Source organism: Gracilinanus agilis, chromosome 2 (genome assembly GCF_016433145.1).
Source record: "Gracilinanus agilis isolate LMUSP501 chromosome 2, AgileGrace, whole genome shotgun sequence".
Taxonomy (NCBI): Eukaryota; Metazoa; Chordata; class Mammalia; order Didelphimorphia; family Didelphidae; genus Gracilinanus; species Gracilinanus agilis.
The window spans coordinates 551,642,125-551,776,588 of record NC_058131.1 but is presented as its reverse complement, the minus strand read 5'-3'; the positions used below and the strand labels follow the sequence as shown (position 1 = coordinate 551,776,588).

Here is a 134,464-nt window from a genome sequence, read left to right as displayed (position 1 = left end):
GAAGAAATAAGACAATGGCCCTTTCCTTTCACACAGCTGGGAAGAGATAACACATCAGCATATTAAAAAGAAGGCTCCCCAAGCCAAGAGAAGCAAATCATAATAGGGTTTTGCCTCCCCCATTCTGAGGAGTGTGAGGGGGAAGAAATCTGATTTTAAAAGCTTGAATTATAAAACCTGTTTCAATAATACAATTTCATTACTTTGAGTAATAATAACACCTTGTTATAACTAGCTCTTTACAACTAGTTCACAAAAGGACTCTCACATAAGGAGATTGCTGGTATTTTCTTACAATGCTGTGAAATAGGTAAGAAAAGTATTTTCCCCGTTTTGTAGATAAAGAAACTGAGACCCAGAAAATTTTGGTGACTTGCCCAGGGTCATTTGGCTAATTAGTAATGTAGGGTTACACAGTCTTATGCAGTATAGGTCCTGATTTATGTCTGCAATGAGACAATTTGGGTAAGAAAGCTAACTTGGTCTCAGGCTGCATTAAGGAGTCCAATGGTGCAGTTAGTTGATAAAGCACTGAGCCTGAAGTCTGAAAGACCTTAGTTCAAATCCAGTTGCAGATTCTTACTAGTTGTGAGACCCTGGGCAAGTCACTTAATCCTCATCTATAAAATAAACTGCATAAAGAAATGGTAAACCACTCTAGTATCTTTTGAGGCCAAGAGGTGTCTCAGGGATAGAAAGTCAGGCCCAGACAAGAGGTCCTGGGTTCAGATCTGCCCTCGGACACTTCCTAGCTGTATGACCCTGGGCAAACCACTTAAATCCGAATACCAGTCCTTATCACTCTTCTGCCTTTAAAACCCATACTTAATATCAATTCCAAGATGGAAGATAAAGGTTTCAAAAAAAAAAAAGAGAGAGAGAGAGCAATCCAATGGCCAAAATGAGGGAGACAGAAGAGACATGGGATTGGGCCCTAAGGAGGCCATTCCTGGAATACTTTTTACATTTGGGTATGACATTTTAGGAGGGAAGCTGAAAGCTAGTATTGTCTAGAGACAAGTGATGTTGGGGAAATCTGAAGCCATTCTGTACCAGGATCCATAAGGAGAAATCCCTATCCCAAGAAGTCTTCTAGTAAAGGCTACCTCTAGATGGCCCCTGTCTGGGACATCACAGAAAGAACAAGTGAATTCCAGGAGGAGTTAGGCCTCTGAAGTCCCTCCTCATTGACACTATATGTATCCTTCCTCCTAGTCAACATCTCTTCCCATATCACACTGCCTTAGATCATATTTAGGGGCAGCAAGGTAGGGCAGTGGATAGAGCATTGTGCTTAAAGTCAGGAAGAACTGAGTTCAAATCCAGCCTCAGTCACTTTCTAGTTGTATAACCCTGGGCAAGTCACTTAGCCTGTTTGCCTTGATTTCCCCAACTATATAATAGTGATAATTATAGCACCTGTGCCTGGCACATAATAAGGACTTTATCAGATATACTGCATACTACAATATACTATGTTCATGCTATAAAATCTACATAGCATAACTACACAATAAATGGGAACAATGTAAAATAAAACACTTTAAAAATTATAGAGGAGGGGTAGCTAGATAGCAGGGTGGAAAAGTACCAGGCCTGGAGTCTGAAAGACCTGGGCTCAAATTTGACATCAAATCTTTTCTAGATGTGTCTCACACAAGTCACTTACTCCTATCAACACTGAAAAACACAGAACCACTAAAGTAGTTAGAAAGTTTTTACTCAGAACAAGGAAGACAATGCTCTGGTGGGTCACTACAGAGTCAAGCGCTAGACACTACACAGACAAGGTTCTGGGACTCTGGGAACAAAGTATCCCAGAAAAAAAAAAAAAAACACCTCAAAAGGAGATTTTCCAATGAGCTGAAGAACTTGAGGTCTTATATAACTTTTAGAGACTATAGGACAGGAAGGTTCAATTGACTGATTTTCCCAATTGATGGGAAAAGGGAAGGGCCAGGGAGAAGTTGATGCTTTACAATGGATAACAAGAAGGATTCCAGTCATTGCTGGACTACCTGGGAGAGGCCTCTGATACAATGAGAGAAACTTCTAAGACAAAGGGGTACTTAAGATTTGGTTATATCTACTAATTCTACCTAAGATGAGATGGGTACTTTAAGGTTTATTGTTCAGCCTAAAACAAGGAACTTCCCTTGAGGCAAGTTCAGAAGGGACAGGGGTAAACTTGGAGATTCCATAAACACAACCCCCATTTGCCTACCTCTCGCCATTCTGTCTTAAAAGTTGTTACTAAAACAGAAAGTAAGGGTTTAAAGTTGGAATGGGCTTCCTCAAGAGGTGGTGGGCTTGCACTTTTTGGAGGCCTTCAAGCTTGGTAGGCAATGTGAGGATTCCTTTTGTTTATGGATTAGACTGGATGCCACCCCCAACCACCTGGCCCAGCTCCCTTCCAAATCTCCAGTTCTTTGATTCTATGAAGAATACACTCTAACCTAATGTGTCATAAATATGTGATAGAGAAATGAATTACCGAAAACCAGGCCAGGTACCTACAAGTAGGTTGTAGGGTAGAGGGTGAGGGTCCTGAGAGTTGCCCTCTGGTTTGGAAGAAGGCCTCTGCTAGCTCAGCACAACAATGGGACTTTGCCTCCCCATACCTCCAATCTGGGGTGGGCTCCCCCAGGCGTGGCAGTTCTCCACCTTGGACCCAAATCCTAGTTACATATTAACTTGGAGAAGGAGGGGAGGGTGGGAGCTGGGATCCCTGATCAGGAGAGGGAGAGTGTTGGGGGAAGGGGGGCTGAACAAGACCTTGGACCCTGCACTCATCCCTTTGGGGTGATGGGGGAGGGGTAAGAGTTTAGAGGAGCTCTGCAAACCTCTGGGCAGTGCAAAGAGAGAAGATTCACAAACATACAAACACTCTGGAAAAGGGGCGGAGAAGCAAGTCAACAGCAAAAGCTCAAGGTCAAGTGCGTTCAGGGGAGGGGGGGGGGGCAAGGAGCGAAGCGGCCATGTTTAGACCCGAAGAGGCAGATTTAGGGGCGCCTCTCCTGGGGGTTAGGTGAGGGGTAGTCGGTCATAAGGGGGTCTGGAGGAACAAGTCCAGGCAGGGCGGTGTACTCCCAACCACGAGCGGGTTTGAGATTTTGGCCGGGCTCCAGCTTTGGAAGCAGTCTTTTGGGGCTCCAGGTTCCCCTGATACACACGATGACACTGGGTAGTCTCCTCAGGAGCGCTAGTAGCAGGGTACAATAGCCACAAAAGCTCTGGGGGCCTTGGCGGAGACCAGGGAGGATAAGGTGCGCAAACGGAGGCTTTGGGATCATCTGAAAAGTGTGGATCCCGAAGAACTTGCCACTTTAGGGACTGACTTCAAATAGTGCCGTAGATAGAGCCTAGGTGAAGGCCAACCCCGAGGCGCCTAACTAGCCAATCCAAGGCTAGTAATTAGCATATCCTGCCTCTCCCTTTCTTCCCTAAGAAGCACAACCCCGGAAGAATTCGCGGCCGCGCCCACCCTGTGGGTTCCCCATCTATTCCTACCCTCGGAAACAAGCGTCAACAACATTACGCTCCGCTCCCCTACACTGCCCTCCTGTTTCCCCCTCCCCGCCCCCGCCCTTCCACTAGCGCTTCGAACACACACGCACACGCGCTCCTCCTCCAACAACTGCTTTCCCCGCCTCCTCCCCTCCATAACAAACCCACTTAGTTCCGCCCACTTGTCAATCACTCGAACCCGCCATCCAGTGATCGGACTAAAGGTGGGCGGGGACAGATATGGCCGATCGCGTGACGCAAGCGGGAGGCGAGCCCGGGAATCAGAGAGGTGCGTGACGGAGCCGCGCGAAGCTGGTAGAGCCGTTGGGGGAAACGCCGTGGATATATATAACCAGGCCTCGCGCGCCGCCCTCTATGCCGCTGGGGCTTTTGTGCTACCCTTGTCGGGGTGGGGGGTTGCGGGCTAACCATTAACCGCTCCCTTGGGCGGGAGGAACCCTGATCCCCCCCCCAACTCCTTGTACACACCCCGGACATACCACGTGGCCGGGAGTCGGGGGGAGTTGTGGGGGGAGGGCTGTTAAGCCGGATTCTAACTTCATTGGCTTTCGCCTCTGCCGGCTGTAGCAATAGAGCTCTCTGATTGGTGGATAAGATTCTTCCTCCAGGAGAGTTCTGATTGGTGGTCTCCTGGGGATCTCCCCCTTCTCCCTTCCCCTCCCCCTGGGGCTTTGCTAGGTGAGCTCGGAGGTGAACCTAAGGAATCTCCCCACCAAGGGCTGTGATTGGTGGGTGAGGGTGTCACTTGGCGGTACGGGAGTGATCCTCGACCCTCCCCCCGGCTTTTTTGGGCTTTCCAGGCTGCAGGTCCGTCCCGGTTCCTGGAGTCCTGGGAGCTGTCACTGGCCAAGGAGAAAGGACCCCTAACCCTGAAGAGGAGCAGTTGCCTCTCCTCCTCCCATATACACAGCATTCAGGAGTCTCCAGGGTAGCACCCCATCAGACCCAAGAAGAGGACAGGCTCCAGCACGCATGTGGAGGATGCTGTGACCAGAAGATGGACTCTCCAGGCAACAGCAGTGCCTCAGAGGCCTCCCCGTATGGGAGATATGAGCCTTGGTACAGAGAAGAAGATGACGATGTGGATCTGGCCTATTTCCTCCCCAGGTAACTCACTCTCTAGTATAAAACCCCCTTTCACTCCCCATTCAGGACAGGGAAGCTAAACTACCCAAGATAGGGAACAGGGAGCAGCACCTCAGCACTAGGCCTCTGAGAGAGGAAAGAAAATTTTCCTTGCTTGAGGCTCCCCAAATTTGTTGGTCTCCAGTCTCTTCCTAATGAGACCAGCAGTATTAAGCTTGGGGAGAGGTGGCACAATGATGGGCTTACTACTAGCCATGCCTTGCTCAAGTAGGTGAGGGAACTCTTTTTTTAGTAGCGTTCACTTTGGTTGCATAAATGTGCCTGAGTTCCCAAGTAAGTAAACAGAGGAAAGAGGGAGTGAAAGCTGGGTGAAAGATGTAGTGGACCTAAGTATGTGATAGGGACCCTATACGGACTTAAAAAAAGAAACAAGTTTAAACTGACCTAGCTCCAACACTAAACTAAAGGGAAGAATTGGTAAAGTAAGTGATCCTTATGAAGAAACAGTGGAGAAGGACTGTGCCTAGTTTTATATCTTGGGGGAAAGACTATTGCCTAAAGATGGCCTGAGATTATGGAATTTAGGAAGATGAGATCCAGAAGATCCCTTCAGAATTCTTTGTACAATGTAGAATTCTTCTGGTAAAGTCAAAACTCCATAACTTTTGGCTCTAGAATCTCAGCTTAACATTTCCAGAAATCTCCTCAAATACAGTCCCTAAGATTTTACTCCTAGCCCTGCTTCCAAGAATAGACTTCTACAACCTGATAGCGCCCAAATAGTTATCTTGGGGTCCCTAATAATAGAGATGGGAATGTGAGATTCTGAGTTTGAGTTGGTTAGTATTGAGGGATCATCCCCTGCCATGAGGTCTCTCCACAGGGGCCAGGTGAGACTGGTACAGGAAGTTGGTGCCACCAGCCTGCAGCTCATCCATACACTCTCTGACTCAGATGATGACAATGACAGCACTTGGGAGGGTCGTCTCGGTGACAGATACAATCCACCTGGTAAGAAGAAAGGGTACTTAGCTCCTAGAATTGTAGATCAGCAGTCTGCAAAACAAAATTTAGGTACAAAAGGTTGGAGTCAAAAGAAGAAGGGAGGAAGATCAGTTATGGGGATGAAGAGAATCCTTTGAACCTCATTCCCTCCCTTCATGGTCGGGCCTTGCCATCCTTGTCCCCTTCTTGCCAATTTATCCTCTTCTGTCCTCTGTGACTTAAAAGACTGAGGCAAGGGCTTGGTCTTCTTACAGTGGACTCAAACCCCGACACCCGAGAGCTGGAATGCAATGAGATCAAGACCCAAGTAAAACTGGCCACAGGACAGCTGGGATCAAATAAGCTAACACAAGAGTACAGCTTTCCTAGAATGTTGCACCAGGTAAGCTTCCTTACCTGTACTTCATGGATAGAGAGCTGGATTTGGAGTCAGGAAGACCTGGTTCTTGTCTCCATCTTCAGTTAACAAATGTTTGACCCTGGGCAAATTACTTAACCTCAGTAATCTTCAGTTTCCCTATCTGGAAAATGTGAGTATCTCACAAAATTGTGAAACTTGATCAAGTAATGAAAACCTTAAAGAGCTTTGTAAGTGTTAACTATTTGGGTAGATATATAAGGGCAGTCAGGAGTTTGCCAACCAAACCTTGTATGAGGAGAATGCTTTAAAAAAAAAAAAGTTTGAAGCTGGCAGTAAAAGTTTGATATGTCTTTTCCCTACAGAGAGAACGGGGGCTCTGCCATCATGGCAGTTTTTCTCCTGGGGAGCGGTCTCGAGTAATGTCTCAGTAAGTTTAAGGCTGGAATACTACTATCAGTTCAAATTTGGTGGTATCATATTTGAGGAAGATCCAGAGGGACAAATAGATGGGACCAAATGGATGAAATTAAAAATTAAGATGTTAATAGGGAATGTTGGAGTTAATAAAATTGAAATGAGGGATGAGAATTATTGCTATCGGAGGAAATGGTGAGGAATGTAAAATTTGTTAAAAAGCCTTGGTGGATGGGGGCAGCTGGGTAGCTCAATGGATAGAGAGCCAGGCCTAAAGACAGAAGGTCCTGGGTTCAAATCTGGCCTCTGACACTTCCTAGCTATGTGATCCTGGGCAAGTCACTTAACCTCCATTGCCTAGTCCTTACTCTTATGTAGTATTGGTTCTAAGGCAGAAGTTAAGGGTTTAAAAAAAAAAAAACTTGATGTTATGGATTAAAAAAAAAAAAAAAAAAGAATTACAAACCAAGAGGAGGGGCCCTCATGTACTGGTCTATTTGGGGTGCTGTTGACATTGATACCTCCTTAGCTTGATGTCTCCTTACTACAATTTTTCTCCTTTTTCTAAGCTTCTTGCCCAATTACTTGGGCTTCACTGACTCCTATTTCCATAAGGCTTTCTGTGGCATCTACAGCAAGGATGGTCAGATCTTCTTATCTGCTTGCCAAGGTACCTGGACACAGAGACGACTATTGCTTAAATAGGGAACTGTGAACCCATACTCAGAATAGAGAATAATTTCAATCAGCCCATAGATTGGGGAAGCCTCTGTTCAAGTTGCCTTCTGATACTCATGTTGGGAAATGCCAGCAGGATGTAATTCTGACTGCCCTGCAGCAAAAGGAAGATCCCATAACTATACTAGGTGGCCAAGGGTGAAGGAAGAAAGTTTCCTGAAATTTGTCTATTCTCAATTCCCAGACCAGACAATTCGGCTATATGACTGCCGCTATGGCTGCTTCCATAAGTTCAAGAGCATCAAGGCCCGGGATGTAGGTTGGAGTGTTCTAGATGTAGCCTTTACTCCTGATGGGAACCACTTCCTCTATTCCAGCTGGTCTGATTACAGTGAGTATACCTACCACCCCTATCATTTCTCCCATTTTGGTCCCTATATCCTACATCTTCCCATCTCTTTTCTCTGGGCTAGATTCTCATGCTACATTATAGGAGGCCCATACTCTCAGATGATCTGACACCCCCTAACTTTTGCATGGAATTTGCCTTGTGTTCCTTCTCTTTCCTTTGCTGTTCTAACTTCATTTATAAAGTAGAGAAGGGACAGCTAGGTGGCTCAGTGGATTGAGAGCCAGGCCTATAGATGAGAGGTCCTGGGTTCACATTTGGCCTCAAGTGCTTTCTAGCAGTTTACTTAATCCCAGTTGCCCACCCCTTACTGCTCCTCTGCCTTGAAAACAAGACACAGTATTGATTTCAAGAAAGACAATGAAGATTTTATGTCATTCAGGGCTTCACCATTCTGTGAAGAAACCATCTTTATAACATCTCTAATAGATGCATTTGCTCAAACACTTCTAGTGAGGGGAAACTCATTATTTTTATAAAGCTTTCCCTTTCATTTTTGGATAGCCAGAATTTATTAAAAAATCTTTCCTTATATTGAACTCAAATCTGCTTCTAAAACATATCTCATCTCTCCTGTCTGATTCAACTTCTGTCTCTTGAGTCTGATTCTGCCCCCTGAAACTACACAGGGGCCCATCCCCAAACTCTTGAGTGACTCTTGTCTCTCTTGCTTCTTAGTTCATATCTGCAACATCTACGGGGAGGGAGACACACACACTGCCCTGGATCTGAGGTACTGGCTTCCTTCTTCAGCTAGACCCATCAGAAACTTAGCTGCAATGAATTTCTCTGAAAATGAGGCACACATTGATAGGGGAGGGAGCAGGAAAAAAAAAAAAATCTGCTCCTCTGAGTGGGAGATGCCCTGGGTAGGAGCTACAGATCACTTCTCAGTAGGAAGAATAGAGTGGAGTAGATGGATGCAGCAGAACTCTAGCATTCTCTCTGAGATAGCCCTTACTCTGACACACATAAGCAGAACCCTATTGTTTCCCTCCAGAAATGGGGTGCATGGCTTTCTTTGGATCTGAAGTGGATTATATAGACTGAAAGAAAAGTCTTCCTGTCTAACAAATTTGTTACTCTCTTTTAGGCCAGATCAACATAGTTTTATTGTCTTCTCCATTGCAGTCTCCTCAGATGGACGAGAGGTGCTAGGAGGGTGAGTATTTAGGTAGATCTCCACAATTAAGCAGTTCTAATCTGGAGGTTGAACATGGTTTTGAGATCTGTATTCCAAAACCCCAACCCAGTTGCTCACAGGTCTTTAACCATGCTTACTTTCACATAGGTGTTTCTTACCTCTTTTCTAGTCTACTCCCAACAAGGGATTTGAGGCCTTAAGTTTTTTCTCAGCCTCAGACCAACTTTTCTCCATTGGAGGGATTGGAGAGAGACTCTATGGGATTAGGGACTTGAGCTTAAACATAAAATTTTAACAAATTCTCAGAACCTTCAAAGAAGCCACTTTCAGAATACTGGTCAGTTGTTAACTCAACCCAAAATCTCTTTTTCTTTCAGTGCCAATAATGGATGCCTCTATATCTTTGATAGAGAACAGAACCGCCGTGTATTGCAGGTACTGTTCCTGAGACCTAAACATCATGTTTTCTATCTCTGTTGACTGGAATGCTAGAAAGAGGAAAACTTAGGATAGCCTGTCTTCTCCTTGCTCTAGATGGAATCTCATGACAATGATGTGAATGCAGTGGCTTTTGCTGACTCGAGCTCCCACATCCTGTTCTCTGGAGGGGATGATGCCATTTGTAAAGTTTGGGACCGGCGCACCATGCGTGAAGATGATCCCAAGCCTGTGGGTGCACTGGCTGGGCACCGAGATGGCATCACTTTCATCGACAGCAAGGTGAACAGGAGAGGGGGGACTACACAGCTGATATGCTAAGACTCTGGCTTCCAGGAGGGCCTGAAAGCAGGGCTGGCATAGGAATTTGTCTTTCAGACTATAGCCAAGGTCTTCACAAAAAAAGAATTCCAACCAGTCATTAATTAATAAGGGAAAGGAGTAAAAATCACAGGGTATAAAACCCACCACTACCCACAAGTCCTCAAGGATCAGGATATCCTGTACTAGATCTGGTCCTAAGCCACAATCTGTAGCTTAACTTGACCAATGCCTGAGAAAGTAGAAATCCCTGGCCATGAGGAAGGGTCTGAGGCAAACACCAGGAAATGAACATGACTCATAAACAGGTTACAGAGTCTCAGAGGGATCTAGCTCTTGCCAATCAACCAGAAAAATAAGGCAGGACCCAAGACTAGGATTAACAGTTGGCATTACTCTTAAGAAAGACCTCATATAATTTTGTGTTCTTCTACCTTGAATTGCGTTTCAATTTGTGACCCTGGGTTCGTTCACAGGGTGATGCCCGGTACCTCATCACCAACTCCAAAGACCAGACCATAAAGCTCTGGGATATCCGGCGCTTCTCAGGCCGGGAAGGCATGGAGGCCTCACGACATGCAGCCATTCAAGAATACTGGGACTATCGCTGGCAGCAGGTGCCTAAGAAAGGTCAGAGTTGATCTTTCCTCTTTTTTTTTTTTTTTTTTTAAGATTTTATTGATGCTTTCTTTACATTGCTGTCACTTCCCAATGACAGTCATTATTTTTGTTCCCTAAGGCCAAACCATTTTAACAGAAAAGCACAATTAAGCAAATCAAACCAATGCATTGTCCATATTTGGCAATATATATGCCTGATTCCTTACCCATAAATACCACATCTCTGCCAAGAAATATGCATATATCATTATTAGTCCTCTTGAAATCAAGATTGGTGACCCTATTTGATCAGAGTTCTGATCTTTTTTCATCAAAAAGGGAAAGAATGTGACTCAGTATTTTCCTTAGTATTGTTTACTTCAAGGTATAAATTGTTTTTCTAGTTATACTTTTCATCAAGCCATACAAGTTTCCCCAATTTTCTCTGGATTCCTGATATACATATTTTTTTACAGCACAATAGTTTTCCATTATGTTCATATACCACATTTTTTTTTTAAACCCTTGTACTTTGGTGTATTGTCTCATAGGTGGAAGATTGGTAAGGGTGGGCAATGGGGGTCAAGTGACTTGCCCAGGGTCACACAGCTGGGAAGTGGCTGAGGCCGGGTTTGAACCTAGGACCTCCTGTCTCTAGGCCTGACTCTCACTCCACTGAGCTACCCAGCTGCCCCACCACATTTTTTTCAGATGTTTCAGTTCACTCATTTTGCTCCCAGTTCTTTATTATTATAGTGCTGCTAGAAATACTTTTGCATATATGTGTCCTTTTCTTCTGTCTTTTAACAGCTTTGCCTAGTGGTGATATAGTTAGGTCAAAGATAGTACTCAGTTTGGTGACTCCATTATTCTGTTCCATATTTGCTACCAGGAACTTTCTAAGTCATGCAGGAGCATTGTTACACCCTAGAAGAGCCCATTAACAGAGTGTGTGCCATCTTTCCCCTTCCCCTTGTCTCCATATAGCCTGGCAGAAACTGAAGCTCCCTGGGGATAGCTCCGTGATGACATACCGAGGTCATGGTGTACTCCACACCCTTATCCGCTGCCGATTCTCCCCTGCCCACAGCACTGGCCAACGATATATCTACAGTGGCTGCTCTACTGGCAAGGTGGTCAGTAAGTATCACTCCAAAAACAAATGGTCACCATAAGGTGGGAGACCATTTCTCCACTGAAAGCCAAGTCAGAAGAGAAAGAAAAATTTGAAGTACATAAGAAGTAATCTGTTGGGGGGAAGGGGGGGCAGAAAGTGGGAGATTAAGAGAAACCTATAAAATATTCCACCAAGCTAATTTTCTCATTAAAAACAGATCCTATAAGACAAGAAATAATGAAAAGTGTTCTTCAGTTCCATATTTTGGCTAAAGCATATAGATAGAAGATGGAGGGAAAGAAGGAAATGAAATGTGTACTTTTCCCTAGTTTATGGAAAGAAAAGATACAGATGAGTAGAGTGAGTCAGAGTGAGACAAAGAGATCCATATATAATACACAGAAAGACAAAGATAAATACTGAAAGTGAAACACAGATACATTCATAGAAAAACCTGGTGGGGACAGGAGGATGGGACACATACAGACACACAAAAGGAGATACATTGATATCCAGGAACATCTCTAGCTTATAGCTTTCTAAGGTATTGCTCCTAAAGGCATATTAAATTTTCTGGACTGCAGACCAGGTGAAACTGAGCTAAGGTCTGAAATTCCCCATCCTGTCATTAGAACATCTTTTCAGAGTAGGGCATAGTCAAGGTTATAATGAAAAAGAGACTTTAAAAGAACCCTTGTATACTATGAGAGGTTTTGCTTCACTAGGAAAATAAGTCTGGAATAAGTGGCTAAGGAGGCTAAGCTGGCAAGAAGTTCCCATAAAGCAGGAGTTCTTAACCCAGGAGTTTTGTTTTCTTAAATAACCTTTTCAGTAGAATTGATATCTCTCATAATTCTGTGTAGTCTTTTTTTATACATTTAAAAAGTTATTCTGAGATGGGATCCAAAGACTTCTTCAGACTGCCAAAGGGGCCACAAGGCTAAACTTGAGAACCTCTGCCATAGAGTAAAATGTGGATGGACCGAGGCCTTTTCTCTATTCTTTCCTGTATAGTATATGACCTCCTCAGTGGCCAAATTGTGAAGAAGCTGACCAGCCACAAGGCCTGTGTACGGGACGTCAGTTGGCATCCATTTGAGCAGAAGATTGTCAGCAGCTCGGTGAGATTGGCAGGGTTGTGGAAGGAAATGGGAACTGCGGGGTTGGAGTGATCCATGGATTTAGGCTTAAGGTTCAGAAGAGTCCTCCTCTAACAGCCATCCCTCTTTGGCCCCCATAGTGGGATGGAAACCTGCGCCTATGGCAGTACCGTCCACTGGAGTACTTCAGGAGTGACCCACTGGATTCTGAGGATTGTCGTACTGCCACCTGCCTACCATACAACTCCTTTGCAGCCTATTCCTCTCCCCAGTAATTCTTTCCTGTCAGTACGGACTGATCTGTACAACCCCAAGAGGAATCACCTACTCTATCCTCTCTATCTCTCTCCTCAGGGAGATGTATGGAGGAGCTGATAGGGTTAGAGGGTGAGGAGCAGAAACCCTAGCTTTTCTACCTAGCTGTACTCTGGGTGGGGGTATCCTGCCCTCTGAGGCTGGGTTAGGCTCTTATCCAGTGCTGTGGCCCAGCCTCTATCCCTACCCTTAGGGCAGACAGGCCAGACAACTCTGAAAAATAAAGAGAGGTCACCCACAGCTAGTTATTTAGGTATGGTCCTAGCCAGCCAGGGAACGCTGATTTTTTATAATCATGTTTGGACTCTGAGGGTTGGTCAGTAGACTAGTGTTCCTGGGCTAGGTCTAAATGGGCTGACCAGTTGGAGTCTGATTTACCCCTGCCTGGCCCAGTAGCATGAACCTTCAAGTTGAAGGCCAGACAGGCCATTCAGAAGGTCACTCTCCCTATCACTGCTCTCCTTTTTTCATGATGACAAGAATGTCATTCCTTCTTGGGGGGAAGGGGGGAATATGGGCTAGGAATCTGCTCTCCCTCGTTGTGTCTTTGGAGTAGGAGGTGCTACAGTGTAGGAAGCCCCTATCTTAATCCTTGTGGAACTGACTTTTCAGCTTGTGTCCCCTCAGGACAGATGGATAGGGGGACTAATCAGGTTGAGGTAGGAATCCTTCCTGCTTTTACTTGCTTTAGCCCCCTCAATAAATTTTCCTCCAAAATTTGACTTGGTCTGGTTTTTTGTACTCTAAGGCTTTGCACAAACTTCTCCAACTTCATGACAAGCTGAAATGCATAACACATCGTGCAGGACTTAATAACTAGGACATGCTCCTTTGGGTTGAAAATAACCTATTAAATACCCCTCATAAGGCATCTGCTTTACTGATAATTCCCCACTAAAAATGGGGAATTGGCATGGAATGAAGTTGCTATCCACCCAAGAATCCAAAACTTTCTCCCCAGCAAAAGAAGTAAACCTAGACCCCTGTGTGAAAACATTTAGGTCCCAGGTATACATTAATATCAGGTCTCTCTTCTAGGGAATAAGTAGTTCAGTATGATGACCACTTTTACAGATGGCCCGCAAAGCATCTTGGTTAGGTTTAGAAAACCTGAGAGTTAGGAGGAACATTAGAAGACCTGCTAATCCAAAACCACCGTTTGTGAAAACCTTTCATGTCCAATAGGTCAGTTTACTTACCAAAGGTCATGCAATTTGTTAATGGCAAAGCTAAGGGCAGAACAATGGTCTTCTGTTATGCCATGTTGTCTCCTGATGTAGCTCAAAGCTAGACCAGATATTTAGGAAGAGATAGTGAAAAGAAAATAATGTATAGAACAACCATGCCTCCCCCTCCCCCCCAGGCCAGGCCAGTGATATAAGAGGGAACATGTCCAAGGACTCCAATTTTAGTGGTCTGTTCTGTCCCGAGTAGTATTAGTATCATGGTTCAGTCACTTGAGTCATGTTCAACTCCATGACCCCACTGGGGTTTTCATGGCAAAGATTATACTAGAGTGTTTTGCCATTTCCTTCCAAGTTCATTTTACAGATGAACTGAAGCAAATAGAGTTAAGTGACTTACCTAGGGCCACATTTGAACTTGGGAAGACAAGTCTTTCTCATTGCAAGTCCAGTACTCTATCCACTGTGCCACTTGGTTGCCCAATTATTAGTACAAGATACAAATTTGAATTTTGAAGTGGTTTCCCAGGACCACTCTGCTCCCCCATCCCAACTTCCAAGGACTTCAGCCCAGACCTGACAATGGATTAGGCCAGGCCCACACCTTCCCTGCAGCAAGGTAGACCCCCAGAGCCACCCACTCATGTCCAAGGTATATGGGCAGGAGTACTTGCCTTACTCCACCTGCTTTGGGAAATACAAACTGGCAGAAGTTACTTGTGGAAGGTGACTAGATATATTCTTTTAATTTCTCATAAAAAGTTGAAATGTTTCACCCAACCACCCCACCTCCTCCCTTCCTATTAAAAGTGCATGGTGGAATGGCATGTTGGGCATAGGGCACTGGCCCATAAATTGGAATGAGAAGTTTGGGGACACAAGGACATCCATGTTATGGAAGGACATACAGCCTGCTCTTGCTGACGCACTCAGCCCCAGCCCCTCGCTGCCCCCCGCCCCTCTCCCTCACCAGCTGCCAGTCTAGCTCTGCCCTGTATCTCCAGCACCTGTCACTGTCTGTCCTCGGCCAGGGGGCCCTACGAGCCCCTCCTCAGCTGCCCAGCAGAACCAGCAGTCAGAGGGGAGGGAACATGGAGCGGGGGTTAGGGGTGGGGGCAGGGACAGGCCTGGGGGCCCGGCTTCGAGTGGTGCTGGGCTGCTTGTGGAGGGTACTGCTCTGGCTGGCATCCGCTCTGCTGTACTTCGGAAGCGAGCAGGCTGCCCGGCTGCTGGGGAGCCCCTGCCTCCAGCGCCTTTACCACGCCTGGTTAGCTGCGGTTGTCATCTTTGGACCCCTGCTGCAGTTCCACGTCAACCCCCGCACCATTTTCGCCAGTCACGGCAACTTCTTCAACATGTAAGTCTCTCTGGGCAGGCCCTTTAATGCTAGTTCCATCCACTCGGTTCTAAGCTCCCTCCTCTTTGGGGCTCTTGTCCTACTGCCAGTCTGAGCACTAAAAATAGGCCAAGAGGTGGAAGAGAAGGTCAAGTGGGGGGGATTATGGGGCACAAGGGAAGGAGATAGAAGGCAGGACATGCTCTATGAGACTCGGAAGTCTTTCAGGGGATTCGGGAAGGACAGAGAACATAGGAAATAGGGAAAGTCAGTGATTTGGCCCAGGGCAATACGAATGAAGGCAGAGGGGCAACGGGGTCAGAAGGCAGAGGAAGCTGGCCAGGTCCATGGGGAACAGAAATGGGACTCCCGGGAGATGAAGCTGAGAAGCCCAAAAGTACCTGGGATCCAGAAAAGAGTGATTCCTTACAACAGCCCCCCTACCTTTTCTGTCCCCACAGCAAGTTTGTGAATTCTGCCTGGGGCTGGACCTGCACTTTCCTGGGTGGCTTTGTGCTACTGGTAGTGTTCCTGGCTACACGACGAGTGGCAGTGACAGCTCGGCACTTAAGCCGGCTGGTGGTGGGGGCAGCAGTATGGCGGGGTGCTGGCCGTGCTTTTCTGCTCATTGAGGATCTGACGGGCTCCTGTTTTGAGCCTCTGCCCCAGGGGCTGCTGCTCCATGAGTTGCCTGACCGCCGCAGCTGCTTGGCAGCTGGCCACCAGTGGAGGGGCTACACGGTCTCCTCTCATACCTTCCTGCTCACCTTCTGCTGCTTGCTCATGGCTGAGGAAACCGCAGTCTTTGCCCGATACCTGGCCCACGGGCTACCTGCTGGGGCCCCTCTTCGACTGGTCTTCCTTCTCAATGTCCTGCTGCTGGGCCTCTGGAACTTCCTGCTGCTCTGCACCGTCATCTACTTCCACCAATATACCCACAAGGTGGTGGGGGCTGCTGTGGGCACCTTTGCCTGGTACCTGACCTACGGTAGCTGGTACCATCAGCCCTGGTCGCCAGGGAGTCCTGGCCACGGGCTCTTTACCCACCCCCGGCGCTCCCAATCCAGACTTAAACGCGATTGATGGGAATAAAGGCAAATTAAGGCCGGTCAGTGTGGACTCTTCTCTTTATTTGAGGTGCATAGTGGGGGGAGCCTCAGCTGAAGAGCAGGATGGGAGGGACCCTCGAATGCCGCTTCCTACATTCGAGGTTGGTCTGGGGTGTGGCACTGTTTCCTTACAAGGCATCTCCAAAAAAAGGAGGATGCCCCAGCCTCCCACACTTCTTCCTCAGGTCTCCTCTGGGGTCTTACTCCCAACACCCTCCATGAACAATTCTACCAAAAGTGCATCACACACACACACACACACACACACACGTGCCCTTCCTGCACCGGCGACAGCACTTTAGGAAACGTTTTGTGTGTGAGCCTTCATGTCTGTCTGCCTTCGCTCGGGCTAGACGCCGCGGAGAGGAAGCCCTGGGCGGAGAAGGGAAGGAAGGTAGAGGGTGGCTTGGGCAGTTGGAAGAAGATGGGGTTCATCCCTTTGGGCCAAAATGCCTTTGGAGACAAAGACTGAGCAGATTCCGAGGGGCTGGGAGCAGACAAAAGAAACCCGCGGAGCCAGCGGGGTAGCGGTAGGGCTCCTGGGACGGTGCTCCGGGGCCGGCCTTTCGCGTCCCAGCCCTCTCCCAACTACCTCCTGACCCCGCCTCCGGCTCAGTCCCTCCCCTCCCTGGGAAGTCCCTACAGGCAAAGTCGCTTTCACTTTCCCTTCCCCCTTACTCCTGCCTCGCTGCTCGGTCTGGCCCCTTAGCCCCCCCTGCTATGGCCACCCTCAGTGTCAAACCCGAAGCCCAAGCCAAGGTGAGCGGGGCAGAGGGGAGGGATGGGGGGAACCTAGGGAACTGGGTGGAGGGAGCGGTGGTCTCCAGATTTATCCTATCAGCCTCCCTTTGCTTCTCCTCGCCCACTCCCCTCCCCCCATCCTCTCCTGGGTCTCTCCACCAGAAGGGGTTGAAAGGGCTTCAGACCCAAGCAGTTGCCTGGAGAGCCCAAAGTGCTGTTCCCCACAAATCTTCAGCATGGAGTGAGGACCAGCAGCCTTGTAGGGTCTAGAGCTCCCCAACCCCCAATGAATGTGGAGGGGAGATGGGACCTATAAATGGAAAACTAGGCAGGTGTTTCAGGGTTGGACCTCTGCCATTGGGAAAGGAGCAGTGCCATGGCTTTGGTCTGATGGGGTGAGGCGAAGCAGAGAGAGGAAGCCAGGCGGGTGATGGGTCAGAGCCCCTGACCCGTATATGTAACAAGCAGGGGAAGCCTGCACACCCCTATCTCTCCTGATCTCAGAATCCTGCCCCACTGGGGTCTGTTCCCACATTTCACCCAATACTACTGAAAACTGTTCCACACCTCCCACAGACGGAGCCCTACTGGGATCAGTTCCCACATCGCCCCTGAACCCAGGCCCACGAAATGTCTGTTCTATACCTCCCCCGCTTCTAAGCCTCCTGGGATGTTTCCATATTTCATTTGAACTCAGCCCCACTGGGAACTGTTCCATACCTTTGGATATAGCCTCATTGGCATGTAAGTCCGCTGTCCTAAGGAGATGTGAGTCTTCCCTTAGGTCTCTGCCTGTTAGTCTTAAATAACTACTGGATTCTGTCCCCACAGGTGGATTTGTTCCGAAAGGAGTTATGCTCTCAGGTAAGACCTCACTACCAAACACTGCTTTCACCCTAGTTCCAATACATTCTTACCCAACCTTAAATCACACAAACTTGGCTTCTTTTCTTCTGCTAAATGTTTGCCCTGATCTGCTGTCCAGTCAATCAATAAACATCTGTCCCCACCCCATACCTCATACACAGGCGGAGATCCTGCTCGGAAGCTATTTCCCCAAGAAGATTTCAGAGCTGGATGACTTCTTGAAGGTACTAGGGGTAGGGAGGAGGCAGTGTAAAGGTCAAGGAAAGGAGCACTGGACAAAAGATTGGAGGGTGAGGAATATTGAAGGGGAAGTCATTTACTACTACCCTTTCTCCCTGCCATGTTCTAGGACCCATCTCTGAATGAGGCTGATTTCAGTCTCTTAAAGGCCCCTCTGGATATCCCAGTCCCTGACCCAGCTAAAGAAAAAGAGAAGGAAGAACGTCGGAAGGAAGAGGAGGTAAGGGGGAAAGGACGAAGAGGTAGGTTGGAAATATCTGAGTGTCAGGGTGGTGGATAAATCTTAAGCTTGATTTCATGTGGCTCCTCTCCTTCTGCAGAAGGATAAGGATGGAAAGAAAAAAGAAGAAGATGAAGATAAAGGTAATGAGGGATAGGTCTTGAGTCCTGGTTCTCTAGTTAATGCATTATCCCCATGAGATCCTCCCCAGAGCCAACTGCCTCCATCCACTCAAGTTTTAGATTTATGGTATCCTCCACAGGTCCTCCTTGTGGGCCTGTAAGCTGCAATGAGAAGATCGTGGCCCTTCTGGCACGGTTGAAGCCTGAAATCAAAGACGTCAAGGAACAGCTTAACCTGGTGAGCCCCGATCCTCACCTAGTTCTCTAGCAGGACTTGGAACAGGGCCATCCAATAGAGAATCAATTTATCCACAACAGCTGCCTTTTGCCTTACCAGTTGGGAAGGTACCTGTCAATCAGAACACAGTGCTTTAACAGAGTAGAAAAAGGAAGATAGTGGGGCAGCTAGGTGGGTCAGTGGATTGAGAGCCAGGCCCAGAGATGGGAGATCCTGAGTTCAAATGTGGCTTCAGACACTTCCTAGCTCTGTGACCTGGGGCAAGTCACTTAATCCCCATTACTTAGCTCTTACCACTCTTCTACCTTGGAACCAAAACACAGTAAGGGTAAGGGTTTGGGGAGGTGGAGGAAGGAAGATAGGATTGGGGCAAGTGGAATTAAGGAAATATAACCTGAAGCTTAGATGATAGGGGTGGGATGATAAGGGAAATTTAGAAAACGAATGGACCCGGGGAACAGAGTTCAGTTGTCAATGCTTATTGTTTTTCTCAGGTCTCCATGTGGCTGCAGCTTCAAGTTCCCCGAATTGAGGATGGAAACAACTTTGGAGTAGCTGTTCAGGTGCCCTTACCCTGGCTTTATCCCAGACACCCAATTCTGATCCTGTTTTAGAACCATACTTTGTGTCATCACTTTCCTGCCTTTCTTTTCCCTAGGAGAAGGTATTTGAGCTGATGACTACACTCCGAACTAAGCTGGATGGCTTCCACACCCAGATCTCAAAGTAAGTGATCTAGTCTCACATGTGTATCTTGCCTCTGCCCTAATGCTTACTGCCCTTTACTTCCATCCTAAGTGCTGCCATTTTTTTTAAGGTCTTCCTTGTTCTGCTGTCATAAGGAACATTATTTTCCCACCTAACTTTTCTCATCTCCTACCAGGTATTTCTCAGAAAGGGGTGATGCAGTGGCTAAAGCAGCAAAGCAGCCACATGTGGTGAGTGGGGAAGTAGGTCCAGAGTGGGCAGGGAGGCATTAATAAGAAGAAACCCCCAGAACTGACATTGGGAAGGGTAGGATGGGCATTAGACAAGGCCAGGGTGAAGAACTAATCCTGAAGTCTCCACAGGGTGACTACCGACAGCTGGTTCATGAACTGGATGAAGCACAATATGGAGAGACAAGACTGATGGTCATGGAGATCCGAAATACTTATGTAAGGAACTAAACCTTGGGATATGCTTGATGGAAGATCAGGGAAAAAGTAGGGAAGGTTAATGTGAGGGCAAGGAACATTAGTTTCAGGATAAATGAAAGTGAAGAAATGAAAATAAATTTCTGCTTTAGATTAAAAATCCATTAAAGGGCCTCTGCTGAGGGCTTACAATAACCCCAACTCCCTTCCTACTGGGCATCTAGGCTGTGTTATATGACATCATCCTGAAGAATTTTGAGAAGATCAAGAAGCCCAGGGGAGATACAAAGGGAATGATCTACTGAAAAACAGAGCCTGCCTCCCCTCTCCATCAATATGAAGGACATAGCATAAGATTCCACCCTTTCATTAGGATTATTTGTCTTGCCACAGTCCAGCTTCCATCTAGAACTTCCCATCTTATCCATGTCTTGCCTTCTAGGCACCAATAAATTTTGCCATACCACTCCCCAGTCTTTTTATTTAAGGTTCTAGCCACAATGGTCCCAACTCAGGCAGCCCCATTGGCAGCAGCAACCCATTGAGAAATTTCAGTATTGAGTTGTTGGTTTGTCCAGTCACGACGGATGTCATCAAGATGGGCATCAAAGTCAACAAGTAGCCGGTGGGCCCGGCCTTCCAGCAGTGCTTGAAGGAGCTGCCTTGACTCTTCCCAATCCCGCCACATCACCCTGAAATACCCACCAAAAAAGAAATATTCAATTCAGCCTGAAAACCTGGGACCAAAAGCAGACTGTTTAGGTCTAGGACTTACTCAGGGAATAAAGACAGGAACAGAAACTTGGGTTCAAGAGCCTAGATTGAACTTAATTTCTCTGCTACTTAGAAGCAAAGAACATGGTAAGAAGTGCTGAGGCAAAAGAATAGAGGTACTCACAGGTTCTTGTCTTTGGGGACCCAGCGTCGATCACGAGCCTCCAAGACAATGATAGGCGGCACTCGAGTCTGGGGCACCAATTTCCGATTATCCAACTGGGAGGTTGAGGTAAGGATTGTTAAGAGTTCCAGGGTTCTCTTTCTACTTTCTTTTCTCCCCAACTCCCTGCCCCTCAATCCTCAGCCTTACCATGATAAGCACTGCCCCAGGGAAAAATTCCGAAATTCGTCCAGCAATTTTCAGGGCAAGGGGACCAGGGCTAGGAAGAACATAGTCATTAAAGGATCCCAAGCAGCAGAACAAACACTATATTTGCAGGAATTTATTAATTTAAGGCTAATAGGTGTTCTTCATCCCCTATGGGGGTGAGGTGAGACTAGTCCAATCAGAGGAAAAACTACTGGTTGGGTTTAACCCTAGCAAACATTTACCTTAGAGCAGAGCTTCTTAACATGGGGTCCATGCACCCCCCTGTGAACTTGGAAGGAAAAAAATACATCTTTATTTTCACTAACCTCTAACTGAAATTTAGCATTTCCTTCAATTATGAATGGAGGCAACAAACCATTTTTCTGAGAGGGGGTCCCTGATATCAGGAAAAGTTCAGAACCCCTGCCTTAGAATAAATCCCCACCCCATCTTCCACTGCCAGCTCCCTCACTCACCTCTGGTCATTCATCGAGGCATTGGCATGGTAGTACCCAGCTACCACCAAACTGCCCTGGGCACCCCACACATCTACCTGCCATGAGAAAGGGCCCATTAGTTTTTTTGCTGATGGCACTGCCAATGAACAGCTGCAAAAGGGGATAGGGCCTGCCAAGCCAAGGCCTGGAGACAGTGAGTGGGCATTTATTTCCAAGACTGGGGGAGGGGGCTGTACCTGGTTAAGGGCGACCTCCAGCATGACAGAAAGGGCCAGATGGCTGTGGAAGAGGGGCACACAGTCACTGAGGCAGAGGCAGCCCCCCGCCTGGGGCGCCTGGGCCAGCAGCAACCCGTTGACAGCTGCGTGCGGGTAGCGGGCAGCATGGAGGCACATCTTCACGTAGGCCCGGGCGGAGATCTCCACTTCTCCCATCGTCTGCGGGGTCTGGCTGGGAGCGAAATGGGGTCTTGGGGACCCGGAGCCAGGCCGACCTGCGCCTGCCTGCCTGCCCCTCCCCTTCCTCCCTTGCCCCGCACGCACGCAGTCGGCCAGGGCTTCGCAGGCTCCCTTCTCCCTCAGCCACCCCTTCACCCCACCGGACCCCGGCCGCGTCACCTCCCGCCCTCCCTTTTGGGCCTTGGCCCGATTCGTCCCGGCCCGGATCCCTGCCAGGCCCCTTCCCTCAAGCGGAGCTGTCACGCTGGCTTCTTCCCACCCTGCCCCGCCCGACCCCTTAAGCAGTTCCCAATGACATCTCCTGAAGTGAACGCCACGCCTTTCCCGCCCCTAAGGCGTGGCCACTACTGCGAGTGTCCCGCCCCGACTAAGCTCCGACTCCTCCCGCTCCTCCGACTCACAGACTGTTTCTCGGGTCCTGCCCAACACCTGACATTTGATTGGTCTAATGGCCTTTGACTTGTCCTATCAGAGATGGCATCTTCCTTGTCCACGTTCTAATTGGAAAGCTTTGTCTTCACCTTTTTCTTGCACCGCTAACTTGCGGGAGTCGCTAGATTACAAGTTCCTGCTGAGTGGATGCCTGATTCAACCTTCCTGTGGCCGAGTTCGGTGATCTTTACAGTCAAGGTATTCTGGTCCTTCCCTGCAGCAACGATTAGTGAGAGGATTGGAGATGGAAATCTGGTGCAGCTTAAGCACTCTGTGAAGCCCCTTCCTCCAGTCATACCACCTTGCCCTTTAAAATCTTATTAGTGCCTTGCCTATCAAAGTACCCCAAAAAAACCTATTTTATAGAATTAGAAAAATAATAACAAAATTCATCTGGAAGAACAAAAGTTCAAGAATATCAAGGAAACTAATGGAAAAAAAAGTGAAGGATGGTGACCTAGCAGTAACAGATCTTAAACTGTACTATAAAGCAGTGATCATCAAAATAATCTGGAGGGAGGGGGCAGCTGGGTAGCTCAGTGGATTGAGAGCCAGGCCTAGAGACGGGAGGTCCTAGGTTCAAATCTGGCCTCAGCCACTTCCCATCTGTGTGACCCTGGGCAAGTCACTTGACCCCCATTGCCTACCCTTACCACTCTTCTGCCTTGGAGCCAATACACAGTATTGACTCCAAGACGGAAGGTAAGGGTTTAAAAAAAAAATAATAATAATAATAATCTGGAGGGGGCAGCTGGGTAGCTCAATGGATAGAGAGTCAGGCCTAGAGACAGAAGGTTCTGGGTTCAAATATGGCCTTAGACACTTCCTAGCTGTGTGACCTTGGGCAAGTCACTTGACCCCCATTGCCTAGCCTTTACCACTCTTCTGACTTAGAACCAATACACAGCATTGATTCTAAGACAGAAGGTAAGGGTTTAAAAAAATCTGGTACTGGTTAAGAAATAGAAGGGTGGATCAATGGAATAGACTAGGGGTAAATGACCTCAGCAGTCTAATGTTTGATAAACCCAAAGATCCCAGCTTTTGAGATAAAAACTCATTGTTTGACATAAACTGCTGGGAAAATAGTATGGCAAAAAATAGATTTGGATCAATATCTCACACCCTATACCTAGCTAAGTTCAAAATGGGTATATGATTTAAACATAGAGTGATATTATAAGTAAATTATGTGAACATAGAATAGTTTACCTGTCAGATCTATGGAGAAGGGAAGGATTTAAGACCAAACAAGAGCAAGATAATATTACAAGATGTAAAATGAATAATTTTGATTATATTAAATTTAAAAGGTTTTGTACAAATAAAACCAATGCAACCAAAATTAGAAGAAAAGCAACAAACTGGGGAAATTTTTTATAACAAATTTCTCTGATAAAGGTCTAATTTTTCAAATATATAAAGAACTATGTCAAATTTATAGGAAACCAAGTCATTTGCTAATTGATAAATGATCAAGGGATATGAATAGTCAGTATTCAGATGAAGAAATCAAAGCTATCAATAATCATATGAAAAGATGTTCTAAATCCCTCTTTATTAGAGAAATGCAAATTAAAGCAACTCTGAGGAACCCCTTACACCTAGAAAATTGACCAATATGACTGGAAAGGAAAATAATAAGTGTTGGAGGGAAAATGGCAAAATCAGGACACTAATGCATTCCTGGTGGAGTTGTGAATTGATCCAGCCATCCTGGAAGGCAATTTGGAATTATGCCCAAAGGGAAGAACGAATACCTTTTGATCCAGCAATACCACTACTAGGTCTGTATCCCAAAGAGATAACAAAAAATGGGAAAGGCTCTGTTTGGACAAAAATATTTATTAGCTGCATTTTTTGTGGTAGCAAAAAATTGGAAAATGAGGGGATATCCCTCAATTGGGGAATGAATGAACAAATTGTGGTATATGATGGTGATGGAATACTATCATGCTATAAGGAATGATGAACAGCATGATTTCAGAAAGAATTGGAAAGACCTACATGAACTGATGCAGAGTAAAACAAGCAGAACCGGGAGAACATTATATGCAGTAACAAATATTGTGGAATGATCAGATGTAATAGTCTTTGCTATCAACAGCAATACAATGATCCAGGACAATTCTGAGGGACTTATGAAAAAGAATGCTGTCTACCTCCAGAGAAAGAACTGTTGGAGTAAGAATGCAGATGAAAACATATGATTTATCACTTATTTATTTGGATATATGATTTGGGGTTTTCGCTTTATAAGATTATTCTCTTACAAAAATGGATAATATGGAAATTTTCCTTGAATGATAATACATGTATTCCCAGTAGAATTGTTTGTGAACTCCAAGAGGGAGAAGGGAATGGGGGAGGGAGACAACATGAATCATGTAACTTTGAAAAACTTATGTGTAAATTTGTTATTGGAATAAAATAAAGGTAATATTTTTTAAAATTTAAAAAGAATAAAATAAAAATAAAAATCATATTAGTAGCATTTTGACTTGGGATAATCCATTCTAAAATGCAATTTAGAATCATGCAAATAAAGTAGCTAAAAAAACTATACTATTTGATTCTGAGATTCCACTGCTCAGCCATATATCCCAAGGAGTTTATTGACACCAAAAACAGTTATAGCATCCCCTTTGGTGATGACAAAAAAACTGGAAACAAAGTTGAAGTTACTTGCCAAAACAAACCCAGAAACTACATGAATATAACTATAAAACACTTTTAACACAAATAAAGTCAGATCTAAATAATTGGGAAAAGGGGGCAGCTGGGTAGCTCAGTGGATTGAGAGTCAGGTCTAGAGACGGGAGGTCCTAGGTTCAAATCTGGCCTCAGACACTTCCCAGCTGTGTGACCCTGGGCAAGTCACTTGACCCCCATTGCCCACCCTTACCACTCTTCCACCAAGGAGCCAATACACAGAAGTTAAGGGTTTAAAAAATAAATAAAAATAAATAAATTAAAAAGTAAATAATTGGAAAAATATTCATTGTTCATAGATGGGCAGAGTCAATAAATTAAAATGACAATCCTACCTAATCTACTTATTTAATGCCATTTCAATCAAATTATCAAAAATAATCTTATTGGGCTTGAAAAAAATTAATAACAAAATTATTTTAGAAGAAGAAAAGATCAAGAATAGCAAAAGAATTAATGGGGAAAATGTAAAGGAAGGAGGTTTAATAGCACTGTATTATAGTGGCTTTGCATAATAGACTGCTATTGCTGGGCAGCTGGGTGCCTCAGTGGATTGAGAGCCAGACCTGGAGATGAGATGGTCTACGTTCAAATATAACCTCAGACACTTCCTGTATGACCCTGGGCAAACCATTTATACCCCATTGCTTAGTCCTTACTACTCTTCTGCCTTAGAACTGTGTAGATAGAATCCACTTTCCAGGCTTGTCCTCCCCAGCTCCTCCTACCCTGCACCGCATTTTGCCTTCGTACGTTGCTGGACTGCTGGACACGGAGAGCTCTGTGGGTTGGCGTGATGGTGGAATATGGTCCAGAGCGAGAGCTCTGGTGCCTGCTGTGTACTCAAGGGCTTTTGTGGGCTAAGGTGCCTTGGGTGGGCTGCAGATTTCAGCTTCCTGATTCAACTTGGGGTATTTTAGCTAGGTGATATTTTCTATCTCCTTTCTACATTTCCCTCTTTTTACTTTATCTCCATTTTGATTAAAACTTAATTTTTAAGAGCTATTAACAGACTCGTGACTTGAGAGTTAATTTTATAGATGGCGACCACAATCTTTTTTTAAATTAGCATTACATTTAATATTTTATTTTCATTATTACAGAACTAATACATAGTAGTGATTCTTTAAAAACCACCTTACCTTCCATTTGGTAAAAATTGCTGGGATAACTAGAAAGTAGTTTGTCAGAAGCTAAGTATAAATCAATATCTTATGCCAGTGATGGTGAACCTATGGCATGGGTGCCAAAGATGGCACACAGAGCGCTCTCTGTGGGCACATAGCCACCCCTCCACCCTCAGTTTGTTACTAGAAAGGCAGAGGGACTAGGGATGGAGCTGTTCCTCTCACCCCCTCCACCATGCCTGATGACATTTTTCACATCCCACACCCCTCTGCCCAACAGCCCAATGGAAGCACACAGGAGGTAAGGTGGGTGGCTCACAGGTGGCAGAGCTGGAGGGGAGCAGAACCCTGGGACCACTCCCCTCTCCCTCTCTACCCTGAGAACATTCCTCACATTCCCTACCTCTTTGTCCAGCAGCCCAGTGGGAGCATTTTCTCCCTCCCCTGTGTGGGGTAAAAGGGAGGCATGTCACATGGTCTCTGGCACTTGGTCAGGGTGGGAAGTGGGGGAGGGGAGAGCCCAGTACTCCATCTCTAAAAGGTTCACCATCACTGTCTTATACCGTTCTCTCAGATAAGATCAAGATGGATACATAATCTAGAAAGAAAAGGAAATATCACAAACAAATTAGAATGGAGAACATATCACTTTTCAGATTTATGGATAGGAGAGGAATTTATGAGTAAGCAAGAGATAAAGAGTATTATGAATGTAAAATGGATAATTTTGAATACATTAAATTGAAAGGTTTCTGTACAAATGAAACAAATGTTGCCAAGATTAGAAAGAAGGCAAAAAATTGGAGGGAAAATTTCATAGACAGTCTCCTGGATACAGATCTCATGTCTAAAATATATAGAGAATTTTGTCAAATTTATAGGAATAAAAGCCATCCCACAATTAATAATTGGGCAAAAGATATGAGCAGATATTTTTCAGATAAAGAAATCAAAGCTTTATAGAGGTACATTTTTTAAAAAATGCTCTAAATCACTACTGATTAGGGAAATGAAAACTAAAACAATTCTGAGGAGGTATCATCTTTCACCCATCAGATTTACTAAAATGATAAATGTTGGAGGGAATGTGAAAAAAAAGGGGACACTAATACACTGTTGGTGGAACTGTGAACTGATCAAACCTTTTTGGAGAGCAATTTGAAATTATGCCCAGAGAGCTATAAAACTCTATATACCCCTAGACCCAGATTGCTGGGTCTATTTCCCAAAGAGATCAGGAAAAAGGAAAAGACCTATGTGCTCCAAAATATTTATAGCAGCTCTCTTTGTGGAGGCAAAGACCTGGAAATCAAAGGGATGTTCATCAATTGGAAAATGGATAAACATATTGTGGTATATAATTGTGATGAAATACTACTGTGGCATAGGAAATGATGAGTAGATTAACTGAAAAAAAAACTTGGGAAGAACTACATGAGACAATGAAGAGTGAAATGAATAAAACCAAGAGAATGATATATATGGCTACAGATTTAATATTTGAAGAATAACTTGTGAATGTTCACTTCCAGAGAATGAACTGAGATGTGGAAACAAAAAAGACATGATCTATATATACATATTTGTTTGCTGAATGATGAATGATGCCTTCTATGATTTGGGGAGGTAAGGGAGGGGCTGAGATAACTAAAAATAAATTATAATAAAATATTATTTTTTTATTTAAAAAGAAAAGTTAACTGGATATTTGTCCATCTTTTTGTACCTGGCTACTAGACTCCATTGGGTACCCTTCATCTCCTACCTCAGTGATGGTGAACCTATGGCACACATGTCAAAGATGGCACATAGAGCTCTCTCTGTGGGCATCCCTGCAGTTGCCTGCCAGAATTCATGACTAGAAAGCCAGAAGGACTAGGGCAGAGCTGTTCCTCTCCCCTTCTCCATGTACCTGAGGACTTTTTTCACTTTACCTGCCCTTTCCCTCTGCCCAACTTCCTCCCTCCCCTGTCTGTGTAGGCCAAAGTGGGTGGTAGGGTTGGGGGAGATAGAGGGGTTGGGGGGGACCCAGCACTCCATCTCTAAAAGGTTCACCATCACTGCCCTATCTCTTCTATGTTTCTTTTTCAGCTTTTTAAAGACCTTAGATATAGATTATGAACTCTTTGAGGGAAGTAACTATTTTTTGTTTGAATTATATCCTCCTTCAGTGCTTAGCATATTGCCTAACTCCAAAGCAGATGTTTAATAAATGTTTATTCATTGACTGATTAGGAGAATGGATTAAAGAATTGTGGTACATGAAAATAATGGGATGTTATTGTAGTTTTTTATTTTTTATTTTTAAAAATTTTTTTTAAACCCTTAACTTCTGTGCATTGACTTATAGGTGGAAGATTGGTAAGGGTAGGCAATGGGGGTCAAGTGACTTGCCCAGGGTCACACAGCTGGGAAGTGTCTGAGGCCGAATTTGAACCTAGGACCTCCTGTCTCTAGGTCTGGCTCTCAATCCACTGAGCCATCCAGCTGCCCCCTTATTGTAGTGTTTTTAAAAAAGCATCTCCCCCTGCCAAAAAAACTTGATAACATTAAAAAAAATGGAAAAACAGAAAAACTTATGTGAATCTGTGCAAGGCGAGGTAAACGAGACAAGAAAGTAATACACACAGTTTTTGCAAAGGGGTGAATACAAGGAACAATAACTATAAAACAATAGAATGAATGTTGTTAAAGTACAAGAAGCATGCTTGACCTCAAAGAAGAGATATGAAAAGTTATCCCCTTCCTCTCCTTTGCAGAGGTGAGGGGGTAGGGAAAGGGTAGTATTATTAGAGTGGGAGTTCTTGAACATAAAGAACAGATCTTTCCAATGTGGTGATCAATTTACTGAATTTTTTTATCTTCCTCTTTTAAAAAATTGTTATAATGGATAGTGTTTTTGGTGGGGGGAACACAGTGGGAAATCTAGGCAATGTAAAAACAATTACATTAAATTTTTAAAAAGAAAGCAAGAAAATCAAAATAACTCTGAGGTACCACCTCACACCTAGCAGATTAGCTAACATCACAGCAAAGGAAAGTGGTGAATGTTGGAGGGGATGTGGCAAAATTGGGACATTAATGCATTGTTGGTGGAGTTGTGAATTGATCCAACCATTCTGGATGGCAATTTGGAAGTATACCCAAAGGGCTTTAAAAGACTATCTGCCTTTTGATCCAGCCATAGCACTGCTTGGTTTATTCTCCAAAGAGATAATAAGGAAAAAGACATGTACAAAAAGATTTATAGCCATGCTCTTTGTGGTGGCAAAAAATTGGAAAACAAGGGAATGCCCTTCGATTGGGGAATGGTTGAACAAATTGTGGTATCTGTTGGTGATAGAATACTATTGTGCTCAAAGGAATAAAGAACTGGAGGAATTCCATGTGAACTGGAAAGACCTCCAGGAATGGATGCAGAGTGAAAGGAGCAGAACCAGGAGAACATTGTACACAGAGACTGATACGCTGTGGTAAAATCTAATGTAATGGACTTCTCTACTAGCAGGATCCAGAGCAAGGCTGAGGGACTTATGAGAAAGAAAACTAGCCACACAGAGGAAGAACTGTGGGAGTAGAAACACAGAAGAAAAACAACTGCTTGAACACATGGGCTGATGGGAATATTGTTGAGGATGTAGACACTAAATAATAACTCTAGTCCAACTATCAATAATATGGAATTAGGTCTTGATCAATGATACATGTAAAACCCAGTGGAATTGTGCATTGGCTAGAGGGGGGAGGTTTTGAGGAGAGGGAAAGAACATGAAACATGCAACTATGGGAAAATATTCAAAATTTAAATTAAAAAAAAAAAACAAGTCCCCTTCAACCCCACACACTATATATATATATATATATTCGAAAATACATTAGTAGATTTTATGTTAAAATCTGGACTCAGACACTTCCTAGCTATATGACCCTGGGCAAATCACTTAACCCCCATCACCTCACGGTTACTGCTCTTCTGCCTTAGAACTAATATGCAGTATTGATTCTAAGATAAAAGGTAAGGGTTTAAAAAAATACATTAGTAAGATGGCAAAAGATGCAAATGGTCTATGCTGGATCTCTTGTGGAAAGTACAGGCTCACTAACATAATGTTGGTGGAGTTGTGAATTGATCCAAATATTCTGGAAAACAATTTGGAATTATGCTAAGAAAGTGATAAAATGTTCATATCTTTTAATCCAGAGATCCTACTCTACTATCCATCTACCTCCAAGGAGATTGAAAAACAGGGGGAAAACATAACAAAATATTGATAGCAACCCTTTCTGCAGAAGCAAAAACAAACCCTCAAAACATAGATGCCCACAAACTGTAGCACAAGTATACTGTGCCATAGTAAAAATGAATATGAAAAATATAGTGAGGCATGGGAAAACACATGAAGTAATACTAAATGAAGTAAGCAAAACCAGGAATGTAATACGTACAATAACAACAGTGTAAAACAGGAAGAACAACCAAAAAGGAACCTGTTAATGATCAAGCCTGGCCCCAAAGAGATAAGAGAATGGACTTCCCTCACTTTGCAGAGGAGGGTGATGAAAAGATACAGAACAATGATCAAGTGGGATATCTGTAAGCACTTAGCATAGTGCCTGGCATATAGTAGGCACTGTACAAGTCTGGGCAGAAATGAATTTCATATTCAGAGTGTAACTGAGCCAATCTTTTATATTTACAGAAGGTTAAAGTAATATTCAACATCCATTAAAATAGCATTTGGTCCAAAGAAGAGTGTGCCATTACTCTGGCCTTCTGGTGAAAAAAACCAATAACTTGTTACCAACTATTTCAACTTTTTTTTTTTATACATGTGATTGCTAAAACTTTAAGGCTCTGTTTACAAGTCAAATGTGATGTATCTTTTAAATATCTGTCATACACAAATGTTTTGTTTTTTCACTGTTTTAAAAAAAGGAGCAAAATTTGTATGCCCTTTGCATTTTTTATGAGTTAATAAAAATATATGACACGTCTTTTGCTTTTAAAAAATGGCCATCATCATCATCATCATCATCATCATCATCATTTTGGGGTGTGTTGGTTAGTTTGTTGAATTTTTTTTCTTTCTGTAATGGGGTTGGGGTTCTGGCATACATGCAGAGTTTCTCAGGTGGTTCTGCTTCAGAAAGAGATGAACTGTAGAGCGTGTGTATGTCGTGTGTGTGTGTGTGTGTGTGTGTGTGTGTGTGTGTGTGTGTGTGTGTGTGTGTGTGTGTCTTCTGTAACTAGTCCTGCTCAGCTAAGCCCATGTTAAACAGAAGGCTGTTGGGCTATAAGAAAATTCAGAAAAATCTATTATCTTCAGCTACGGCCTCTTTGCCTCATTTGCTTTTGAGAGAATCTCAAAATTCCCTCAAAGAAGAGAAGATTCTTTCTCTTCCTGCATCTGGTGAAGGGAGTGGATGGAGTCTCTGACATTGGGAGTTCAGGAGAAAAAGCAACAGGAATCCAGGAGTCAGAGCTCTGTCCGAGTTTCCCAGCCAAGGTCAGTAATGATACCTGAGTGACTAAGGAATGATTGTTAGGAGTGGCCTTTGGGCCTGTAGCTCAACAGAAGAATTCATTCCTCAGGTACGCCATAGCTGGACATGAACTTGGTAGGTTAGGTATGTAGTAATATGCAGTAGAAGTTATGTAGTAATTGAGCTAAGCTTCAAGCCATTCCCCTAGAGACCAAAGAAGTGTAGGAGAGAGTGTTCCTCAGAGTTGTTCTTGCTATATTTTTTTTTAAACCCGTAACTTCTGTGTATTGGCTCCTTGGTAGAAGAGTGGTAAGGGTGGGCAATGGGGGTCAAGTGACTTGCCCAGGGTCACACAGCTGGGAAGTGTCTAAGGCCAGATTTGAACCTAGTCTTGCTGTATTTTTTAAGTGCTATATTTTTCCAATGTAAATGTTACCTAAGATTGAGGAGTTAAATGGCCCTGAGGAGAGAGTCACTGGGAAATACAGCATACTCAAAAGCAGAAACATTATCTTGCCAACAAAGATCCCAATAGTTAATTTTATTTTTCTAGTAACAATAAATGGCTGTGAGAGTCAGACTATAAGGAAAGCTGAGACCCGAAGAATTGATGCTTTTGAATTGAGGTGTTGGTGAAGATTTTTCAAGTGTCCCTTGGACAGTGAGGAGGTCGAATCAGTCAATACTTAAAGAAATTAATTCAGATTATTTGCTGGAAGGTCAAATATTGAAGCTGAGGCTTAAATACTTTGGCCATATAATGAGAAGGCAAATCTCATTGGGAAAGCCCTAGGTATTGAGAATGATGGAAAGCAAAGGAAAAATGGAAGAGGATAAGATGGATAGATAGTGTCATAGGAACTATGGATAGATAGGAAGCAAGTTTGGACAGACTTCAAGAGCTAAATAGTGAAGCAAATTAGACCATGCTTTGGTCTGTATGATTACAAAGAGTCAGACATGACTAAAGCACAAGATGACCAGGGCCACAGACTGGCAATAGAAAAAAAGATACCCCCAATCCCCTCAGGGTATCCTGGAACTCTGGTAGGAAAATTGTAAAGGATTGAGATTAGGACAGCAAGGGGTTAATTGTGGGACTCGAGTGTACCACATTGACTCAGTTCTGGAGGTAGCTATGTAAATGGAATTAGCTCATCCTCATTCATTCTTTAGACTTTAGCCACCAGGAATAATGTGAGTAATAGCCACCCAATTTAGAATTAAGTGGGGAGGGGGAGGTCTGTGACCCGCATGTGATAGTAAGTGACAAGTCAAAAACACAGTGTTGAGGCTGCCATTTGTCCACGTGAAAATGGAGGTGGACGAAGGAAGTGACGGAAGCTGCTGTCTTTTAAATATGATGGTAACTTCCTGTGGGGAGCTTTTGGTGCTTTGAACTTGGTGATGAGGCATCTCTGGTGAGATCACAGACTTTGAATTTTAATTTAATTTAATTTAATTTAATTTAATTCCCATTTCCCCCACTTACATAGCTCAGTTCCCTTTTCTGTTCAATTATGGGCCTAGTCCAAATTCTGTCTTGCCAAAAATTTTATTCAATTGTGGAAATTGGGAGAAAAACTTATTGCACTTATTGAACTTAGCCTTTCATGGCTGGGAAGCTGGATCACCCATACCTGCTATTTAGAAACCCTTAACCAAGGATTCAGGTTATGCTGAAAAGAAATACAATCAAATCTGAACACTGATGTAAGGAGTTTTCTCATAATTGTACATTTCAAGCAACCTAGATGTCTTATTTGAAAACTGACCCCATACTGATCAGTCAGTTATTATTTCTATGTTCCTTTAATTGTATACAGACACTTGAGAGAAGTGGAACACCTCATTTCCTAAATTCAGGGAATTGTACTTGTTCACTCTCCCCCTCCCAATTTGGGAAGTCCCTAGTCTTTCATCCAATTAGAAATCAAATTACCTAGTGTTCTACTGTTTCCTTGTAATTAATTGGTCTTTTTTTTTTTTTTATTATTGCTTTTAAGTGTAAAAGTCTATTTCTCCAGTGTATTCGGAGAATTTTGGGGTCAATCCCTAAATTGAGGAAGGGGCTTGGCTCTAAAATATCAGGCAATTGGTAAGTGTTGTTTAATAAATTGATGTGCTCAGAAGATCAAACTTTTGTTTCCTTAGTCATTACATCTTTTGCTCATTATATCCTGAGAAGAGATGTAGCCCACCTAGCTTTGAGAGAGGGGGGCCAAAGCATATATGTTACATTTCTTTTTTACTAATTGTTATAATGGATGGCTCTCTGGGGAAAGGAGGGAGATATTGGGAAATTTAAAGTGATATAAAGATGAAAGATATCAATACAATTAAATATACACATATTAGTTTGTCCCCTGAGAAAAGATAAGAAAATCCATCTTCTTCCTTATGTTAGCAAAGTGGAGGATATAGAATGTTGCATATGCTGATATACCTATTGGTTTTACTGAAGTGTTTGTTTTTTTCTTTTAATCTTTGGTAAAAGGAAAACATCTTCACTGGCTAGGAGGGTAAAGGGGAGATCTATTTGGAAATATGACATAAAAACAAAAGGCATCAATAAAACAAACATGATCCTGACCTCTCTCGTGTTGGCACTGTTACCCAAGAGTACTAAAGCAATTGATTTACTAAAGCCCTTACCTCTTTTCTGCCTTAGAACCAATACATGGTATTTCAAGATGGAAGGTAAGGGCTAAAAATATTATTTTCCCTCAATTACTTGTAAAAACAATTTTAAAAAATTAATTTGAGTTTGAAATTCTCTCCTTCCTTCCTCCCTCTCTCCCCACTTCCTGAGATGGTAAGTAATGATAGAGATTTTTACATGTGCAATCATGTAAAACATTTTCTGATAGTAGTAATTTTGTGGAAGAGATCACAAACAAACAAAAAGAAAGTGTGAAATATAGTATGTTTTGTTCTTCATTCAGACTCTATCAGTTCTTTCTCTGAAGGCAGATGGCATTTTTTACCATGAGTCTCTGGGATTGTCTTAGATCACAGTATTGCTGAGAATAACAGCCATTCACAGCTATTCATCAAAAAATATTAGTTACTATGTCCAGTGTTCTTTGGTTCTGCTCACTTCACTTTGAATCAGTTCAAGTAAGTCCAGATTTTTTGAAAATCCTCCTCCTCCTCATTTCTCATGTCACAATAGTATTCCATTACAACCATATACCATTCACCATTGTTCAGCTATTCCCCAACTGATGGAAAACCCCTCAATATCCAATTCTTTGCTACCACAAAAAAGACCTGCAATAAACATTTTTTTTTACAAATAGCCCTCCCTCCCTTTTTAAAAATCTCTTTGGGATACAGATCTAATTGTGGTATTGCTGGATGAAAGGGTATACAGTTTTAGAGCTCTTTGGGCACAGTTCTAAATTGTTCTCTCTTGCTATAACTCATATTCCCCACCTCCTATTTTTCTTATTTTCTCAAATGGTAGTAGAAATAACACTAGATTTTAAGTCAGAAGGCCTCAATTTTAATTTTGACACTGCCATTTACTGTATAACTTTTGGTCCTTTTCTAAGTGTTCATTAAATGACAGGGATTTAGAATTGGAAGGTGACTAGAGATCAGATAGTCTAAACTATCTGATCTCTAGTCACCTTCCAATTCTAAATCCTGTTCTATCTCACAATTTTTTTTTCTTATTTTCAGATTACAACTCCACAAACAGTGCATTAGTGTCCCAATTTTCCTGTAACTCCTCTAACATTTATCATTTTCCTTTTCTGTCAGATTGGCCAATCTAATGTGTGAAGTGGTACCTTGTTTTAATTGCATTTCTCTAATCAAGAGTGATTTAGAGTACTTTTTCATGACTACAGATGACTTTGATTTCTCAATTTGAAAACTACCTATTCATATTCTTTGATAATTTATTAATTGGAGAATGACATATTTTTATAAATTTGACTTAGTTGTCTGTATATTTGAGAAATGAGACCATTATTAGATACTTGCTGTCAAAATTTTTTCCCAGGTTTCTGCCTTCCTTCTAATCTCGGTTGGTTTTATTTATACAACTTTTTAATATAATCAAAATTATCCATTTTACATCTATAATGCTCTCATTTGGTCATAAATTCTTTCCTTATCCATAGGTCTGACAGGTAAATTATTCCATGCTCCCCTAGTTTGATTATAATATCATCCTTTATATCTAAATCATGTTCCCATATTGACCTTATCTTGGTATCCAGTGTGAGATGTTAAGTCTCTCCCTAGTATCTGCTATACCATTTTCTAATTTTCCCAACAGTTTTTGTCAAACAGTGAATTCTTCTGCCAAAAGTTTGGATTGTTTGGCTTATCAAACACTAAATTATTCTGGTCATCTATTACTAGATATTTCATACCTCATCTATTTCACTGGCCTACCATTCTTTTCCTAGCCAGGACCAGATTGTTTTGATGACTACTTTGGAATACAATTTGAGATCTGTGGTCATTCCTTTCAAGAACTCCCATGAAATGGGAGTAGTTAAGTTGCTTAGTGGATTGAGGGTCAAGCCTAGAGAAGGGAGGTCTTGGGTTCAAATCTGACCTCAGACACTTCCTAGCTGTGTGACACCAGGCAAGTCACTTAAACCCCATTGTCTAGCCCTTACTGTCCATCTGCCTTGGAACCAATACAACAGTATTGATTCTAAGACAGAACTAAGGTTTAAAAAAAAAAAACTCCCATAAAATAAAGGGGCAGCTTTGGAAGTAATTATGGTCATGATTTATTTATGGTATTGTTATATTTTAACTTTTGACTTGATGGTCTATAAAGTTATGGGTTTAAAAATAATTATAGTTAAGAGTTTAGGTACTATCTAAAACAAGTTTAACTACAATGCAAATATGTGTCTCAATGTATTTTAAATAACAAGAATGCCCTAAGAAGATCTCTCCTCCCAGTCTCCCAGCCCTCAAGCATTTCTGTCTTTCCTGGTTTCCCCCTTCAATATCCTCCCTCACCCCAACCTTACCCAGTTGCAAAATAAACAAATAAATGAGTAAAAATAACAAGGAAAGATACTGAAACATAAAACACATTTCTTGCCCCTTACAGCTGTCCCAAAGTGGAATGGACTGCTTTGGAAAGTAGTGAGTTTCTACTCAGTAGAGATTTTCAGGTACCAGCTGGATAACTCTTTACATTTTTTAGATAACTTTTCAAATATGTGATATAGAGGATGCCACGGGAACATATAACCTTTAAAGTCCCCTTTCAACCTGGAGACTCTAGGATTATTTATCCTAATATAACATAATCCCCAATATATAGGATGACTAGACTCCCGACTTTCTTGGCCATGGTAGGAGAGGTCCACGACTGTGACTCTCATGCTGGACTAAAAGGTCGATTGTAGGAATGTGAAAACACTCACAGCATTCTAGTTTCCCAGAACTGACTGTGCTTCAAGGTGGGGAATCCCTAGACAATGAAATAATGCATAGTCATACTGCTCTTGAGGCAGTATCTGATGCTTCTCCTCCCATAATTCCCCAGAATGGATATGATAAGCACAAAGTAACTAGCACAGTTTGTTACAAGAGTTAAGATCATTTATTTCCTTTGTAGCTCTGGGACTCAGTACATGGATGGCTTTTCTTCACCCTTTGGGTTGGTGATCTTCTCTAGGTTGCTGCTGATAATGTGATAGAGCTCAGCCTGGATAGATGAGTCAAAGTGGTAGTGCTCAGGGATCTGAAGCTCCCTCCCTGACCTCTTTTCAACTCCCCCTTCCCTTGCCATGCTTTCCTTTTAGATCATCCTTATTTATATCTTTCCAGTCTTTACCCTCACTCACATAGAAAGAACGGAGGTCCAGCACTATAGTCCGAAGTTCCCCATAGGCTGCCTCATCTCGTTCATGTACCAAGGCCCGATAATCCATCTGGGAATAGAAAAGGTAAAATTGGGTCATATCTCCGGGAGGACATGAGTTGTGCCTTGTTTCCTCAGAGGGGAATAGACAAGTTGAAGGAATGCTTTGTTTCAGTCAAAGGAAACAGATTTTTACAGAATCAGGTAGAATGGCTAGGATCCAGGAATCCTTACACCCCTGTGGGAGTGTATTTATTTTGCTTTGATCTTCCTCACATAGGGAAAATCCTTAATAAGACCTTCCCAGGGAGATCAGAGCAGCTCTTTTTCCAGCACCCCTTTGCCACCCATTCCCAGGATCACATGTTTCAGCCAAAAGCTGGAGGGACTTTCCATGATGTTTAGAGGTTGGTGGGAAGGTCCACTCACCACGTGAGTCTCCTTTGAGGCCTTGGCCACAGCATCTCCACGTTCAGAGAAGTATCTTATAGGAATAGAAAGAGTTGACTATAGAGATGGGAGCTCCCAAGGAAACACATTGCTCTAGGGCAGTGATGGTGAGCCTTTTAGAGACCAAGTGCCCAAACTGCACTCTCATGCCACATGTGAGTCATTCTCCCCCTTCCCTTACCCCCAGATAGTGAAGGGAGTAAGTGCTCCCATTGGGCTGTGGGGTATAGGGGTAAGTCATGTGAGAAATGTCCTCAGTCTGCATAGAGAGGGGGGTGGGGAACGGCCCCCTCCTGCATGGGTGCTATAGGTTCATCAAACAACTCTAGGGTGTCTCCCCAAAGCCTCATCCCTTTACAGGAGATTGACAACTTCTGAATTCTAGAGATCCGTCCACTTCCCACATCTATCCTCAGGTCAACCTTACTTGGCAATAGTTGTCTGAAAGCTTTCCACTTTGGTTTTCACTGCTGTCACTCGTTCTAGAACCTTTTCCTAAGAAGATAAACAGAAGTGCAAGATTGAAATAGAAAAACCTCCTCCTACCATCCTAGGTCACTGTTATTTCTCTTTCCCCTTTCTTTTTGTTCCCAGGCATGATCCCATCTCCTCCCCTACCTCAAACATTTCTGTACCATAATAATCCTTATTTCCTCATTTTCCCTTTCCTCACCTGGATGGCCACCCCAAAATCATTGCCATCTTCAATCTTGGGGATCAGGTGCTGGATCCAGGTGATCACCTATGTCAGAGGAAGTTTCTATGATTGCCTGATTCAGTCTTTATATGCTTCCATGAAGAAGGCACAATACTCTATATTACTACATACAGAAAGAAAAGCAAGGAATAATTCCTGCCCCACAAGGAATTTACCATCTGTAGATCTACCATCCAGAAAGTCTTGGTGAGAAAGGGGTTTAAAGGACTCAAGCTTCAGGGAAAAAAAAATTAATGAGAGAGTCCCAAGTCTCAGAAACTGGTCTCTCTGAGGAAAAGAGAAGTTTCTCTTACCAGAATACACTTCTCTTTGAGGGTCCGAACCTCTGGCTTAACTTGAGCAAGCAGTGCCAGGACTTTCTCATTCCCAGGGAGGAAGCCACACTTGGGGACTAAAGGAGAAATGAAGTGTCAGTCATAGGATTTAGGCACCTTTCTAGCCATCTCTCAATCAACTGCTTCCTTCCCAGTGCTTTCCCTCCTTACCCTCTTTCTTCTCTTGTTTGTCTGTCTCCATCTGATGAAATTAAAAGCAAGGAGAGGAGGGGGGTAGAATTTAGAAATCTGAGGGAGGCTGGGGAAGAAATAGCATCTCTGTGGAGTTTGCAATTTTGCTCTATCAGGCCTTACCTCATCATCCTTGGGGGGAGGATCTGGAATAGGGATGTCCAGTGGTGCTCGAAGGGAGGTCAGATCAACTACATTGAAGGAGTCATCCTGCCCAAAAGTATTAGGTTCTTGTTTGGCTTTTTCCCTCTTAAGCCTACACAAAGTCTCAAAGACACAGTCTTCCTACTAAACCAAACTGATATATATCTTCTTGCCCTTTAATTAATGTTTCCAAGATTCAAACTCCACCCTTTCCTTTGACCTTGAACTCACAGAAAAGCACAGAAAAGCCAGAGCCCCATAAAGGAAGTGAGCTCCAGATTTTGAATGTAAATTGAGCATATGAAAGATTGGTAGGAGCAGAAGCAAGAGAACAAGCCACCACTTACCTTCAAAAGCTGATTCAGTTGTATGATTTTCTGTGGTAGGAAGGTTGAAAGGAACTCCTCAGCCTAAAGCAGAGAAAGAATGTGATCACAGGAGGAAGTTAAGAGTGTCAAAGGATAGGGGCTAAAGGGTTGGTTCAAAAAACTGTAGATACAGAAATCTTTAGAGGTAGAAAAGACTTGAGAGATCCAATCTAATGTTTTAAAAGATGGAAATTGAAGCCCAGAGAAATTAGGAGCTTGCTCAAGGCCACACAGATCTGGTTCCCAAATCAGTACATTTTCTACTACTGGAGGAGGCACCAAATCAGATAGGAGGGGAGAGGTTAAGATTGAGGACCCAACCAGAGTCTCAAAATGAGCAATGGATCATAGTAGAGTAGAGGTTGGAATACCAAGGGAAGGTTGGGAATGCATTCTCAGGTCAGAGGTTAAGAGATCATACTGGATCTAAACCAACTCACCTCTTGGAAGAGATTCTGCCGAAACACATCCACCTGTGGAGGGAAAGCAGGGTTTGTGGGGTGGGGTGGGGTTCCTGTAGGAAGTAGGGTGGGGAGGGGTGGAGGATCTGGGGCCTATCTCCCACCATTCCTCTTTAAGTACTTTATCACCCTAGCCAGGCCCTTTCCCAATTTCCACGAAGTTTCTCCCTGACAGGCCCCCTAGCCCCAGGTTTGGCAATGACCCTGGATGGCATGGCCATGGCCAGGACCCTGGAGGCCCCAAGCAGAAGTGAAAGCACTGGAGGGGCTGGCTAGAAAGGCTCCCCGGACTCCCAGCCCAGCGCCCTCGCCCTGGCACAGGTGCACTAGACCCCTCCCCACACCAACCAGCCAGTGGATCAGGCCCCCAGCCTCCTCACCTGCCTGCGGGCCTCCCCGCTCAGCCGCACCCCACAAGCTTTGGCCATGCTGCCCTGAACCAGAAGAAGCACGGAGGTCTCCCAACTCCCTACCTTGGGATTTGGCTTTCACTTTCACTCCCCATTGGCAGCTCCGCCCCGGCCAGCCGGCCAGGGTCGGGCCCCTGATCTCCCCGGAGCCCCCTGCTGGTCCTCCCGAGATATGGCGACCTCGGCGAAGAGAATCCCCCTACTGGAGAGGAGGTAAGGCTCCGGGCCGCTGCAGACATCTGGGAAAGTGCGAGAGGCGGGGGAAGGACCGGAATCTTTCTTACAGTTCCCAGATTACAGTCCCAAACCGAGCCACCTATCTTCTTTTAACCCCGCCCCCCGCCCAAGGCCACGCCTCCTAGAAGGAAAGACCCGCCTTCCTTGTGGCCGCTCCCCCTTCTTTATCTAAACCCCGCCCTAGTCCGGGGATCCTTTCGTTTACCAAGCCCCTCTCCTGAGCCTAATCCCGCCTCCTTGCTGACCACGCCCCCAGGCCACTCAGTACTTCTCCCTCTCCGGAGGCCTCCTTCCCACCTCCTCCCTGCTTAGCTTCGCCTGCTTCCGTCCGACCAGTTGCGGTCCCTCCCCTTTCCCGGGGACTTCCTGTTCCCTTACCCAGAGAGAAAGAGAGGGAGAGAGAGAGAGAGAGCGAGAGGGAGAGAGAGAGAGGCCCGGGAGCCAGGCTGCGGGTGAGATCCAAACGTTGCCGGGGTGTTGGCCGACAGTCCTGCCGCTGCAGCGTGAGCCGGGGAGCCGGAGAGGGGGCGAGCCGGTTGGTTGGGGAAGGAAGGCGTCGCCTCTGGGAGTGTTGGGGAGGGCGGGGGCGGAGGTAAGCTTGGCTCGAGATGATCCTCGGGAGATGGAGGGACTGAGGGAGGTCAGCTTGGGCCAGATGTCTAGTCACGGATGACCGTGACGCGGCCTCGGCCCGAGAGCCCAATTCAGTCGTCCTGAATCCCTACTTTCCTCGGGGTACTCCCGGGTGGCCAAAGCCCTGAGCGGGTAGGCAAGCCAGGGGCTCGGGATGAGAGCCCCTGGCTTGCCTACCCACCTGCCCGCCGCGGCGGCCGTGGGGAATGGAGAAGGGAGATGGAGGGACTGGCCTGGCCCAGCCATTGACAACACGTCCTGAGCCCCAAAAGAGGAGCCTGAGGCTGAGGCTTCTCTCGGTTTCTTGAGATGAGTGAACTAAATCTGCGAAGTTTGGGGGGCACAAAGGAGCACCCCCTCCCACCTGAACCAGCCCTTTGCCGCCCCCCTTTCCCTCAGGATGTCAGGGGAAGGGCTGCTGGAAGAAGAGCTGGTCTTTCTGACTGCCCGTGGAGAGCTAGTGAGCGCCCTGAGGAAGGATCCTGGACAGTCGTTTTCACCAGAGCAGCTGCTTAGACTGCTGGACAATTCCCTGCCCCTTGCCACCCGCTACCAAAAGCTGAATGCCTCCCAACTAGTCCAAAGCAATGCCCAAGGAGGAGAGGTGAGGGAGTATTACCACCCAAAATATGTTCAAAGGAGATGGACTAGGAGGGGACTGACATTTGGAGAGGATTTTTGGGAAATGGGCGGCAACAAAGTCAGGACCTGAAGAAAGAATAGAAAGGATTGAGAAATGAAGTAGGGAGATGGACAACAGGGATGTGAATTTTGGAATTGTAATGTGGGGCGTTCACAGATATTTTGCCAAATTCATATCCTTCCTTTGCAGCCTAGTGAGTACTTGCGAAGCCTGTCCACTGCATTGAATATCCTAGAGAAATATGGCCGAAACCTACTTAGTCCACAGCGACCCAGATACTGGCGTGGGGTCAAGTTCAATAATCCTGTCTTCAGAAGCACTGTGGATGCTGTGCAGGTGAAGTATTAAGGGATCTAGGAGGATGCCACTAGGCCACTGATGGGCAAACTTTTTAAAGAGGGGGCCAAAGGAAAGGAAATGCTAAGGCAACTCTTTCAAAGTTTTGTTTTATCCTATTCAATTGTGTTCGTCAGATTAGGAATAATGTCGGGTGGCTGGGCTGCTTCTGACCCACAAGCTTTAGTTTGCCCATCACTACACTAGGCAATTGGATGCTATGGTAACTGGAACAGGGTTAGAAGTTTTGGGCTAGGCCAGAAGCTAGACCTATGCTAGGGATAGATAGCCTGTTCTGTGAAAAGAGTGAATTAGTTTAATGACAACTTAGTCATGGGAGAATGGGTGAAATGAGAATGTCAAATTACCCTGGGGTCTCTGGAAGAAGTAATGAGGTACAACATACGGATCCTAGTTAGAGGAAAGAGATTAGGAGGGAGAGGTTCTTGGGCAGACAGTGACTTGGGAATTCTTGACAGGGGGGCCGGGAGGTGCTCCGCCTTTATGGATACACAGAAGAGCAGCCAGATGGGCTGAGCTTCCCTGAGGGGCAAGAGGAGCCAGATGGGCATCGTGTGGCTACAGTCACTATGGATGTTTTATTGCTTCGGACTGAGCTCACCCTTCTGCTAGAGGTGAGACACTGATCTTATAAGTAGGACTTGGAAACTCTGATCTCAGGGACTTAACCTAACTTGAAGCCACCCTATAGACACCAAGCTAACTGAATTCCAAAATGGAGCCTGCTTCCTCTCCCCCTTCTTTATTGTATCCTGAGAGATCATCCACTCTGTTCCTTCTTTTTCTCTGTGAGTGGATAGGCATCAGGCTCCTAGGGATAGTATCATTGGAGGTTCTCATTGTGCTCTGTTTATTCTGGCTGCAGAACTCCCACCCTCGGTCAGAGGCACTGGAACAGCTGCTAAAAGAGGGATCTAATGGCGAGGTAAGAAAGAAAGAATTCCTTGGTACCATTAGAGGATATTGGTAAGAGAAGGAAACTAGGGAAATGGGGACTATGTGCTACACTCAATCCTCTAAACATCACCCTTTCCTCTTTAGATGCTGCCCCTCTCGGAATCAGTTTCTCCATTAAGAGAAACCACTTCCAATTCTCTTCCTGCTCCCCAAGCTCAAGGTATTGCTACTTTTTTAAAAGGGGAGAATGTCAAGTGTGTTGTCAAAGTGATAGATATTTGGGAAATATCACTAATACGCAAATGTTATTCTTTTATTGTTTCTCTTTCATTAAAGAGATGAAACGAATTCCTTGAGCCTGGTTATATTGAAGAATGTACAGTGGTTCATAGCTTATGTGAATTTTATGCACATAATCCAGAGGAAACTGTTCTTCAGGTAATGTGTAACTCTTTCTCTCTTGTCCAGGCACCACGTCAGGTTCTTGCTTTCTATGTGGATCTGTTCCAGGCACACTTCATTGCCCAACCTGTGGTCATGCTCTTTGCCCAGCCTGTGACTGCCTTTTCCATCGACACCCATCCCGTGCCCATCACCTCCGACAGCCCCTGCCTGGGAACCACCCAACCTCCAACCTTAGCTCCAGGTAAAAGGTCCCACACCTTTCTTGATTTAAAAGTATAGAAGCTACTTTAAGGGAGGATGAGTTGGGGGCATGCCAAGAAAATTTTAAATGTTTAGGAATGCAGAATTTAACTACCCGTGTATTTAGGATAATTCTGTGTTTTTGTTACAGCTTGTCAAACCTAGCCCTACCACGGCCCTTGCTCACTTCCCCACCTACCTTTGGAGACAGCTCTCTTCCTTCTTGGTCAAGCCCAACTCCCGAGCCACCTAGCACTCGCCCACCTTGGCACTGTGCTGCCTGTGCCATGCTGAACGAGGCCCGAGCAGTGTTGTGTGTAGCCTGTGACCGGCCCCGAGGGTGCAAGGGGGTAGGGCAAGGGCTCGAGAACTCTCGAGCTGGAATAGGGGGTGGGCCACATCGGGGCCGCTGGTCCTGTCAGAGCTGCACCTTTGAGAATGAGCCTGCTACAGTGCTATGTGCCATATGTGAGCGGCCTCGACTTGCCCAGCCCCCCAGTCTTGTGGGGGATGTCAGAGACACTGGTGCCTGCCTGCCTGCTCTGGAGGTAACTCTGCCCCAAATTAGACTGCCCATAGTTCTCCCATATCTTAGTTTCCCTTGATTTCCCCCAATATCTTTTTCCCTCTCTGAACCTCCTTTTTTCCCATGATTTTTTCTTCCTGTCTTCCCATCTAGATCCCTAGATCTCTGCCCTTAACCTTACAGTGGTAATGACTATCTCTATCTACTTTCTCCAGGCTGGTGACTGGCACTGTGTCCACTGTACCTTCCGAAACTCTGGCCCAGGCTGGGTGTGCACCATGTGTAACCGGACCAGTAGCCCAACTCCACCACTTCTTCCTTCCTGGATCCCTAATTCACTAGGAGAGGGAGCCCGAGCCAGTGTCTGCCTCAAGTCTGTGTCCGCACATCGAGTTAGCACCCCTACTGCTCCTCTGCACGCACTCAGGGGAGATACTGAGCAACAGCGCCAGGACAAGATGCGGGAGGATGGGCTCCGATTGGTGTCAATGATCCGAGTAAGCTTTGGTTGGGAGATTAAGTCTCGAGAAAAAGAATCCTGAGTACATGAGATTGAGAATGGGACAGTTTTTAGAATACCCTGTACCAGGCAGAACTCTTTTTTTGATTGGGGTGGGAGGGGTGAAGAATGCCTTCCCTTGTCCTTTTCTTAATGAAGCCACCCCACCACTGGGGGGTGGACATGTCCCCAGGCAGGAGAAGCTGAAGGTGCATGCCCAGAGGAGGTATTTTCAGCACTGCAGTATTCAGGCACTGAGGTACCACTGCAGTGGCTTCGGTCAGAGCTGCCCTACGTGCTGGAAATGGTGGCAGAGATGGCAGGACGGCAGGACCCCAGCTTAGGTGCACTCTCTTGCCAAGAAGCCAAGCAGGCCTGGCTCATTCGCCACGGGAACCTGGATGAGGCTGTAGAGGAGTGTGTTCGAGCCAGACGCAGGAAGGTAGGGCATTTTTTCAGGTTAGGAGGGCAAGAGATTGGGGTTGGGGCATATATTGGTATCTGGGAATATTAATAAAGGGTAGTAGGGTGGGTGGGTGTCTAAGAACAGGTACTTGACTGAATTGGATATATAAAAATTAGGTTGAATATAAAGATTTGAGAGATGTGGGCCTTAGAATTTAGAGCTTCAGCATATGTCTCTGACTTGGTGGCTTTCTTCTTTATTACTACAATTACCAGGTTAGAGAGTTAGAGATCCTGGGCTTTGGGCCAGAGGAGGGGACACTGCAAGCACTCTATCAGCATGGTGGAGATGTGGGGAGAGCCCTCACAGAGCTGCAGCGACACCGCTTAGAACCCTTCCACCAGCGCCTCTGGGAGGCCCCGGAGCCTAACCCTTCCTGGGATGGGCCGGATAAGCAGGTATTTGTTGAGATGACTCCTGGGGAAGCAGGAAAAGCAGTGAAGTTCTAGCCCCAGAAAAGGCCCGAGCAGTTGACGGTATTTTGACACATGTCCTTTTTCTGGATCCTCACATCCCAAACAGAGTCTGATACGAAGGCTGTTGGCAATATATGCTCTACCAAGCTGGGGCCGGGCAGAGCTGGCACTTTCACTGCTTCAGGAGACTCCAAGAAATTATGAGCTAGTGGATGTGGTGGAGGCAGTTCGACATAGTCCTGACCGGGCCTTCTTACGCCGACTACTTGCCCAAGAGTGTGCTGTCTGTGGCTGGGCCCTTCCCCGAAACCGGGTAACCACCTTTTTCCAGTCTAGGCTGAGTGATGATCCCTCTCACTGCCAGCGTGTATACCTTTTCCCATGAAATGAGACCCCTTAAACCCACTTCAGTTGAATCTGACCACTTCTAAAGGATCGTCAAACTATTTTTTTATTCATCATTTCAAAGGAATCTTTGCTATAGTCTCCCATTCCTTCAGATGCAATGAGCCTTCCCAGCCAATGCACCCCGAGCAAGCTATTCCTGTTCCTAACAACTTGGCTTCTTCTCCCCTTCCCTTGTCCTGCTTCCCTATTGACTCTTGGCATGACTCTCCCTCCTGCTCCAGATGCAAGCACTGACATCCTGTGAGTGCACCATCTGTCCAGATTGTTTCCGGCAGCACTTCACCATCGCCCTAAAGGAGAAGCACATCACAGATATGGTGTGCCCAGCCTGTGGACGCCCTGACCTGACTGATGAGACCCAGCTGGTCAGCTACTTCTCTACCTTGGACATCCAGGTACCAAGAGAACCCAAAGTGAACATCATGGAGGGTTCCAGATGATTGGGAACCCTTTCTACCTGCCTCTTCATGTCCTCCTAGTTGCGAGAGAGCCTGGATCCTGATGCCTACGCATTGTTCCATAAGAAACTGACGGAGCGTGTGCTCATGCGTGACCCCAAGTTCTTATGGTGCACTCAGGTGAGATGGCAATGAGATAAGCTAAGGAGCCCAGGAAACCAAGAAAAGACTAGTTGACAGAAAGGATGGGTAAGGGGGTAAGGATATATCATGGTAATAATCTGTCTTCTGTCTCAACCAGTGTTCCTTTGGCTTCATCTATGAGCGAGAGCAGTTAGAAGCCACATGTCCGCAGTGTCACCAGACGTTCTGTATTCGCTGTAAGCGTCAGGTAAAAGGGAATGAATCAGAGTGGAGGTGTAAGTGGATAAGGTGGGAACTGGGATAAAAGAGTGAGGCTGGAACAGTGGGGTAGATTTGAAAGATTCAGGTGGCATGTAGTAAGAATAGGGTCATGGGATAGTTCGGGACTTGAGGTCTCCTGCTAATGTCTTTGGTATTCCTCCTGTAGTGGGAAGAACAGCATCGGGGCCGGAGCTGTGAAGATTTTCAAAGCTGGAAACGTGCCAATGACCCTGAATATCAGGCCCAGGGATTGGCCATGTACCTGCAGGAGAATGGCATTGGTGAGACTCTTTCTCCCTCCCCTCCAAGATGTAGGCCCTTCCTCCATGCACTCACCATTTTCTGTCATTATTTACCCCACAAGTTTCTCACCTATCTTTGCCATTCTAACTCCTGTCAAAGGTCGTGATGGAGAAACTCCTTTCCGTGAGCCAGCTGTACTAGCTTCTACCCCTAATCCTGTTTCTCCCGTAGACTGTCCCAAGTGTAAGTTCTCCTATGCTCTGGCCCGAGGTGGATGCATGCACTTCCACTGTACCCAGTGCCGCCATCAGTTCTGCAGTGGCTGCTACAGTGCCTTCTATGCCAAGAATGTATGTTTGAGGTGGAGGAGGGGGGCAGCAGGTTGGGAGGGGGAATTCGATCAGACTACACTTAAAATAAGTCATTAGGAGGAAGTGATAAGAGTATAAAGAAGAGTGGAGAAGCTGTATGGTCGAGCATCCCTCCCTCTTCCCTAGTGTGTGGCCCTCCCCATTCTTTACTTCAGATTCTCTAGTTCTCTATCACCGATCCATACCTCAGGAAGTGGTCACTGAGAAGCCAGAACCCAATACTCTCCAACTTACTCTTTCCCTTGTTTGGGTTTCCTCCAGAAATGTCCAGATCCCAATTGCCGAGTGAAGAAATCCCTGCATGGCCATCATCCTCGAGACTGTCTCTTCTACCTTCGAGACTGGGATGCTCTCCGTCTACAGAAGTTGCTACAGGTCAGAGGCCTCCAAGGCTAGATAAACAGGCCTTGTCAGGGAAGATTTCAGGATGTTAGAGAGGGTACTGGGGACCTAGTGTAAGTGTGAATGAGTGCTTAGTGAGCCTTGATTTACCCCAATTTCACACTAGCTTCTCAGGGATTCCCTTTATGGAACATTGTGAAGGGCTGGGGATATAGACTAAAGCAAAATGGGTGGGGGGAGGGACGGGTAACTAAAATTCTCATCTGTCTGTCCCTCCTTAGGACAACAGCATTACTTTCAATACAGAACCTCCAGCTGGAACCCGGGCAGTGCCTGGAGGTGAGTGAATTTGTTATCCTGGAATCTGTACCAAGCCCTAGTTATATTAGCCTACTGAGTGGGAAAGCTCCTTCGGAGAAGGGGCAGAGCTGTGGGTGTTGTCACAGTTCCACTATTTATGGGGTGAGGGTAGGAAAGGAAGTAGTCCCATAAAGCTGTCAACTTTAATGGTTCATGAATTCATTCACTAATATTGTCTACTATCCAGTAGGTATTGCCTTAGGCTCTGTAATCACCAAAAAGAAGTATTTCAAACAAAACTCCTGTCCTCTGGGAGTTTTTATTTGAAAAAATAGAATATGTAATTAAATGCAAAATTAGTGTACAAACAAGTCCTGTAGGATAATAGTTCATTCTGCAGAGCTAAAGGGTTGAGATGTAGATGGCAGCATTTCTAGGCCCCACCCTGGAATAGAGTTGATAATTCCAGATAATGATGCTGGCCACATATTCTTGTCACTCACCCTGGGAGCTGCCCTTTCTTTGGAGAGGGTGAATAATATGTCCATTATGTTTTGGGCAGACCCCTTCTTCCTTATAGATCTTCTTGACCCTTTCTTCCTCTCAGGTGGCTGCCGTGTGATGGAACAGAAGGAGGTTCCAGGTGGTCTCAAGGATGAAGCCTGTGGAAAGGAGACCCCAACTGGGTATGCCGGACTCTGCCAGTAAGTACCCATCTGAGCAGATGCTCCTTTGAGGAAGGCACTGGTTCCTCAAAGAATGGGTGCTGAAGTTCACACATTGGGGATGGGGTCTGGGCAGTCAGCACAGGGTCTCATGATCTCTGGACAGTGAGTCCAGGGTAGAAGGAATCCCAAAAGTAGGTTCAATACCATCCCTACTCCTCCCACTCTCAGGGCACACTACAAGGAGTACCTGGTGAGCCTCATCAATGCCCACTCACTGGACCCAGCCATGCTGTATGAGGTGGAGGAGCTAGAGACAGCCACGGAGCGCTACCTGCATGTCCGACCCCAGCCCGCAGCAGGAGAAGAGGCCTCTGCCTATCAGGCTCGACTGCTACAGGTGAAGAAACTGGATGACACCTTTGAGGCTCTTCTTGGCCAAACCTAAGTCTCAAAATACCTTAGACCTCAACTTGCCCCTAACCCACTTTCCTGTTTTCTCCTGCAGAAACTGCTAGAGGAGGTGCCTCTGGGCCAGAACATCACCCGAAGGAAGAAGTAGCTGGGGCTGGGGCCCTCAGGAAGGCCCCCTCGTCCCTCCCAGGGGCTGGAGCCCTCAGGAAGGCCCCCCCACATCCCCCACATTTCCTCCGGACTCCCACAGAAACTCCAGCACCAATAAAGGTGTCTCCGCTCCCAACCTCCTTGGTGGTCCTTCTTATTGGTCCCTTCTAGCCAAGGGCACCAGGGGACTGAGGGATAGAGGAGGGTGGGCCAGAGAGAATGTGGAGGAGCTCCCCTGGGATCCCTCTCCTGACTCCCCAATCAAAGTTCAGGGCTTAGAGCAAGCGAAGGTGCCAAATGGCCCCCACGGCGCTCCCTGCTTCCCAGCCCTCCTAAGGGCTTCAGTGTGCCCAGCACCGTGCTAAGTGCTGAGGGGGATGTATGAGAAAGGGTAAGATGTCCCATCCCTGAATCAGGAAAGTTCTCAGGAGCACACACACGAGGCGTGACCGCACACTCCATGACCCCGGCCCTTCCTCCGGGCTCCCTGCTGTCCAGGCCCCTCCCCGGCCCTTCGGCCGGCCCCACCCAGCGGGGCTGCCCCAGCTGGCCTCCTGGCTCAGGCCCTTCTCCCAGGTCATGGCTTCCCCCTAGTGGCGGCTGGCCGCCCTGCAGCTCCAGCCCATGTGATTTCGGGGAAAAGGCGGTGCCCAAAGGAAGCGAAACAGGGGACAGGAGGAAGGGGAGGAGAGAGAGACAGACAGACAGCTGACTGGGGAGCTGAGCTGCACCCAGCTTTCGGCATTCATCTGCACCAAGGCGACTGCCAGCACAGGTAAGGGCAGGCCCCGGGCCTCGAGGAGGGCACCTGGTTCTGGAGGAGAGGGCCCATCAGCCCCTGCTCACCCAGATTCAGAGAAGGGCAAGGAGCCATGGACACCTAGAATCTAGGGATACCTGGGGGGTGGGGAGAGGGCAGGGAAAGGTCAGAGGGAAGCCCGGCCCAGGGGGGTCTAGGCCCGAAGACCCCAGACCCTAGAGCCAAAGGCTCGGAGTCTGTGAATGGAGGTCCATTCCAGGAAGGGACACTCAGGCCAGAGCCCAGCATCAAGCCTTTGTTTTTCTTGTCTCTCATGCTACCCACTTCTAGGATAGCTCCGCTTTCTTTCTCCTCCTCTTCCTCCTCCCCCCTCTCCCCCCCTTCCCACTGCCCTGGCTTTGAGAGGGGCCTGCTCTGAGGATTAGTGTCTTTAGATCGCAAACCAGAGAGTCAGGGCCCCTGGATAGGAATTGAGGATGAGGAACGAGCCCAGCCCCAGGAAATACTCCAGGAAAAATAAGATCATAAATCTAGAGTGGAAAGGGACTCAGAGCTCTGCTCCCCTTCGTTTTACTGAAGAGGAAACCGAGGCCCAAGGAGATAAATCGACTTGTTCAGGGTCTCCTGGGTAGAAAACCTCTGAGGCAGGGTTTTGTATCACACTGTACCCTGTTAATCCTTCCAGGTTAGAAACTGTGATTAAAAAGAAGGAAAATTATTTGACACCTCTTATTTCTGAGTAGGCCCTAACTCTAAATGTTGGATTTTGTCTGAGACAGAATGATCTAGTTAGAGACTATGGATAAAAACAGTTTTCCAGAATTTCTATTGATGATGAAATTAAAGTGATTGAACTTTGAATAGTTCAGAGGCTTTTGTTCTGGAGTCTTCAGGGTGGTTTGAGAAGAGATTGAAAGGAATGAGGAAAGGGTCAGCAGAGACAGAGGACTGGTTTGGGGGTAAAGATAGACTTATGAGCCCAGCAGCTCCATACTCAACTTGGAATCAGGGAGCCTGGAGTTGGGTTCAGGTCCTGCCTTTAAGACATTTACCAGCTGTGTAACCTTGGGTAAATCACCTAAACTTCTCTCCATGTCAGTTTGCTCATCTGTAAAATCAGGGGTAATGTCACCATGTTAGGAATGTTGTTTGATGTTATACATTACAGCACTATGAAAACCTGAATTACAAATGTCAATCATGGCTGCTATCGCTGTTGTTTATAACTGCATTGCCTAGTGGCAGCTGGGTAGCTCAGTGGATTGAGAGTCAGGCCTAGAGACAGGAGGTCCTAGGTTCAAACCCGGCCTCAGACACTTCCCAGCTGTGTGACCCTGGGCAAGTCACGTTGCCCACCCTTACCACTCTTCCATCAAGGAGCCAATACACAGAAGTTAAGGGTTTAAAAAAAAAATCACACACACACACAACTGCATTGCCTACATTCTCATCTTCTTTCTGCTGATGTTTCTAGCTGGTCCTTCCCAAGATGGCATCTGGCCGGGTTAGAAGTACTCGAAAACTTCGGAACTGGGTGCTGGAGCAAGTGGAGAGTGGACAGTTCCCAGGAGTGTGCTGGGACGATGAAGACAAGACCATGTTCCGTATTCCCTGGAAACATGCTGGCAAACAGGATTTCAGAGAAGAGCAAGATGCTGCCTTCTTCAAGGTACAAGTACTTATAAGACCCTTTTCTAAGCCCCACACAATTGAGGGACTTGGAGACTTTGCTTTCCAAAGATCTGAAAGACTTGGACATGGGCTTTTCTGAAGAATCTCACAATGACCTTTTCTGAGTGTTAGGGACATCTGGAAATTGCCCTTTCTGACAACTAGGTGGTTGGGTAGCCTGAGGATTTTCCATATTCACTATTCCATATTCTGTGCCATCCCTCCCTTCCTCAGGCCTGGGCAATATTCAAAGGGAAGTATCGAGAAGGAGACCAAGCAGAACCGGCAGCCTGGAAGACCCGCCTTCGATGTGCCCTCAACAAGAGCTCGGAGTTTGAGGAGGTCCCAGAGCGAGGCCACATGGAGGGGCCTGAGCCTTACAAGGTGTACCGGTTCCTGCCTCCAGACAGTCTTCCTGGTGATTATAACCCCGTGCTCCCTAGTGCCCGTCCTTGGGAGCGGTGTAAGCCATACCCTGAGAGGTGGGTGGGAGGCTTTTAGGGAATCTGACTCATCTGTTCCCAGGGCAGCTGGCCTTCAGGTGGATTGGGAGTTACATTTTTAAAGCGCCCAAGTTTGCCAAGTAGGTTATTCCCTGTGGGGTAGGTAGTTACACTCCATCTTACAGATGAGACAACAAAAGCTCAAAAAGGTGAGAAGTGACCTGCCCAGGGTCACACAGTAGCAGAGCTAAGTCTTCCGGTGCCTTCTGCTGCCTTTCACCTCACTCCCAGATCTTCTCTCATCTTGTCATTTTCTCCCCTTCCAAGATCCATTCTCTGTCCCTACTGTAGGACCTCACTCCTCTGGTGCTCCCACAGCCCTGCCAGGTACCCAGAAACTTCCACCAAAGAGAAGCCACACTGTCCTTTCCTCAGAGGAAGAAGACAATGGAGAGAACAAACGGACTTGTTTACCTAGCCTGCCATCAACACAGAACTCCTCTAGTATCATGGTAAATTCCAGAGGATGGGTTAGAAGGCAGGGCATGAGCTTGGCAGCCCAGGTCTAAATCCCAGTTTTGGGGGAGGGAATTGGCAGCACTGATGGAGCCATTCTTTGGCCTTAGGTGACAGTGCCAAGTAAGGTGCCCAGCAGCAGTTTTCAGCACATGGATGATTCTGGTATTGGGAGCAACAGCAACAGCCCTGACCCCCATGAAGGTAGCGATCTCCTGTCCCACTCCTCTTCCCAACCATACCATCCTGATCTCTATTTACAGCCTGTGTGACCTTAGAATAGTCAGTTCCCCTCTCCTGGACTCTTGTTTCCTCAGCTGTAAAATAAGAGTGCTGGATTATATGGGTTCTCAACTTCCTTCCAGCTCTAATGATCCCAGCTTCTAATGAAATTCCCAGGTGGCCTTTAAGTTGACTTTTCTATATCCTTATTGTGACTCTCTCCCCTTCTCTTACATAGTTGCTGATTCTATTGAGGTTATTTTACAAGATGATCTAGAGATGCCGCCATCCCTTAGAGATGCAGGTAAATAGACTCTAAACCCCATGGCCTTTCCCTTCCCAGACACATGCCCATTTTCTTCCTTTCAAACTGATTTTTACAGTGCCTCTCTTCTTCTGTACACTCTATCTTCTGACCTTTCCTTCAGGCATCTCGGTAGCCAGATGCAAATGATTCCCTGTGTGGTTTGGTTTGAAGTTTCTGGGAAGGTTCCCCTGCTCAGTTGTATGGTTTTTGAGTGGATGAGCTTGTCAGGGAAGAGAGTGTAGAGAGAAAGGAGAAGAAACTCTTGAGAAACATGAATGGATCTAGAAGAGGTAGTCAACAAAGAAAATAATAAGCTGGCATTTAGTAAATGCCTTCTGTGTGCCAAGCTCTATGCTGAACTCTGAGTGTACAAAGAAAGACAAAAAACAAGTCCCTTGTTCACAAAGAGCTCACATGGGAGACAACATGCAAACAATTATGTATGAGCAAGATATATACTAGATATATTGGGGGAAGGTTCTGAGATTAAGGAGAACAGGGAAAGGTGTCTGATAGAGATTGGAACTTTAGCTGAGGCTTGAAAAAAGTCAGAGAATCCAAGAAGTAGAGATGAGGAAGGGAGAAAGTTCTGGCTTGGAGAACAAGCAGTGAAAATATTTGAAGCTCAGATATGGAGTGTCTTTTGCAAGGAATATTAAGGAGTCTAGTAAAACAAGATTAGAGAGTTCATAGAGGAAAGTAGGGTATAAGGAGATAGAAAAGATAGGAAAAGTTTAAGAAGATTAATGAAGGACTTTAAAAGACAAATAGAAGATTTAAAATTTGATGCCACTAGAATTTATTGCACTTCAGGATGATCACTTTTAACAGTTGAGTGGAGTGGGGAGAGATTTGAGACAAGGAAACCAACCAGTGGAGCACTGAAATAGTCCTGACATGAGATGATGAGGGCCTGGACTAGTGAAGATGCAGTGTCAGAAGAAAGAAGGGGTACATGAGACCCAACACATTTTATGAAGGTGAAATTAACAGGCCTTGGCTCCTGATTCTATATAGGAGGTAAGAAAGGAGGATGACACTAGCTTATGACCCTTGTGCCTGGAAAGATAGTGGTACCCTCAGCAGTAATGTCAGCTAGAATCTACAGAAAGGAGATCCTAGATTCAAATCTGGCTTCAGACACTTCCTAGCTGTGTGACCCTGGGCAAGTCACGTAGCTCCCTTTGCCTAGAGGCTAGGCCCTAGCCCTTACCCACTCTTCTGCCTTGGAACCAATATGCAGAATTGATTCTAAGACAGAAGGTAAGGATTTAATCAATCACTCAATCAATGTGAGGAAGATGAGGAAAGCAAAGATTAGAAAAGGGAAGTGATTTGTCCTGGATCCTGTAGCTGTTATTAATCCCTCGTCTTCAGCTAACATCTCAGTGCCAATGGCACATCCATCTGTTTGGCCCTGGTCGCTTTCCTGATTTCCAGATTGACATAGCCTGTTGCCTATAGGACATGATCCCCTGAATGTCCCACTGGTGTCTCTACTCAATATTCAGCATGTCTAAAGTCCAAGTTCTCTTTACCCCACACGTACTCCTCTTCTGACTCAACCACTAGCTGTGGCACCACCTGGGAGGGATGATTTCTTACCCTTTTCTCCCCCTCAGTTCCCATATCCAGTCATTTAAGAAATACTGTTGACTGCCTCTGTGGTCTCTCCTGTCCTCTTCTTCTTCCCCTTGCCACGGCCGCCATATTGTAGTAGCATCCTAACAGAATTCCCTTCGTCTGCCTCTTTCCCCCAGACTGTCCTTCATACCTTTGCCACAGTAAGCATTCTTAAAATCTTCCCTGGTTCTTTCCATACTGAGTAAATTTCACATTTCAGTACTGGGTGTTCAAGTTCCTCTCTTCCCAGTCTGACACACCCTGCTTTCCAAATTTATTGCATTTCTCTCCTTCTTTGTTTTTTTAAACTCTTACTTTCCATCTTAGAATCAGTACTAAATACCAGTTCCAGGGCAGAAGAGCAGTAAAGGGTAGGCAGTGGGAGATAAGTGACTTGCCCAAGGTCACTCAGCTAGGCAGTATCTGAACCCAGATTTTTTTTTTCAAACATTTATTAATATTCATTTTTAACATGGTTACATGATTCATGCTCCTCCTTTCCCCTTCGCTCCCCGCACTCCCCCCACCCATGGCCGATGCACATTCCCACTAGTTTTGTCATGTGTCCTTGATCAAGACTAATTTCCAAATTGTTGGTAGTTGCATTGGTGTGGTAGTTTCTAGTCCACACCCTCAATCGTGTCCACCCCAACCCATGCGTTCAAGCAGTTGTTTATCTTATATGTTTCCTCTCCTGCAGTCCTTCCTCTGAATGTGGGTAGCATTCTTTACCATAAATCCCTCAGAATTGTCCTGGGTCATTGTATTGCTGCTAGTACAGAAGTCCATTACATTCGATTTTACCACAGTATGTCAGTCTCTGTGTACAATGTTCTTCTGGCTCTGCTCCTTTCACTCTGCATCTGTTCCCGGAGGTCTCTCCAGTTCACATGAATTCCTCCAGTTTATTATTCCTTTTAGCACAATAGTATTCCATCACCCGCATATACCACAGTTTGTTCAGCCATTCCCCAATTGAAGGACATACCCTCCTTTTCCAGTTTGTTGCCACCACAAAAAGCGCAGCTATAAATATTTTCGTACAAGTCTGTTTATCTATGATCTCTTTGGGGTACAAACCCAGCAATGGTATGGCTGGGTCAAAGGGCAGGCATTCTTTTATAGCCCTTTGAGCATGATTCCAAATTGCCAGCCAGAATGGCTGGATCAGTTCACAGCTCCACCAGCAATGCATCAATGTCCCAATTTTGCCACATCCCTTCCAGCATTCATTACTCTCCCCTTCTTTCATTTTAGCCAATCTGCTGGGTGTGAGGTGATACCTCAGAGTTGTTTTGATTTGCATTTCTCTAATTATTAGAGATTTGGAAAACTTTCTCATGTGCTTATTGATACTTTTGATTTCTTTACCTGAAAATTGCCTATTCATGTCTCTTGCCCATTTATCAATTGGGGAATGGCTTTATTTTTTATACCTGAACCCAGATTTTAACCCAGGACTTCTCATCTCTAGGTCCGGCTCTCAATCCACTGAGACACTTAGCTGCCCCCATCTCTTCCTTCCTTGTCGTCTACCCTTACTCTCTTACCCCATTTGTCTGTTGACTTCCTGCCTATCCACTAAAGTCCAACTCAAATGCCTTCTCCTCCAGGTAGTCTTTCCACCTCTCCCTGGTAGGAAAAAGATCTTCCCCTTCTGACCTCATATAAGAACTTTGTTTTGCATCTTTCTAAAGCACTTACTACCTAGAACTATGTATTGATGTCTTATCTTCCAAGAGACTAGCCTCTGTGAGGGCAAGGCACATTGTCCTATCTAAACTTTTTTGTCTCCTATAGTACCTAGCATAGTATTCTGCACACAGTAGGTGTCTGAGGATAGTGGAGTATTTTTTCAACCTTAAAATATGATAGCGTTGTGAAGATATTGTTATTTTCTAAATGTTTCTTGAATGAACAAATAGGCAAGTCACTGAATCTCTCCTGACTTGTTGACCTATAAAATGAGGGGGTTAGTCTAGGTCACCCTCTACAAATCATAGCTCTCTAAGTCTATGGATCCATCTCTAGCATGCTGTATCTTTTTTTCCCCTCTTTCCAGATTACTCCCTTTTGCTCACCTTCTGCTACAGTGGGCATTTGGTGGGACTGACCAAGGTGTGCAGCCCCGACTGTCGACTTGTGGCCAAATTCTCTGGATCTCAGAGTAACATGGAGCAGGTGGTGCTACCGTCTGCCAGTGTACTGTCTGAACCAACCCTCCAGCTAGCCACAGGGCATCTCCTGGACCTCTTTGACCGTGGCATCTTGGTAGCTAGCAATGCCCGAGGCCTCTTCGTGCAGCGCCTCTGTACCATGCCCGTTTCCTGGACTGGGCCTTGCACCCTGTCTGGTCCTGGACCTCATCTACTACAGGACAAAGCATGTGTAGAAGTCTTTAATCCTGCCCGATTCTTCCAAGGTGAGGACCGACCCACTACCCACTACTTAGCCTTCTCCCAAAGGGCCCTGACACCAGCTCCCTCTCTGCTGTCAGTTTTGTGGTAATCCTGAGCCCGCTTTCACAGGTTTTCAGGCCCATGACTCTTAGACATCCCAATGCCTTCACTCCCCAGCTTCTCCATGAACCCAAATACCATCCTGTGAAACCTTGGGCTGGCTGGGCCAAGGCATGATCACCAGGGGGTCATACAGCTTCTCCTTCCTACATTCTCTTTCCTTTGATTCCTGCCCAGCCCCTCCTCCTCTCTTTCATTGTCTCTTGTTTTCTCTCCTTTTTTTTTATCTCTGTCTTTTCTCCTTCCATCACTCCACTCCTCTCCCATGGCCTCATGCTCTTACTTTCTGCAGATTCCTTTCCCAGTTTCTTTCTCTCTTACCATCAGGCCTAGCCCGATACCGAGAGGGCCTCGCCCCACCCCCTGAGTTCCAAGTGACCCTAAATTTTTTGGAGGAGCACCGTGATCCTGGAAGTACCCATAACAGTCTCATCACAGTCCAGGTAAAATCACCGTCTGGGATTGGGTGGAGTCTCTGGGATGAGGGGGGATTCTTCCACAATGAATGAAATGGAGACTCACCGATGTCTGCTCTTTCTGGTACAGATGGAGCAGGCCTTTGCCCGACACCTACTGGAAACTGTACTTGTATAAGGGAAGAAAGTCGCATTCCCTTGGAATCTGTTACATTAGGCTTTCTCTTCCTTTCCTTTAACTCTGAGGGGTTTACTGTTCCAGCTGTGCCCCCCTATTGGTGTTGGTGCCTTCTGTGAATTCTGTTGCCATGCTTGGTTGTAACTGATAAGGTCGGAGGAAGTCCCTAAGAAGTCCCAGCAGCTTAAACTAAGAGTGCCCTTCACTTCCAAGCCCTAAAAATAGCTTTAGATTTACTACCCGAGTTTATGCATTGTTTTTTGAATAAAGTTTTATTGAAAATGAAATTATCTGATTTATTGGGAGGAGACCGATAGAGGGAAAGCAGGTAGGAGCAGTGAAGAGTCAGGAGAGGAAACATCTTATTTAAAGCAGGGGTTCTTAACCTGGGATCCACAGAGGATAAATTTCAGGTGTCTAGTCAACTTGGAACTTTAAAAAATTTTTTAATGATTGTATTTCAGTAGAAGTAGGTTCTTTTGTAATACTATGTATTTTATTTTGTGCATTTAACATTCAGAGAAAGGTCCATAGGCTTCCATTAGACAACCAAAAGAGTCCATGACACACACAAAAAGGTTACGAACCCTTGATTTAAACTATTGTCTGTTGGGAATCAGAAAATGTGGATTCTCTTCCTGGTCACACCTCCCACTCACCCCAGTCTCATGTTTAGATATTCACAGAGGCCCTTGGGACTGGCCCTGTACACATCACAGTCTCACACAGGCTACTAAAGACCAAAGAGGAAAGGTCAACTACCCAGGTAGGTGGTTGTGGCCAGGGAGTAAGTTCTAGAAGCAAAAGCAGTGAAGCTAGTCTTTGGTAAAAGGCAGTCAATAAACATTTAAATGCCTACAGTGTGCTAATTGCTAGGGCTTTTAAAAAAAAAAAAAGGCCAGAGACAGTTCCTCCCTACTCTAAAGGAAGTCACAATTTAACACAGGAGTCAATATGCAAACAACCCTATAAAAAGAAGCTATATACAGGATAAACTGGACATTATTCAAAGAAGGAAGACATTAGAATTAAGGAGAATTAAGGAAGGATTCTTGTTTGAAGGGATTTTAGTTGTGATTTGAGAGAAAACAGGATATAGAGATGAAGAAGAAAATTCCACACATGGGAAACAATCAGTGAAAATGCCCCAAAGTCAGGAAATAAAATATCTTGTGCAATGTATAATAATAACAAGGCCATGTTACTAGATCACAGAGGACATAAGAGGATATAATGTGTAAGACTGGAAAGGTAGCAAGAGCTATCAGTGTCCAACAGGATTTTATATTTGATCTTGGAGGTGGTAGGCAGCCACTGGAGTTTATTGAGGGAAAGAGGAGTGACATAGCCAGAATTGCATTTTAGGAAAGCAGCTGAGTGGAGGATGAACTGCAATGGGGAAAAAATGTCACCACCTGCACCAGGGTGATGGCAAGTGTCTGGAGGGAGAGGGTAAAAGATGTTATGATGGCAAAATAACAGGCCTTGGGTAAGATGAGGGGTCAAAGAGGACACCTAGATTTCAAATCTGGGTAACTAGAAGGGTGATAGCACCCTCAACCGTAGTAAAGTTAGGAAAAAAGGGACTGTTTGGGGGAGAAAATGATGAGTTCAGTTTGAGACATGTTAAGTTTAATATGTCTATGGAATATCCAGATCAAGATATACAATAGGCAGTTGAAGATATAAGACTGGAGGTCCCAAGGGAGGTTAGGGTTGGAGATCAAAGAACCCTAAGATTGAAAAAGACAGGACTGCCAATGAAGGGATGAAAGAACACATGCCCTTCCTTTGTGTGGAACATCACATTCTGTCAGGATTGGTTGTAATGATAAATAGCTTTTTTTATCTCTTTTATTCTTTATTACAAGGGATAGCATTCTGGGGACAGAAGACAAGGAATATGTTTGGAAATTACTGTAGGAACAAATCAATTTTTAAAAAATTTTAAGACGGGAGAAAAGGACTGGTTAAGTGTTGAGAAAAAGGTTTAGATAATGGAGAGCTCACATATTCCATTGATATCTCTCCATGTAAAGAGAACATGGAAGGGGATGCCTTCAGGAGATGGAGCCAAGATAGTGTTGAAGGTACAGGGACCCATCTGATTTCTACCAAAGTACCCTCTGAAAGGATATGACTCCTCAAAAAGAATTCTGGAGCAGCACAACCCACAAAAAGACATGGTGAAGTAATTTTTCAACCCAAAACAATTTAGAAGCAGTGTGCCAGGGCAGGGCCCACAGAGGCAACAGGGCTTGGAATCAACTGAAATAGCAATCAAGGCTTCAGGAACTCTCAGCCACAGATGGTATGGGGGAAAAGGGGGGGTGGGACAACAAACAAGTTGATTACAGGGGACCCTTTCCTGACTCTAGGTGCAAGATTCTTATTGTCCATAAGCAAGACCAAGTTGAAATCCTGTGGTGAGGTCGCAGGATGAGGAGAAGCACCAGCATACACTGGCACTTGCAGGCACATGGGAGCAGGGGACCCCAGTCACAGTTCCAAGGGATAAAGAAGGGCTTGGGGTTACTCGTAGACCAGAGTAGAGTCTAGGAGAGTATTAAATACATCTATCCTTATATCATACCACAAAATCAAATAAGCAGGAGAAGAAAAATTGGGAAAAGAAATGAAAATGATAAAGGAAAGTCATGAAAAAAGAGTCAGCTTGGTAAGGGAGGCACAAAAAATACTGAATAAATTAATATTTTAAAAAACAGAATAGACCAGTTGGTAAAAAGAGGCACAAAAATCCTAAGAGAAGAACTTCTTAAAAAGCAGAATTGGTCCTTTGGGAAAAGAGGTACAAAAACTCACTGAGGAAAATAACTTTATACAAAGTTGGAGTGGCCAAATGGGAAAGGAGAGGTACAAAAGCTCACTCAAGAAAATCATGTCTTAAAAATTAGAATTGGGCAACTGGAAGCTAATGACTCCATGAGACATCAAGAAACAAAATCAAAAGAATGAAAAAAATGGAAGAAAATTTGAACTATCTCATGGGAAACACAACTGACCACAAAAATAAATCCAGGAGAGATGTTTTAAGAATTATTAGACTGCCTGAAAGCCATGATAAAAAAAGAGAGCTTAGAGATCATCTTTCAAGAAATCATCAAAGAAAACTGCCCCAATATTTTAGAACCAGAGGACAAACTAGAAATTGAAAGAATCCACCAATCACCTCCCAAAAGAGATCCCACAAGGATAATTCCCAAGAATATTATAGCCAAATCCCCAAACTCCCAGGTTAAGGAGAAAATATTACAAGCAGCTAAAAAGAAACAATTCAAATATCATGGAGCCACAGTCATGATAACACAAGACTTGGCATTTTTTACCTTAAAGGATCAGAGAACCTGGAATATGATATTCCAGAGGGCAATGGAGCTAGGACTAAGAATCACTTACCCAGCAAAACTCAGCATAATCCTTTAAAGGGGGTGGGGGGTGGGGAGGAATGGGTATTCAATGAAATAAAGGACTCAAAATTCCTGGTGAAAAGACCAGAACAGAATGCAAAATTTGACTCTCAAATACAAGACTCAAGAGAATCATAAAAAGGCAAATGGGAAAGAGAAATGAAAAAACATTCAATGAGGTTAAACTGTGGGAATATATATGTGGGAAGGTGATTATTGTAACTCCAAAGAATTTTGTCATTACTAGGGTGGTTATAAGGAATATACATGGGCAGAGGAGGGCAAGGGTGTGAGCTGAATATGATGGGATGATAAAAAAGATTAATGCATGAGGAAGACAAATGCATTGAGAGAAAGGGAAAGGGAAAAATAGAATGGGGTAAATGATTGTACATAAAAGAGGCATGAAAGAGGGTTCACAGTATAGAGAAAGATGCGGGAGGTTGGAAGGAGAGCATGTGAACCTTACTCTCATCAGACTTGGCTTAATGAGGGAAGAACATACACAATCAATTGGGTATAGAAAGCTATCTTACCCTGCAGGAAAGTAGGAGGGGAGGGGGATGAGAGAAGGGGAATAGGGCTGATAGAAAAGAGAAAAAATTGGGGGAAGTGTAGGTCAGAAACTAAAAAAAGGATAAATAGGATGGAAAGTAATACACAGCAATCATAATGGTACAAACATTTTTTACAAGTCTTTCTAATAAAGACCTCATTTTTCAAATACATAGAGAAATGAGTTGAATATATGATACAAGTGATTCCCCAGTTGACATTCCTCAGTTGATCAATGGTCAAAGGATATGAACAGGCAGTTCTTAAAGTATTTAAAGCTCTCTACAGGTCATAGGAAAAAATGCTCTAAATCACTATTAATTAGAAAAATGCAAATTAAAACAACCCACACCCATCAGATTGACTAATATGACAGAAAAGGAAAATGGAAAAACTTGGAGGGAATATGGGAAAGCTAGGACATGAATACATTGTTGGGAGAGTTGTGAACTCATCCAGTCATTTAGGAGAGCAATTTGGACTATACCAAGACTCATGATAAAAAAAAAAAATGCCATCTACTTACAAAGAAAAAAGAACTGAATCTGAATCTAGACCAAAGCAAACTTTTTCACTTGTCTTAATTTTTTTTCCATTTGAATTTCCTTCCACAAAAGGATTAATATGGAGAAATGTTTTACATGATTGCATATGTAAAATCTGTATGAGATTGCTTACCATCTCAAGGGAGTTGGAGAGTTAGGGAGAGGGAAGGGGGGAAGATAATTTGAGACTCAATATTCTTTGAAAAATGTTGGAAACTTTTTCAATGTAATGGGGGAGGGGGCAATAAAATAAAATTTAATACAAAAAAGAGAAAAAATGGAAGAAGACAATTAAGTAGTACAGTGGACAGAGTATCGGACCTGAATTCAAATCTAGCCTCTTCCTAGCTTGTGTGACCCTGGGAAATCACTTAACCCAAACACAAATAAGATTTTATCTATGCCTTTGGAGGGAATAGGGAGATCACAGATTCACTGGAATACAGATAGTGTACACTGACACTGGCATACCTACTTTCCTGTGGCAGGAATGGGTTAAGTATAGAGCCTTGGTTTCTCTCTCTTCTCTAACTCGTCCCCTGACCTTGCAATCATCCCTATATGACTTAGCAGTTACAAGACTCCCAGTTCGCTGCTCCCTTGACTAGCAGCAGTTCACTTGGCTCTTTGCTATTACTTTGTTTCCTTTCTACATCAGCTTCAGAAAGTTATCAACCGCTTGATTGCCTAAAAGGATTATTCAAAGGTCACGCTTTATTGGGGGTGGGATGAGTAGGACACCTTGGGGGGGCCACATTTATGTTAGATTCTACAGGGTCTCAAATAGAGCACTTTTGAGAGTCTGGTCTCTCTTAATTCTTTTAAAATCCTGAGATGACAGAATTGTACTCAGTATAAATGCTTTTCAGCCCCAACTAGATTGTAAGTTTCTTGAGGACAGGCGGGGCTGTCGAATCCCTGGAACCTTACATAGAGTAGGGTGCTTTAATAAATGCTTTTTTGATGGATGAACTGCTTGGGAGCGATTATCGTCAGTGTCTCAAATGGGGTACTAAACACAGCGCGGGATTCTCAGTTAATTATTAAATAAATCCCTGACGTGAGAAAATGGAAGGAGACGAGGTGAGGTCCCTGGGGCCAACTACGGATAGCGTCCAACAGTCCCCTTTCCTTCTATTGGCTGAGAAGCAACTGTTGCTAGGATCCTAGGCGCTGAGAACAGTCATCCCTCACGCCTATTGGCCAAGTCAGGATTCTTCCAATTGACTGGAACATCAGTTCTGTCACTAGGCGTTAGAGGACAAGGGCGGGGCGGGGAACTGGAAGTATTTGTCCCTACCCCCCCTCCCGCACTTGCGGTTTTGAGGAGCATTTCTGATTGGTCACCTAGCTGCCCCTCCACAGACAGCCGACGAGAGGCGGAGGTTCAGATCTGGAAGCTCCAAGAGAAGCTAACGCTGCTTCTTGGCATCTGTGCCTGATTGGCCGTTCCCAGGAGGAACGCCATCCAATCAGGAGAGGCCCGAGGGAGGAACGAGAGCGCCTCCTGCAGTAGTCATCCGGCTAGTGGTGAAGTAGGACCGGGGAACCTTAGCTGCGAAAGTCCCGCACGCTGTATCTCGCTCCTCCCCAGACTCCGAAACTCCACTGCTTGGGGCCAGAAGAAGATTCTGTTAGGGGTTGGGGATCCGCTTTCCTCCTGATCCTGGGCAGCAACAGGAGGCACCCAGGACTGCTCGCCTCTCCTCTTGGGACTGAGAAGCAGCCCTTCTCTCCCCCTCGCAGGATTTTTCCCTACGAGGCAGCATCTCCCAACCCTAGGCTGGGGCGGGACACTGCCACACCTGACTTACTCTCCTCGGGGTGTGGAAAAGGGACATCTCCCTGTCCTCGAGAAGACAACCTTTAATATCTTAGTAAATTTATCTCTCGCTCCCCACAGCTGTATTTATATATACCTGTTGACAGTTTTTATCTAGTTATATCTATCTCTTAATAAGTCTATATTTGTTTACAGACCCATTTGCCTATTTTGTATGTCCAACTCTTTATTGAATTAGTAGGGAGAGCCTCCCACCATAACTCATTGCTTCCAAGGGATCTAGGGAAGGTAGCTCCTTTGTAGAGTTTAGAGCACAGGTTCAGAAAGGTGGGGGACAGAAGATTGGAATGAGAAGATGTTCTATTACCCAAACGTGCTTCAGCGCCACAGTGGCTGCTTTGCCACTATCTGGTGAGGGGGCAAAGGGGGCTGGTGGGGAGGCTGGGAGTAGCAGAGAGAGCAAGAGATGGGGGGTGGGGGTGGAGGAAGAAAAAGAGAGAAGGGGAGGAGAGAGGGAGGGAGCAAAGGGGAGGGAGGGAGGAAAAGAGAAGAGAAGAGGGAGAGAGGGAGGAAGGGGGAGAGGGAGAGAGAGAGGGAGAGAATGGGGGAGGGGTGGCGATGAGGGAGTTGAAAAGAAAGACTGGAGTGCCCTGGCCTCTGCCTCTTGCCCTCTGTGTGACCTGGACAAGTAACTACCCTCTTTAGATCAGTTTGCTCACCTGTAAAAGGAGGCAGTTGAACTAAATGTCTAAAGGGCCTTCTCTGATACTCTGTGAGCTTGGTAAGAGGCCCCCCCCAGTACCTCTCCTCTCTAAGGCTCCCCACTTGGTTAGTTCGCATGCTTACACCCCTGGAATGACATATGAAAAGCCCTAGCAGGTGACCGATTTCTCTACTCCTGTCTGCTTCTAGGCTGGCAGCCACAGGTGGCACTCGGCTAGTGAAGCGCGAGTACCTGAAGGTGGATGTGGTGGAGACATGGTGAGAGCCCCTGCGGTTCAGGGGGTTGGAGGAGGAAGGAGGTCGGAGATAGGAACTGCCCCCCTTTGGGGACCGAGGTGGGAGGAAAAAGAAGGTTCATTTTGGAAAGTACGAGGCCAGAGAATGGTGATAGAGGGCAGGAGGCAGGGCTTGGGTGGCCATTTGGACATTCCTCAGCTAAGGCTGTCGCCCCCACAGCGAGAAGATCCTGCAGTATGTTCTGGTGCAAGTGCAGCCATCTCTGCCCGGGGTCCCCAGACCCCGCTTCTCCCTCTATCTCTCTGCCCAGCTCCAGTTCGGCGTTATCCGAGTCTACTTCCGACAATGCCAGTACCTTGTGGGTGAGGCGGCCAGGGAAGCGGGGGGACGGGTGACCCCCAGGGGGCTGAGAAAGCTCAAGGCCGAGTGCCTCGGGTGGGCGAAGGGGAACAGTCTTGTCTGCCTTCTCACTTTGTGCTCGTGCCCACCCCACAGAGGATATCCAGCACATCCTGGACCGCCTACACCGAGCACAACAGCAGATCCGTATTGACATGGTGGAATCTGACGTGTGAGTACAGCCTCCAAATAAGATATGCCACCCTGGGGCCAGGGATGTGCCACTTGATCTGCTCTTCATCGCCATCCCGTTCCTGCCTCCTCCCCCCACAGCTCTGGTCTTAACACGGCCCATCCTTTCCCTCTCTGTACACCTGTCTGACAACTTTGCTGTTGCTTCCCAGGCCCGGTCTCCTGCTGCCGGACCCGCTGACCACAATGGAGGCCTTGGCAGATGCCCCTGACCCCTTCTTTGGAGTGATGACCATTGACCCTAACCTTCCTAGTCCCTTCAATATCCCACAGGTAAGGAGGAGACTCACACCGCAAACTAATCTCCTTCAGTGTTGCTCTGACTAGCTGTCCAAGGGTGGGATACTGCTGTGGCCTTGTCTAAAGCCATCTAGGCAACCCTAGCTAGTAGTTTTTGTATCATAGAAAGAGTTATTTGGTAGCGTCTGGAGGGTTGGGACTGGGAGAAAAAGTGCCCAGGCCAGGGAGCTTCAATACTTTATTGAGTGCCACAGAGAAGAGCTGGAAACCCACAAAATAAACCATGTCCTTTGACTACTGGGCTTTGCCCAAAGGTTCGACACCTCTTGGAAGCCCCAGCTGCAGAGAGGACTCCTAAAGAGACCCCCCCTCAGGACTACCTTCAACCTAGGAAGTCAGGTGAGCAGTTTCCTGGCTCCCCGGGGGCCATTTAGTTGGTCAGAGAATCATCTTTCTGGGAAGGGACATAGGAAGGCACCTAGGCCTGTGGGACTATGTGTGCTTAGAACCTCGAAGTCAAGAGGAATGGAACTGACATCATCTCCTTCTCTCAGACAAATCCCCCATCACTGTCCTGCCCCCTGAAACCATCACCCTTCAGGAGGCAGAGCCAATCCATGTGCTTCATATTGAGGTGAGCAGAATCTGGAACTGGGGGGCCTAGAAATGGAGAGGAACCCTCTTCCTTCCCTGGACTTGAGAGAATAGCCACAGGCTCTTTTACTCCCACACTCTTCCTTACCCGTTTCTCATTTTCCCACGTCCTCCAACCCATGAAGAGCCTTTTTCTAGTTCTGCCTTGGACTTGGTCCCAATTGACGTCTCGTTGGCTCTTTCTCTGCCTATATGCTTCTTTTGCCAAGAGAAGAAATGCATCCATCCTCCAGTACTCTCTCCACAGGGTGAGCAGGACCTCCCAGAAATCTCCCATCAAGACCTGGACCTGCTGATGGCCGGGGATGAAGAAGCTATCTTGCTGGAGGAAAACTCCAAGAGCCACCCTCCTGGGGAGCACCTCCTGACCCAGATCTGCCCAGTCTCAGAGGGTCAGCCCTCCGGCAGGGGTGGGGTTCGAGCAGGACAAGGAGGGAGGAAAAGGGGGTTCTATTGAACCATCGAATGCTGAAGTAGCTGATGGGAGGGAGTCCTCCAGTCCCAAGCCCTCTACCTCCTGTCTGCCTCACAGCTGTAGAGTCGATGGAAATTCCCAGGGTCCTCGAGCAGGAGAAGCCCCCCCAGCTGTCCCCGTCGGCCCAGGCGCAGTAAGTCATCAGAGACAGGGAGTGGAGGTGGGGGTGGGTGGTGGGCAGAGGCCTATTTCTCAGCCTTGCCTCCAGGATCCAGGAGGTCGCAGAGCCCCTGTCCGAGAAGGAGCTGGTCCCTGAAGAGCTCGTGTTACTGGTCCCAGAGGCTGGCCCTTCCCCGCCTGGTGAGTGCTCCTCCCTGCCTCCTCAGCCTCTCAGCTCCCAAGTGTGTGAGCTCCGTGCGTGCGGAGGCCCCTTCCCAGATGCCCTATTCCCCACTTCGGGTGTGGGGTTGGAGCCTGGGGTGCCCGAGGTGGGCGGAGCTTGGGGCAGAGCCAGAATTGCTGTTCTTGGCAGAAGCGATCTTGTCTAAGGAGCTCCTCGAGCCCAGGATGCCTAGTCCTTCAGAGCCTCCTGTTCAGGTGCCCAGCAGCCCTGAAGTAAGTACTGCCGCTCACCCCCAGCCCCTCTCCTTTCCCACTGCTTCAGCTTCCTCTAACAGTTTTTGGGATCCTCTATTAAGCCTTAGGGGAAGGGCAGCTAGGTGGCTCTATGGATCAAGTTGGACCAAGATGGGAGGTCCTGGGTTCAAATCTGGCCTGAGAGACTTCCTGTGTGACCCCGGGCAAGTCACTTAACCCCCATTGCCTACCTGCCCCTTACCACTTTTCTGCCTTAGAACCAATACATAGTACTGATTCTAAGACAGAAGATAAGGATTTTTTAAGTCTTGGGTGAAAGGGCAGCACAATGGATAGTGCCCCAGGCCTGGAGTTAGGAGGTCCTGGGTTCAAATCTAGTCTCAGACACCTCAGAGCTATGTGACCTTGGGCAAGTCGTTTAACTCGGATGACCTAGATCCATTGGTTCTTCTGCCTTGGAATGGATACTAGGCAAAGGTACTCAAAAAAAGTCTTGGGTGAATCTGGTCAGGCTAGTCATAAACCAGGGGGTCAACCAACGCTCTCTTCCCTGCGATACAGTTGATCCTCCCAAGGCTGTCCCCACCACTTCAGCGTCCGCCCTCCCGTCGCCAGCGCCGCCTGCAGTTGTATGATGAGGAGACCCAGATTTCTCGAGAGGAATTCCAAAATCAAGTAGTACAAACTCAGGCCCACACCCGGGACTGCGTGAGTGCGGGCAGTTGTGGGCCTGCTCAGGGTTGAAAGGAGGGTATGGAGTGTGAGGAGCCCCTGGCCCGAAGAAGAGGAGGGGCCTGTGCCCCAGCCTCCCCGGGCCTCGGGTCACGAGACCCTTCGGCTTTAGAGTCTTGAGCTTCCTTTCCCTTCACAGCCAATGGTCCAACCTCTTGGGCAGATGAAGAGCCCTGCGGAGCTGCTGAGAACCCCAGTTTATGGTAAGAGTGGTGAGAAGGGCTTGGGCAGAGGATGAATGTGGTGTTAGATCAACTGTATACATGTGGTCAATCTAGACCTTAATCTTCCAAATTCCTGTCCACCCTCTTCTCCTTTGTCCCCAGCTGGATGGCTACACCCGGAGCTCCTGGATCTCTGGACTCGTTGTGCCCGGGTCCCCCCAAAGAAGCTCCAATATCGGCCCCGCCGAGAGACCGAGACTCTGGTTGAGCAGTTAGAGGAAAGGAGAAAGGCGGAGACCATGAGTGAAATAGAGGTGCCTGGTCAACCCCATTTGTCACAATAGGATCCCTCCAGATCCTGGTTACCTTGAGTCCATTCTTTGGGGTTTGGATGATGGCAGAAGGCCAGTGCTACAGGACGCCAAGCAAAGACTCCCAACCGAGCAAACTCTGCTGACAATGTTCCATCACTGCCTTCTCTCTCCTCAGACTCTTCGAGAGGCCCAGGAGCCCAGTGGTCCCCTGCTACTGTCTTCAGGTAAAGCTCGGGAGAATGAGAGTGTGAGTGGAGGGGATGCCATGAAGGGAGAGACCCTCTTAGACCATCTCCCCCACAACAGAACTCTCCTTGGAGACGACTGAGGAAGAGAGGTCCCGCCTCAGCTTCATTCCTCCTGAGGAGAGGTGGTAAGGGGCACAGACATCAAGGGATGAAAGCTTGGTGAGAGGGGAGGGAAGAGAACTCTGCTCTCCTGGGGCCCTGTGACCACCTCCCAGGTGACACCTCTGTCCTCAAAAGGGGTTTAGGTGAGGTGGAGGTGGAGGTGCCGGTGCTGCCTGTGGTCCCGGAGCTTCCAGAAGTGCCCGAGCTCCCCCTGCAGCTCTCCCCAGATCCACAGCTGCTCTCTCCAGAGGCTGTGCAAAGGTACCGATGGCAGTGAAGAGAAGGGAGGGGAAAGATGGGGCCCAGAGAAGGCCCAAAGAGCTCCACAGTATTAACCTAATGCTTCTTGGATCCCCTACAGGGCTATCATATTGGAGTTGCAGGCTTCAAGAGAAATAAATTTCAGCAACCTGATTCCTCCCTTTGCCCCCCGTCTGGTGGCTGCTAGGATCTTCTACTTGCTTCTGGGTAAGCTACTGTGTAGAGGGAGTGGGGAGGCAGAGGGGGAAGTGGCCGGGCCCAGGAGCCGCCTCTGTCACAATCCACCCACTCTCCATTCTCTGCAGTGCTATCGAGGCAACAGGTTCTGTATGTGGAGCAAGAAGAGCCCTACGGCAGCCTCATCATCCGGCCGGGGCCTCGGTATCCCCACCACTAGAGGCCCATCTCTTTGGACGTGCTAGGAGGCTGAATATCAACGGCCGTATGACAACCCACCCTCCCATGTTTCCCCATTCCCTACCCCAAAGCTGCAGCGTGTCAAAATAAATGGACTTTATTCAAATCAAAAGTCAAGCCTTTGTCCATAAAGTCCAACACAGTAACAGAACCAGCCCTAGAGGTGGTTCCCAAAAGGCAACAACCAAGCTGTCCTGGGGATGGAGGTCTTTGGCAGGCACTCAGCTGGAACCAAGGCGGAAAGCAGTTCCCCCAGGAGGGGCAGGATTCCCCGGTTATCCCAGCCCCAGGAGGCCATGTTCCAGGCCCTAGGGGGGTCTGAGCATAGCCTCGAGTTCCTGGGCTTGGTCAGGGGGCAGAGCTCTCATTGCTCCCTGGAACCTGCTTACGTACTGGTGGGCCAAATGAGTCAGGAGCTGCAGCAGCGCCGTCTTGGTGTCTGGGGATGGACAAGGAGAGGGCAGAGTCACCCGAGGGTGGACCGAGCGGATGCTCATCACGACTATCCCCACCTACGCGACCTCCGGGCCCCCTCACCTTGTGGGACCTTTTTGGCATTTAGGGTCAAGCTGCATACCTCAACGAGCTCGAAAGCCACATCGGCCACCTGGAGGGAAGGCGGGGAGGAGAGAACTGGCACCAAGGCCCACAGAGGGTCCAAAGCCGGGGGGCGGGGAGCCAGGACAAAGGTTTCTGGGCGGGGTACCTGATCAGGGTAACGCTGAAGTAGGAACTTGAAAAACTTCCCCAGAGTGACCCATTCTTCCAGATCCTCCTTCAGTGGTAGCGCGCGGAACAGCGTGGTCAGCACCTACACACACGGGGGTCAGCCGGCCCGGAACGTCCTCCCTGCTGCCCCTCCCCGGACGCCTCCCCCTTCTCCTACCTGTGGCAGGGGGTTTTCTGAGGGGTTGGACATGAGCAGGCGTGCGAGGGCCCCGCAGATGTTGTCCCGGACACGGTTGTGGCGCTCGCGCGTAATGAGGGAGGACAGGAACCCCAGGACCTTCGTCATGTGCCTGGGCTGTAGTCAAGGAACAGGGCCCACAGGCCGGCCTCTCTCCACAGATCCTGGGCCCAGTCCCCAAACCCCCACCCACGAAGGTGGGATGTGCTGGAAAGAGCATTGGATGGGGAAACGGAAGCTTTGGGCTCTAGTCCAAGCTCTGCCATTAGACCTTGGCCAAATGACTTCACTTTTCTGGGTTTCGGCCTCCTCATCTGTAAAATGAGGGAGTTACTATTGTTCCAGAGGACTGATGACAACACGTGCCTTCCTCCTCGGGAGAGGCGGTGACTGGCTAGGGACCTCTGGCCACCCTCACTGCCTTTGTTTCACCATACGGGAGGGAGGCTTCTCAGAAAACGAGACGTGCCCGCAGGCCCCTTTCCCCCCCTGCGCCCCCCCCAGACGCCCTCGTGATGAGGATACTCTTGGGCAGGGCAGCCCCCGTGCTCCATCAGCACGCCCAGCCCAAAGACGGCATTGCTCCGCACCTCGGGGTCCGCATCTTGGCCGGCGCACAGCAGCACCGGCAGCAGCCGAGACACAAACTGGGATGAGGCAGGCCCCATGCCTTGCATTGTCTCCGCCAGGGTCCCCACTGCAAAAGACTTCTCTGCCACCGAGCAATTTGGCTTCTGTCAAGGGGAGAAGAGGACCGGTCTGAATGGGAGAATGGGGGTGCAACACTGAGGTGGGGGCCGAGAATGGGTACTGGGGCTCAGGGGAGGCTTAGCGGCAGGGGTCAGAAGTCAAAGGAGTCACTCACTGCCTTGCGTAGCAGCAGAGGTAAGAAACCAGCAAAGAAGGGGGCGAAGGTGTCTCCTCCAGAGGCGCTCGCCAAAGCTGGAATGACTTCTCCTGCATGCTCCAACAGCATGGCATCATACTCCGCCTGTGGGCCGAGGCGCTCAGAGGACGAGCCCAACCAAGGAAAGCCCCCCAGCCAGCCTGGCCAGCTCTAAGGGCTCAGGCACCTCAGGAAGGCTCCTTCCCTGCCGTCTTACTCCTCAAAGCCCCCATTCATTCCTCCACTCCCCGACTCTCCCTCTCCCTTTGAATATCCTAGATGCAGATGGCACCCCCCTCTTCCCCCATCCATCCCTTTGGTTCAAGCACTCTGGATTCGCCTTTCTCCATCTCTGCGAGCCTCCAGCGATCTCCCCTTCTGCCCTGTTTGCCCTCTAGCTAGCCCCTGACCTGGGGGTCTAAATCCCTTATCCGGCACATCTTTTTCTCTTTTGGAGCTTAGCTTCGTGCCGGTCACATAAGAGGCCCTCGAGAAACACCGTTAACTGGCAGCAGGTTCCAGACCACGTCCCTCCCATACCTGATTTTCTCAGCCCCCTCCTCTCACCTGTTCCATCTCATCTTCCTCTTCCTCTTCTGGGTCCTGACACGCTATCTAGAAGACAAGGTAAGCTCAGCCCCGGGTCGGGGAGGGTGGAGGGCCGGACTGTCCTTCCCTGCTCTCTTCGGGGTCCCTCCCCGTAGGGCTCTCACCTTCTTCTGCAGCACAGCCTTGATGACTTTGCAGAGCTCAGGCAAGCGGCAAGGAGGATGGAGCACAAAGAGCCCACAGCTCCGGAGCACGCTATTCAGGGCCTCCAGCACAGACATGACCACCAGCCGCTCACGGTCCGTATTCACTGCCTTCAGGAAGGATGGGATCGTTCGGTTCAGGGCCACCATCAGTGCTAGAAAAGCAACGTTGTCCTGATGCACCAGGAAGTCTCGGGATAGCTCTCCAGTCCTCGCCCAGCCTGCCCTGGATGGTACCAAAGCACACGCAAAGGTGGCCTTCCCTCCTTACCACAGCTATTCGGCTCATGGGGGCAGGACTGGTAAACCTTGTGAAGAGAACAGCAAAACTGGCCCAGGGTTTCATAGGCTGACTTTCGGACATTTATGTGGGGACACTGGTGGAAAGAAGGAGACAGACAGCAGAGGTTGCGCTTGTTGCCCTATTCAAAAGTTCTCTGTCCTCCCCACTCAGCCCTTCCCTGGCCCCTGACCAAGACCTCACCTCCAGCAGTTTAAACACTTCCTCAAAGGCAGAATTCATGTAGGGAAAGAAGGCCACACTGAGGAAGAAAAATGCCAACATGAGGGAGAGGCTCCCTCCATCCAGAGGAAGGAGGAGAGAGGACAGCAGGATGGAAGCACGGCATACCTGGCATTTACAGAGATTTCTCCCAGGGCAGTACAGGTGTCTTCCTTCTCATCAAAGAAGGCATTCTCTACATTATACCTTGTAGAAAAAGGAGAAATTCAATTAAGTTCCACAAACGTAGTAAGTGGCACAACAGGATATATGGAGTGCTAAAGAGAGGAGCCCTGGCCATTGGACTAGAGGACGAGCCTGCCCCGGCCCTAGTCCTATTCAGGAAATGGGTCTGGAGGCCTTTTTCCTCAACAGGACCCTTTCACTTCCACCTACCTGTTACCCCAGAGTCTATGGTTACGTCACCCTGTGTCTCTGCAACAAGGCTACAGTCTGGGGTCTCCCTCCAAGAATCTAGTTAGTCTATCCAGAATCTACTTTTCACACTGGACCCAAGAGGATAATATCCTGTGTAGAGGGTTCCTTTGTCCAGCTGTCTTCCTCTGCTTATAGGCTGTTCTAACTCTGCAGTTACGTAAAGTGACAGAAAGCCACCAACATCCAGTGGGTATTCTCCATTAACAGCAACATTTGTGACTCCTTACCTCTCTATCAACAGTTCTGGGGGAGTAGGGCTATAACCAATTATTAGAGATTATAGGATTTGGGAGACGCTGTGGTCCAGGATTAGATGGAAGCTACTCTGCCCAATATAACCACCACATCACTAAAAATCCTTCCTTAACATTGAGTGGTTAGGGTGACTGCCTAGTTCCCTTAAACCTACTCAAGTAAAAGCCTGACAGTCACAGAAGATTGAAAAATGATAAAGAAATCCAATGAGAAACTACAGTAAGTTATGTCTTCTGCTCTATGACTATATATAAAAAGTCAGCCATATATCCATGGGCAATAGGAATTAGGGTTGCTTTTTAACCTAGTGCCAGTGCAGGTAAACATGTTAGTCACTTCCTAGCTGGACCAAAGATGGGCCAGAGAAACATGTAGCCTATAGGATCTGTGACTATAGATTTAAGAATGAAGGAGAAAGCCATAAGGAAAACAAACCCTGGAAAGGGTGGGGGTAACTTGGCACAAACCCTTAGGAACCAAAACTTTTAGGAACCAAAGCTGGAGAGATGAGTTAACCAAAGTCACCAAGCAGTATTTAAAAAAAAAAAATTGTCCAGAAATGTCCCCAAATACAGTTTAGCAGAAGAAATGAAAACTATACTTGACCAAACCTAAATGACTTTGAGATAGTAGAAAACATAAGAACAAAATCAAAAGATGAAAAAAAAAATCAAATATTAACATGTTGATTATCAAAAATAATTGACCTGGAAAACAAGTCAAGGAGGTATTTAAGAATCACTGGACACAGAGGGGCAGCTAGATGGCTCAGTGGATGGAGATAGGAGGTCTTGGGTTCAAATTTGATCTCAGATACTTCCTAGCTGTGTGACTTAATTAAGTGACTTAAGACAAGTTACTTAATTCCCATTGCCTAGTCTTTACTGCTCTTCTGCTTTGGAACCAATACTGAAAGGTAAAGGTTAAGGGGGGGGAAAAAATCACTGGGTTCCTTGAAAATTGATTTTTAGAAAGTTTGAATCAAGAAATTATCAACAAAAAACCTACCCAGAGGGGGCAGCTGGATGGCTCAGTGGATTGAGAGCCATTTTGGAATTCATTATTTTTTTAAAGCAAGTGGTATTACATGGAGATTCATGGATTCATATACAATCTTTTTTGTGTTCTGTATATATGGAAACACTTAATTTCTTTGGTCTTTAAAATTTATAATAAAAATATTTTTAAGAAATGAAAAGTCAACTACCTATAGATAATAAAATATCTCCACAGCAACTTCATGACTAGGAAACCTTTCCATCTCACTTCAGAGCTGAAACTTCCTCTGTGGGTATTGTCTCTACCATTCAAATAAGATGCAAGAGAGAGCGCAAGCATTATCTGTACTTTTCTACTTTAATCCCTACCACTGAACACAAGGCTTTGCTTATAGCGAGCATGCAACAAATGCCTATTCATTCATTCATTCATTCATTCATTCATTCATTCATTCACTCATTCATTCATTCATTCATACCTCTAGTCCTCATCCATGAAGATGTCTCTAATTTATTTTTCTGGCTCCTCATCCATCTCCTGACCTCCAGTTCCACATCACCACCTGCCTGTGGACATCTGCTTCTGAAGGTTCCATTGGCATTTTGAACTCAACATATTCAAATTGCTTCCACTCCAAATCTTCCTATTTCTACTGAGGTCTTCAAAATCCTTTTAGTGTACCCAGATTTACAGCTTTGGTGTCATTCTAGACTCCTCCTTCTCCTTCTTGCAACCAATTACATGCCAAATCTATCAATGCAATGTCTCTTCTACTTCTTAAATCGACTCCATTTTCTCCAGTCCCATTAATGGTCACCACCCTGGTCAGTCTGGCCCTACTACAGTATCCTTCTAGTTGATTTCCCTGCTCCTAGACTTACCCTTCTTTAACTCAATCCCCTACTCAGCCGCTAAAATAATCTTCCTGCACAGAAACCTGACCATGTCACTCCCCACTTCAGGAATTCAGTGGTTCCCTATTATCTCCATGGTAAAAATGCAAGCTCCCCAGGTTAGTATTTTTAGCTCTTCACAATCCAGGTCCAACACCAGCATTCCTTTTCTAAGCTCAGGTCAATTCTCTTCCTTTCGAGCATTCTGTGATATCCCAAACTTACATACTTAGATTCTTCCAAGTTGACATTCCTTCTCTCCCAACTCAGTAACTTAGCACAGGCTATACTTCATGCCAGGAAAGCAGGCATGCTTCTCACCTCTATGAATCCCAAGTTTCTTCTTGGCTCAGATTGAGGATTCCCTCCTGTGGGAAATATTTTTTGATCCCCACAGAGGTAAATGCTTTCAGTTTCTCAAATTTCATCAGTTCTCTCAAGAGAATATAAGCTCCTTGAGGACAGGTGTAATTTTTTTCCTTTTGTATCTCCTGTACCTACTAACATAGTCCTTAGCCCACAGAAAGCCAAAAAAGCAATAACTGCTGATTGATTTATTAAATTGAAGTGGCTACTGTGCTCCAAGTACTGGTGCTAAAAAAAACACAAAACAATCTCTGTCTCCATCCAAGAAACTTAATTTCTACCAGAGGTGATATAATATGCACAGGTAAATAAAACACAAGGGGATTTTAAGAGGGAGATAACACCAGCTTTAGAGAAAGAGGTGGCCAAAAAGAACATAAAGATGAAGGATGACCAGATATGGAGGCACGTCAGCTCCTAGTTAATGGGCTGTCTCAATGACTAAAAGTCCCTACCCCATCAGCCCTCCTTGCCTCCCCCCAGGTTTCACACCCTGAGATATCAGAGTCCTCTTCTTCTTCCTCAGTATCTTCATCCATCAGCTCCTCCTCTTCCTCTTCTCCATCACTATCATCGAAAAGCAGGAAGGTAGTGCTTGTGTCATAGACGGGCTGCAAGAGGGATAACAGGTTATTTAGCAGGAACTTACTCTATCTTCCCACTAGTCTTTCTTGAGCCACAGCCCAGAACATCTCCACCTTCTCTAGTCCCATCCTTACCACAATGCCCTCAGTTGAGCGCAGTGAGGACATCATAAGTGCGGTGATTTTTGGTAGGTGGGGGACCAAGCCCATACCCATCAGCCCTGACAGTGCTGCGAACAAACTATACCTTTGAGGGGAAGCAGAGCAAACAGAAAAAGGGTTATTCAAAGCATAAGCTACTGAAAAAAGGACAAGCAGCACAAGAAAGTAGATCAAGGATAGGTGAAGAAGTTGTGATGACAAGGGATAACGACAAAGATTCAGAATGAGAAGAAATGGCTCAGGGATCCTGAAATAGTCGGGGACAAGAATTTGTACAGGTTGAGAAGGCCAGCCCCCCACCCCCCCCACCCCCCTCCCATTTCAGGAGGTAGAGATCAGGCTGAGAATGAGAAATGACTCACGTGCATCGACGAAGATCAGGGTCATCCACCTGGTCACAGAGGCGCAGTCCCAGGAGGCAACACTCCTCAGCCAAGGGCTTCATTGGCTCTCCCAACGCTCGAGCCAAAACTCCCAGTGTTTCTAAGGAAGGTCAAGAAAGACAGGGAGAAAGTATAGCATTCAAAGCCAGATGGGCTAAAATGCTCCTGGGGGAGGGACTTTGGGCTGGATGACAGGAAGGAGATGAGATCAGTCAGGAATCTGTGAGGCCAAACATAAGGTAGTGAAACAAATCTGGAGGGTGTGATTAGATTAAGTCTACACTGCCATCTTTAGATTTAATCACCAAAGGTGAGAATACCTCAAATTCTGGGAGGTCCTAACCCATGTGTGCTAGAGTGAGTAATTCAGAATCAACGGACCACCCCCTACACTTTCTATGAGAAAGTGTCTATTGTGATTGGACAGGCAGGCTAGGGGAAGGCACTGGAAGTGACCCATACGTGACCCCTATAAAAGAGGGAGTTGAGTGAGGTGGCTTCTGGTTTGGTGAAGGGGACCTGAGGGAGCTTTGCTGGTTTGTGACTGAGACTGTTCCACGTGGTGAGTTTAAAGACTGAATCTTCCCGAACTTCTATTAAGAAACTTCCTTTTATAGACTCTGTGAATGAAGCTTGCTCCATTCACCTCCAGGCCTCAGGCCCTTTAACTGTCGGCAGAGGGTTAAGATCTACCTGGATTAATTAGTGAGATAGATTCTTATTTTCTTCCCCTCTCTCTTCTCTCAAGTAAATAAACTTCCATAAAAGTCAATTTTGATTTGAGATTATTCTTAATTGAGGATTGATAATAGTTCAATCCCCTGGAGACCATCTTTAATATATTGAACCTATAAAACCCCTTTTTCACCCTTAGAAGGGGCAAAATGAAGACCCACAAGAATTTGGCCGGAATAAGACAGAGCCTCCAGGAAAACAAGCAGAAATTGGGAATAGTAAGGAGGGGAGATAGGGGCAGGGATGCTCTGAAGAACTGGATGGCCCTCGAGAAAGGCAAACTCACCAAGACTCTGTATCTGCACAGCTCGAAGGTCCTCACGCCCAGTCACCAGGTATTCCCGGAGATGCTCCATGATGGTGGGAAAGTAAGGTATCAGGGAACTTTGGGCCGCACTGGCTGCAGGAATGGTGAAGTTAGGGGAACTAGGAGTTGGAAAAGATCTCCACAAATACAATCTTTGGAGAGGCCTGCACAACTTTTTCCAGGTAGTCAGAGTATAGCCCTTCCACCCCCAACCTGGGCAGCGCAGCCCTCTCTCCCCACCTCACCGATGGCCCCCATCGCGCTCACAGCCAACTCCTTGGCTCTGGGGCTGGTAGGTTCTCGAAGGGGCTGTAGCATCCGCTCCATCAACTCTTGGAGGTATGGCTCCACCTCTTGTCCTATAAGGATCAGAGAACTACAGAGCTAGAAAGGAACTCAGAGACCACGCAGACAAACCCCTCACTATACATGAGAAAACTGAAGCCTGAGGTCACACAGGTAGAAGTAGAGGCAGGATAAGAATTCTAGTCATTCATCCACACTGTGTCATCAGCCAACATCAACTGACTATACCATGCAGAACGGTCAGGCCATGGCCTTCTCTGGACCCAGCCACTTCCTATCAACTGAAGGAACAACTTAGTGAATCATCCCAATCTCTGTCTGAGCAGTAGGCAGTATCTAAGAGAACAAGATGCTCTGCCTGTCCCATTCTATGCTACTACAGTGGCAAATACATTTCCATGCCACTGGTCTTAAAATAATGGGCACACAATTCCTCAGTCACTGCCAAGTCCACCCCCCCACCTCCCTGTGAGCCCTCTGCCTCATACCCATGCTCTCCACAAAATTCTCCAGGGCATAACAGGCCTTGGCAAGGTGCCGTGTGTTTCCAGGTGGCACAGACTGGAGGTATGACAGGAGGAGGGGCATCACTTCACCAGAGAAGCTGCTGATATTAGGCTACAGAGAGGAAGAGGAAGAGATCAGGTCAGGTGAGGGTGAAGTTTGAATGAAGAGGAGACAGAGCTTTGGGTGGCGAGTAGAGACCTGGGGTGGGAGCAAAAGACCCAAGGTTCCCAAGGAAAAAGAAGGGGAAGGACACAGCAGAGTGAGAGCAGTGGGCTTTATTTGGGCAGAATTCAAAGGGGGGGGAAGGTGTGGACAGGAGGCACCTGCTTCTATCTTACTAACCTGCAGGTTCTCAGAGAATTGGCCCATGGCAAACAGTGCAGCATTGCGCACCACCTGGGAAGGATCAGCCAAACCCTTGCACACAGTCTCCAGCAGTGGGGTCATCAGTCTAGGGGGGCGGCAGCAAGGCCAAGAAGGGAAGGTCTGAGATAGAGGGAACCCGGCAATGGACCCTACAATACCAAAATGGGGGGAAAGGAAGTAGTTTCTAGGAAAATTCTACTTTCTTCGCTCCTACTCGGAGCTTCTTGTCTCTCCTTTCCTTTGTCCAAATACCTTCAGACCCTCATGCCCCTCTTTAGAATCAGGTCCTATCCCTCCACGTTCCTGGGCCTACCTCTGTCTGATATAGTCCCCAGCACCATCAGACAACACAGCCAGCAATAAAAGTCCTGCTTTTCGTTGATACGGGCTTTGTCCATGAAGGGCTTCTTCCAGCAATGGCATCTATAGAAGTGGAAAGATAAGCTGACATCTCTGTTACTGCTCTTCCACTCTGTGCTCCACCCTTCCAGCCCCAATCAGAAGTATCAGATCCTCCCTCCGAAGGGGGTAGTAGTCAGAGGGTTTGCCTCCCAGCTCCGCGACTTACTCCTGCTGTGATTGAGAGTAAGTTATTTAACCTTTGTGGGGCCCCGTTTCTTTGAGTGTAAAGTGGTGACTTAACTAGATGGTCTCTAAAGTTCAAAGAACTTAACCAGATAGCCTCTAACGTTTCCTGCAATTCCAAATTTATGATCTTCAGATCTACATGCCCAGTGCTGCCACGGAAATATCAGCATTCAATGCACTATCAAGAAATAGATTAGGTTAAGGTGAAGAAGCATCTAAATAATACTCACCAACTGTGGAAACAGTTTCTCTGGAGCTAGATGCAGGGCCAGCACATCTATCACCTAAAAAAAGGAGTCTTTCAGCTTCACCTCAGTTCTCTTCCCCACTACCCTCAACAATCCCCATCTACTTCCAATCCTAATTTTCTTCTTCGCTGGATCCTAGCCTTTCTTCCTTTAGCTAAACCTTGTTTCTTAACCTCTTTCCTCCCTTATTCTACATCTTCTAGTTAATTTCCTTGTGGCCCACTAAGACCTCATATTTCCCTTCCCACCTGCACAGCAAATTGCTTGGGTGTCTCCACCTCCAGGCCTCCTTCTGGCTCCTCCTCTTCAGTATCTTGGTCTTCAGGGTCCAGCTGCCCTGGAGGGGGCTCAGAAGTGATGATGGGGAAGAGGGTGCACAATAATGTGTTCAGGAGTCGGTGTTTCAACAGAGCCTATGAGCAGATATTACAGGATTCTATGGCTTGGGGGTCTCTTCACTCCTACTACCCCCTTCCTTCTAGTCCCCAAAGCCTAGTTGCAAACCTAGAAGAAATCTAGGGAACCTTATGATGTGGGAAAAACAACTGGTTTGTGGGATTAAGAGTCCAGGGCTTGAGATTGACTTCTCCATTGGGCTACTTGCTATATACACAATGCACACATCTAAGACTCTAAAATTAGGCAAGGAAGCCCAATGAAAAGGTGGGGATGGTCCAAAGAATACCTGGGGCAGTGTAGGTTGGGGGACGGAGCAACAAAGAAGTTACCCACCTTGCTCTTAAGTTTGACCAGGAAAGAGACACAGCAGAGAATCCGTACTCGTACTGCATCTCCCAGTGTGCAGGTCCTAGCCACCTGTGCCCCAAACAAATGTAATTTAGAGATGGAAAAATGTCCTGACAAGGGAGCAAACAAGGAGGCTCTGCCAGTCTTCCTTACCTCCAGGCAGAAGTTGAGAACTTCAGAGAGGTAAGGGGTGATGATTGGTAAATCAGATTCTAGCAACTCATCTAGGGCTTCCAGTACTTCACAGGCCTTTGCCTAAGATTAAAAAGACAAACAGTCTGCATAGATGCCTTGTGGAGGGGACCTGAACTGTATGTTCTTCTCCCCTCTCCAGCAGGGCTCTTGCCCTTCACTCTCACCTCATCCACTCGGATTAATGTTTGGATTGCCAAAATGACCTTGGGCACCAGAGTCCTGGCATGAGGCTGAAAGAGTACAGAATAGGTAATAAGATAGACAGGAACATAGTACTGGAACATAAATGTTATAGCTAATGCCTTTGAGCTTTGTAGAGCAGAGCTTTCCCTTGTTTGCTTATTGTCTCCTGTCAGGCTTTAAGCTCCATGAGGGCAGGGACTGTCTTTTGCCTCTATTTATATCCTCAGCACTCAGCACACAGTGCCTGGCCCAAAGGAGGCTTAGTAAATGTTGACTGATTCATATCTGGGGAGAAAGAATGAGCTCATAGAGACAGAATGAAGAGGATGTACAATTTAGAAAGTTTCTTGGTTACTCATTTAAAATAATCAAGAGTCTTGTAAGAACACTAGAGATGAAAGATGATTTCATTAGTTTAACCTCATCAGAAGACAGTGGATTCTAGAAGATACCCCAGGTGAGGTACATGTAAGTATGAAGGGTAAAAAGATGGTTTCTCACCAAGTCACTGGGGCACAGGTAGGGTGTCATGGTGGTTAGAGTCCGAAGGGAGTAGTAGAGCAGCCCAGGGGAGGCTGACTCCACCATAGTCTCATTCAATAGTCGAAGCAGCTCACGATGGTGTGGTCTGAATGCCTCAGGGCGTGAGGTCACCACCACACTCAGGAGAAGTAGTCCCATCTGCTCAAGAAGAAGGAAGGTAGAAGAAAAATTATCCTATACCCTTTTCTGTCCTGAGCTTTGATTGTGTTTTAACCCTCTGACATTCTCAGCCCTCCCAAGCTCCATGAACCATACCTCCTTTTCAGAGATATTGGAGCTCCGAGTGCTGTGCTGAAGCAGTTGCATCAACTGAGGCCAGGCATCCAGGCCTTCATTCCTCAGGATGGTTGCTGACAACTGAGCCAGGCTGAGGCTCACGTTGTGTCTAAGATTGAAGAAGCCATATCTTACTTTCAATCCAAAAATAAAAGGGATCTAGTAGCATGATACAGAGCTAGTATTTACAAGGTCATGGACACAGACCCACTTGTGTAATACTATCATTTTCTACACATTCTCTTTCTGTATGACAAACCTCACAACCTAGCTACTTTCTTTTTTTCTAACGGATGTGATATTTCCACTTCTATTTGATGTGTAATATCCTTTCAGGGATATCTTGCTCAAGGAATCAGGAACCTGAGCTGAGAGGAGGCATATGAAATCAGGAAAAGGAGGCTCAAGAAACATTTGAGAAAGGAACAGATTCATACTCACACTCTCTCATTCTTCAGGGATGTCAACACCAGGGATTTCAGACTAGAACATAAAAGGGTAGAAACCACTTAGGATATTCTATGCTTGAGTATTTCTGATCCTCCCCACCATTCTTAAATCCCTGGTTAGAGTCCTCACCTTTCCCGATTGTCCTGTGGCAACCGCCTCCAACGAGTGTTAAGCCTCCTCCTGATCAACAGTGCAGAAAACTGCCGGATCTGGGGTGTGGAAGGAGGACTAAGAGTTAGAACAATGCAAATAGGAAGATGATGGGGCACAGGAGGCAGGAGAAAAGAGATAGCCCAAGAGATCCCATTACAGAGGGAGGGGCAGGGATAAAAAATGACGTTCCTACTTTTAGGACTTAGGATAGAGAATAGGGTAATTCTTCGGACAAAAAGTATGAGACCCAAGATCAGGGATCAAATTATCAAGGCATCCTAAGTGCTGGAGGTCAGTGACCTCAAGGCAGTACAAATTAAGGACTCAATGTGAGGGAAAAGTTACAATTAGGGTAAGTGCTCTGGAATCCCAAATGGCAGATTCTAGGAAAGAGGTATGATGGTGCCAAGAGAGCTCTAAGGTTAAAGAAAAAACACTAAATAAAAAGGAGAGTGGGGTACCATAAGTGAGGAGTTAAGTTGGAGTGGAAGTTAAGGAATGATCTAGAGAAGGGAATCTAAGAAATCACAGAAAACCAACAGGTGGGATCCAGGAAATCCCAGATTTTTAAGTGTATGGTAAAGAGGTCGAGCTTCGAAGGTCAGAGGTCAATGGTGAGTAGGAGGGGGGCTTGGAAGACCTCTGGATCGGATCAGTGCTTTTAACGAACTGGGAAAGCTTCGATACCGGTCAGGAAATTCGGGGCTCTCTTACCTGCGGCTCGGGAGCGTGGGCCAGCAGCTCGCACAATACGGGCACCGAGCTGGGGTCTCGGAGAGCGGCCCGGAGCTGTTCGGTGGCCTGGGGAGAGCCATAAGGACACAGCAGGTCTCAGGAGCTGGGAGTTCCCCCTTCCTTAGGTCCCGCCCCGCCCTGCCTTGCCCCAAGAGCCCCAGTTCGTACCAGGCGGATTCGCTCCGTGTCCGGCAGCAGCAATTCCCGCAGGATCCGGTCCAGCTCCCCGGGCTCCATGGCAGCAGAGGGAGCGGCTGCCGGCCGCAGCTCCGGCACCAGGGGAAGGGGGAGGGGCTGCACGTGGGGACACTGACACCCGCTTCCAGCGGAAGTGGCGCATGCTCCCCGGTCCCCGAGTTGCCCGAAGGGACCGCCCACCATACTTCCGGTCAAAGAGTAGGGAGGTGCTCCCCCTAGCGGCGGGCGGGAGCACAGAGCACTGCTTTGGAAAACGGCGAACCAGGGCGGCTGGGAGAAGGATTGGGAGCCTCCTCGCCTGGCTCTGCCTAGCTCAGTCCGCAGCCACTTCCTTAATCCCACTACTGCCCCCACCCTCGTCCCGCCCTGCCCCATCTATTTGAAATGTGTCAGGTTATTTTTTTAACAAACTTTATTTGTGACATTTGTAAAAAGAAAACCATTGAAACCAAAATGAAAAGCAAATTAAAAATTCTAATATATAAGTCCTTCTATATATAGATATTTATAGACTCATGGGGCCTTTCCACAAGGGTGGAGGCTAGGCTCGAGAATAGCACAGCAGGAAGGAGACCAAGAGCCAGGCACACAGACACCCCTACCCCCACCCACCCCCAACCTGACTAAGGAAGGGGCAGCAGGTCGTCCCAGCAGCAAAGGGGCTTGGCTCCCGGCTCAGTCCATCTTGAGGTTGACATAGATGTATCGGATGAACTTGAGGGAAGAGAAGAAGGAAATGGTGCCCAGCATGAGGAAGAAGACGTAGGCCGTGAGGAAGGAGTAGCCAAAGAACTCCACAGTCTGCACAGGGCCGGACATGTTGGAGCGCCGGGCATAGTAGAAGACAGAGTAGAAGAAGATGAAGAGGCCTGTGGAGCCCACGCTGAGCACTGAGCGCCACCACCAGCGATAGTCCTCTCCAGAGAGCTGGAAGTAGGTAAGTGCAATGGAGATGCAGGCGCCCACACTCAGCAGGATGGCGAAGACAAAGAAGAGGATGCCATAAAGTGTGTACTGTTCCCGGCCCCACACCGTAGCGAAGATGTAGTAGAGCTCCACAGAGATGGCACTGTCAAGAGAGGGCAGAGGATCAGCAGGCACACACCTGACCAAGGGCTTCCTTCCACTCCCAGCCTGGGCCATTTCAGGAGGCTAATATGGGCATCCCTCCTTTCTATCTCTGTGTGGAGCCTCCTTTGGATTCCCCACTTAATCCCATCCCTCATGGGTCTAGTGGACCCACTGTTGATCAAACCAATTATGACAGGCTTTAGTAACAACGGGGAGGAAATGAAGTCCGAAATTAGAAGTTTCTGATGATTAAAGAATAATGTAACAGGTGAGCAATAAATCTCTCTAGAAAACTTAAAAAAAAAATCCTGTCTAATATGGGAAATGAAGGAAATGGTCTCTGTAGGACACCCAGGCCCAAACCCTATATTATCTATGAAGCTGCTTGTAGAGAATCAGGGCCCTGAAAGGTGGGAGATGTAGGGTAAATACCTGAAGGGCAGAAAGCCACCAATGGTCATGTGGACAACAGTAGACTTGTACCAGGGCTGGGCTGGGATCTCTCGGGCAATGTTCTTGGTCCTACAGGGCGCATCAAAGGGAGTGGCATTGTTCTTACCAAAGATGCCACCTATGACAGTGAGAGGGAAGCCCACCAGGAGCCAGACCGTTAGCAGCAGCAGGATGGTAGTGGCTGGCAGCGCCTGTGTTGATCCATTGGCCCAATGTACTGAGTTCACCACGCTCCAAGTCAGGAAGAAAGGCACTGCAGGGATGGGGCCCCAGGAGAGTAGAGATCAGCATTGGAAGTCACATTCTTGGGGAGACCCCTTAGACTGGACCTGAAGGGGGAAGAGGGGGAACCAACCTGCCATTCTAGCCCTAGATTTCTATATGGATCTAGTCCCACCTCCACCACTCAATTTCACAATTCTCTTTACTTTTGTTCTTGTCTCCCACTTACCCAACTCTAAGAAACAGGGCCAAGTTTATTTCGAGAGACAAAGTAGGTAACTGCCCATTATATAGAATAATCTAAGATATGTGAATAGAACTGGTTGTTCCTCAATTCATCCATTTTCCCACCAGTCTGCTATTATATCCATAAATGAAAGTATTATATTCCTTTGAATTAAGGTATTGTTCAAAACAAATATTGTGAGGAATTAATGTTACCCTCCCTCATCTGTTGTTTTTAATAATAATGAACTAGTATTTATATAATGCTTTTGAGATTTGCAAAACCTCTTACATAAATTATCTAGTTTGAACTTTATAAGAACCCTGTGAAGTAGATGCTATTGTTATCCCCATTTTACAGATGAGGAAATGGAAGCTGAGGGAGGTTAAATAACTTGCCAGATCATAAAGCTAGTAAGGCAGAATTTGAACTCAGGTCTTCCTGATTCTAAGTCTAAGGCTTTCCATTATGACGCCATGATTAAGATATCAAGAAGGATGCCTTGCAGAGGGAATGGGACATGGCACTAATAAATTTAGATTAGAACATTAGTTTCTAGATATACCAAACCATAAGGATTTTGAGGGCAAGGACCTTCTATTTTACCATTGATTGGTCCTGTTCCTGTAATTGACTTCAATGCTTAGGACAATGACTAGCACAAGGTTAAGTCTGTAATACATATTTGTTGAACTAGGATCTAGAAAAATTCAGAGCATAGACAATAAACCTGGGAGAACAGACCTGGTTGAGATATTCTAATGAAAGGCTCTCAGTAGCTATCATACAATATGTGAATACTGGGAAGGATCCTAGAGGGGATGACATAATAGAAAACAAACTTGACTTTTATACAATTTTGCCTTAGGCCAACCCTCCTCTTAAGCATATTTTGGCCCAACCCAGGGTGAGTGAGGTCCTTACCAGAGAAGAGGCTGGTGGTGAGGATGATGTTCCAGACCCAGCGCTCACCTCCAATCTGCCGGTAGAAGTGGCTGGACACATAGCCAGCAATGCAGCAGGTCAGAGCATACAGCAAGATGGCTGCTGAGTTGATTGCGCCATGGCGGTGCACATTGAACATGCCCAGCAGTGCCATGACGATGATGCCTACAGGATAATAGTGTGAAGCCTGCATTAGATCTTCCTTATCCAATCCTAGAAGTCCTAAAGGAGTCAGCTTTTCCCTCACTCAAATATAGGAGCTCCAACAGAAGAATTTGTTCCCTCTTACCCACCCTACCCCTTCAATGACACTACTAATTTCTGTCAGTGGTTCTGGCCCATAGGTGGAACATGCTTTGTAGCTCTTCTGCTTTTCAGGAAGGAGAAACAGACACTTCCCAATAAGAGAGTACCACTACCTGAGATACCCAGGCCATGCCACCTCCCCAGAACCCTAGATTGCCTCACTTCCTAGGTGGTCCTTAGCTGAACCAATAGACCCATTTCCTAGGGAGATATCCTTAGCTGATCCTATTCCCCTCACCAGTGCCAAGAGCCAGGAACTGGGCACCAACACCAAGTACCGCACAGAGTAGACCACGACATGGGGGAAAGCGGAAAACATCAGTATGGATAATCTTCCAACCATTGTCACCCTGGTCAAAGTCATCAGTGGAGCTACCAGAGGTTGGCTCCTCATCCAAATTGTATCGGGCCAAGTCATTACGAAGGACCCGCATGAGGATGACAGCTACAAATCCCACCAGTAGAAACACCAGCACCATAGAGTTGATAATGGAAAGCCAGTGGATCTCCAGTGTTCGAGGGAAAAAGCCACCATCATCACCATGGCGCCTATCACCCCGACGTTCTGCTGAAGTCTCGGACCAGTGCACACTATAAGTGTGAGTGAGGTCCAGAGGCTCTTCAGGCCGTGCCACATCCAGGCTATGGGGCTTGACATCACGAACTGAGACATTGGCAAAGACAATTCGATCCCCATGGAACTCAAGGTGAAAATCCAGGTGAGTCCAGAGTCCTATCTTGTGACTATGTGGAAGGAAACCACTCTCCTCCATGTAGCCCACAAAACCACGAATTGGCAGGTCATCCACCACAAACTCAAAGTAGTACAATTCCTCAATGGCCTGGCGAAGCTGCTCAACCTATGGAAGATAGATAGGATTGGACAAGATCCTCTCAGGAATAGGGTGGAAGGAGAATTTGATTATATGATAACCATTCCATTCTCTTGAGGATCGCTTCAGAAGGGTGAAAATGACCATATGGTATTAGGATTAGAAAGGAAGATGAGAACATGTTTCTACATGGTTCCAATCATACCCAGTTGAAGAATTTGCTATAGAGGATATGTGGAAGGAAGTTGGTAGATACGGAGAAAAGGAAATATTTGATAGCTAGTTGGCAGAGTGAGCAGAATAATAAGACAAGAGGAATTGTGTTCAATTCTAGCCTTAAACACTTACTAGCTATTGACCCTGGGCAAGTCACAAGACAGATGTCTGCTTCAGTTTCCCCATCTGTAAAATGTGGATAGTAGTATCTACCTCCTAGGTTTGATACAAGGATAAAATGAGATCTTTGTAAAGCACTTTTTAAAACTTGAGTGCTGTGTCCATGCTAGCAATTGCTATTTACTGGATGAAACAATCCATTTGAGGATGAAAGATAGAGAACCTTATTGCCAAAAAAAAAAAAAAAAATCCAGCAGCATAGTAAAGTGGGTGAGGGTTAGGTTGTTTGCAACTTCACCACATGTCTGACCCTCATCTTCTCCATCTTCAAGACTGGAATAAAAATGTATGCCCTCACTACATTACAGAGTGATTGTGAGGATCAGATAGTATAACAGACAAAAAAAGGACTCCGAATATTATAACATGCTATAAATGTGTGGGGTGTTATTTTAACAGGGGAAAAGGTAAGCAGTGACTACCATAAACATGCTGACCTGGGCAAAAGTTAGCTGCATCTGGCACAGGGTCTGTTTCTCAACATTTTCTCGGAAGCGTATCTGATACATGGACTCAGCCATGCGGTCACCATCCAACACCTCACCCAGGCTGAGGCTCTTGTGGCGGATCTTTTCAGGGCAGCAAACAGGCAGCTGGTAGTAGTGGTATGTCTCCTGGGGGTTGTGGTAAGGGCCCACCTTGTTGACATACAGCATGACAGGGTCTCCAGGCTGATAGTGGGTCTCACTGGTCACCTCAGGAATCAGGCCAAAGCCCAGGAGCAGCAGCACTGGCAGCCAGGAGCATGGCCTGTCTTGAAAGGTGCCCAGAGCTGTCATCCTGAAGGCAGCCTGACCTGGTGGAAAAGTTATTGGGTCACACAAACCTAGCCCAATCCTCTGTTCCCCCCACATGTGTTCCAGGCACTGGCAGAATGTAGTCCATTACTGAGTTCTGGCTGTATCTTCTTCCTGCAAAGTGAGGGTGGATGAGGCTACTCTCCACAGCGCTTCCAACTTTTAAGTCCCAAATCCATCACTCACCATCTGGGCCGGGGCAGGTCACTTCACCATCCCGTGCCTCAGTCTCCTTATTTGTAAAGTGAGATGGCTGGACTAGATGACCTCTAAGGTCTCCTTACAGCTCCAATGTATAGTGCTAAGTGGTGAGACCTCTGTCCTCCCATGAAGGGACCTGGTTCCTACCTGCGAGACTGCTCCCCTCCCTCCCCATTTATGGCTAGGATAAGTTCGCTGTCAGAGCTACGGTGCGCGCGACCCAGACAGTGCGGGGCGTCCAGCTCCAGCCAAGCCAAGCCAGCAGCAGACGACTCCCCTTCCCCACCCCCAACCCCTCGCGCTGCCCCGCCCCCGCTCTGTTTCCATAGAAACTTCTCGGGCTCCGGTCCCTACCCCCACCCCGTGGCCCGGGGTCCTCACCTAGGCAAGAGGGGTGACCGAGGCGACGCCGGCGGCGGCCTCTGTGGGGCCCTTGCTGCCCACGGGCTCTTGGTTGGGGTCTTTCCCAGAGCAGCGGCAGCAGCGCTGGAGAGGTCCTGACGTCCGATGGACCGCCGGGCTCGGGGCTGACCCAGGATGCGCCTGTTTCTAGCAGCCACTGGGGCTGCAGTTTTAAACTTGACTCAGTATTTCTCTCTCCCACCCTTGCCCTGTACCCCAACAGCGCTTTCCAGGTGGATTGCATCAAGACCGAGCCGGCCTGTCCCCGAACGCGGGGGTTCTTCCGGCAAGCTGCGTGGGCAGCCCAGGACACGTCGAGATTCCAGACTTCCGCCCACAGAGGGCGGGGACTTCACACACCGCGGCAGCCAGCTGGGGCTTCAGGAGCCCAGCTGAGCTTACAAGGCCTGCGTCCCTGGGTCCGGAAGGCTAGTGGCTTCGGGCTGAGGCCCTGTCATTGGGCTGACGGCACCGCTTCCCGGGTCAGCGAAGGACCAGCATGTAGTTTCTTTACACCCGGATTTGTGGGAAAGACTCTAAAAGCCCAGACTACGCCCCTCCAACCCTACTGACATTTCTGGAGTGCCTGTCAGGAGTTCTAGTCCCAGGCAGAGAAGATCAGGCAAAGGAGGCTGAGAAGTGAGAACCAAGAGAATTCGTTTTTCCATTTTGGTTTGACTGACGGGGAAACCGAACCCCAGAGACGTTAAGCACCTCGTAGCAGAGGTTGGATTTGAACCCAGATAGTTTTCTTCCAAGTCCGACAGTCACATAACCTGACCACCTTTGCTAAGTCTAAACCGAAATCCTACGTGCCCCACATATGATGCAGTGATTGCTGATAAAGGAGCAGAGAAGTGTGCTCAAATGCACTACAGTATATTATGGAAGAGAACAAAAGGGGTGGGAAGAACAGAATAGGAGAGATAAAGATCTCCAGTGTTTTGAAGAGGAGGGCCCTAGGAAGGGAAAGTGGAGGCAACTGCTGCCTGGAAAGCCTAAGCCAAATTCCTCCCCGTCCTGTCACTTTGACCAGAACTCTTCTCTTTCCAAGGTTCAGGGGGCCACTTCTTTCTGCCTTCTCATTGATTCCTAATCCCCAGGAAGAAAACATTATCTGTCCAACAGGGTCATTTAGGATGTTCCTGGCCAATGGTCGGGGTGAACTTCTCTTAGCCCAAGAACAATCTCATTCCAGAGAGAAAAGATTCAATATCACCACCACTGCCATGCCCAAATCAAATACCATGAAAATAGCTTGGGGCATTGAGTATCCTTTCCTTCCTGGAACTTAAGAAGGAAAAACTTCGCAGGAATTCACCGTATGTAGGTTAAAAAGAGAAGCTGGAGATAGTGAAGATGAGAGAAAGGAAAAACTGCTTCAACCTTGATGCACTCTAGTGCTGGCTCTCCTCTCTTAAAAGAACTTTATTTAGAAAGAGGAACCCAGTGGCACAACCACTCCCAGGTACTGTTTGCCCTTGGGAGAACTTGAGATTTTTCTGCAAAACTCAAACCACTCACAAAACAACCTCGCCCCCTACTCATGGAAATAAAGAGATGCCAAAGTGAAATGCTTTGGGCCAATGGTTTTTAATGGGGGGGGGGGGAAACCAGAACCTCAAATTCAACTTACCCATATACATGCATCCTTTTCCAGCCTAATCCTAGTAACTCTACCTGCAGACTTCAGCTCTCCATGTATGAAGGTTTCCTAAACAAATGACAGCTATTATAAAACCAGCCAAGGGTTGGAGACATATTACCCACAGAATCATCCAGACTTCCCTCCCGTAGTACATATGGTGAAAGCAAGATTGTCTTCTGAGATGAGTGAGACTTTTTCACTTAGTGAGATCTTAGATTTAACTGTGATTACTACCCTTCTTCTTGCCTAGGATTACTTCATTTTTAGAGACCTTGTTCCCAAGAAGAAAATTGGAGAGGTCCTAGTGGGTCTTTTTCATTGTAATAATCCCTGGGGAATGACCTATTTTCTGGATTTGGAAATATGACCAGCATAAGAATTTAGGGCTCTAGATCCATTAGGAACAGACTATTTTTTAGGAGATAATTAGAATGTTACCTCATGACTTATACTGTAATCTGTATGTGTAGTTTTCCAGCAGGAGTGAGGAGATAGAAGGGGTCTGCTGCTCTTGGAAAAAGAGAAAGTTAAGAGTATAAGGGACCCAAGACTGCATGTCATATAACCCCCTAATTTTATAGCTGAAGAACCTAAAACCCAGAGGGGGCAGTTAAAACAGTAGAGCTGGGACTTGAACTCCATTCTTCTGATTCCCAAGGCCACAACTTTCCAAGGTACCCCACAGAGCTACCTTGAAGGGAAGACTTTTTCTACAGTATAATTCTGCAATAGCTTTTATTCCCTCCCCAGCCCCTATAACAGTGATGGCAAACCTTTTAGAGACGAGTGCCCAAACTACAACCCTCATGCCACATGTAAGACCCCACTCCCCACCCCCTTACCCTAGACAGGGAAGGAGGAAGCACTCCCTTTGGGCTGCTGGGCAGAAGGGTGGGTGATGTGAGAATTGTTGCCATGCTTGTGTGGAGAGGGGAAAGGAGGAAGCCTACACTGGAAGAGTGTCATAGGTTCACCAACACGGCCCTATTAGATGACTGATAATGACTACCTGGATCACTACTTGTGGATTATCACAGACCTGACACACAGGAGTAAGGATCTATGGAGATAGTTCACCTGGAGTGGAGGAAGGCCCCTGCAAGTTCTCAAGCCATGCTCTATCCTTAAGCTTTGTGGCCAGTAAGTGGGCAGTGAACAGATTGTGATGTGTGCGGAACATGGGAACTGGGGGCATTCCGTAACCAGGAGGAGGAAGAAGGAACAACAACTACTGGAGACAAAAAGAGCAGTCCACCCCTCCTCCTTCCTATCCCCCTCCAGATTCCTAATAGAAAACATAGTCCTGTGGCCCCAGCTGGGGTGAATATACAGGCAAGCATTTGGGGGTCGGCCTCACTTCGGCGCCGCAGCCCCCAGCGGCCAAGGGCGTCAGCCTCCCTGGACGTCAAAGCCACCGCAGGCCAACGTGCCCCTCCGCCCGGCACTGCTACTACCAAAGGGCGAGGGGATGTCACTGAGGCTTCAAAAGCACCACCAACAACCCAAGTGGTCTACCGCTCTGTTTTGGAAGAGTATGGTTATGAAGTAGGCAAGGTGATTGGTAATGGCTCTTATGGCACGGTCTATGAGGCCTTCTACACTAAACAAAAAGTGACTGTTGCTGTCAAGATCATCTCCAAAAAGAAAGCCTCTGAGGACTATCTTAACAAGTTCCTGCCCCGTGAGATCCAGGTGGGGATGGGAAAGGGAGGCAAGTTTGGAGGGTCAGGCTATTGGGGCCTTTATCACATGGGACTAGATGACCTAGAATCCCCTCCCACCCAGGGCTGAACCACATCTATGATCCATTCATTCAACATATTCATAAGCCAATATAGATTTCCTGATTCTAAGACCAGCATTCTTTCCAAGGTATGATGCTTTCCTAAAAAGTCACCTTCTCCAGGAAGTCTTTCCAATTCTATCCAGCAATTACCTGGTGACTTATACCTCCTATAGGATATTGTTTCATACCACATTAATATACTTATTATCATACATGAAATAGTGTCCACTTTCTTGGAGCTTACTCAGTAGGGGACAAAACATAAATATGGAAGATTATAGTAATAGTTAACATTTATATAGTACCTACTATGTACAGGCACTGTGCTAAGTGCTTTACAGATATTATTTGGTACAACAATCCTGGTAGGTAGGTGTTCTTATTTCTCATTTTTACATTGGAGAAAACTGAAGCAAACAGGTTGAGTGACTTGCCCAGAGTCAGTGTCTGAGGCTACATTTGAACTTGGGCCTTCCTTGCCTAGACTAGGCTTAGCACTCTTATCTACTGTGAAACCTAGGTAGCTGTCCCTGTAATGCACCCTATTATACAATACATGCATTATTACATGACTGAGGAACATTGGATTTGGAACTGACCTGAGTTCCAATTTTGCTTCTGATGCTTATTAGCTGAGTGACCCTCTGCTGACTACTATATCTTTTTGGTTTTAAGTTTATTTGTAAAATGGGATGACCAGATCCATAGTATATCCCTCTAAGTGTTGTTATGTGAATCAAATAGGATGATTAGGTAAAGTGTTTTGTCAGCCTTAGAATGCATTCGTTACTTGATGTTAATGATTATATTAATAAGTTAGATTGTAAAAGATGGGTAAGAATTCCACAGGACAAGATGGAGGGGAAATTGAGAGGCTGGGGGTGGAGAAGAGCATTCTAGGGCCAGAGAACACTGGAAGGAAGAGGGCACATAACATTTGGCAAGAGATGACTAGTTTTTAACTGGAGCTCAGTGTGAAGGATAGAAATTCTAGGTAAGATAAAAGAGATGGGGTGGGGTCTGGTTTATCAAAGGAGTTGGACTTTTCCTCAGGAAGAAATAATCACTTGGGCTTTTTGAGCAAACTACTAAATCTATGAATATGGAATATTATTCTGACAGTAAAATGAAAGATAGGATGTGGGGAGGGAGAGAAGTAGATTCAGAAAGACCTGCTAGAGGCTATTTCAGGAGACTTATAGGATGATTATGTTCCTACTTGTGCTAGAATAATGGCAATAGTAATAGAGAAGAGAAAATGGATCCAACAGTGGTACTCACATGAAATCAAAATAATTTGGTAACTAATTAGAAGGTGGGTGAGAGAGGAGCATAAGATAACACCAAGGTTATGAAAATGTAAGGCAGAATGAAGGATAAAACCACAGGCAGAAACAGTGAGTCAGAAGAAGGAATGGGTAGAGGAAAAGGTAATAAGCTTAACTTTAGACATGTTGAGTCTAAAGACATGGGACATTCTGGTGGAGATGAGCTTGAAAAGCCCTTAGCAGAGAGACCATATTTGAAGCTTTGGGTGGAAATGAGTTTATCAAAGAATAAAAGAGACCAAGAAGAAAAGATTTGGTGATATAGAGGAGGTGACTTGGGACCCTCCGGAACGATTTCAATAGCAGGCTTGAAATGGAAGGAAGCCCGATTGCAAAGGGTCAAAGGAACATGAGGAAGAAGTATTTGGTACAAACACTACTCATCCCAGGTGATGTGTAACCCTTTCTCAGCTCCAATACACCCCCCCTTCTCCTATAGCCAAAGGAAAAGAGTCTAAAATACTGAAATAGACCAATTAGGTCACTTCTGCAAATCATGTGAGATGGCTGGGCTTCACTGCTTACTGGCTGTATTACCATGGGCAATCACCTCAGTCTTGAACCTTGTTTCTTCATCTGTAAAATGACAATACCTTCCCTCTCTCCCTGCTTAATAAGGTGGCTTTGAGATTCCGATAAAAACCAGATGGATTAAAGAGCTTTGTAAGCTGCAAAGCCTTATATAAATATAAGTAACTGCTCTTGTTAACAACTTCGCTAGAAAAGGGAAGGAAAGGGTTGAGAGTCAAGTCATGAGCCCTGTTCTGCCAGGTCTGATGAACTCCTTTTCTTGGGACCAGGTGATGAAAGTCTTGCGGCACAAGTATCTAATCAACTTCTACCAGGCCATTGAGACCACATCTCGTGTGTACATGATCCTAGAACTGGCTCAGGGGGGCGATGTTCTTGAGTGGATCCAACGCTACGGGGCCTGCTCTGAAGCTCTTGCCGGCAAGTGGTTCTCCCAGGTCACCCTGGGCATCGCTTACCTGCATAGCAAGGGCATCGTGCACCGGTGAGGGCACTGCCATCTGGAACTTTTTGATTCCCAGAGGGGGGTGGTCTCACTGCAGCTTTCCTAGCCTTCTTTCCATTGACCTCATCCCACACACATATCTCCTAGCCTATCTTCTTTCTTCCTATTCTCTCTGCAACTAGTCAGTCCTTCCCACTCCATTTAAGTGATCTGTTTAAGGCATCTAGCACCCATTGTATGCAATGTACTATGCAGAGCCACCCAGGCTCCAAGCCTCTGGTTGCTCTCTTAACCTTATACCTAGACCTGTTTTCCCCCTCTAGCATCCCACCTCTACTCATTTTTTTACCCAACTCCATTCCCCCACCTCTATCCTCTGACCCCTGACCCTCTAGCTCCCAGCCTAATACTAACCCCTCTCCCCAGCCCCGGCCTGACCCCCAGGCCTTCTGCTGCTGGTAGGGACCTAAAGTTGGAGAACCTGTTGCTGGATAAGCGGGAAAACGTGAAGATTTCTGACTTCGGCTTTTCTAAGATGGTGGCGACTGTTTCCCCGACCCTGAAGAACCCTTTACAGCACCTCATAGGCTGCTTTTCTCACCTCAGCCAGACCTATTGTGGTAGTTTCGCCTATGCTTGCCCAGAGATCTTGCTGGGTTTGCCCTACAACCCTTTCCTCTCTGACACCTGGAGCATGGGCGTCATTCTCTACACGCTGGTTGTTGCCCATCTACCCTTCGATGACACCAACCTAAAAAAGCTGCTTCGAGAGACCCAGAAGGAGGTCACCTTCCCACATAACCACCCCGTCGCTCCGGACTGCAAGGTGCTGGCCCCCCTGGGAGGGCTAGGGCCCTTGGGTTGACCCATAGAAGGTGGGATAGATATCCAAAACGAACCACAGCAGGGCCAAGGGAAGGCTCCATCCACTGTTACCTACTCCAGGGACCTCACTTATTCCCACTAGCCGTATCCCCACAGAATTCAGAAAGGCCAATGGAGATAATTAACCCTCTCATTCCAGATCAGCAATTAATTGAGTTTAAGAAAACTTAAGTTTCTGCTGCTTCAGGGCAGAAGTATGTTGTCAGTCCCTTGGAGGAGCCTGATGTCTCCATGCCCGCAATCCCTATCCAGGCATTAATTCTGGGCATTATTAATTCTGAGGGAATTCCAGTCTAATGCTTTCTCCAAGGTTGTAGTGTAGGCAGTCCTGCTCCTGTTTCAGGTCCAGGTGCTGCCATTTCCTGGGCAGCACAATTCAGGGCAAGCTCAGCCATGGCCTCTCTCTCCCCTGCCCCAGAACCTGATTCACTCGATACTGCGCCCGGCTGCCAGGCGGGCCACCATCCTGGACATCATCAAGGATCCCTGGGTGCTCAAGTTCCAGCCAGAGAGGCCCACCCACGAAATCCAGCTGCTAGAGGCTCTGTGCCTACCACAAACCAACACACAGGCTAAGGAGGCTGCAAGTTGAGTAGGACTGGGGAAGGAGGCAGGGAGAGGGGATTAGGGTAGGGTTGGGGGTGGGGAGAGGGGAGGCAGAACCTCTCCCTCTCTCTCTTTTTTTTTTAATATACAAAAAGTCTCATTCCCATTTAGTTGTATCAGCAGGGGAAAAGAAATTATTTCCTCAGGGAAAGCTTGGAAAGAGTCACTTCTAGACTGTTCTAGAGGTTGGCTTCCATCTGTAGTCTGCAAAGGTATTTTAAACTTAAATATTGGCCTGTGCTTTCTTTAAAGAAATGTGCATACAGGGTGGGAGGAGATGGGGAATAAGAAAAGTGTTTTGTTCTGCTTATCTCCTTCAAACTTTAAAAGATTCGGACATGATTACATTATGCCAGCATTTCTCATAGTGGCCCTCTCACAAACACTGTAGTAATAGGGTTCCAATCAGACATTTAACAAACCTTTGAGACTTGAGAGGGAGAAATGTCAACTTCTAGGTCTACCCTTTTTTATCATTAAGGTTAAAAAATGGAAGGAGTGTCTTAGGATCACAAAATGAGGTTTAGAGCTGGAAGTAACCTAGTCTGGCACCCTCATTTTAAAGATGAAGAAACAGTTCCATAAAGATTAAGGGACTTCATCAAAGGTCATAGAGAAAGCAAGTGACAGCCAGTATTTGAACACAGGTCTTCTGGATTCTATATCCAGGCCTCTGAGTGAAAAGGTAATTGTGCTGCAAAAATTCTGTGGCAAAATACTAGAAGGGTTTGATCAACTATGGCACTGTCCAAGTACATTTTACAAATCAATCAACTCACCTGATATACACAGTGAAGAGCTTAGGAGATTCTACAGGCCCATTCACCCCTTCTCCCTAAAGAAATAAACTGAAACAAGGACTTGAGGTAGGGACCCAAGGCCTGATAAGACATGGCAGACAAAGGGGGTCCAGCTGCCCAGTTTTATTGAGAGTAAGGGCCTTTGTAACAGCTTCAAATGAGAAAAATGGTCCAGGGATTTTTCTCCCTACTTCCACCTTCCCTGACTCCCCCAAAAAAACAAAACAACAAAAAAACAAAACACCTTGTGTGCCAGTCAAGGCATCAAGCCCCTCAGGATGGGTCACACTAATGTCCTCACCAAGGTCTCATGAGGTTTAAACCCTTCAGCTCAGTACATTGGCACTTGGGGGGGTAAAAAAGAAGGGATTTGAATGGAGTTTCAAGATCATCAAGGCACTCTTCCAGATACCCAGTCAACTAACTGCTTCATTTCCTTTTCCTCATCAGCCTTGGAAGCTAAGGGGGAAAGAAACAGAGAAAGGTTATGTTCCTTAGGATTCTCCAACCAGCCTTCCCAGTGATAACTTAAGGCACCACGAGCTAACCTTCCCCTGACACGGATCTTACATTGTTAGGCATTACTCTTGTCATAGGCAATGTAGTACTCTTCCTCTGACCAGGGAGAGTTTAATACCTGGGCTGGTGGGTAAATGAGTAGAGGGTACATTGGGCAACTTGACTGGTGCTGCTTCTTTATCCTCTTCCATATTCAGTAGCTCTTGGTTCAATTTCTCTTGCTCTAGTTCCTCTAGTTCCTCCAACAGCTCATCCTGGAAGTGGAAAGTTTAGTCAGGTGTTTATCAGGAAAACCTGTACTGCCAAGAATTCCCTGTAAAGACCCAAGGCTTCAAAGTCTACTCCCCATTAACCTCACATTCTCTGACCTTCTCCAATTTCCTCTACCATCCTTGCACTAATTCCATCCAGTTACCTCATCCACATCATCCCCAAAGCCCACAGGCCGAGAAATGGCATCCGAGATTTGCTGGGCTATGTCTTGCTGCTCTGTGATGTCAGACATCAGCTCATCCACCTTGTTGATGTCCCTAGGGGCAGAATTGTAGGTAAAGAATCAGGGCAGATCCTGACTTTCACCCAGTGGTGGAAAAAAACTATTCCCATTCCCACTTCAGCCTCATGTCTTGATTGGCCCAACCCAACACTTCCTGGCAGAGGGAACCAAGAGAAGTCTGCAGATAGGAACATGTTGCAAAGAAAGGATATGTAGGATCTTCCTCATTAGAAGGGTTTTTTTTTTTTTTAAAGAATCAGGTGCTCTGGTTTATACTTTTTCTCTGTGTCTAAACCAGGGGAAGAGAATGCTTTGAAGTAGGGGTTAACTTGTGGAAGCCCAGGAAGACTGATTCTACCAAAAAAAAAAAAAAAAAAAGGGCATGAGGATCTATAGCAGTCATTCTGTTCCTAGAATCTGTGCCCATATCCTCCCCTCCCCCCACTACCCACATGTCCTGGTGGGCCTTGCTCATGGCACGGGCAGCCAGCCCCATGGTTCGAAGTACTTCAGTATTGGTGGTGGCATTCTCAATGGCTTCACGCTGGTATTCCAGGGTAGAGAGAGTTCCATCTGTCTGTGCCAGCTGTTGCTCCAGCCTCTTCTTTCTGCGCAGTGCCTGCAGGGCAGCTGACCCAGTCCACAATCCACCCATCAATTCGAGAAGTCCCTAGACTCTTCCCCCTCCAATGGCTCTGTCCTTTCTACCTTGCCCCTATACCTCTCTTATTTTTGGTCCCATGCTTCTTGGCTGTCTGCAGTTCCTGCTGGATCTTTTGTTCTAGGAACTCCTGCTTCTTGATCAGTATCTTCTCCGTCTCCCGAAGTTTCTGAATTGCTTCTTCAGGGCTCGGGTCCTTCTCCTTCCCTGCTGGGGCCAATGGAGCAGGGGGCAGTGCTGAGTAGGGGAAGTTATTCCCAGTCACTTTTAGCACCAAAGGGCCTTAGAACATGTTTGGGTGGGTGTTGCGAGGGTCCTGGAAAGAACCTGTCCAGAAGTCCTGATCCAGTTAGGAGGTACAGTATGGCCTGTACTCCTGCCATTAAAATCCTGAACACGTCCCTACTTAAGAATTAGAGGACAAGGAGGGGGAAGGGAAGGTGTTTGCGGGAGAACCCTGGCTTGGGGATCCCGAGGCCGCTGGAGCAGGGGAAAGGGGACCCTATGCTCTCGAGCATCTGTCTCAGCCCCTAATAAAGGCAGGATTCCCCTGCTCCCTCGAGCGTAGGACCCCAGCGCTGGGACAGCCACCTCCATCTACGGGAAAGCAGGTTTCCACCGAGGCTCACCCCTGCCAAAGAGCCTCCCTAGGCTGCTCATTCCGATTCCCGGATCGCGGATGAGGAACCAAACCTGCACTTGGCTTCGGCTTCCCCAAGCCTCACTCACTTCCGCCTTTCAGGGCCAGGAAGGCCCCTCCCTGCCAGCCTCTGGCCAATCCCAGGCCAAGGCTCTGGGTCATCATCTTTGAACGCCACCAACCTCAGAACCTGGGAAAGTGTACCCAAACCAGGGTTTATCACATGACGAAAGTCACCTGATTACACACCCAAACATTTTAAAGGGCCCCGATGTTTCCCGGCCAGCCAGTGAATAGGGAGAACTGTTTATCCCAGGAGACAGAGCTGGACAAGCTTTGGAAGTCTTTGGTTTAGATCTGTAAGGGCTTTCACCTAGTTTGTCGCCAGCGTTTTACTGATGAAGAAACTGAGGTCCACTAATGCGGTGGGAAAAGCCCTGACCTAGTGATTGTGACTCTGCCCTTTTCTTTGGGGGATCCCACTCAAGGGTCTCAAACCTTCAGCTGTACTACTGAGGCTGCCTGCCAGAGTGGCCTTTCTGGACCTTTCCAGCTATAGATCTTGGACCGCTTGGATGACCAGAGACAGAAAACCGTTTGCTGAAGGATGAGAACCCAAGTGCCCTAAATCCAATCTTTTCCCCTTCCTCATCTAGGACGGGACTTACTGCCCCAGCAGGCCCAGGAGCCACCAGCCTGCACATATGCTGTTTCCCAAGTTGCCAGATCCTTTTTGTCCAGGGTGAGCTTTAGTGGCTTCTGTAGAGGCAGGCAGAGGAAGTACAGAAGTATGCCACAGGAAGTTTTATTTATTAGGGATGCTTGTGATGACATTCCAAGAAACAGAGCCTGGATGCAGTGCTGGGCAGTACTGCTGACCCATATATATGAGGACAAAGAGGACTTCACAGTATGGGAAGGGTCTTGCATTAGATCTCACAATATTTTTTTTTACAAATCACAAATGATTTGACAATGCATTCCTCTTGTTCTCTTCCTCCTGGGTCCGTGTCCAGGGCTCTCATCTGCATGGCTGAATTTTATCTTTATCTCAAGATTTTGCAAATGTTTCTAGGCCTTTAGTCAGAGTATGAAGACTCATTTCACTCTGGACATGAATACAGGTGACACCTAGAAGGGAGTAATATTTTATGAGATTAGTCTTACCTCTGCCATTTTTGGAACCCCTGCTGGCATGCAAATTAGCCACTCCCAAGCCTACTCTTACCCCATGTATTCTATATTTAAGGCCCCTTTCTCCCCAATACCACCATTCAGTACCCAGTTTGCTGACATCTATAATGTTACGTTTCTCATCATCAAAGAAGATCATTTCAGAGTAAGGGATTCCACTCTTCTGCTGCAATCTGAATAGAACATGACTGTGTGAGGACGGGGTTATTTCCTTCCCCTCCCACGATGCCTGCTAGACAGAGTCATATTTTAATTTTTCTTCTTATCCCTGAGTACCTCTCAAAGTGTGTGACTTTGCAGCCTGGATAGATTTCCTTGTGTGCAAAATATCGAGTGAGATCAAAAATCTCCAAGAGCTGATTGGCCCCTCGAATTTCACTGGTTCTAGGTTGAAGAGACACAAAATTATTATAGGATAGGATTAAGTTAGAAACATCCTGGAGTCTTGGAAAATATCAACAGATGAAATTAGGAATGTTAAAATGCAAAGCTGTACAAATTAACATCTACTTTTGAACTGTTAACTCTTAAAAAAAATTTTACAGTGTAGTTGCAACACTGGAGAGGGCTTCCCCTACAAAATGAAAACGTGATCAGACTAGAACCAAGCAGAATTCTGAAGGTGCCTTCACAGCTGCCAAAACAATCTAATTCATAGGTCTGACCACAGACAGTACTATTTAAAGGAGATAATAGAGATTTCTTAGCCTTTTATTTCTAGCCATAGGCTCTCCCTGACCTTTAGAGCCCTGCTCTTTTTCAATCCTATTTGCCCCTTTTTAGTACTTTATTTCTTCCATGCATGGTGTATCTGTCATTTATATCACTAGCTGTTTCTCAGTCTCAGTTTTTTTTTTAAAAACCCATCTGCCTTTAATAAAACTAAGAAGGACAAAGGTCAGACAGGAAGTGTCTGAGGCCAGATTTGATCTCAGGTTCTTCCAAATCCAGGTCAGACACTCTATCCACTGTGCTACCTAGTTGGTCCCCAGTCTCAGCTCAGTCTCCCACCTCAATGTTATTTGGCAGTTAAACAAAATACAAATGCCTTTGGAAAATTAAAGAGGTCAATGGATGGGTATGTGGTGGTATGTGAGCAGCTGCAACACATACGTGAAGAAGTTTGAAGATGAATTTAAGACATCATTAAAGAACTGTGTGGGGGCAGCTAAGTATCACAGTGGATAGAGCACCAGGTCTGGAGTTGGGTTCAAATCTGATCCCAGACACTTCCTATCTGTATGACTGGGCAAGTCACTTAACTCCAATGCCCTTACTGATATTCTGTCTTGGAACTGATATCCATTCTAAGACAAAAGGTAAAAATTAAAAAATTTGTATTTTATTTTCAAATCTGCATCTTCTCACTCTTCCCCTGCCCCCAACCCTGTTATATGAGAAAGCAAGAAAAATAAAACCAGTTATAAACATATTTAGTCAAACAAAATTTTCTGTGTTGGCCATGGTAAAAAAAAAAAAAAAAAGTCTTAATCTGTACTCTGAATCCATCACCCCTCTATCAGGAGTGGGTAAGCATGTTTCATCTCAAGTCTTTTGGAATTGTAGTTGGTCATTGTGTTGCTCTTTCTAAGTTTCCCAAGGTTGTCTGGATATATACTATAAATTATTGAGAAGGTATAGACATGGACTAGTAGAAATCTCTTCTGAGAACTCCCTTGGTGTCGACTCCCTTGTCTGGAATGCACTACTTTATCCTTTTCACATTTCAGATTCCTTCTCTGCCTTTAAGTCTCAGATCAGTTAGGTCTCCTCCATGGAGACCTCCTCCTTTCCTGGTATCTCCAGCTGAAAATGTTCTCTTCTTTCCCAATCATACTGAAAGACTGGCCCTCTCCTTAGGCCCCATCACACACTACTTTTATTAGACTTATCTCTCTACACATCTAAGCCTCCCACACTAAGCACAGAAGAATGTTTCTTGAGGGTAGGGTCTGTGTCATTTTTTAAATCTTTGTATTAGCCATCCTTTAGTACAGTGTATGTGCGCCATCAAAATTTGATGCATAGAACGGGCTGTCCTTACCGGGAGGCAGCAGCCATGGTCACCCCCAGGCCATGCAGATGTTCCAGCACATTGGGCACTTCTGGGTACAGTCTAACGATCTTCTCATTGCTGTCCCGCACACTCCCATCCCTAGACAGGACAGGGGAGACCACGGGAAAGGCCTCAGCTCTGGCCCATCCCCCGATCCGTCCCTGAGCCTGGGCCCCGTTCCCATTTCACCTCACCTGCTCTTATGAAATGGGGGTTCCACATGAGTGTCAACCCAGAAAGGCCAGAGAGTGTAATCTGCAAGGGAAAAGGGTGGGGCTTAGCAGGTTCCCGCCAGAGGGAGGAGCGGGTCTAAGGCTTGGGGGCGGGGTTTGTCAGCTCAAGCCGGGAAGGATTCCCGCGGAAGGGCTCAAGGGGTGGGGTCTAATGTGCTGGGAGGGGTCGAGGGAGGAGGAGGAAGCTTAGGGGGCGAGACTTAGCGGGGCTGGGTGGAGGTCTCCGGCTCCGGCTCTGGGATCAGGAACTAAGGAAGTCTGCATCTGCAGTCATTTGCACCTTCTCCCCCTAAGCAGTACATACCCAGGTCGAAAACTGCCAGCTGCGGGAGGTGGGCCATTGCGGGAGATTGCTGGGGTCCTGCAGGCGTAGCACGGGGCTGGCCACCTCTCTAGCAAGTCGCCATATCCGGCCACAGAGAGAAGCCAGCTAGAGCGCCGGCTCCTTGGTCTGCACCGAGGCCAGTGGCGCCCACCAGAGGTGGAGCTGAGGAACGGCCGAAGACGCTATGGGAACAGCTCCCAGACCTAGGACCTAGAATGTCCATGCAACATTCCTGCTGGCTGTTGATAGGTATTTTTTCACCTTACTAGAAGTAGCACCTCCTCCCAATCAGTCCTAGGATCATGGGTGTGTAGCTGGAAGATCTGGTCTAATCTTCATTTTACAGATGAAACAGGCCCAGGACAATAAGTCTTGCCATACAGGCACAGTTGTAATTGGAATAGCTGGGGCTGGAACACAGGCTCTTAATTGCAAGTTATTCCCTCCCTTCTTTGAAAGATAAAATGCTCACTTTACCCTTCTGTTCGCCATTACTCCTGGCCATAACCCCCATCCCCTTCTCCTCCAGCACCAGTAACCCTCTGGCCGCACCCTCTTTCATATTAACTGAGGCAAAACCTCTACTCAAAACAAAACAAAACTATCTCAAGAAATAGTGCAGAACCCTCAGTAAAACACTCAGAAAACAGTGGTCATGAAAATTATAGCCTGTTGCATGAACCCATTTTCCAGGTCCAACAATATTAGAAATTTAGTTCCTCTAGTTTCCACCACCAATTACGGCCATATTTAATCCAAGTCTCTGGATCCTAATGGTCCCATCCTTTCGTCTCTATGTCTAATAATGCCCCTTCAGACCAACGGTGTTCTGCTCCACCTCAGTCAATTACATTTGAACACAGCTGACAAAAGATTCCAGAAGGCTGGGAAATGTCTTTATTAACAACCAGGACACAGCCACGAGGGAAGGGGCAGGCGAGACCACAAACTAAAAACCAACAGCTAGCCAAGGGCCCTGCAGACCCAGAGGGCTGGACTCTGGGGTCCTCACAGACCTCCCAGCAACAGACAGAAACAATGAGGTATCTGTCCTGGGGAGGATGTGGTGGTTCTGTTGTCCCAGGAAGTGGAAGGGTACATGGCGCATCATTATGAGTGATGGGGTGAGGGGATGAAGTAGAAGGAGGTCCATCACCGCCCAAGGCCACCTCCCCCACGAAGAGCCAACACCAAATGGAGAACTGAGCCCCCTTGGATCTTATAATCAGCAGCTGTTTTCTCGTCGTTCCTGGAAAAAAGAGGAGGAAATAAAAATCTGGCTGACAATTCTATCCTACTAAGAATTATCCTTTAGGAAACCTGCCTCATGAAAAAACAAATTAAACCCCTCTCCCCTTCATTTTCTGATCCCACTGATCCCTTATCTGTAGGACTAACATGACCTTTACTCTCACTCACATCTGTTTGCCACTGTAGATGAGTCGTTGCTGCTGTGGAGGAATTCCTTCTTTCTCTTCCACCCGCTCTTTGATCCGTTCCACCTGCAAGGAGATGAAATGGAAAAGGATTGGGCCAGGGAAATGAGAGTGCATGTAGAGAGCACATGGAAATGGGGAGAGGGACATGAAAAGATCATAGTAACTGTGTGGAAGGGAATATATTACCTTGTCTGTGGGTTCAATGTCGATCTCAATTTCCTTCCCTGTCAGCGTCTGAAACAGGCAAGGGCTTTGTTAATTCCCAGAATCCAGCCCACCTATGTATAACTCTCTTCTTATTATCCAAGGATCAACTACCATTATTAGTCAGATGCACCTTGTCAATCAACTTGGACTGGAAAACCAAACCTCTTGGTTCCTCTTAAATTTTTATGTCAATAGTCATTAAGTGTTTTGATACCTGGTCTACTTTGAACAGATATCTATTCTAGTCATCTCCTACTTGTCATTAAAAAATTTTTTTTTAATTCAAAGATGTTTTATTTACCCAATTACATGTAATAATTTCCCACATATGTTTTCTGAAGTTATATGATCCAAATTATCTCCCTCCCTCTTTCCTTTCCCCACTCCCAGAGATGGTAAACAATTTGATCTGGGTTATATCATACAAAACATTTCCATGTTCATTTTTGTAAGAGAAAAATAATATAAAATCAAAACCCCCAAATAAAAATGCAAATAAACTAAAGTTAAAATAATATGCTTTGGTCTGCATTCCAACTCCAGCAGTTCTTTCTCTGGAGGTGGATAGCATTCTTTGTCCTAAGTCCTTCAGAAGTAACTGTTCCAGAACACTGTATATTACTGATATTGTGTATAATGTTCTCCTAGTTCTGCTTATTTCACTCTGCATCAATTCATGTAGATCTTTCCAGCTTTTTCTGAAATTATCCTGGTTATCTTTCCTTATAGCACAAAATTATTCCATTGCTAACATTGTTTGTTCAGCCATTCCCCAACTGATAGACACCTCCATAATTTCCAATTCTTTGCCACCATAAAAAGAGCTGCTATAAATATTTTTGAATAAGTAGGTCCTTTCCTCCTTTTTATGACCTCTCTGATATACAGATCTACATATTACAGGATTAAAGGATATGCTACTTGTCATTTTTTGAAAGAATAAAATTTCTTCCCCCAAATCAAAAAGAACACTGGTTCTGCTTTTGATGAAATACCAATGAGAGGTGTTCTAAGAAAAGTAATGCCAGAAACAAAGAAATGCTGCTCTATAAGATCCTGGTGTACAGATAATCATAAGGATCTGTACAGACTGCTGGGGATCATCTTTGACTAGATAGACTTCAAGAACCATTAATTTAATCATTCTCTTCTTCAAAATCCCTCTCTGACTTCCATCAATTTCATTAAATTTTAAAATCCAGACTCTGAATGTTAGGGCTCTCAGCTAACTCCATCATATACAAGTGTCCCTCATCCAACACAAGCCCAGACCTGTACCTTCATTTCTAAATGAAAATTTTAAAAATGGTTATAATTTATATATCATTTTTACAAAACAGTTTACAAATATTATTTAATTTTATCTTCATAACTTTGTGAAGTAAGTGCTATTATTATCCTCATTTTATATACAAGGAAATGGAGGCAGTCAGAAGTTAAATAACCTGCCCAAGGTCACACAGCTCTTAATGTCTCCACCGGATCCGAATTCATGTCTTCCTGAATTGTTCTATCCACTGTGTCACCTTTGTACAACTGTAAAGATTCAAGACCTAGGCTGTCTGCACATAAGTCAGATCCCCAACTTAGACTCTACTCTTTCAGAGGTTTTTTCCCCAGGCTAGCCAAATATTAAGTATCAATCCAAACTGCTTGTTAACCAGCATCCCCCCTTGCTCTTTTACACAGAGGAGAAAGTGAGTTTGTGAGTGTGAGTGTTTATACATTTCATTCTATCCTCATTCATCACTGCTACATACATCTCTGGATCATAGCTTTATCATCTTTATTCTTGACTGCAGCCCTCAACTTGCTTTCCAATGATCTTCCTTTATTTCTCAATGTGGCCAACCCATTCCTTTTAAAAGAATATATTCCCAAAGTAGGCAAAAGATAACTGGATAAATGTTACAGTGCCACACACTTATTGATGCTGCTAAACACTATTTTAAAACTTATTTTATACTTTATTTACTCTACATTTGTGGGTCTAGTCTCCTCAAGCATTGAAAGGAAAAAGAATAACATTCAAACTATGTTTAGTTTATTCATATCTAACCAAGCTACAGCACTCAATATGCTCTCACTCACACAAAAGCCAGGAAGAAAATGGATATGTAGTCCTCAGAGTCACATCATACAATGTGAAATAAATAATTAGAGAAAATGAAGACTCTCTTAATCAGGGGGAAGTCATAGGATCATAAATCTAGAAGTGGATGGGCCCTTAGGCTCCATCTAACACAATCTTGAAGGCAAAGAATTTAATGTTTGCCTTTATAAACTCATCCCATGCCTAGTATATAGAATGTCCTTAATAACTGACATACAGATGAGGAAAATGACACTCGGGGAAGGGACTTGTCCAAACTTGTCACACAGGAGTTAAGTATTGAATAGACTTATAAGGGCAACTATTGTGTTGTCTCTTTTACTTGAAAGCCCAGCAGGAAATCCTTGACCATTTTTGCCCCAGTTTCTTGTAAGAATATAGCTCTCCAGCCTTCCCTTTTCTCCATACCCAGGTCCTATTGGTCTCAAGAGTATACAGAGGAGTATAAGTTGCAGGGAGCCCTTTCTTCCAATCTTCCTATAAATACACAAATTGTTCTCTTCCTTTCCTCTTTCTGGATGCTGATCCCTATCTTCACCCTCATGGAGAAACCCAGAGTTTCTATTCTACTCTAGCCTCAAATTTAGCCAACTGTAAGGGAGTCACTATTTGAATGAGCAGAGATTAGCAACTGTAATCCTTCCAGTAATGGGGAGGACTTCTGGGAACTTCTCATATCCCCTATTTCTAAGTGACTCCAGACATTTGGGCATTACCATCTAACCTGCATATGTGCACTAAAGACTTATGGCTTTATCATCTGCTTGATTTCATCTTGTAGTCCACTGGGCCTTTCCATCGGCTCTGCAGATTCTCCTGCACATTGTCTCCCCATTCAGAATGTATGCTCCTGTGAAGAGCAGGAACTGATTCATTTTTCTGTCAGTATCCCCAGAACTTACTTACTTACTCACTTATTTATTTTATCTTTGTTTTAATCTTTATTTATTTTTTTAGGTCCTTACCTTCTGTCTTGGAGTCAATACTGTGCATTGGCTCCAAGGCAGAAGAGTGGTAAGGCTAGGCAATGGGGGTCAAGTGACTTGCCCAGGGTCACACAGCTGGGAAGTGTCCGAGGTCAGGTTTGAACTGAGGACCTCCTGTCTCTAGGCCTGGCTCTCAATCCACTGAGCTACCCAGCTGCCCCACTCCCGTCCCCAGAACTTATTTATTAAGCATATATTAAGTTAGTCCCAAAACTAGAAGTCAATGCTTTGTTCATTTATTCCTCTGGAAACCTTTTCTCATCTGTAGTCAAACAAATAGCATAGGCTGCTACTCCCCTACTAGAGTTAGTGAAAGCCCTTTAGTGTCTGTATAATGTGACACCTTAGTGAAGTGGCCATGTTCTGCCTCCCACCCTAGGGCCTAGGTACTACCAGGTCCATGGTCCCAGAGCCTTTGCTCATGGACAAGGGAATTCTGCAGAAGCTGGCAAACTCAGCTGCCATTTTCTTGGAAGCTACTGTGCTTCCCTCTTGCCTTGGACAAGGTACTCACTCTATTTTCCACACAGGGGCCCCTCCCTCTTGGACTGGTGAGTTCACCCATCTTTCTGGATGCTCCCAGGCCCCTCCAACCCCTTTCAGCTAACTTCTTTCCCCTGACACCCAGCTTTCAGACTTCTACTGTGGAAGAGTAATCAAGTAAACATGTTGAACCTTTTAACTAGCCATCTCTGTGATTTCCCCGACCATTCTTCCTCTAGATATGTTATCTTCTCCAATTAAAGAAGTCAGAGAATTGTATTGCTTTTTGTATCTCTAGCACAGTCTTATGTTGGCACATAGTAAATGCCTTTTAATTTATTCAGCATTCAATTTCTGCCTGGAGGTGAATGCAATTCCATTCTGCCAGTTATCTGCTGAATTACTGCTTAGCCCAAGACATAGTCACTAGGGAGATGAGGTATAGAAACATGAAACTATCAGGCACAAAATTAAGAGGGAAGAAATTAAAAAAGTATGCAAAGTGCTAAACTGAATAAAATCAAATATAATAACTAATAGTTTTTGAAGTGCAAAGAATTATATATATGTTGTCTAATTTGCTCTTTACAACGACCATGTGAGCTAAGTGCTATTCTTATCCTCATTTTACAGAGGAGGAAAGAGAAGCACATGAAGTTAAAAACATGTTTTGCCTAGGGTAATACAACTTGCAAGGGTCTAATGCAAGATTCACATTTGAGTTTTCCAGACTCCAATACAGAAGTTCAAACAATAAATACAATGGATGGTGAAGGCAGAGAGAGGCAATTGTGGGTTGGAGTTAGTGGAGAATTCTTTATGAGATATACTATATAAGTGACCCAAGTTGATTTCCACTGAGTGCTCTTTACCTTCTCAAAATCTTCTAGAAAACTTTACCAAGTCTTTCTTTTCCCTCATTCATTCCCTGTCATCCTTATTTATTGACATATTATATCCCTCTAACAGAATGTAAGTTCATTGAGGGTAGGGGCTGTTTTATTTTTGTCTCTATAGTCTTAGTATCTAGCATGGTGTTTTATTTTAACATACTGGATGTTTAACAAATACTTATTGAATTAAATTGATAGGACTTTGATAAGCAAAAAGGGAGAAAGGCCAGGAGAAGGGTAAAAAGTACAAGCAGAGATACAAGGCTGGGGGGAAAGCATAGTGGGTGAAAAAAGTCAATGGCATGGCAAAGGAGGAGAAGGAGGATGCATGATGAATTGGGCAGGTAAGGAGGAATCATAACTGATACTGGCTTGAAACCTAGGTTTAAATGTCACTTTTTTTTTAAACCCTTACCTTCTGTCTTAGAATCAATGCTGTGTATTGGTTCCAAGGCAGAAGAGTGTTAAGGGCTAGGCAATGGGGGTTAAGTGACTTGCCCAGGGTCACACAGCTAGGAAGAGTGTCTGTAGATAGATTTGAACCCAGGCCCTCCTCATCTCTAAGCCTGGCTCTCAGTCCACTGAGCTACCCAGCTGCCCCCTAAATGTGACTTTTCTAAGGTGAAGGACAATGAGGAGTCATTTGCAGACACTTGGAAACATCTTTATTTTTTCCAATTATTTACTTTTTGACTTATTCTAGCTGCACTGATTTTTTACTTTACTATATTTTAGAAAGATTAATTTGACTATGGGTAGGAATAGAAAGAAAAAAGAAATAAGCTTGAAAGTCACTACAGTAGTCTAGATGTAAGAAGGTGAAAGTTTGGATTAGAATGTGGGAGTAAGAATGGAAGAAGATAGGGGATAAATGGAATGAGTTCAAAGGAAGACTCGACACGGCTTGGTAATAATATATTAGATATACAGGATGAAGGCAAGAAATAACTTCAAATATCTGTGCTTGGAAGAATCATACTATTAATTAGATGAAGGGAATTTTGAAAAGAAACTGACCTAAGAAGATGAATTTAATTTTTGGCATAAATTGTAGAGATAAAAGGATTACTAAGTTGGGGGCAGCTGGGTAGCTCAGTGGATTGAGAGCCGGGCCTAGAGACAGGAGGTCCTAGGTTCAAATCCGGCCTCAGACACTTCCTAGCTGTGTGACCCTGGGCAAGTCACTTGACCCCCATTGCCCACCCTTACCACTCTTCCACCAATGAGCCAATACACAGACGTTTAAGGGTTAAAAAAAAAAAAAAAGAAAAGAAAAAAAAAAAAGGATTACTAAGTGGAAATGTCCATCAAGCAGATGGATATATGGGACTCCTGAATGAAATCCAGATATATTAATTCAAAGAAGAAAGTATTAAAATATCCATCCCAAGGTTATAGTTTAGCCAGGAGGGAAGCTGTGGTGTTGATGGTGGGGAGAGGAAATAAATAGATGGACTAGTAGATGGAAGAAGAGTGGCATCCATTATATCTTAGCAAATGGTCCTTTACAGTCCTTCTTACAATACAGTATTTCCATTAAAAAATGACCTACAAACTAGCTAAAGCCATTAATCAATGGTTTCCCTTTTCTTCCCTTTCCCCAAGTTTCTATCCCTTAGTTTTATCCAAACTTAAGGCATTAATCATTAGCTCTGGAGAAGAAGAAAATGAAGGTTACAAGGAAGAGCAGGAAAGAAAAATCCAGAGATAGCTGTGAGTAATTTGGTAGATCACTTTTCTATGATAAAAAGTTTTCTAGGAAAGATGATCTATTAGTAATAAGGAGAAGAAAAAGGAAGTAACCTTATATATGCACTAAGGAATAGGGGCAATTTTAGAGGAAAGCTGATGCTAGTCCCAAATCCTGGGCACTAAGAAATAACCTTTCAACCCAAGGAAATGAAGCTAATAATGGGAGAACCTGGTCACTGTCCCACCCAGAAAGTCAAGTGCTCTAGAAAAATACTCCCAGTTTTGTTTCTTGGAGAGGTGTCTTTGGAAGGCACTAATGACAGTCAATACGACTTTCTTTTTTGTTAAAAAAAACAACAACAAAAACAACCCTTTTCTTATACCATTTTAGAAGCAATACTGTGTATTAGTTCCAAGGGAGAAAAGCAGTAAGGGCTAGTCAATGGGGGTTAAGTGACTTACCCTGGGACACAGACACACACACACACACACCCCTTCTGCCAGTATGACTTTCAAAAATTCAGTGCCTGAAGATACAGGTTCAAATCCCACCTCTCTCACTTTACTACTTTGTGTGACCTTGCACATTCTCTGGACCTCAGTTACCTCATGCATAAGAAGAAGGGAATAAATTAGATAATGTATGGTCACTTCCAACACCAAATATTATGACAAATGAGCCAGGGACAATTGCTCTGGAGCCAGTCCTGAGCGTGCATTACTGAGAGAAAGGTTTGGAAGAAAGGAAAAAAGGCAAAACGGGACGAGTCTGTTTGCTGGTCAAAAGACAAGGTTAAAGAAGCAGGGTGGCAGATCAAACACCAAATTTGGTGTCTGAAGGCCTGAACTCAAACCCTGCTTCTGATGCTCGGGACATGTATGACTGATTGGATGAATTAATCTCTCTGAGGCTCCGTGTACTGACTCTGTTAAAGGGAGTCGAGGCAAATGGACTCAAGTCCCAGCTCTAAATTTATGACCCTAAATTTCAGATTTGCTCCTGAGAGTTAGGGGAAGCTCTCCAGACACCTAGATAGACAAGCGCACACACCCAGGCGGGGAGCAATAACAGCGGAAAGGAGGAGGCTGAAGTTTGGAGGCGCGGCCCTGCAGTCGCTAGCCTGGCGCGGAGCCTAGGGTCAGGCCTCTCGAAGCCCCCAAGCCGGGCTCTGCCCCAGTTTCCCATCACCGCTCGCGCCCAGCCCAGGGGTTGTCAGTGCCCAAAGCCCTGGGGGGAAACCTTGCTCTTTGTTGCTCGGTCTCTCTGGGTCAGAGCAGTCAAATCCTGTCCCACTGCTTCCTGGCATGGTTTAGAGGGTCCCACCTTCACTTTGATCAGCATCTTGCTCCCGTATCCAAGCCTCTTGTGGATGTACCGCTGCTGCTGCTGCTGCTACCGCCGCTGCCTCCGTTCTCCAACACTCCGCCTGCAAAAAACTTCCGCTTCCGGGTCAGCGTTCGGACTCCTGGCCTCCGGAGTTCTCGGATCTGATTCCCTAGCAAAAATTATTCAGAATTCCTCCGCTCTTTTCGTCTCAGCGACTTGGTGAACAAAAAGGGCGACGGACTAGCTATGTTGGCCCCGTGTCCTTTGAGGATCTTGAAGTCTTCACAGCCTGGATTCTTCCGGTAAACGAACGAGGGACTACATCTCCCATCATGCCCCGCGGCAGCCCTGCCTGGCCCGCTTCGCCTCTGGGGGTTGTAGTTTTTCCCACTCTAGTTCTAACGTCTACCCCATTTGGTGGACTCTGTCTCCCAGAAGTCCACGCGAGACTTCCCTTAAGGTCTCAGGTCCAAAGGTAGTTGTCTTCGCCGGCTAGTCTTCTGCAGATACTGAAAGGGAATGCGCGTGGCCTGTTGCTAAGCAAGTGGAACTTGGGTCAACGGTCAAGGTGGGTCGCCGCATCCGGAAGTAGGTACCACTATTCCGGAAGTTGACCCCTTCCCCTTTCGAGTTTCTCACCTTTAAATTTTCCTGTCTGAGGGTTGTAGGGAAAGGAGGAAAGGGAATGGTGAAGGTGGGGTGCTCAGTGGGCATCAGCCATGTTTCCCCTATCGTCCTTTTCCCCAGCAAATACTTTTCGTATGCAGGACTCTGGAGTAACAAATGGTAAGATTGGAGGTTACATGTGGGCCAGGAGTGAGTTTTCAGGGACTGGTGAGAGTTGTAATGTCCCCGCCCAAGCAGGACCAGGGAGATTTGAGGGTTTCCTGGTCTGCCACACTAACCCTCACCCCAATTCCCACTCCATTCAGTCGCCTTCTTTCATCTTTCAGGTATCTGTTTTAACCCAGGCCCCCACCATGCCTCACATAGACAATGATGTAAAGCTCGACTTCAAGGATGTCCTACTGAGGCCCAAGCGCAGCACCCTCAAATCTCGCAGTGAGGTGAGGCAGGAGGTTCCTCCTTTCCTTTAGTCTCTATTCTTAGAAAAGCAACTTAGCACTGTGGTAAGATTATTGAATGGGGAATTTGGAGAAAGTAAAGTTCAAATCTGGTGGATACATACAAGCTTTAAAATTTAGGCAAGTCACTTGACTGTACTGGGCCTCCCTCTTCTCAACCTTAAAACAGGGTTTCTATATCATGGACCTCAAACTGTTTAAAGTTGTACCTTTTAAAGTACTATCACTTTCAAGCTATTACCAGCTCTCTTCTTTCTCCCTCCCACTGTGTAGGTAGATCTCACAAGGTCCTTCGTGTTCCGGAATTCAAAGCAGATATACACAGGGATCCCCATCATTGCTGCCAACATGGATACTGTGGGCACTTTTGAGATGGCCAAGGTGCTTTGTAAGGTAGGGGGCCATTTATTCCCTATTTCCAATGTCCCCATCTCTCTGCAGAATTTGCCCTCTTCGAAGTCAACTTTATACCATTGGCAGTCAGCCCTGCCTTTGGACAAGAGTAGACAGAGATGCACATTTGACATCTTTAAAAAGGTTTTTAATTATTTTAGTTTTAGATTCAACTTTATAATTTCTTAACCCACCCACAAAATGTGCAGTTTTAACCTTTTGTCCCACCTCCAACATACATACAGGTATGCCACAAATAGGATTGCCCCTGGCATTTCACAATAACATTGTGAATAACATAATTATGACCAAGCACTACTGTAAAGTCACAAAACACTTTTGTACTATGATTCCTCCAATCACCCATTTATCATATTGTTCTTATGGAACTAATTGCCCTTTGTTTTCACTAGAACAACTAACAGTGTATACCTCTATAAATAAAAGTATACCCCCCCCCCCATACCATTACCCAGGTATAACTCCTCCCCACTCTTTCATATTTCATAATTATGACAGAACCACAACTCAAGACACTAAATTTAGTGAGATCTCGAACAGGCAACTTTTTAACTAAAATAGTGTTAAGCCTTGGGCAGTGGAACTGGTATTAGTTTTTATATTGCATCCAATATGGCATGTTTTTTATGTACACAGTTTCTTACCGAACTTCCTGTTTGAAGAAGTTACTGCTGACAATTTTACAACCCAATGTAGCTGGAGGATAGATAAGTGAACTTTTCCACTGCTGGTTAGTGGCAGTCTCCATCATTGGATAAACCTGTTGGCCTTGTTGGCATTCTCTTTTTTATTGCAGTAGTGCTCTATGGCCTGATTCCTGTTACTTGAAAAAACTTGGCTCTGCTATGTATGTTAAGATTCTGTGTTCAATATGTCCTCATGGAGAGTGACCTAAGCTTCAGGTCAGGAAGATGCGGGTTTAAGCCCCATCCTTGACGTATAAGAGCTTTGTGACCCTGAGAAAGTCATTGGACACAATCAATTGCTCCCCACCTCTAACTCTTAGACCCCAAGTTGCAACACAGGTAGCGGGTACCTATCTGCCTTAAATGCATTGGTAGACAGAATTTCCTTACCAGGAGTTTGCTATACCAATGAAATCTTTGGTCCAGTTAAAAAAAAAGTCCCCAAATATTCTTATGCTTCACCCCTACCCTTGCCTTGAGGGTTTAAGCTCCAGCTTTCCGTTCAGTTAATGTGTGGAAGTTGTGTTGTCCATTAAAGAGTGCATTCCCTAGCATAGCTGGTTTGTGATGAGCATGATTTCAATACTAATGAATTGGCTTCATTGTCAGAGCCTGTCACACTGTGATGTCTAGAATGGCTTATAGATGATTCTGAGGAGTGCTAAAGAAACCAGATGAGATATTGTGCTACTTATAAGTCTCACAGATATTTAGCAACTATTGTAAATAAACCACTAAGTTGTTAAGTTTGATGCAGCATTCTATCAATATTTCCTAAAGAGAATCTTTGTTTTCCTCAACCCTTATTTCTTGGTCAGCATATTGTTTGGGATTATGTTACTGAAAAAGCAAAATACAGTGCTAGCTGTTAGCTTAGTAATCTCTCCTTAAGATCTTTAGCTTTAAAGTAAGAGGTTTTGTTGGTGCGGATTAATACATGACCTCTTCAAATATGATACCTTAGCACTGTGCTAACTTTGCTGACTGCCTTTTCTTGCATGTTCCTATATAAGAACTTACAACAGCCATGGGCCATGACTATTGGAAGCCTTTTTTCAAGTATTTGGGATATTTTCAGTTTTTTAGTTAAGGAACAAGACATTTGGCTTGAAGGTTTGTTGAACATTAATGCGTGTGCATGTTTAACAAAATAGATATCCTTGAACAAGTTCCTTGAACTTTTTTTCAACCAGGAAACAAAAATACCTGCCCTTCCTTTATTTCAGTGGTTATGAAGAAGTCAATGCCTTGCTAGCTTTAGTACTGTTGTATTGTCAGATGGTACCTTAAGAGGGTATAAGGCACCTTCTTTGGGAAGCTGGAGTTACTGAAATGCTGCTATTCACTAGGCCTGAAGACTCTAGGGAAACATGTTAACTTAGCACTATCAGCCAGGTACCTAGGCTGTCATAGCAAGTACCTTACCTCAACCATTCTAGTTGATGCCTGCAAATTCAAGAGCCCAGCATCTTCACTGTTCATCTTTTGTGGCCCTGTGCCAAGATAAGCTCATATGGTACCTCCTGGAACCCCTGCCAGTCTCAAAGGAGGGAAGACAATCTCTTGATCCTGCCTGAATATCCGCTGCCTGTCATATTTCACCAACTGCTCATATTATTAACTCCCTATCAGCATTGAAGCAGGATCAGAGTAGATGTCAGCAGATGGGATCCTAAACAAATAGGAAGTTACAAAAAAAAAATTACTTAGGGTTATAATCCTAGGTGTAAATTCTGTGGTGGAAATAGGATTGGATTATTAGCTACAACTTCAAGCTCAGTGACTGACTCAATTACTTCTCTACTCTAAACCAAATAGGAACAATAGCATGACTTTTTTTTTTTTTATAGGAGGAAAACTAAAGAGGTTAAAATAACTATCTTTGCTTCTCAGTTTTCTTTGTTCACGGCCATCCACAAACACTACAGTCTTGAACAGTGGAAGGAGTTTGCTAACCAGAATCCTGACTGTTTAGAGGTAAGGTGGGACCCTATCCTGCCCTAACTCTACCCTCTCCCCAGCCATATAATCTTTTTTGTCTTCAGGGATTGGATCCCTTCTCTTTCCAACTCTGCCTGCTTTCCCCTATTTATCTCTGACTCTGTCTTCTGTTCAATTATCCATAATATGGTTCCCATCCATCAGATCAGAGATTTTGTTTTGGTCTGCCTTTTGGCAAACTGGTGACAGCTATGGAAGGGGAATCAAGTTTGTTACAAGTCATAAATGAGGGAAATGCTACTTCAGTTAGAAATTAGTGAAAATAAAGATGTTTTTTTCTCCAAATTCACAGGTTCCCTAAAATTTATCAGTGGAACCCACAAGAATCCCTGCTTCAACATTTTTTTTTCTTCCCCCCAGCATCTGGCTGCCAGCTCAGGAACAGGTGCTTCAGACTTTAAGCAACTAGAACAAATCCTCGAAGCAATTCCCCAGGTGAAATACATCTGCCTGGATGTGGCCAATGGCTACTCAGAGCATTTTGTTGAATTCCTGAAGGATGTTAGAAAACGCTTCCCCCAGCACACAATCATGGTATGTTCTTGCTTTGATATATATCTTGGCATATTCCTGGCTTACCTTTACCCCAGCTTATGCATTTCTCTCACAGAACTGAGGAGACACAAAGACTATCTAGCCAAGTCCCTCCATTTCACAAATGAGAAAACTGAGGCCTGAGCTAAATGACTTGCCATAGCTTCTCCTGCATTAGAGAATTTCTAACCTCCAACCTTATGTCCTATTGCATTTTATACTACGATGAATCTAACTTGGTTGTCAGCAACTCCCTATACACAGTGTCTCAGAAGGTTAAAGCTACACTCCCAATATTGGAGCTACTTTGTTGGTTGATGTGACACACATGACACCCAAGCAGAGATACCCTGGGCCTTTGTAAACCAAATGTCTGAAGTAGCACTTTGAAAACCATTATGGAATCCTTTGCATTCATGATAACATAATAGTCTGTGCTCACTGAAGCTTAGTTGTGCCATGGACATGTGGGAGTTGAATTTTCAACATTGTGGTTAATTTCCCTTTCACAAGACAGTATTTTAAAACTATATGCAAAAGAATTCTGCAGCGTGAATCACTGGCTTGCTTCATCATCCCCTAAATGGCTGGCAGGTTATAGGAAAGAAGTCAGGTAAGGTAGAGTTGTGTTCTCTATGAGGTAGCCATGCTCAGGGGACTCCCAACTTCCTGGACCAATCCATTTTCCTCTTCACTGAAATGTCTTCCATGCTCATCTTCTAGCTGATCTTGGCATTAATAAGACCAAGTTCATTAAGATGGATTCTAGGTATTTACCCTAGTACAGAGGTGTCACAATAATTACCAAGACTAGTTTAATGCATATAAGTCAGAACTTGCTAAATGTTACTGAAAAGGGAATTGATATAGCAAAAATATAAACAGAGAGGGGGCATCTGGGTGGCTCAGTGGATTGAGAGCCAGGCCTGGAAATGGGAGGTCTTAGGTTCAAATCTAGCCTCAGACACTTCCTAGCTGTGTACAGACCCTGGGCAAGTCACTTAACCCCCATTGCCTACCCTTACCACTCTTCTGCTTGGAGCCAATACACTGTATTGATTCAAAGATGGAAGTTAAGGGTTTAAAACAGAGAGGCCACTGGGAAATGGCACATCTGGCAAAGGAAACTTAAAATGTATCCTTGGAGACTTCATTTCTACATTGTCACAATATTGCCATAAATATAAAAATACAATTTAGCTCTCCTTAGAATGTCTTGGTTTACCATTTCAGACCCCAAGCCTTGGTCTGCCATACCATTTTTCTTGCTCTCTGCCCCACAGGCTGGGAATGTGGTAACAGGAGAGATGGTGGAGGAGCTGATCCTGTCTGGAGCTGATATTATCAAAGTAGGAATTGGACCAGGTAAGTTCTAGCCTCACATTGTCAACAATACAAAAAGCTGCCCCACCCAACTGATTTTCCTGTGGTTTTAGGCATCCACGGGACACAGGGGTCTTCTCCCCATCCCTCTCTATAGGCTCTGTGTGTACCACACGAAAGAAGACAGGAGTGGGCTACCCACAGCTCAGTGCTGTGATGGAGTGTGCTGATGCTGCCCATGGGCTCAAAGGCCACATCATTTCTGTAAGTTATAGGAGGTGGAATGAAGAGCCAAAACACTTAAATTTTCTTATTTCTGGGAATAAATGTCAAAGAATGCCAAGACCTTTAAGCTCCTCCCCAACTTAATTATGTAGTGGTGCACAGGGAAAGAGATCAAGACTTGGATACCATCCTCTTACTAGAGCTTCTCCCCACAGGATGGAGGCTGCAGTTGTCCTGGAGATGTGGCTAAGGCTTTTGGTAAGTAGTTGAGCTGAAGCAGTAGAATCTGGAGTCAAGTGATATCATCACTGAAGCTCCAGATCAGGCCCAGAAAAGCTTGGGAAGCAGTTCCAATTAACTTAACCTTATTCCATTTAGATCCTGCTGAGTCTTTAAGCCTATGTTAAGAACCAAGGTTTTCCCATCCTTGCTAATGAACCTCTTGCCTGTATAATTAGTATTGCTAAACTGGAAAGGCAGAATGATAAGAGTAAAGAAAGCATTTGATCTGCTTTGAGGATTTAAGTTCGGATCCCAGCTCTGCTACTTACTACATTGTGACCTTGGGAAGGCTGGTCAACTTCTCTAGGTCTGTCTTCTCTTCTGTAAAAGGAATTGGACCAAATTATCTTTCAGGTTCCTTTTTCAACCCTAAAAGTCCTATGATTCAACCGACAAAGGTCCAACAGTCCTGAAGGGAGGGAGCAGTTTAGTTAACTGGAATCTGAAAAGAAAAATGTTCAGAAGGTGGAAAGAGCAGCTAAAGGGGGATTTTTGGCATCCAAGTTAAGTTGGAAGCCATTATGTCACTTCTAAACCAAAAGGATAAGCATAGGGGTAATATTCAAGGGACCAGAAGAGAACAGTCTTTTGGGATTTTGACTCCTGTCCAGGAAAGGGCCTCAATTAGATTCAGGCTTGAGTGAAGCTTGGATTTTGAGTGGTGATCACTTATGTAAGGAATAGATACCTTAACTATATTGAGCTCTTTTGGTCTTTTCCCTAATGCTGACAGGAGCAGGTGCTGACTTTGTGATGCTGGGTGGCATGCTGGCTGGCCACACTGAGTCAGGTGGTGAGCTGATAGAGAGGAATGGCAAGAAATACAAGCTCTTCTATGGCATGAGCTCTGAAGTAGCCATGAAGAAATATGCTGGGGGCATTGCTGAGTACAGGTATGATAGCACATAAGGCATGTAGTGGTATTCAAGAACTAGTACTGGGATGCTACAAGGACCCTTTAGGATCCAGCTTGTAGAGGGAAAGCAAAATCGATTGTAATGGGCCAGTGCCTAGCAGGAACAGATGTTGCCTAAGTCAGGGGTCTATACTTGAGTGATTAGCAAAGAAGACTGCTGGGATCAGAGGAGTAGAAGTCATTATTTATATGAAACCCTTCTCTTCTAGGGCCTCAGAAGGCAAAACAGTAGAGGTGCCCTTCAAAGGTGAGGTAGAACATACCATCAGGGACATCCTGGGAGGAATCCGTTCCACGTGCACTTATGTTGGGGCAGCCAAGCTAAAGGAGCTCAGCCGACGCACTACTTTCATCCGGGTCACTCAGCAGGTGAACCCCATCTTCAGCGAGGAGGGCTAAGGGCCTGAGCATACTGCCTAGCAGTGGCACCAGTGTCCAAAGCAGGGGCCACCTTGGATTATCTGGACCAGTGATTGTTTTTTTTGTTTGTTTTTGTCTGCTGAGGGCACCATAAGGCCTTCATGTTTCACTATTCATACAAAAAAGCTCAGGGTAGTGGGTCTAACACTCACTGGAGAGGATTATCAAATAAATAGCAAGACTGGAGTCAGGATAAACAACACTATGCTGAGATTTCTTGGATGCAAAGCAAAGTTGGGAGAGAGAACTCAGAGTCTGGGTTAACTCACTCATATAACAGCACTTTGTTTAGAAATGTCTACCTGAAAAAACTAATCAGTTTGAATCTTATTGTTTATTTACCAGATTGCATTAAAGTCTGGCCCTTGGCAAAAAGGCCAGAGAAGTAGTATGTGCAAACCCAAACTACCCTTAAAGAAGGGATCAGATGTTACTAGTTTTGGAGCTCTGAGCCCCTTTTGAAGGCAAAATCTCATCCAGAGTTGAAAAGGTATACAAATGTAAGGCTAAAGACAAGGAAAGTTGGATTGATCTAGGACATTAGAACATTTGCCCAATGAATTGGGCTACACATTTTCAGCATGGTCAGGAACCTGGCAGCATGAACAAGTGTACTTGATTTGGAGTTATGGATGAGACCAGAGTTTCGGGACTACCTCTGATCTTTCCTGTTGTGACACTGGGCAAATCATTTAACCTTCCTGGGCTTCAGTTTCCTCATCTGTAAAACCAAGGGAGTTAGACCAAGATTATTTCTTAGGTGCCACCTAAATCGAGTCTATTTTCTCATGCAATCCATAGAACCTGGTTCCATTTCATTCTTATCTGTGATGACAGTGACATTACCACCAAGATTACATTAGATTGCATGCAGGATAGCATGAGAATTTATAAAAGTACTTCTTTGGGGGCAGCAGCTAGGTGCCTCAGTACATAGTGTCAGGCCTGGAGTTGGAAAGACCTGGGTTCAAATGTGGTTGTAGATATTTCAGTGTGACCTTGAGCAAGTCACTTAACCCTGATTGCCTAGTCCTTGCCCTTCTACCTTAAGAGTTATTTTAATAGACAGAAAATAAGGGTTAAAAAAGTTCACATCTGGTACTCTGACCTGAAAATCAAAGTCACATGTATAGTGGGATCCAAAATTCCAAGTTAACATCTTTGAGGTTGTTTCTTCTAGACTCCCAACTATTTTGGACCCACAGTCAATCATATCAATTCTTAAGGAAAGGCAAGAATCAAGAGATTCTTCCTATTCTTAGACCAGATGAAAGGAACTTGGAGTTTATTTGGGACGATGTATAGAGATCATATGGCACCCTTAGCCTGCCTTACCTCATAGCCAAGACAACATTTCAGAAGATTCAAAATTTAATCACTGGCTGTTACAAAAAAATAAAACAAGAAAGGTATGATGAGGTAAACCCAATCCTATGTTCCAAAATGAAGGTGCCTGGCCTCCATGGCAAGCCAAATCTGCTGAGTTCATTTCCAATTCTCTACCAACTACAGGGGGGTGAGACCCCACCATATAGCCAATCAAAGAGACCTAAGCCACTGGGTTTTAATGGGGTCAGTCTGGCCACAGGAAGGGGCTGGGGCAAGTACGGAACTTTGATCAACAGGGGAGAGGTACTCGCAGAAGGTGGGGATCAGGGTGCCAAACTTCGTCTTCTGATAGCTTTCAAGAAACTTCTGTAGAAAGGGGATTAGGGAGGTCTGGTCATCCTCAGTCATTTGCTAAGTACCACACAGACACTATCAGCATGCTATCACTTTCTGGCTTAACCTGTCCCCCTCCCTCCCAAGCTCCCTGCCCCATCCCACTCACCTTCCCTCCCCTCTGGCCATTCCCTTCATCATCAGAGTCCAGAACCAAGTCCCCTATGGTAACCACAGGGCTGCACAGAGATGGGGAATGCACTGTAGGAGGGAAACCAAAATCAAACCTGTTTCTTACTGATGTAAACATACAGGCCTTTGGCATCCCCATAGAGTTGAGGCTGCTCTCAAGAAGGAACCGTTCCTTTTCCCAACCCCCAACTGAAAGTAGGGTACACCTACCTGGCTCCCTGGCCCCAACAGCAGGTAATGGCAGCCTCAAGGGCTCCAGGGAGTAATCCAGGCAGTTCCTGGGATGAGGGGGTATAAAGGAAAAAAGACAGGGTGAGAGGAGCAGTGAGCAAAGGAGAGGTGGTGACAATCTAGCGGGAAAAGGGAAAATGCTTCTTGACTCACTCCTTTTGTTCTGAGGGTTCATCGGAAGTCCAGTTCCCCTGTTCTTGAGCCCTCCCTCTGAGGGAACGAGCTGAGTTTCTGTGCTTTCCTTGAGGGATTGCTTTTGCACCCATGGTGCCTGCCGGATCTGCCATGGGCTGCCCACGTCCTTTATTGTTCCCATGCATAATTATATCCTGAACAGGTAGGCACATACTCCGGAATGGGAAAAGCATGACAGTGGGCCGGTCCTTACGGCCTCCCCTAACAGCAGATGTACGATTTGCCAGGATTTGCCGGCGGCCTAGAGGGGCCAGGTTGAAGTCCCGACCAGTGAGGGTCTCTGAGGGTTTCTTCAAACCTTGCCCCTGGGGAAAGGGAGTGCTGGGTTTGGTTGTGGGAACAGGATCCTGGAATAGTTGTTCCAATTGGGGAGAAGGTAGAGGACTCTGCTCTTGGGATTCTGTCCCTCTCACTGAAGTAAAAAGAGGGGACTCTGAAAGAGAAAAGGAGAACCGTTATACAGAGTAATACACAAGAGACCATCATATAATTTCTGAACACTTTGAACCAACCCCTTATTCTGGGTCATCAATCCACTGATACTAATGGACTTTTCCCAAGAGTCCCACCACAAACACCATCTTGCTGGATTATTGCCCCAGCTGGCACTAGTACCTTGAAGAAGCCACCCCATGTCCATACAATACTGGGTCAGGGCAAGGGGAAGGGGGACCAAGGTTTCAGTTTGCATTCCTCTCAATACTTCCTTAAGCTGTAAGAAAACAGTAGGGATAGAAGCATTAAGAAAACATTGAAAATCCAAGTACTCTAAACTTTCTGTTCTTCCCTTTTGCCAAATTTCCCTTACCCTCTCCCAAAACAAAGTACCTCATGCAACTGCAGCACTGGTAATGTCTTCTCCAATTGGCATAGGTATTCAAATAATAATTTCTCCAGGGCAACTAAGAAGGGTTCCCCATATTCTTGTTCCAGTTCCTAAGAGAAGGAACAAGTCAGACAAAGGTTGGAAAGAGTGAAGCTTGCATAGCTAACTTCCAACAAAGCCCATCTCCTAACCTGCAGATGACTGCCAAAGTCTTCAGGACCCTCTGCCAGATGTTTCACTCGCTGGCAAAAGGCCTCCTGTGCCTCCACAATCTTCGGATCCCACACAGCCTGTTGGGTTTGGGGAGTATATAGATCAGCCAAGTTGGAGGCCCCCGAGTTGGGAAGTTGGGGTGGGAGTTAGGGAGAACTCATTTAGGATCAAAGGCTTCAGCTAGTGGGACTATCAGAACTACATGTCTAGCTGAAGTTGAGGTTCACTTACCGCCTTGGAGCCGCATTCAGGTGGACCAGACTCTGGGAAATGACGATTCAGGGCATCCAGGACCAGGGACCAGGGCTGGCCCTCCAAGATCATCTCCACCACCACCTACAACGAATACACGGTCCTGGACCAAAGACCCCCAACTCCAACTTCTACCTTCCCACACAAAGACCTCCTTCCCGGTCAAGGCCAGTGCTCTCACCCCAATGTCTAGGCTGCCCCAGTTTCCCTTCCCAGGTACCTTGGCCCGCAGTCCCATGCAGAGCCGCGCGTGGTGCCGAGGACGGACCAGACCCGGGGCAGAGACTTTCAGGGTTCCCAGCAGCTCCAGCACTCGGGGGTAGTGCGCAGAGAGGCGCCTCCGCACCACCCACCAGGCAGCGGCCGCAACCAATCGCAACGAGGAGGCGGCAACGTTGGCCTCCGAAGGGACGGACATCACCCGCTCTGGCCGGCCCGGAAGCCTCTCCCTTTAGGCAGAGGGGTCGAGAACCAGACCCATACAGAGGCGGGACTTCGGCGCACTCCCCGTCCCTCCCCCTCCAAGGGGGCGGAGATTCCCAGCGCAGGATGCGGGGAAGGACGCTTAGACGAGTTCAATTTCCTCCAGGGGATCTGCTCCTAACTGGGCCGAGTCTCCAAAAAGGAAGACGAGTAGGATCAAAACAAGGGGAGGAGCCCGTGCGCCATAATAACTCCCAACGTCCAGCCACCCAGGTACGCGCGACGACTGAAATTCATACTGGTCAACTTCATCGCGTCACTTCCGGCTCTGGTCCCAGTCCCGCCTTGGTGACGAAAAGACGCCGCGAAAGAACAAGCCAATTGGCTGCAAGGAAGAACGGATGCGTCAGATTCATTACTAGTGTCACCCAATAGCAGGCGAGGAAACCAACCCCTTCCTCTCCCTCCTCTCCCCACGATTCTCCTGTGGTCGGAAGTACAACTGCTAAAAGAATTTTTCTGCACATGCGCATTGAGCCGTGCTCTCTGGTCGCTTCTTTTTTTTTTTCTGTTTTGCGCTGGTCTTCCGGTGGTGCAGTGGGTACGTTTTTCCTTCTGGGCAACTTCATTTTTTTTTGTCATGGACTTCTTTAGCAGCTTAGTAAAGCTTAAAGACAACTTCTCATAATAATGGTTTTAAATAAGAAGCCAATGAAAATTAATACTTTAATTTTCTTCCCCATCGAAGTTCACAGATTTAGACTTGTGTATTTATAGAATTCCAGTATTGGAGGGAGAGACCTCAAAGATCATTCAGGCCAAACTCTGTCCCCCTTTCAGTTCATTCATACCTGAGAAAACTAAGGCACCTTGCTAAAATGACACAGCAAGTTGTTGCAAAGCCAGGACTATGGGTTAAAATCATTATACTCCAGCATGTATTAGTAATCATAGAATGGCAACTTCCTTTAGAAAATTAGTGAAAGTTAGATGCCATTCAGAAAAGAGATACCAGTCTCTCTTTATGAAGAGTAATTTCCCCAAACAGCTTTATATATACATAAATAAACGCCTTTAATTCACTATGTTATGTAGCCAAGACTCCCTATTTTTTCCTTATTATGGATTCCAAATAGCTCTAACAGTTAGTATTTGAAAGGTTAAGAGAGGTTAGCAATTGAATGCTGATGGAAGGTTCCTATGGGAAAAGTCCTAAAACTTAAAGCTGCAATCTTGACTCCCTGTCCCAAATGTTTTCAGTCTGAAAGGCCTTGCATGTCTAAACTCTGACTCAACTTAGAAATTGCAAACTTGCGGAATGCTCCCATGAGTTTCAGAACACTGGGAAACTTAAGGAAGGTAGGACAAGATAAAGAAAATATACATAGACATTGTATCTTACACAGGTAGTGGTGGGGGACTGAAGAGAAGCATTGTGTTAATTATTATAGATTTGAACTTTATTTGTATATCTTTGGACATTACTATTGAGTACCACTCAGAATAGTGCCTCAATCCTTTCCCTTCCCTAATAAAGACCACATTTTTTCCACCAGCACTTATCCAGTCTCCTGTCTGCTCATTAGAGTGGCTTGGGGTGCAGACCTCGAGATTCCACTCCACACGTGCTGACACCCAGGCTGATCTTTTGCTCACCCAAAGAAATAGCAGCATCCTTTTTCATTACTTAAAGCAGTGATTCCCAAAGTGCTGCAGTGATCCAGGGAGGCAGTGATGGCCACAGGTGCATTTATCTTTCCTATTTATTGCTATTAAAATTTTTAAAAAATTAATTTCCAGGGGGCTAAGTAATATGGGGACAGTAGGCCAAAAAAGTTTGGGAACCATTGACTTAGAGGGAGGGGGATTCCAATAAGTAGCTGTTGTTTATCTTTCATTTTCGGAGAGGACCAACAATGCTTTGATTTGTGCATGAATCGACTCATGTGAAGCAGAGTTGCACAAAATTGTCAGCCTCACTTTCTCTTCCAGAATCATTAAAGTCCAGTGGCAGGACAAAAGTGAAGATGATTTGTGATGGCTCTGGATGAAATGGATGACATTGGCTTCTTCAGTGCCTAACCAAGTTCTCATTCTCCACAGTGCCTTTTTCAGCCATCTTCATGACCTCTGGGGGAAATCTTCAAATCTTCATATACTTGGGGTAGATACCACCCTAAGTAAATAGCTACCCTCTGATCAATTACCCTGGGATACTCTGGGAGAGAATTCTAGGAGTCCCCAGAGTGTTGGAGTCAAGGTTCTGGTAAGTCCTAGTGTGGTCCTAAGAGAGTAATATCTAGACTTCAGGAAAGTAGAACTGCCTGTTACCTAATGCTTTATCTTTCTGAATGGCCTGCACATAGTACCTGCTTTTCAATTAGATAAACATTTATTAAGCACCTTACTATATGCCAGGTACTGTGTTATGGGCTGAGGATACAACTGAGAAAAAGAAAAGTAGTTCCTATCTTCAAGGAGCTTACAATCTAATCATAAAAGATAGCATAAAAAGGAGGCAGAGACCAGGGAGTACCAGAATCCAGGGCATCTTGTAGGGTTGAAATCCAGCAGAGCAGCATATTGCAAAATGGAGTGAGCTGAAACTTCAATTTCTTTCCTCTATACAGGAAGTCAACTTGAGCAACTAGGTGGCACAGTAGATAGAGTGCCAAGTCAGCAAGAATAAGGAAGACTCATTTTCCTAAGTTCAAATCTGGCCCCACATGCTTAGCTATGTGTCTCTGGGCAAGTCACTTAACCCTGTTTTGCCTTAGTTTCTTCATCTGTAAAATGACGTGGAGAAGGAAATGGCAAACCATTCCAGTGTCTTGGCCAAGAAAACAAATAGGGTCAGGAAGAATAGGACAGAACTGAAAATGACTGAACAACCACATAAAGGAAGCTTTTGGGCGGAGTTTGGTACTCCACTCTCCAGCTCTCCAAGGGAGAGGAGATTGAGGAAGGTGATATCTAGGCTTGAGTTAGCAAAGTGATAAATTTATCTTGGGAGGAGCATCTTGTTCCCTGGGATTAAAACCAGGTAGAGTAGCAAATACAAAGTGAAGTGAGCTAAGAGTCCAATGTCTGCTCTTTATAAAGGAAGGTTTAATAAATGTCTGTTGAATTAGAGGGTGGGAAGAGGGTGCTAGGACACTGTTACCCAGTAGATATCCTGGATCCTCAAGATTGTGAATTTCCCCATTGCAATGCTTTATTCTGGTATTGAGGTAACCCTGGATTTCTAAAGCTGCAGAGTTGAAGCCTTGGCAAGATTCTACCAAACTAGAAAAGTGAGATTACAGATTACAGATTGTGTTTTAGCTTGGATAATATCAAGGTTGAAGGAATACCTAACGATGAAATCAGATTATTTAAAGGTTTGCAATGCCTTTCTAAATACCTGGACCAAAAGTGACAGGAGGAGCTTCTATGCACCTCTATCCTAGGGACCCGAACATGGCCCAGCCTATTGAAACCCAGAGGATCAGCCAGGGCCTTGTAAGTGCTGTAAAATAGTTTACATATGAACCCATTAGATTTATTTTGGATCTAAGTGTACACCCCAAAATATAGGAGCCTGTTGTCTTAGGACACTGGGTCCTAATCTCAGGTCAAGCATCAAATTGGTGGGGACAGCTAGGTAGCTCAGTGGATTGAAAGCCAGGTCTGGAAATATGAGATCCTGGGCTCAAATCTCACCCGATACTTCCTAGCTGTGTGATCCTGGGTAAACCGCTTAATGCCACTTGCCTCACCCTTACCGCTCTTCTACCTTGGAATGGATTATCAAAGTATTCATTCAAAGGCAGAAGGTAAGGGGTTAAAAAAAAAAAGAATAAAATTTCTGGCACTGAGTCTACTTAATTTGGGAGGATTCTCTAAAACGCAAAACAAGAAAATCGATTGCATCTAGTTATGGTATTTGCTAGATTATAGAATCCAAATCCATCCCCTGTTCCTTTCCCTTCCAATAGAAAACAATTAAAATGGGAGCTGGAGAAAGGTTCAATGGTGGCTGGAAATCAATGTGGGAAGGAATCTTACCACCAAATACCCGAGCAGCAAACATTTCTACAACACATTCAAGTAGAAGTCATCTAGTCTCCACATGAAGTTATCCAGCAAAGAGAAAACCCATAATCTTGAGACAATTCATTCTACTTTGGAACAACTCAAGTTGTTAAATTTTTTTCTTCTTACATTAAACCTAAACCTTCTGCTCTTCCCCTCCACCCCCAACTTAAATCCTCTGGGAATCAACGAACAAATCTTCCCATTCTGTTACACAACAGCCTTTCAAATAATTGAAGACAGTTATGTTCCCCAAAGTCTTCTCCAAACAACACTGTCCTCCCAAATTGATGCTCATTTCATTGTCTTTAGAATTGTTATCATCTTGATTACACACCTCTGTATACACTCTGGTTTATCATTGTTCTTCCCAAAATGTGGCATCCAGAACTTTCCTTTGAAAGACTCTTAGAAATTTCTATTTTACTGATATCTTCATCACTCATTTCTCTTCTGTTCTCTCATCTGTCCCCTCTTTTCCAATTTTAAAGCCATACCCTTATAGTTGAGGCAGGTTTTCATCCAGTTCTGTCAGCTTTTCAAATTCCCATGATAATGGGATTAGCTATCAAATGGGACCCTTGGGTTGCTGTCTTCCTTGGACCCACAGAGGGATGGCTGATGTTAAATTCAGTAAAGCAATTTCATGAGCTGAGTGTGATATCTGAAACGCCCAGCAGGTGGTGAGCCACTCTAACCATAGTTATTTGGGCACATGCCTGATAACTGCCCCGTTTCCAAAGGGGCTATGTACAGGTCTCCCAGAACAGCCCAGTGTTTCAACCTGCTAATACTGCTTAGGCTGCCCCCTCCCACAAAGCAAACCCACACTATGACTCCTTGGATGCTAAAGTCTCCTTGATTACTACCTCTATGGCAGATTCAGAATTTAGTCTTTCTCTTAAAATAACTGATATCTCCAGTTTTTACACCACTTTCCCCCCAGATTTTCTCCTTCCCCCTTTCCTACCCAATGCACAATCCCTTATAACAATGATTTTTTTTTTTAAAGAGGAGGGAGGAAAACAGTTCAGCTAAAAGAACATACCAACTGTTTCTGGACAATTTATGTCCATACCCATAATCGCTCACTTCCACATGGGAGAGAACTGCATTTTCTCAACTTTTCTCTGCCCCGGCTGTAATAGGTAAGCTCTTGCTTTTTCTTTCCAGGAATCAGACCACCATAGCACTTCTTGACACCTTTATATCATGCAGTTTTGCATGTGTTGAATCTCCCCATTAAAATGTAAGCTCCTTTAAGGAGGAAATAAATAGTAAAACTATACTAGTGGGGGACCTCAACCTTCCCCTATCAGACCTAGATATGTCAAACCAAAAAATAAATAAGAAAGAAGCAAGGGAAGTGAATGAAATTTTACAATGTAAGCTCCTTGAGGGTAAGGACTTCTTTGCTCACTTGTACTTGCATCCCCAGAGATGAGCACAGTTCTTAGGACATAGTAAGCACTAAATAAATGCTGGCTGTCTTGATATCTGGCTCTCCATTTCTTTGTCTCTATCTGTACCGATGGCTTGTTCTCCAGAGCCACGCTTGTTGTTCATTATACTTACACAGGGCCAAATTTCATCTAGAAGGGAAATGCATAAAATATATCTGCTGACTATATCTTGCTCAGAGTCCTACTCTAGCTAGGTTACACTGTCTCATTCCGCTTCTCTGCATTCATTCAGATGAGCAGATAACTTTAACATGCTAGAATCACAGAATTTGTTATATACAGAAAAAATGGAAAGAAAATTAAATCAAACAATTTGGTTAGGAGTCTCTGCTTTCCTAGATCTTCAGATGTGGCAGAGGGGAAATCCCAATCATATACAAAGCTTATGGAAAAATAATGGAGGAGTGGGGTAAGCTCAGAGAATAAAGAACCAGGCCTGGTTTCAAATTTGACCTCAGATACTTCCTACCTATGTGATTCTGGGCAAGTCCCTTAACCCCAACTGCCTAGCCCTTGCCACTCTTCTGTTTTAGAATGATACTAAGGCAGAAGGTTAGCGTTACAAATAAATAAATAAATATTTTTAGGTATTGAGTGATTTATTTAATTACTTATTCTTTCCTTGGTAATTGTGTTGGCTTTGCTTTCTTGTACTTCTATTGCTTGGGGGGAGGTATACAAAATAAATATTTTTCTCAGGTGTTCAGGGCTTTTTCTTTTTCTTTTTCCAGAAATGCCTCAGAAGTCTCTCTTTTCTTGAATATCAATCTTTTTTCCTGAATGATTAGTCTCAGTTGGGTATATTATGCTATTTGGGGAAGGGGGAATTGCTTCTTGAGCTTTTTCATTTTTTTTTTTTTTTTCAGAATATATCATTCCATTCTCTGCATTTTCTTCTGGGAGAGTGTTTTTTTTTTGTTTTTTTGTTTTTGCATTACCTGAATTTCCTTTCCTTTATATTGGAAGGTCTTTCTTTCAGATGCTTACAGAATTTGTTGTTTGTCTATTCTTTCCTTGTTCAGTCGTTTCAGTCATGTGTCCAAATCTTTGTGAACCCATTTGGGGTTATCTTAGTAGAGGTACTAGAATGATTTGCCATTTTCTTCAGATCATTTTACAAATGAGGAATTGAGGCAAATGGAGTGAAGCGACTAGCCCAGGGTCACATAGCTTTTTTTGTCTAGAGGCTCTATCTGAATTCAGGAAGATGAGTCTTCCTTACTCCAGATCTGCTACTCCATCGACTGACTCACTTATCTGCCCCTTGTCCATTCTACTTTGAGGTAGTCAAAGTTATTTAAAAAATTTTTTTTTTCTTATACAAAGCCTAAATCTAACTCTTTAACTTCCTTCTACCCACTGCCCCTACTTATGCCTTTTGAGAATCAACAGAAAAAGTCCACATACCAGTCTTTCAAATAATTGTAGACAATTACCACGTCCCCAAAGTCTTCTCTTCTCTGAACTAAATACCATATCCCTAAACCTATCCTTGTCTTAGAGTCTTTAGAATTCCCACTATCCTGGTCACCTGTCTTTATCAATATTCTTTCTAAGATGTGGCATCCAGAGCCTTCTTTGACGGGATGGAGTTGTTAAATTTAACCATGATGTTAAGTTTATCCATTGAAGCACAGGGTTCCCCCCGCCCCAATCTGTGGACTATTTTTTAAACCCTTACCTTCCATCTTAGAACCAATACTTTGTATTAGTTTCAAGGTCGAAGAGTAGTAAGGGATAGGTGAAGGGGTTAGTGACTTGCCCAACCAAGTTCATACAGCTAGGAATTGTCTGAGGCCACATTTGAACCCAGAGCTTCCTGTTCAATCCACTGAACCATCTAGCTGCTCAACTGTGGATTCTTTTGATTGGCGTTTGTATTCTTTGTATTTAGTTCATCAATAAATATTTATTAAACACCTACTGTGTGGCATGTTCTGTGCTAAGTGCTGAGGATTCACATAGGCGAAAGGCAGTCCCTGCTTTCCAGGAGCTCGTGCTATTATGAGGAGACAATAAGCAAACAAGTCTATACAAACAAACTACCAGATAAACAGGAAAAGAGGGTAGGTACTAGAATTAAGGGGAGTTGGGAAAGACTTCCTATAGAAGTTGGGATTTTAGGACTTAAAGGAAGCCAGGGAAACCAGTAGGCAGAGATGAGGAAGGAGAGCATTCCAGGCATGGGAGACAGTCGGAGAAAATACCTGGAGCCAAGAAATAAAGTGTCTTATTCAGGAAACAGTAAAGAGGCCAATACTCACTGGATTAAAAAGTACATGGTGGGGAAGCAGGGTTTAAGAAGACTAGAAATTAGGAACAAATTGAGTTATATAAAGATTAAAATGCCAAAAAGTGCATTTTGTGTTTAATCCTGGGGGCAATAGGGAGCCACTGGAATTTATTGAGTAGAGGGATGATATGCTCAGACCTTAGATTTAGGGAATCACTTTGGTGGCTAAATGGAGGAGAGACTGGGACGGAGAGAGAAGTAAGGTAGGCAGATTCATCAGCAGGCTATTATAATAGAAATGGAGTCATGAGTGCCTACACCAGAGTGGGAAATATAGGTAATATAAAATAAAAGGTTAATAAAAATTTATTTTTTAAAAAAGGTAATGGGGTTTACAGACTTAAAAAAGAGAAAGAAAGGAAAACATTAAGAAGCTTCCATTCTTTCATATTCATGGATTAAAAGGGAAATCCCACACCCCAGAGGGGTCAAGCACTAGTGTATGCAACATTCCCAAGTGCTGCCAAAACAGAATAAAATGTAATTGGGAAATATTTTAAAAAATAAATAAAAATACAATAAAACATAGGCAACATTGCATTTTTTAAAAATCCCTTACTTCCATCTTAGAATTAATACTAAATATTGATTCCAAGGCAGAGGAGGGGTAAAAGCTAGGCAATGGGGGTTAAGTGACTTGCCCAGGTTCATATCACATAGCTAGGAAGTGGCTGAGATGAGATTTGAACCCAGGACTTTCCATCTCTGGACCTGGCTCTCAATCTACTGAGCCACCTAGCTGTCCCAGTAACATTACATTTCAAAACTAATTTCATATGTGGCCAATAAGGATCCTTAAGAATGGATATGGGGCTCTCCTTTCTATTTGAGTTTGACACCACTAACATACTGCACATTACCTCTTAAATCCATGTTGGCAAATCTATGGCGTGTGTGCTGGAGGGGGCTCACCCCTTCCCCCTCTCCACATGCACCTGAGGACATTTCTTACATCACCCACCCCTCTGCTCAGCAGCCCAGTGAGAGCACTTCCTCCCTCCCCTGTCTGGGGTAAGGCAGGGGGCTCACATGTAGCATGAGGATTGCAGTTTGGGCATTCAGTCTCTAAAAGGTTCGCCATCACCATCTCCAGTGAACCCAGAAGCATGAGAGCTGGAAGTCTCAGCAAGTTTAGATCTTATCTCCTCACAGCCATGGCATCTTCCTCCATGGTTACTGTCATTGCTCCAGACTCAGACCTTCCCCCACGGTGGGGTCAGTTTCCAGTGGCACTTATGGTGTCTATGCCATTCCATGTGATCGCTATTATTGGCAAGGTGTTCCTGTCAATCTCTGGAGGTACAAGTGGCAAAATTAAAAGAAAAAAGAAGGCAGGAAAAAGGGATTGTCTCCAGAGTCCCCATACCCTCTTGGGCAATATATATAACTTAAAAAAATTTTTTTTAAACCCTTAACTTCCACCTTAGAATTGGCACCAAGTATTGGGTCTAAGACAGAAGAGTAGGCAATTGTAATTAAGTGACTTGTCCAGGGTCACACAACTAGGAAGTGACTGAGGCTGAGTTTGAATCCCGGACCCCCTGTCTATGCTAGGCACTCTATCCACTAAGCCACTTTGTTGTCCCGATATATATAACTTATTAAATGACATGCCTTAATGGAAAGAAATGTTCACTGAAGACTCAAAGACTCATATGAGGAGGCAGCAAGGGGTAACCATTCTCCCGTGTCAGGATCATCAGAAACCACTCTGCCAGCCTCTATTTCTATGAATTACTTCTGAGAACTCAGACGAAAATAATACAAATTCAGATAACAGTAAAAAGCAAATCTATTATGAAAACACATATTGAATCATAGGCTTTATAGGAGGAGATAGAGCTAGGTGGTTCAGTAGATAGAGTGCTGGGTCTGGAACACTTAACTTCTTGAGTTC

At 45.5% G+C, this 134,464-nt stretch overlaps 16 protein-coding genes across 24 annotated transcripts; 8 read left to right on the top strand and 8 right to left on the bottom strand.

The window, feature by feature from the left end:
• Positions 1–3,747: 3,747 nt before the first annotated feature.
• On the top strand, positions 3,748–13,238 carry DCAF11 (DDB1 and CUL4 associated factor 11). Its single transcript, XM_044665221.1, has 15 exons — positions 3,748–3,796; positions 4,329–4,635; positions 5,486–5,625; positions 5,874–6,001; positions 6,343–6,407; positions 6,964–7,064; positions 7,317–7,463; positions 8,160–8,214; positions 8,575–8,643; positions 9,003–9,060; positions 9,160–9,345; positions 9,861–10,014; positions 10,972–11,124; positions 12,116–12,222; positions 12,342–13,238. Exons 1-15 carry the CDS (start codon positions 3,748–3,750, stop codon positions 12,474–12,476), a joined length of 1,854 nt encoding a protein of 617 aa, XP_044521156.1. The 3' UTR covers positions 12,477–13,238.
• A 1,553-nt stretch (positions 13,239–14,791) lies between these two features.
• On the top strand, positions 14,792–16,148 carry FITM1 (fat storage inducing transmembrane protein 1). The gene is made up of 2 exons (XM_044665222.1): positions 14,792–15,057; positions 15,498–16,148. Exons 1-2 carry the CDS (start codon positions 14,792–14,794, stop codon positions 16,117–16,119), a joined length of 888 nt encoding a protein of 295 aa, XP_044521157.1. The 3' UTR covers positions 16,120–16,148.
• Positions 16,149–16,799: 651 nt separating this feature from the next.
• On the top strand, positions 16,800–20,175 carry PSME1 (proteasome activator subunit 1). 3 transcript variants are annotated; one of them, XM_044665224.1, is made up of 11 exons: positions 16,800–16,904; positions 17,718–17,750; positions 17,915–17,977; positions 18,103–18,213; positions 18,314–18,356; positions 18,476–18,573; positions 19,068–19,136; positions 19,271–19,299; positions 19,457–19,511; positions 19,644–19,730; positions 19,934–20,175. In XM_044665224.1, the coding sequence occupies exons 1-11, from the start codon at positions 16,866–16,868 to the stop codon at positions 20,012–20,014; spliced, it is 708 nt and encodes a 235-aa protein (XP_044521159.1). In that variant the 5' UTR covers positions 16,800–16,865; the 3' UTR covers positions 20,015–20,175. The 3 variants fall into 3 exon arrangements, with proteins under 3 accessions (XP_044521159.1, XP_044521158.1, XP_044521160.1); XM_044665223.1 differs by having other exon boundaries at positions 19,232–19,299; XM_044665225.1 differs by having other exon boundaries at positions 19,232–19,299; positions 19,644–19,736; positions 19,932–20,175.
• Positions 20,176–20,219: 44 nt separating this feature from the next.
• Positions 20,220–21,904, bottom strand: EMC9 (ER membrane protein complex subunit 9). The gene is made up of 5 exons (XM_044665226.1): positions 21,491–21,904; positions 21,273–21,349; positions 20,797–20,866; positions 20,608–20,702; positions 20,220–20,401 (listed from the first exon to the last, which is right to left on the bottom strand). Exons 1-5 carry the CDS (start codon positions 21,686–21,688, stop codon positions 20,221–20,223), a joined length of 621 nt encoding a protein of 206 aa, XP_044521161.1. The 5' UTR covers positions 21,689–21,904; the 3' UTR covers position 20,220.
• A 15,131-nt stretch (positions 21,905–37,035) lies between these two features.
• PSME2 (proteasome activator subunit 2) lies at positions 37,036–40,429 on the bottom strand. Its single transcript, XM_044662257.1, has 11 exons — positions 40,343–40,429; positions 39,942–39,974; positions 39,481–39,543; positions 39,113–39,199; positions 38,969–38,999; positions 38,777–38,874; positions 38,439–38,507; positions 38,193–38,260; positions 37,745–37,799; positions 37,299–37,385; positions 37,036–37,159 (listed from the first exon to the last, which is right to left on the bottom strand). The coding sequence occupies exons 1-11, from the start codon at positions 40,388–40,390 to the stop codon at positions 37,079–37,081; spliced, it is 720 nt and encodes a 239-aa protein (XP_044518192.1). The 5' UTR covers positions 40,391–40,429; the 3' UTR covers positions 37,036–37,078.
• A 597-nt stretch (positions 40,430–41,026) lies between these two features.
• RNF31 (ring finger protein 31) lies at positions 41,027–49,523 on the top strand. Its single transcript, XM_044665217.1, has 22 exons — positions 41,027–41,144; positions 41,642–41,846; positions 42,075–42,221; positions 42,701–42,856; positions 43,108–43,167; positions 43,284–43,359; positions 43,608–43,785; positions 43,936–44,332; positions 44,526–44,807; positions 45,003–45,251; positions 45,491–45,673; positions 45,798–46,004; positions 46,321–46,494; positions 46,579–46,677; positions 46,799–46,888; positions 47,069–47,183; positions 47,377–47,495; positions 47,778–47,891; positions 48,140–48,197; positions 48,766–48,862; positions 49,055–49,223; positions 49,332–49,523. Exons 2-22 carry the CDS (start codon positions 41,643–41,645, stop codon positions 49,383–49,385), a joined length of 3,228 nt encoding a protein of 1,075 aa, XP_044521152.1. The 5' UTR covers positions 41,027–41,144; position 41,642; the 3' UTR covers positions 49,386–49,523.
• A 66-nt stretch (positions 49,524–49,589) lies between these two features.
• On the top strand, positions 49,590–58,324 carry IRF9 (interferon regulatory factor 9). Of its 2 annotated transcripts, none has more exons than XM_044665220.1 (9): positions 49,590–50,162; positions 51,622–51,816; positions 52,053–52,236; positions 52,640–52,773; positions 52,888–52,981; positions 53,238–53,303; positions 56,992–57,351; positions 57,776–57,891; positions 57,995–58,324. In XM_044665220.1, exons 2-9 carry the CDS (start codon positions 51,637–51,639, stop codon positions 58,040–58,042), a joined length of 1,182 nt encoding a protein of 393 aa, XP_044521155.1. In that variant the 5' UTR covers positions 49,590–50,162; positions 51,622–51,636; the 3' UTR covers positions 58,043–58,324. The 2 variants fall into 2 exon arrangements, with proteins under 2 accessions (XP_044521155.1, XP_044521153.1); XM_044665218.1 differs by having other exon boundaries at positions 52,613–52,773.
• A 6,384-nt stretch (positions 58,325–64,708) lies between these two features.
• REC8 (REC8 meiotic recombination protein) lies at positions 64,709–70,134 on the top strand. Its single transcript, XM_044665216.1, has 19 exons — positions 64,709–64,764; positions 65,266–65,334; positions 65,533–65,675; positions 65,809–65,884; positions 66,057–66,177; positions 66,459–66,543; positions 66,699–66,778; positions 67,046–67,190; positions 67,331–67,406; positions 67,470–67,573; positions 67,746–67,828; positions 68,372–68,518; positions 68,682–68,745; positions 68,869–69,020; positions 69,196–69,244; positions 69,327–69,393; positions 69,506–69,631; positions 69,732–69,838; positions 69,937–70,134. Exons 1-19 carry the CDS (start codon positions 64,709–64,711, stop codon positions 70,026–70,028), a joined length of 1,842 nt encoding a protein of 613 aa, XP_044521151.1. The 3' UTR covers positions 70,029–70,134.
• IPO4 (importin 4) lies at positions 70,130–83,766 on the bottom strand. Its single transcript, XM_044665215.1, has 30 exons — positions 83,683–83,766; positions 83,494–83,580; positions 82,756–82,835; positions 82,618–82,659; positions 82,156–82,285; positions 81,859–82,038; positions 81,339–81,404; positions 81,133–81,234; positions 80,965–81,048; positions 80,481–80,645; positions 80,215–80,268; positions 79,710–79,819; positions 79,373–79,481; positions 79,012–79,141; positions 78,463–78,576; positions 78,197–78,310; positions 77,155–77,275; positions 76,766–76,877; positions 76,539–76,657; positions 73,225–73,302; positions 73,078–73,135; positions 72,865–72,970; positions 72,555–72,748; positions 72,409–72,456; positions 71,821–71,946; positions 71,481–71,689; positions 70,935–71,067; positions 70,755–70,859; positions 70,586–70,655; positions 70,130–70,487 (listed from the first exon to the last, which is right to left on the bottom strand). Exons 1-30 carry the CDS (start codon positions 83,749–83,751, stop codon positions 70,357–70,359), a joined length of 3,246 nt encoding a protein of 1,081 aa, XP_044521150.1. The 5' UTR covers positions 83,752–83,766; the 3' UTR covers positions 70,130–70,356.
• Positions 83,767–84,147: 381 nt separating this feature from the next.
• Positions 84,148–88,943, bottom strand: TM9SF1 (transmembrane 9 superfamily member 1). The gene is made up of 5 exons (XM_044662256.1): positions 88,602–88,943; positions 87,174–87,795; positions 86,609–86,794; positions 85,216–85,489; positions 84,148–84,781 (listed from the first exon to the last, which is right to left on the bottom strand). The coding sequence occupies exons 1-5, from the start codon at positions 88,941–88,943 to the stop codon at positions 84,388–84,390; spliced, it is 1,818 nt and encodes a 605-aa protein (XP_044518191.1). The 3' UTR covers positions 84,148–84,387.
• Positions 88,944–89,288: 345 nt separating this feature from the next.
• Positions 89,289–96,911, top strand: TSSK4 (testis specific serine kinase 4). The gene is made up of 6 exons (XM_044660060.1): positions 89,289–89,656; positions 89,788–90,046; positions 92,494–92,904; positions 95,127–95,341; positions 95,729–96,128; positions 96,606–96,911. Exons 1-6 carry the CDS (start codon positions 89,289–89,291, stop codon positions 96,777–96,779), a joined length of 1,827 nt encoding a protein of 608 aa, XP_044515995.1. The 3' UTR covers positions 96,780–96,911.
• A 743-nt stretch (positions 96,912–97,654) lies between these two features.
• CHMP4A (charged multivesicular body protein 4A) lies at positions 97,655–100,659 on the bottom strand. 2 transcript variants are annotated; one of them, XM_044665212.1, is made up of 7 exons: positions 100,578–100,659; positions 99,899–100,099; positions 99,330–99,479; positions 99,061–99,238; positions 98,528–98,642; positions 98,231–98,366; positions 97,655–98,052 (listed from the first exon to the last, which is right to left on the bottom strand). In XM_044665212.1, the coding sequence occupies exons 2-7, from the start codon at positions 99,927–99,929 to the stop codon at positions 97,985–97,987; spliced, it is 678 nt and encodes a 225-aa protein (XP_044521147.1). In that variant the 5' UTR covers positions 99,930–100,099; positions 100,578–100,659; the 3' UTR covers positions 97,655–97,984. The 2 variants fall into 2 exon arrangements, with proteins under 2 accessions (XP_044521147.1, XP_044521145.1); XM_044665210.1 differs by having other exon boundaries at positions 99,330–99,476.
• Positions 100,660–100,690: 31 nt separating this feature from the next.
• LOC123237968 (magnesium-dependent phosphatase 1-like) lies at positions 100,691–103,798 on the bottom strand. The gene is made up of 6 exons (XM_044665213.1): positions 103,697–103,798; positions 103,354–103,414; positions 103,148–103,258; positions 101,380–101,487; positions 101,191–101,276; positions 100,691–101,040 (listed from the first exon to the last, which is right to left on the bottom strand). The coding sequence occupies exons 1-6, from the start codon at positions 103,731–103,733 to the stop codon at positions 100,961–100,963; spliced, it is 483 nt and encodes a 160-aa protein (XP_044521148.1). The 5' UTR covers positions 103,734–103,798; the 3' UTR covers positions 100,691–100,960.
• A 793-nt stretch (positions 103,799–104,591) lies between these two features.
• On the bottom strand, positions 104,592–112,985 carry NEDD8 (NEDD8 ubiquitin like modifier). Its single transcript, XM_044665214.1, has 4 exons — positions 112,855–112,985; positions 105,343–105,390; positions 105,137–105,219; positions 104,592–104,966 (listed from the first exon to the last, which is right to left on the bottom strand). The coding sequence occupies exons 1-4, from the start codon at positions 112,870–112,872 to the stop codon at positions 104,870–104,872; spliced, it is 246 nt and encodes an 81-aa protein (XP_044521149.1). The 5' UTR covers positions 112,873–112,985; the 3' UTR covers positions 104,592–104,869.
• Positions 112,986–113,564: 579 nt separating this feature from the next.
• GMPR2 (guanosine monophosphate reductase 2) lies at positions 113,565–120,943 on the top strand. Its single transcript, XM_044665209.1, has 10 exons — positions 113,565–113,643; positions 113,811–113,924; positions 114,216–114,335; positions 116,936–117,019; positions 117,404–117,577; positions 118,861–118,942; positions 119,058–119,164; positions 119,341–119,383; positions 120,141–120,300; positions 120,533–120,943. The coding sequence occupies exons 1-10, from the start codon at positions 113,641–113,643 to the stop codon at positions 120,720–120,722; spliced, it is 1,077 nt and encodes a 358-aa protein (XP_044521144.1). The 5' UTR covers positions 113,565–113,640; the 3' UTR covers positions 120,723–120,943.
• Positions 120,944–121,030: 87 nt separating this feature from the next.
• On the bottom strand, positions 121,031–125,190 carry TINF2 (TERF1 interacting nuclear factor 2). Of its 5 annotated transcripts, none has more exons than XM_044665206.1 (9): positions 124,535–125,190; positions 124,294–124,398; positions 124,041–124,139; positions 123,852–123,959; positions 123,639–123,735; positions 122,982–123,456; positions 122,808–122,875; positions 122,575–122,666; positions 121,031–121,464 (listed from the first exon to the last, which is right to left on the bottom strand). In XM_044665206.1, the coding sequence occupies exons 1-9, from the start codon at positions 124,730–124,732 to the stop codon at positions 121,432–121,434; spliced, it is 1,275 nt and encodes a 424-aa protein (XP_044521141.1). In that variant the 5' UTR covers positions 124,733–125,190; the 3' UTR covers positions 121,031–121,431. The 5 variants fall into 5 exon arrangements, with proteins under 5 accessions (XP_044521141.1, XP_044521142.1, XP_044521140.1 ...); XM_044665205.1 differs by lacking the exon at positions 121,031–121,464 and adding an exon at positions 122,097–122,438; XM_044665207.1 differs by lacking the exon at positions 122,575–122,666.
• Between the last annotated feature and the right edge of the window lie 9,274 nt (positions 125,191–134,464).

Coding starts and splice junctions, on each gene's coding strand:
- DCAF11 (XM_044665221.1), top strand. CDS start 3,748: ATGGCCGATCGCGTGACGCAAGCGGGAGGCGAGCCCGGGAATCAGAGA. Junction 8,215..8,574: donor CACACTGCCCTGGATCTGAG/GTACTGGCTTCC, acceptor ACTCTCTTTTAG/GCCAGATCAACATAGTTTTA. Junction 10,015..10,971: donor GCAGCAGGTGCCTAAGAAAG/GTCAGAGTTGAT, acceptor GTCTCCATATAG/CCTGGCAGAAACTGAAGCTC.
- FITM1 (XM_044665222.1), top strand. CDS start 14,792: ATGGAGCGGGGGTTAGGGGTGGGGGCAGGGACAGGCCTGGGGGCCCGG. Junction 15,058..15,497: donor CACGGCAACTTCTTCAACAT/GTAAGTCTCTCT, acceptor CTGTCCCCACAG/CAAGTTTGTGAATTCTGCCT.
- PSME1 (XM_044665223.1), top strand. CDS start 16,866: ATGGCCACCCTCAGTGTCAAACCCGAAGCCCAAGCCAAG. Junction 18,574..19,067: donor TCAAGGAACAGCTTAACCTG/GTGAGCCCCGAT, acceptor TGTTTTTCTCAG/GTCTCCATGTGGCTGCAGCT. Junction 19,512..19,643: donor CAGCAAAGCAGCCACATGTG/GTGAGTGGGGAA, acceptor AAGTCTCCACAG/GGTGACTACCGACAGCTGGT.
- EMC9 (XM_044665226.1), bottom strand. CDS start 21,688: ATGGGAGAAGTGGAGATCTCCGCCCGGGCCTACGTGAAGATGTGCCTC. Junction 21,350..21,490: donor TGGAGGTCGCCCTTAACCAG/GTACAGCCCCCT, acceptor TTCTCATGGCAG/GTAGATGTGTGGGGTGCCCA. Junction 20,867..21,272: donor GCCTCGATGAATGACCAGAG/GTGAGTGAGGGA, acceptor TGTTCTTCCTAG/CCCTGGTCCCCTTGCCCTGA.
- PSME2 (XM_044662257.1), bottom strand. CDS start 40,390: ATGGCCAAAGCTTGTGGGGTGCGGCTGAGCGGGGAGGCCCGCAGGCAG. Junction 38,875..38,968: donor CAAACAAGAGAAGAAAGAGG/GTAAGGAGGGAA, acceptor TTTCTCCTTTAG/TCCCCAAGTGTGGCTTCCTC. Junction 38,261..38,438: donor ATTTTGGGGTGGCCATCCAG/GTGAGGAAAGGG, acceptor TTATCTTCTTAG/GAAAAGGTTCTAGAACGAGT.
- RNF31 (XM_044665217.1), top strand. CDS start 41,643: ATGTCAGGGGAAGGGCTGCTGGAAGAAGAGCTGGTCTTTCTGACTGCC. Junction 44,808..45,002: donor GATTGGTGTCAATGATCCGA/GTAAGCTTTGGT, acceptor ACATGTCCCCAG/GCAGGAGAAGCTGAAGGTGC. Junction 48,198..48,765: donor AACCCGGGCAGTGCCTGGAG/GTGAGTGAATTT, acceptor TCTTCCTCTCAG/GTGGCTGCCGTGTGATGGAA.
- IRF9 (XM_044665218.1), top strand. CDS start 51,637: ATGGCATCTGGCCGGGTTAGAAGTACTCGAAAACTTCGGAACTGGGTG. Junction 52,237..52,612: donor GCCTCCAGACAGTCTTCCTG/GTGATTATAACC, acceptor TCCCTACTGTAG/GACCTCACTCCTCTGGTGCT. Junction 52,982..53,237: donor CAGCCCTGACCCCCATGAAG/GTAGCGATCTCC, acceptor TCTCTTACATAG/TTGCTGATTCTATTGAGGTT.
- REC8 (XM_044665216.1), top strand. CDS start 64,709: ATGTTCTATTACCCAAACGTGCTTCAGCGCCACAGTGGCTGCTTTGCC. Junction 65,335..65,532: donor GTGGATGTGGTGGAGACATG/GTGAGAGCCCCT, acceptor TCGCCCCCACAG/CGAGAAGATCCTGCAGTATG. Junction 67,191..67,330: donor GATCTGCCCAGTCTCAGAGG/GTCAGCCCTCCG, acceptor TCTGCCTCACAG/CTGTAGAGTCGATGGAAATT.
- IPO4 (XM_044665215.1), bottom strand. CDS start 83,751: ATGGAGCCCGGGGAGCTGGACCGGATCCTGCGGGAATTGCTGCTGCCG. Junction 76,878..77,154: donor CCTGATCTTCGTCGATGCAC/GTGAGTCATTTC, acceptor TTCCCCTCAAAG/GTATAGTTTGTTCGCAGCAC. Junction 72,971..73,077: donor AAGTGTTTAAACTGCTGGAG/GTGAGGTCTTGG, acceptor TCTTTCCACCAG/TGTCCCCACATAAATGTCCG.
- TM9SF1 (XM_044662256.1), bottom strand. CDS start 88,943: ATGACAGCTCTGGGCACCTTTCAAGACAGGCCATGCTCCTGGCTGCCA. Junction 86,795..87,173: donor GTTCCTGGCTCTTGGCACTG/GTGAGGGGAATA, acceptor ATTATCCTGTAG/GCATCATCGTCATGGCACTG. Junction 85,490..86,608: donor CACCACCAGCCTCTTCTCTG/GTAAGGACCTCA, acceptor CCATCCCTGCAG/TGCCTTTCTTCCTGACTTGG.
- TSSK4 (XM_044660060.1), top strand. CDS start 89,289: ATGAAGGGACCTGGTTCCTACCTGCGAGACTGCTCCCCTCCCTCCCCA. Junction 89,657..89,787: donor GCGGCAGCAGCGCTGGAGAG/GTCCTGACGTCC, acceptor GTACCCCAACAG/CGCTTTCCAGGTGGATTGCA. Junction 96,129..96,605: donor CCGTCGCTCCGGACTGCAAG/GTGCTGGCCCCC, acceptor CCCCTGCCCCAG/AACCTGATTCACTCGATACT.
- CHMP4A (XM_044665212.1), bottom strand. CDS start 99,929: ATGAGCAGCCTAGGGAGGCTCTTTGGCAGGG. Junction 98,643..99,060: donor AGCAAGGCCCACCAGGACAT/GTGGGTAGTGGG, acceptor TTCTGCCCCTAG/GGACATCAACAAGGTGGATG. Junction 98,367..98,527: donor TTGGGGATGATGTGGATGAG/GTAACTGGATGG, acceptor TTCCACTTCCAG/GATGAGCTGTTGGAGGAACT.
- LOC123237968 (XM_044665213.1), bottom strand. CDS start 103,733: ATGGCCCACCTCCCGCAGCTGGCAGTTTTCGACCTGG. Junction 101,277..101,379: donor AAAGTCACACACTTTGAGAG/GTACTCAGGGAT, acceptor TGTTCTATTCAG/ATTGCAGCAGAAGAGTGGAA. Junction 101,041..101,190: donor TATAGATGTCAGCAAACTGG/GTACTGAATGGT, acceptor ACTCCCTTCTAG/GTGTCACCTGTATTCATGTC.
- NEDD8 (XM_044665214.1), bottom strand. Junction 105,220..105,342: donor ACATTGAACCCACAGACAAG/GTAATATATTCC, acceptor ATCTCCTTGCAG/GTGGAACGGATCAAAGAGCG. Junction 104,967..105,136: donor ATCTACAGTGGCAAACAGAT/GTGAGTGAGAGT, acceptor TCTTTTTTCCAG/GAACGACGAGAAAACAGCTG.
- GMPR2 (XM_044665209.1), top strand. Junction 117,020..117,403: donor AGAATCCTGACTGTTTAGAG/GTAAGGTGGGAC, acceptor TCTTCCCCCCAG/CATCTGGCTGCCAGCTCAGG. Junction 119,165..119,340: donor TCAAAGGCCACATCATTTCT/GTAAGTTATAGG, acceptor TTCTCCCCACAG/GATGGAGGCTGCAGTTGTCC.
- TINF2 (XM_044665204.1), bottom strand. CDS start 124,732: ATGTCCGTCCCTTCGGAGGCCAACGTTGCCGCCTCCTCGTTGCGATTG. Junction 124,140..124,293: donor CTGAATGCGGCTCCAAGGCG/GTAAGTGAACCT, acceptor CAAACCCAACAG/GCTGTGTGGGATCCGAAGAT. Junction 122,439..122,574: donor ATGGCCAGAGGGGAGGGAAG/GTGAGTGGGATG, acceptor CCCTTTCTACAG/AAGTTTCTTGAAAGCTATCA.